Source organism: Plecotus auritus (genome assembly GCF_963455305.1).
Source record: "Plecotus auritus genome assembly, chromosome: 1".
In the NCBI taxonomy this organism is placed as follows: domain Eukaryota; kingdom Metazoa; phylum Chordata; class Mammalia; order Chiroptera; family Vespertilionidae; genus Plecotus; species Plecotus auritus.
In genome coordinates, this window is record NC_137770.1 from 159,909,035 (window position 1) to 160,053,213 (window position 144,179).

Genomic DNA, 144,179 nt, shown 5'->3' on the forward strand with positions numbered 1-144,179 from the left:
TCTCAAAAGACGAAAGGAACAGGGAGTATGTCAGCTGCAGCAGGAAGTTCATCTTTAAAGCATGGAGAACTCTGGAGCTTTGCAATGCAAAGCATGGTAGTGAGTTTTAGCATCTGGACACGTTTTGCTCTTGGACACCTATTTTGCACACGGGCATATGTTTTGCCCAGCTGAGCGCGGCGGCAGTTGAACGCATATGACCACGACGTGGCGCTGGCCCCGAGTCCCGCGAGGCGCGCCCGCAGGACCAGGGAACTACAACTCCCGACGCTCACGGTCATCTCCGCAGGAGGCCCTTGTCCCCAGCACAGAGTCACCCGGATACGGAGCTGGGGGTGCGTGACAGCCAGCGGCATGGAGTCCCGGACTGCAGACGGCTGCTTCCTGGGCGACGTGGGTGCGTGCGGGGCGCCGCGGGTGCTGCGGGCGCGGGGCTCGGGTACCCCGGAGCTGGGGGATTGGCAAAAGACCGAGGGCCTCCAGAGCTGGCTCTTGGCTCTCGGGGACTGTAGAGGTGCATCTGATGACACTGGCTTTGTGATCCATGAAGTGTCCTCTGAATGTGTATTCTGGGGCGTTTGGTGGGCCCTGTTTGGAGGGTCATGTCCTTAAAGGAGAGGGGTCCGGGGATCCCATGCTTTCAGAAGTGGTTTCTGTGCCCCACCCCTTCCTCCCCCCGCCCCTGACCCCTCCCCCCAGCGCGTCCCAGGGCTGGTCATCATCATGACGCAACAGTGGGACTTCCGAACTGCAGACTCACCGCTAGAGCTCTGGCAACCTTGAGGAAGATACCCAGCGGGGTGGGGTGGGGTGGGGTGGGGTGGGGGGTAGGGGTGGGTGGGTAGTCGTTGCCAAGTCGGAGGAGAAACTAGGAAATGGCCATGACGGACCATGGGCAGGGCAGCCTTAGTGGGAGCTGGAACATCTTCCAGGAGCCCCAGAGAAGGCAGTGCACGGTGTCCTTAGCATCCCCCCCCACCCCCCACACACACCCTGGGTGACAGAAGGAATCTGCTCCAGAAGGAGGATGTGACCTTGAGATGTTGTCACACTGTAAAAAATGAAATCTCAGTTCTTCACTGATTCTTCTTTACCATTTGGGCTACCTAAGAATGAAATGGATTTGAGGGCAAAGGGACATTCTTTCTGGGAGCAAACTTTCCTGCCTCTGAAGTAAGACTATGGCAGTGGGTGCTCCTCCAGCTTCCCCAGTGAGGCCTGCCCTCCTGCACCTTCCTGGGCCATGTGGGCCAGCCCTAGGATTCTTAACATCGCCTTCTTTCTGCCTCCATCCCAGAATCACTGTGAAATTTCACGATTGGCTTAAAGTGAAGGAAATAAAAGTAAAATCACTTCAGGGGGAGGGGGGAAACTATGGCAAATAAAATGAGCAGTGAAAGCCTGGAAGGAAAACAAAATTTGAAGTATTTCTACACTGGTAAAAACAGTAGTGGGAGTAAAAGTGAGAAGTCTTGAAGGTAAATTTAGCTTAAGAGGAATTGCGGTCATAACAAGGCAAATATATTTCAATTGATTTTGCAAAAGAGCCACCTTCAACATGATCAAAAGCATTTACTAAACATCTGTTTTTACTTGGCATTCTGCCCAGACAGACACAAGACTTTGAACCTGCCAATGTGATCTATATTTGATTGGATCAGTTAAATAAGCAATGAACAGCTAATCACCGAAACTGATTAATTTTTTTTACTATTTTTATTCATATAGAGCATTCAGTAGCGTAGCATAACTTCCGAGCACGTGTTTTTTTTTTTGTTTTGTTTTTGGGCAGAATTTAAGGAATGTGTCTTTAAAAGAAAAGCACATTCTAAACTAATGGATACACAGCTTCTGGAGTTCATGGATTATTTTTTATTGTTTTACTATATTTCTTCAATATATGTCCTGCTGACATTTCTATTCTCAACACTAATGAAAAAAATGAATGTGTTCAATCCAAAACAACACTGCTATCCCAGCAAAAGTATAGGCCCATCACAGGGTCATTGTAACATTCTGATCTCAAATTCTGTATGTGTGTGGTATACTCCAACCAAAGCATGTAAGTTTTCCAGGTGTTTTTTTATTTTTTATTTTAAAATTGATTTTTAGAGAGCCAGGAAGGGAGAGGGAGAGAAAAAAACATGAACGTGAGAGAACTAAACATCCATCGGCTACCTCCTGCATGCCCCACTCTCCCTATCGCGCACCCCCCCCCCCCCCAAACACACACACATACTAGGGATCTAGCCCGAAAACCAGGCATGTGAACCAGCAACCTTTTAGTGCATGGGACAATGCCCAGCCCACTGAACCACATTGACCAGGGCAGTTCTCCAGTTTTTAAAATAGCACGTCACAGAGGTAAAGATTGTAGAGTCTTACAATATGGCTTTGTCAATAAGTACAAAGAATTTAGGACAAATCACATTCTAAGATGAATCTGGTGTTTATAACGTAGCAAATGTAATACAGTGCTATTGACCCAAGATAAGTGTCTATTTGCAAAGTTGAAAAAGTGATTCCTGTACTCAGCATTTGTCCTCAAGAGCTTCTGACTTGAAAGTAAGAAGCTGGCAGAAGATGAAAGGGAGCCTTAGGGTATTTGGGTTCTAAGCAAGGTGAGCTGCTGAGTTCTTCAGTTATCCTTAGCCAAGAACTCTAAACACAATTCATTGCTGTCTACAGTGTTCAGAAGGTGAGATGAAGAGAGAAAAAGGGGAGGCAGCTCCTGGACTGCAACAAGAGCCATTGAGCTTCTAAGTTAGATGCCAGGCACTAGCCACAAGCCCTGGGAGAGCTGCTAGACAGTCACCATTTGTTGATAATTTAAGGCAAAACTGAGTTCACACAGCTGGAAAGAAGCAAAGCTGGGATTTAAACCCAGGTGGGGTTTTTAGTGTTTGTTTGTTGTTGTTGCTTATATTACATTAAAGGGTTCACACAGTTCCCATCAAATAGGACTGTTTCTAATGGACTTGTAGGGCCTGGTTTTGTGATTGAATGGACAAATATGTCTGCTGTGGCTTTCTCAGGAGACCTGGGAGTGCTTTACTACATACTTGTCATCTCCACATTGTCTTTCCTGCTGTGAGAAATGTATTTGCCTCAGGGATCTACAGTCAGAAGCATCTCAGTGCCTGGGAACCTATATACAAGTTCATCCTTCTGTTGTATCTGCAGAATTTGCTTTTTAAAAAATACTATTGTATTGAAAACACCTTGCGAGATCTAGATAATCAGTGCCCTGGCTAAGAAGTCAACTTCTGCTGTCTTCTCAAATTGTGTTTCTGTTTCTGGCTTAGAGATGGCTGCATTCTAGAATTCTCTAGAAATGTCGCTTAATGGAGAAACCTTTAGTTGTGTTATACTGCTAACACAAACGTCAGAAGGAAATCCATTTAGGATCATTTAAACACCAATTGGGATTCTGAGGCAGTTACTGTGGCCGGCAGTGGCTGCCATCTATAGCAGTACAAATGAGTTTTAACTTTTTGGCATAATTTCACTGCCTTGGAGAATGGAGAGGGGTTGGGAGTTACTTTAGCTGGGGATTAAGGAACAGCAGATAAAAGCCATGTGTTGGGCTAGACCACAAAGGTCCTTCAGGAGGGAAGGAGAAAGGATAGCTAGCTGCTCTGGGAAGCTGGTTCTAGGACACAGGGGAAGGTAAAGGCAGTGCTTTTCTATATAGAGAAATAACTGAACAGTGATTCGCAGTCTTGGCTGTACACTGGAATGACCTGAGGATCTTTAAAAAATGCTGATGCCCACGTCCCATCCCATAGATTCTGATCTACTTGTTCTGGGGTACAGCCTGGCTACCATGTTTTAAAAGAGCATCAGGTGATTCTAACATGCAACCAAAGTTGAGAACCACTGAAACAGAGGAAGTTTTGGCCTATTGCAACCTGAAAAATTTGAGCAAATCTGGAACAGTTCTATTAAAGCAGGGAGGAGAATGGAGTGAACCTCATGAAGCAAACCCCAGCACATCAGCACAAAAAGAGGTAAAATTTTGGTACAGAATTGAATAAGTAAAATGAAATTGGGCTGAATGTCACAACATGGCAAGGGATTTAAGCTTCTTCCTTAATTATAGTCATCTTTGATGGAGACCCTGTGTGCCAAGCAGTGAGTTTATCAACTAGTTTGTTGCTCTGTAGAAGCTTGCTGTGGAAAAGTTACATTGCTGTTCCTAGGAGATATCCAGTCACCTTCTTGGGTTTTCACCCCAAATCTTTTTAGCTGGGGGTTGTTTTCAGCCCATTTCTTGGGGTGTGCTGTTTCTGCACATGGCTTCATTTCCTTCTCCTTCTCCTTCTCCTTCTCCTTCTCCTTCTCCTTCTCCTCCTCCTCCTCCTCCTCCTCCTCCTCCTCCTCCTCCTCCTCCTCCTCCTCCTCCCCCTCCCCCTCCCCCTCCCCCTCCCCCTCCCCCTCCCCCTCCCCCTCCCCCTCCCCCTCCCCCTCCCCCTCCCCCTCCCCCTCCTCCTCCTCCTCCTCCTCCTCCTCCTCCTCCTCCTCCTCTTCTTCTTCTTGTTTTTGTTAATCTTCATCCGAGGATATTTTCCCATTGGTTTTTAGAGAGAGTGGAAGGGACGAGGAGAGACAGACATAGAGAGAAACATCAATGTGAGAGAGACACATGGATTGGTTGCCTCCCAAATGTTCCATGACCAACTGGAGCCTGCAACTGAGGTATGTATCTTTGACTAGAATAGAACCCAGGACCCTTTAGTCCTGGGGCCAATACCTTATCTACTGAGTCAAACTGGTTAGGGCCAAATGGCTTCATTTCTGTTTTCCTTACTCATGAAGAGGGTGATCTTCTTCCAAGTTCTAGAAGTGGACTCTCAGGTTGCCCCATCTGTACTAATTTTTATAATGGATTTGTGGCATAAAAGGGCAAAGTAATGAATTTTGGAATAAAAAAAGGGAGTGTCTAAGTTAACATGCAGGATTAGAATAAATTTTTTTCTTTATAGTGACTTGTATCTTCAGTAAATTCACAACTCTTGGGAAGCTAGGGAAGTTGTCTTGTGAAATTTTGGCTGAGAAATTCCATGGCCTTCTGCTTCTCCTTGCTTTTTGGATCACTTTGTTCCTCAGGCTGCTGGTGGGCCTACACTGTGTCCAGCTCGGCTGCCTTCCTGGGACTCACCTTTGGAAAGCGTTATACATACTTTCATTTTAAAATTTTATTTTCCAACTTGTATTGGTGAAGTAGAAACAAAGGTAAGTGCTATGTCAACCAAGAATTTAATCAGTGTAATCTGATAGAATCAGATAGAAAGAAGGGAGGAGGAAAATGTTTTCCTTTTCCTGTTTCTACCTTCCTAAAGATTTAAATGGCACCAATTGCAGTCTGAAACAGTGTACTGAAGCAAAGGTTGAAAAGTAAGTTCTTGGAGATGCACAAATAACTAGCAGTCTTTTAAGGAGCAGAATTTATAGACATGATAATTTGAATTCTCTGAATTGCCCTTCATGGCCAATGTAAGTATGAATGGAGATTAGGCCACTAGTAGGCAAAAGCTGAGAAAACACTTCTAAGTTCATGCTCTGAGATCTGCCTTGTTCCCTAGCATTATATTTTATTTTTTTATTTTTAAAATATTTCTTTATTGATTAAGGTATTACATATGTGTCCTTATTCCCCCATTACCCCCCACCTCCCATTCATGCCCCCACCCCCCTGTTGTCTGTGTCCATTGATTAGGCTTACATGCATGCATGTAAGTCATTTGGTTGATCTCTCCTCCTTACCCCCACCCTCCCCTACCTTCCCTGAGGTTTGACGTTCTGATTGATGTTTCTCTGTCTCTGGATCTATTTTTGTTCCTCAGTTTATGTTGTTCATTATATTCCACAAATGAGTGAGATTATGTGATATTTATCTTTCTCTGCCTGGCTTATTTCACTTAGCATAATGCTCTCCATCTCCATCCATGTTGTTGCAAATGGTAAGAACTCCTTTTTTACCACAGCATAGTATTCCATTGTGTAGATTTACCACAGTTTTTTAATCCACTCATCTGCTGATGGGAACTTAGGCTGTTTCCAAATCTTAGCTATGGTAAATTGTGCTGCTATGAACATAGGGGTGCATATGTCCTTTCTGATTGGTGTTTCTAGTTTCTTGGGATATATTCCTAGAAGTGGGATCACTGGGTCAAATGGGAGTTCCATTTTTAGTTTTTTTTCTTTTTTTTTTTCAAATTTTTATTAAGGTATTATATGTGTACATATCTTACCATTGCCCCCCACCCCCACCCCACTCCCATACATGCCCTCACCTCCCAATGTTTTGCATCCGTTGGTTACTCTTATATACATGCATATAAGTCCTTCGGTTGATCTCTTATTTCCCCTACCTCTCCCTAACCTTACCCCTGTAATTTGACAGTCTGTTTGATGCTTTACTGCCTCTGTAACTATCTTTTTGTTCATCAGTTTATAATGTTTTTCATTATCCCCAAATGAGTGGGATCATGTGGTATTTTTCTTTCATTGACTGGCTTATTTCACTTAGCATAATGTTCTCTAATTCCATCCAAGTGCCTACAAATGGTAGTAATTCCTTCTTTTTTACGGCAGCATAGTATTCCATTGTGTAGATGTACCATAGTTTTCTGATCCAGTCATCTGCTGATGGGCACCTAGGCTGTTTCCAAATCTTAGCTATTGTAAATTGTGCTGCTATGAACATAGGGGTGCATATATCCTTTCTGATTGGTGTTTCTGGTTTCTTAGGATATATTCCTAGGAGTGGGATTACTGGGTCAAATGGGAGTTCCATTTTCAGTTTTTTGAGGAAACTCCATACTGTTCTCCACAGTGGCTGCACCAGTCTGCATTCCCACCAGCAGTGCACGAGGGTTCCTTTTTCTCCGCATCCTCGCCAACACTTGTCGTTTGTTGATTTGTTGATGATAGCCATTCTGACAGGTGTGAGATGGTATCGCATTGTTGTTTTGATTTGCATCTCTCGGATAATTAGTGACTTTGAGCATGTTTTCATGTGTCTCTTGGCCTTCCTTCTGTCTTCTTTCGAAAAGATTCTATTTAGGTCCGTTGCCCATTTTTTTTATTGGGTAGTTTATCTTCCTTTTATTAAGTTGTATAAGCTGCCTGTAGATGTTGGAAATTAAACCTTTATCAGTGATACCATTTGCAAATATGTTCTCCCATACAGTGGGGTTTCTTGTTGTTTTGTTGATGGTTTCTTTTGCTGTGCAAAAGCTTTTTATTTTGATGTAGTCCCATTTGTTTATTTTCTCTTTGGCTTCCATTGCCCTAGGGGCAGTATCACTGAAAAAGTTCTTTTGGCATATGTCTGAGATTTTGCTGCCTGTGGATTCCTCTAGTATTTTTATGGTTTCCCATCTTATATTTAAGTCCTGTACCCATTTTGAGTTTATTTTTGTGTATGGTGTAAGTTGGTGATCTAGTTTCATTTTTTTGCATGTATCTGTCCAATTTTCCCAACACCATTTATTAAAGAGACTGTCTTGACTCCATTGTATGCTCATGCCTCCTTTGTCAAATATTAAATGCGCATATTGGTTTGGGTCGATATCTGGATTCTCTATTCTGTTCCATTGATCTATATGTCTGTTCTTGTGCCAGTACCAGGCTGTTTTGAGGACAGTGGCTTTGTAATACAGCTTGAAATCTGGTATTGAGATCCCTCCTACTTTATTCTTCTTTCTCAGGATTGCTGTGGCTATTCGGGGTCTTTTTTTATTCCAGATGAATTTTTGGAGAGTTCTTTCTAGGTCTGTGAAATACGCCGTTGGTATTTTAATGGGGAGTGCATTGAATCTATAGATTGCTTTGGGTAGTATGGACATTTTAATGATGTTGATTCTACCAATCCATGAACATGGTATGTTCTTCCATCTGTTTACATCTTCCTCTATCTCTTTTTTCAGTGTCCTGTAGTTTTCCGCATATAGGTCTTTTACCTCCTTGGTTAGGTTTATTCCTAAGTATCTTAATTTTTTTGGTGCGATGGAAAATGGGATTGCTTTTTTAGTCTCTCTTTCTGTAAGTTCATTGTTGGTGTATAGAAATGCCATAGATTTCTTGGTGTTAATTTTGTATCCTGCTACATTGCCGAATTCATTTATTAAGTCTGTTAGTTTTTTGATGGAGTCTTTCGGGTTTTTTATGTACAATATCATGTCATCTGCAAATAAGGACAGCTTTACTTCTTCTTTTCCAATTTGGATGCCTTTTATTTCTTCTTCTTGTCTAATTGCAGTGGCTAATACTTCCAGTACTATGTCAAACAGGAGTGGTGAGAGTGGGCATCCCTGTCTTGTTCCTGTTCTTAGGGGAAATGGTTTTAGTTTTTGCCCATTGAGTATGATGTTAGCTGTGGGTTTATCATATATAGCTTTTATTATGTTGAGGTATGATCCTTCTATTCCCACCTTGTTGAGAGTTTTTATCAAGAAAGGGTGTTGGATTTTGTCAAATGCTTTTTCTGCATCAATTGATATGACTATGTGATTTTTATCTCTCAATTTGTTTATGTGATGTATCACATTTATTGATTTGCGGATATTGAACCATCCTTGCATTCCTGGGATAAACCCTACTTGGTCATGGTGTATGATCTTTCTGATGTACTGCTGGATCCTATTTGCTAGAATTTTATTGAGGATTTTGGCATCTACATTCATGAGGGATATTGGCCTGTAATTCTCCTTCATTGTGTTGTCTTTATCTGGTTTTGGTATTAGGGTGATGCTGGCTTCATAGAAGGAGCTTGGAAGTGTTCCTTCCTCTTGAATTTTTTGGAATAGTCTGAGGAGGATAGGTTTTAGTTCTTCCTTGAATGTTTGGTATAACTCCCCTGTGAAGCCGTCTGGCCCCGGGCTTTTGTTTGCCGGAAGCTCTTTGATGACTGCTTCAATTTCTTCCATAGTTACTGGCATGTTGAGATGTTTAGATTCTTCCTGACTGAGTTTTGGAAGGTTATATTTTTCTAGGAATATGTCCATTTCCTCCAGGTTGTCCAGTTTGTTGGAATAGAGTTGTTCATTGTATTTTTTAACAATCCTTTGTATTTCGGCGGGATCTGTTGTTATTTCACCTCTTTCATTTCTGATCTTGTTTATTTGGGTCCTCTCTCTTTGCTTCTTGGTGAGCCTGGCTAGAGGTTCATCAATCTTGTTTATCCTTTCAAAGAACCAGCTCTTGGTTTTGTTGATCTTTTGTATTGTTTCTTTGGTCTCTATGTCGTTTATCTGTGCTCTGATCTTTATTATTTCCTTCCTTCTGCTTACACTGGGCTTTTCTTGTTGCTCTTTTTCTAACTCTTTGAGTTGTTGGGTTAGGTAATTTATTACCCCTGTTTCTTGTTTTTTGCAGTAGGCTTGTAGAGCTATGAACTTCCCTCTCAGGACTGCTTTCGCTGTGTCCCATAGATTTTGGATTGTAGTGTTTTCATTGTCATTTGTTGTCATGATGTTTTTTATTTCTTCTTTGATCTCTCTGGTAACCCAGTCATGGTTTAATAGCATGCTGTTTAGTCTCCATGTGTTTGATTTCTTTGGGTTGTTTTTATTGTAGTTGATTTCCAGTTTTATGCCACTGTGGTCTGAGAAGATGCTTGATATGATTTCTATCTTCTTGAATTTGAAGAGACTTTGCCTATGTCCCAACATATGGTCTATCTTTGAAAATGACCCATGTGCGCTTGAGAAGAATGTATATTCTGTGGCTTTGGGGTGAAATGTTCTGAAGATGTCAATTAATTCCATCTGGTCTAGTGAGTGATTTAGGATTGATGTTTCTTTGCTGATGTTTGTTTAGAGGATTTGTCCAGTGGTGATAGTGGGGTATTAAAGTCCCCTACTATGATTGTATTGCTGTCAATCTCTCCCTTGATATCCTCCAGGAGTTTTTTTATGTATTTGGGTGCTCCTGTATTGGGTGCATATATGTTTACCAGAGTTATTTCTTCTTGTTGGATTGCTCCCTTTAGTATTATGAAATGGCCTTCCTTATCTCTTGTTATGTCCTTCAGTTTGAGATCTAATTTGTCAGAAATAAGTATTGCTACCCCAGCTTTTTTTTCAGTTCCATTTGCCTGGAAAACCTTTTTCCATCCCTTCACCCTCAGTCTGTGTGCGTCTTTTTTTCTGAGGTGGGTTTCTTGTAGACAACAGATATATGGGTCGTGTTTTCTTATCCAATCCGTTACCCTATGTCTTTTGATTGGGGCATTTAATCCATTTACATTTAAAGTTATTATTGATAGGTACTTATTTGTCGCCATTCCTATTCTTTACCCCTGTGTTACTTCTTCGCTTCCTGTTTCTTTCTTTCTTTCTTTTTTTTTTTACAGCAGACCCTTTAGCATTTCTTGCATTGCTGGTTTGGTGGTAATAAATTCCCTTAGTCCTTTTTTGTCTGTGAAGCTCCTGATTTCACCTTCAATTTTGATTGACAGCCTTGCTGGGTACAGTATTCTTGGATTCAGACCCTTCCTTTGCATGACTTTGTATATTTCATTCCATTCCCTTCTGGCCTGATGAGTTTCTGTTGAGAAATCAGTTGCTAGTCTGATGGGGGTTCCTTTGTATGTAACTTTCTGTCTCTCTCTTGCTGCTTTTAAGATTCTTACTTTGTCGTTGGTGTTTGCCAATTTAATTATAATGTGCCTTGGCGTCGGTCTTTTGGGGTTCATTTTGCTTGGGACTCTGTGAGCTTCTTGGATTTGTGTGTGTTTTTTCTTCCCTATATCTGGGAAATTTTCTGTCATTATTTCTTCAAAGAGGTTTTCTATTCCTTGCTCAGCTTCCTTTCCTTCTGGAACCCCTATTATGCGGATGTTGTTTTGTTTCGTGTTGTCCCAAAGTTCCCTTAGACTCTCCTCCTGCCTTTTAATTTTTTTTTCTAGAAGTTGCTTTTCTTGGGTATTTTTTTCCATCTTGTCTTCTAGCTCACTGATGCGGTCCTCTGCTTCTTCTAGTCTACTCTTGATGCTTTCTATTGAGTTCTTTACAGCAGCGATGTCATTTTTCATTTCTTCTTGGTTCTTCTTCATTTCCTCTTGGTTCTTGCTCATATTGTCGAATTTGTCTTCCATTCTTTTCAGCCACCTTATGACCATTTCTCTGAATTCTTTTTCTGGAAGGTTGCTTGCCTCCATTTCGTTTACTTCCTTTTCTGGTGATGCCTGCTTTTCTTTCATATGCGGGCTGCTTCTTTGTCTCCCCATGGTCTCTCTTCTCTGGGTGTCTGGTTATGTAGTTCTCTCTCTCCTGGGTTGATTTAAAGGCACAAAATACAGCACTACCAGGTACAACTCACAAGGCACTGAACAGGAATGTATTCACGAGATTAATAACCTCCAATAAAGGTGACCACCAAAGAAAGGCAAATTAGGTGATAGGAGAGAAAGAAGAAGAGGAAAAAGGAAAGAAAGAAAGAAAGAAAGAAAGAAAGAAAGAAAGAAAGAAAGAAAGAAAGAAAGAAAAAAGGAGTGTGAAAATGAAATTGGGAAAAGGGAAAGTAAAGAGAAAAAAAAAAAGTAAGAGAGACAAGAAAGTGACTAAGAGAGAAAGGGGAACAGACTATATATATTGGGGATAAAACTCCAATAGAACAATCACTAATCCCAGAAAATGCCAGCAACAAGTGCCTGGGGATTAGTACAAACTACCACACCAACTAATATGGAGTGAGGCAAGGGAAAGCTGAAGCACAAAAAAAACAAAAAAATAAACAAAAGAAGAATAAGCAAAACAATCTCACAAAAAAGCATAAAAATTGGATATAATCTACATTCAAGCAAACGACAACAAAAGGACAGAGAGAAGGACAAGTTTATGGATAGCTCAGACAGCGAAGGGAGAGGTGTATGTGGACTTGGAGCAGAGGATTGGAGATTAGATATGTAAGTAGGGTGAAATTTTAACAAGGGGTAAACAGAAAGAATAGGGAAAATCTAAAGCAGTAAAAGGGTAATATAAACAGGACACTGAAAAGGGGGAGGTTAGGAAGAGAGTGATGGCCTAAAGGTAGAGTTGAGATAGAGTAAAACGATGCTAAAGGAAAGATAAAAATAGAATGTAGAACCCTAATCCCAAAATAAAATGAAGAGAAAATAAAATGACACTTTAAAAAAAAAAAAAAAGATAAAATAGCAGTAGTAATAATACGGATTGAAAATAAAAATGTAATCATTAAAAAGGTAAAATCAAGTGATGAAAAAAGAAAAAAAAAGTTTCTTGATTAAAAGATGCAAAAAATGAAAATAAAAAAAATAAAAAAAATAAAAAAATAAAAGGTAAAAATAAAATGTGAAGTAGTGAAGGTCATTCACTTCCTCTGTTTTTCTGTTTGGCATGCCTGTTTCTCAGTCCAGACAGTATTGCAGTTCCCTGCGATCCACTGCTCTTCGGTGTTGTAAGCCAGTCCTGATTTTAAGCAGGCGGTGTGTCTTAATTTCTCGTATTCCTTTATTTTTGATTACACAAGAGTCGATTTGTGATTCAGCCCCTGGGTGGCAGTGTTTCTGGATTAACTTCCGGGTCTATCTATGGCCTCTCTAGGCAGTGTTAGAGCCTTCTTTCTCTGTGGCACTCGTCACCGGCCTTATCCCAGGCGAAATCTGACCTTTCCGTGGTGGAGTGTAGAGCTCCTCTGAACCCGTGTGCTTGCGCCAGTTGGGGAGCGTTGTTCTGGGGCTCGCAGCTGTTCCTGGGGTGCCGCCGTTGTGGATTCTCAGGCTTCAGATAAGCTCCACTTTCCGGATCAAGATGGCGCAGACTCCGCGTCCAAGCCCGCAGCTCCGGGAGGGGACCCAGCCACAGTTGGTGCTGCCAGGTCAGGGGAACCCCGTTCAGCAGTCCCCCACCTCCTTCTGGAATTCAGCTGTCTCCCAACCAGCCAACAAACACTCCTTGTGCGACCCTCAGCTGTTCTTTCTTTCTGCTCCTGACAAGGCTCGGAACACGTCTGTCTATTCCGCCGCCATTATTCCCTCCATTTTTAGTTTTTTGAGGAAACTCCATACTGTTCTCCACAGTGGCTGCACCAGTCTGCAATCCCACAAGCAGTGCACGAGGGTTCCTTTTTCTCTGCATCCTCACCAGCACTTGTCATTTGTTGACTTGTTGATAATAGCCATTCTGACAGGGGTGAGATGGTACCGCATCGTTGTTTTGATTTGCATCTCTCTGATGATTAGTGATTTTGAGCAGGTTTTCATATGTCTCTTGGCCTTCCTTCTGTCTTCTTTCATAAAGTGTCTATTTAGATCAGTTGCCCATTTTTTTGATTGGGTTTTTTATCTTCTTTTTGTTAAGCTGCATGAGTTCCCTGTAAATGTTGGAAATTAAACCCTTATCGTTGATATCATTGGCAAATATGTTCTCCCATGCAGTGGGCTTTCTTGTTGTTTTATTGATGGTCTCCTTTGCTGTGCAAAAGCTTTTTATTTTGATGTAGTCCCATTTGTTTATTTTCTCTTTAGTTTCCATTGTCCTAGGAGCAATATCAGTGAAGAAATTGCTTCGGCATGTGTCAGAGATTTTTCTGCCTGTGGATTCCTCTAGTATTTTTATGGTTTCTCGTCGTATGTTTAAGTCCTTGATCCTTATTGAGTTTATTTTTGTGTATGGTGTAAGTTGGTGATCTAGTTTCATTTTTTTTGCATGTATCTGTCCAATTTTCCCAACACCATTTATTGAAGAGACTGTCTTGACTCCATTGTATGTTCATGCCTCCTTTGTCAAATATTAATTGATCGTAGTGATTTGGTTCAATTTCTGGGTTCTCTATTCTATTCCATTGATCTATATGTCTGTTCTTGTGCCAGTACCAGGCAGTTTTGAGAACAGTGGCTTTGTAATACAGCTTGAAATCTGGTATTGAGATCCCACCTACTTTGTTCTTCTTTCTCAGGATTGCTGTGGCTATTCAGGGTCTTTTTTAATTCTAGATGAATTTTTGGAGAGTTCTTTCTAGGTCTGTGAAATATGCCATTGGTATTTTAATGGTGATTGCATTGAATCTATAGATTGCTTTGGGTAGTATGGACATTTTAATGATGTTGATTCTCCCAATCCAGGAACATGGTATGTTCTTCCATCTGTTTATGTCTTCCTCTATCTCTTTTTTCAGTGTCCTGTAGTTTTCCGCATATAGGGCTTTTACCTCCTTAGTTAAGTTTATTCCTAGGTATCTTAATTTTTTTGGTATGATGGTAAATGGGATTGCTTTTTTTAGTCTCTCTTTCTGTAAGCTCACTATTGGTGTATAGAAATGCCGTAGATTTCTTGGTGTTAATTTTGTATCCTGCTACATTGCTGAATTCATTTATTAAGTTTATTAGTTTTTTTTTTATATTTTATTGATTTTTTACAGAGAGGAAGGAAGAGGGATAGTCAGAAACATCGATGAGAGAGAAACATCGATCAGCTGCCTCTTGCACACCTCCTACTGGGGATGTGCCCGCAACCAAGTTACATGCCCTTGACCGGAATCGAACCCGGGATGCTTCAGTCCGCAGGCTGACGCTCTATCCACTGAGCCAAACCGGTTCTGGCAAGTTTATTAGTTTTTTGATGGAGTCTTTCTGTTTTTTTTATGTACAATATCATGTCATCTGCAAATAAGGACAGCTTTACTTCTTTTCCAATTTGGATGCCTTTTATTTCTTCTTCTTGTCTGATAGCAATGGCTAGTACTTGCAGTACTATGTTGAACAGGAGTGGTGCGAGAGGGCATCCCTGTCTTGTTCCTGTTCTTAGGGGAAATGGCTTTAGTTTTTGCCCATAGAGTATGATGTTAGCTGTGGGTTTATCATATATAGCTTTTATTATGTTGAGGTATGATCCTTCTATTCCCACCTTGTTGAGAGTTTTTATCAAGAAAGGGTGTTGGATTTTGTCAAATGCTTTTTCTGCATCAATTGATATGACTATGTGATTTTTATCTCTCAATTTGTTTATGTGACGTATCACGTTTATTGATTTGTGGATATTGTACCATCCTTGCATTCCTGGGATAAATCCTGCTTGATCATGGTGTATGATCTTTCTGATGTACTGCTGGATCCGATTTGCTAGAATTTTGTTGAGGATTTTGGCATCTACATTCATGAGGGATATTGGCCTGCAATTCTCCTTCATTGTGTTGTCTTTATCTGGTTTTGGTATTAGGGTGATACTGGCTTCAAAGAAGGAGCTTGGAAGTGTTCCTTCCTCTTGAATTTTTTGGAACAGTCTGAGGAGAATAGGTTTTAGTTCTTCCTTGAATGTTTGGTATAACTCCCCTGTGAAGCCATCTGGCCCCGGGCTTTTGTTTGCTGGAAGCCTTTTGATGACTGCTTCAATTTCGTCCATAGTTATTGGCCTATTGAGATGTTTAGATTCTTCCTGATTGAGTTTTGGAAGGTTGTATTTTTCTAGGAATATGTCCATTTCCTCCAGGTTGTCCAGTTTGTTGGAATAGAGTGTTTCATAGTATTTTTTAACAATCCTTTGTATTTAGGTGGGGTCTATTGTTATTTCAATTCTTTCATTTCTGATTTTGTTTATTTGGGTCCTCTTCTCTTTGCTTCTTGGTGAGTCTGGCTAGAGGTTCATTAATCTTGTTTATCCTTTCAAAGAACTAGCTCTTGGTTTTGTTGATCTTTTGTATTTTTTTTTGTTTGTTTTTTGGTTTCAATGTCGTTTATCTCCGCTCTGATCTTTATTATTTCCTTCCTACTGCTTACACTGGTCTTTTCTTGTTGCTCTCTTTCTAACGCTTTGAGTTGTAGGGTTAGGTAATTTATTACCATTGTTTCTTGTTTTTTGCAGTAGGCTTGTAGAGCTATGAACTTCCCTCTCAAGACTGCTTTCACTGTGTCCCATAGATTTTGGATTGTTGTGTTTTCATTGTCATTTGTTGCCATGATATTTTTTATTTCTTCCTTTATCTCTCTGGTAACCCAGTCATTGTTTAATAGCATGCTGTTTAGTTACGAGGTGTTTGGTTTTTTTGGATTGTTTTTATCGTAGTTGATTTCCAGTTTTATGCCATTGTGATCTGAGAAGATGCTTGATATGATTTCTATCTTCTTGAATTTGAAGAGACTTTGCCTATGACCCAACATATGGTCTATCTTTGAAAATGACCCATGTGCACTTGAGAAAAATGTATATTCTGTGGCTTTGGGGTGAAATGTTCTGAAGATGTCAATTAATTCCATCTGTTCTAGTGTGTCATTTAGGATTGATGTTTCTTTGCTGATTTTTTGTTTAGAGGATTTGTCCAATGGTGATAGTGGGGTATTAAAGTCTCCTACTATGATTGTATTGCTGTCAATCTCTCCCTTGATATTCTCCAGGAGTTTTTTTTATGTATTTGGGTGCTCCTGTATTGGGTGCATATATGATTACCAGAGTTATTTCTTCTGGATTGCTCCAGTTGTTGGATTGCTCCCTTTAGTATTATGAAGTGGCCTTCCTTATCTCTTGTTATGTCCTTCACTTTGAGATCTAATTTGTCAGATATAAGTATTGCTACCCCAGCTTTTTTTTCAGTTCCATTTGCCTGGAAAACCTTTTTCCATCCCTTCACCCTCAGTCTGTGTGCGTCTTTTTTTCTGAGGTTGGTTTCTTGTAGACAGCAGATATATGGGTCGTGTTTTCTTATCCAATCCGTTACCCTATGTCTTTTGATTGGGGCATTTAATCCATTTACATTTAAAGTTATTATTGATAGGTACTTATTTGTTGCCATTTTTATTCTTTACCCCTGTGTTCCTTCTTTGCTTCCTATTTCATTTTTTTTTTTTTTTTACAGCAGACCTTTTAGCATTTCTTGCATTGCTGGTTTGGTGGTAATAAATTCCCTTAGTCCTTTTTTTGTCTGTGAAGCTCCTGATTTCACCTTCAATTTTCATTGATTATCTTGCTGGGTACAGTATTCTTGAATTCAGACCCTTCCTTTGCATGACTTTATATATTTCATTCCATTTCCTTCTGGCCTGATGAGTTTCTGTTGAGAAATCAGTTGCTAGTCTGACGGGGGTTCCTTTGTAGGTAACTTTCTGTCTCTCTCTGGCTGCTTTTAAGATTCTTACTTTGTCATTGGTGTTTGCCAATTTAATTATAATGTGCCTTTGTGTCAGTCTTTTGGGGTTCATTTTGCTTGGGACTCTGTGTGCTTCTTGGATTTGTGTGGTTTTTTTTCTTCCCTATATCAGGGAAGTTTTCTGTTATTATTTCTTCAAACAAGTTTTCTATTCCTTGCTCAGTTTCCTCTCCTTCTGTAACTCCCATTATGTGGATGTTGTTTTGTTTCGTGTTGTCCCAAAGTTCCCTTAGGCTCTCCTCCTGCTTTTTAATTTTTTTTTTCTAGAAGCTGCTCTACTTGGCTATTTTTTCCTACCTTGTCTTCTAGCTCACTGATGCGGTCCTCTGCTTCTTCTAGTCTACTCTTGATGCTTTCTATTGAGTTCTTTATAGCAGCAATGCCATTTTTCATTTCTCCTTGGTTCTTCTTCATTTCCTCTTGGTTCTTACTCATATTGTCGAATTTGTCTTCCATTCTTTTCAGCCACCTTATGACCATTTCTCTGAATTCTTTCTCTGACAGGTTGCTTGACTCCATTTTGTTTACTTCCTTTTCTGGTGATGCCTGATTTTCTTTCATATGCGGGCTGTTTTTTGTCTCCCACGGTCTCTCTTCTCCAGGTGCCTGGTTATGTAGTTCTCTCTCTCCTGCATTTATTTAAAGGCACAAAATACAGCACAACCAGGTACCACACACAAAGCACTGAACAGAAATGTATTCACGATATTAATAACCCCAAATAAAGGTGACCACCAGAGAAAGGCAAATTAGGGGATAGGAGAGAAAGAAGAAGAGAAAAAAAAAGAAAGGAGTGCCAAAATGAAATTGGGAAAAGGAAAAAATAAAGTAAGAGAGAAAAGAAAGGAATAAGAAAGAAAAGGGGAACAAACTATATATATAGGGGGAAAACTCCAATAAACAGCCACTAATCCCAGCAAATGCCAGCAACAAGTACCTGGTGATGAATACAAACTACAAACAACAATTAATATCAAGCGAGGCGAGGAAAAACAGATGCAAAAAAACAAACAAAAACAAAGCAAACAAAAAACAAAAAACAAAAAATAAGCAAAACAATCTCACAAACAAGCATAAAGAAATCGATATAATCAACATTCAAGCAAACAACAACAAAAGGACAGAGAGAAAAACAATTTTTTGGATAGTGAAGACAGAGAAGAGAGGTGTGTATGAACTTGGAGTAGGGGATTGGAAATTAGATATATAAGTATGGTGAAATTTTAACAGGGGGTAAAAAGAAAGAATAGGGAAAATCTAAAGCAGGAAAAGGGTAAGAGAAACAGGACAACAAAAGGGCAAAAGTTGGGAAGAGAGTGATGGCATAAAGGTAGAGTTGAGATAGAGTAGAATGATGCTAAAGGAAAGATGACAATAGAATGTAGAACACTAATCTCAAAGTCAAATAAAGAGAAAATAAAATGACACTTTTTTTTAAAAAAAAGGTAAAATAGTAGTAGTAATAATACTGATTGAAAATAAAAATGTAATAATTAAAAAAGTAAAATCAAGTGAGGAAAAAAGAAAAAAATTAGTTTCTTAAGTAAAAGATGAAAAATAAAATAAATAAATAAAAATAAAATAAATAAAAATAAAATGTGCAGTAGTGAAGGTCATTCACTTCCTCTGTTGTTCTGTTTGGCACACCTATTTCCCAGTCAGGACAATATTGCAGTTCCCTGCGTTCCACTGCTCCTCAGTGTTGTAAGCCAGTCCTGATTTTTAAGCAGGCAGTGTGTCTTACTTTCTTGTATTCCTTAATTTGTGATTACACAAGAGTCAATTTGTGATTCAGCCCCTGGGTGGCAGTGTTTCTGGGTTGACTTCCGGGTCTATGGGTCCTCTCTAGCCTCTGCTTTAGATCCTGCTTTCCCTATGGCACTCAATACCAGTTTGTGGGAGGGGCTGCCCCAGAGCTGGTTCTCTGATGGTCACTCCCTGCTCTGATCCCCAGGTTCCAGAAAAACAACTTTCCCCTGCAGTCTCCTAGGGTGTCCCCTACTGGGTGATCCTATGTATTGGGGCTCAGTAATCAGAAGCAAGGATTCAAAGAGGAGAAAGCGCGAGTGTGCGAACTCTGGGTCTGCACGTAAGCCTGTGCAATCCCCTTTTCCCCCTTGTGTCCAAGCAGCCGGCACACTCCCAAAATTTTTAGGCTGTCCTTCTGTGTCAGATCAAAATGGGTTGCTTTTTAGAGATCCCTTCTGTTAGCAGCTCTGAGGACCCCATTCCACATTCAGGGATCACGCCAGCCCCAATAGCCACGGATTTTTCTAGGCGCAGACTTCCCCCGTTCCTCCAGCTCCTGCAGTGTGTGCATTCCTCTCTCCCGCCGGGACCAGAGACCTCACCTTATCCCAGGCGAAATCTGACCTTTCCGTGGTGGAGTGTAGAGCTCCTCTGAATCCGCGTGTTTGCGCCAGTTGGGGACTGGTGCTCTGGGGTTCGCAGCTGTTTGGTGGGTGCTGCAGTTGTGGATTCTCAGGTTTCCAATAACATCCACTTTCCCCTTCATTATGGCGTGATCTCCGCATCTGAGCCGGTGGCTCCAGGAGGGAACCCGGCAGCAGTGGGGGCTGCCCTGTCAGGGGACCCCTGTCCAGCAGTCCCCCACCTTCTCCTGGAGTATAGCTGTCCCTTAACTCTCCAACAGACACTCCCCATGTGACCCTCAGCTGTTCTTTCTATCTGCTCCGGGACAAGGCTCGGGACACGTCTTTCTATTCCGCCGCCATTTTTCCACTTCTTCCTTAGCATTTTATTATACCTACCATTTAAAATGGCCTCTTCCACCCGCTGAGGCTAATGGATGTTCATAAAACAAATTAGAGTGAGTGCATATGTTTCAACAAGATTGCTATCAAAGTGATATATATATATATATGTATATATATATATATATATATATATATATATATATATATATATACATATATATATATATATATTAGTAGCCTGGTGCACAAAATTTGTGCACGGCGGGGGGCGGGGTCCCTTAGCCAGGCCTGCACCCTCTCCAATCTGGGACCCCTCGGGGATGTCCGACTGCCAGTAAGTACAACACAGATGAGTAAGAGCCTATAATCTGGTAAATAAAATTATTGGGAGGTACTGTTTTGAGGTATTATTACATATTCCCACACATTCTCCTTTGTTTTCTCTTTTTCCTCTCTCCAATATAAGTAGCTAGTTCTGCCTTTATTGCTAATGGAGAAAGATTCAACAGAACATTCTGGATGGTGGCTACCTGGGTGTAGACATAGGTAAACATTTATTGAGCTGTACAATTGAGATTTCTGTATTTTACCTGGACATTTGGCTCTTGTGTTTGCATAAACATAAGCAGTGGCTTCTAACCCACAGGTTAGAATCATTCAGGGACACTTAAAATTTACTGTTGGCTGGATACTCTCCAAATCAGCAAAATCAGAATCTATGGAAATTGAACAGAATTGGAACACTAATTTCTGAAGGGGTAGACGGTAGACTTGTTTGGAATATTTTACACACACAAACACACACACACACACACACACACACACACACGCACACACACACACACTCCTCAAGTAATTCCCATGAACAGCTATCATTAAAAATCAACCCGCAAGGGAATTTAGAGTCCTTGTAAGGGGGCAGAAGAAGTCAGGCACAATAAATAGACAATTGTGTTGCTAGAAACAGCAGGAAATGTGGGCCTTCCCTCATGCCATACAGCAGCCTAAAAAGCCTCGTGCTGCCTGCCTCGACTCCCTGGGCCCCCAATGGAATGGGACTTTGCGTGCGGGGCCTGGGGCTGCCCGCCCCGCCTCCCTGGGCCCCCGATGGACCAGGACCCTGGGGCCTGGTGCTGCCCGCCCTGCCTCCCCGGGTCCCTGATGAAATAGTACTTTGTGGGCAGGACCTGGCGCTGCCTGCCCCGCCTATGTATGCAAATTTACCCGCCATCTTGGTTGGGTTAATTTGCATATCACTCCTGATTGGCTGGTGGTGTAGCAGAGGTACAGTCAATTTACATGTTTGTCTAATTATATATATGAAGCCTGTTGCATGATATTCATGCAAGAATAGGCCTTCCTTCCCTGGCTTCACTCCCAGTTGCCCAGGAGCCGGCATATCCCCGCTCCTGGCCCGCCCGGGAGCTGGCAAGTCCTCGCTTCTGTCCGGAGCACCGCTCCTGTAGCTCCCTCCGCCGCCCCCCTCCCCCTCATAGCAGGCATCCCGCCCCTCCCGGCCGCTCCACACCTGCATATGCAAATTAACCCTCCATATTTGTTGGGTTAATTTGCATACTCACTCTGATTGGCTGTGGGCGTAGCGGAGGTATGGTCAATTTACATGTTTGTCTATTATTAGGTAAGATATATTAGAGGCCCAGTGCACAAAATTCGTGCACTCAGGGAGGGGGGTCCCTCAGCCCAGCCTGCACCCTCTCGCAGTCCGAGAGTCCTCGGGGGATGTCCAACTGATGGCTTAGGCCCGATCATCACGGGGAGCGGGCCAAGGCCGGCAGTCAGACATCCTTAGCGCTGCCACAGAGGTGGGAGAGGCTCCCGCCAACGCTGCTGCACTTGCCAGCTGTTAGCCCGGCTTCTGGCTGAACGGCGCTCCCCCTATGGGAGCACACTGACCATGAGAGGGCAGATCCTGCATTGAGCATCTGCCCCCTAGTGGTCAGTGTGCATCATAGCAACTGGTTGTTCCACCGTTTGGTCAATTTGCATATTAGCCTTTTATTATATAGGATATTTCAGAGAAGAAGGGAGAAAGAAATATCAATGATGAGAGAGAATCATTGATCAACTGCCTCCTGCATGCCCCCCACCAGAGATTGAATCTGCAACCTGAGCAAGTGCCCTGACCAGAAATTGAACCATGACCTCCTGGTTCATAGGTTGATCTCAACCACTGAGCCACACCAGCCTGGCTGAAGAAGTATATTTTTAATACACACACAGACAAATGCATCCTGCTGTAAGATAACATGGAATTCTGAGTGGGTTGGGTAGTTTGGGATCTCATTCAAAGGTATTTACAGCAAGTCAAACACTAAAAGGGCCCTTTTATTAGGAGTTTTCTGCTATGTGAGGTGAATTTTATTGCATGGTTCCAGAGGACAGACATATAAAGGAAGAGGGCTCTAAAGCTTATGTTTCATTCCGTGTATAGAAGCCCCTACAGTGCCAGAAATGGTGGCCTGCCAGGGATAGGAAGGGATGTCAGGGAATCATTGAATATCACAGATGGAGTGATATGAATGATACTCAGAACCCACTGGAAAAGAGAATAGGAAGAAATTGTTCAAGGACACAAACCTGAAGTTACCTGCACTTTTTGTATGTATGTAAAAAAACTCAGTGAAATCCATTAGATGTTTGTGAGTTACCAAGCTTTGAGAATTTGACTTTGATGGATTGAAAAAGGGTAGCCAGAAATCATTATGTCATCTTTGGGTTAGAGGCTATTTAACATGTTTAGTAGGGGCCAGAGTCAAGAATCCCAGAGGTGCTGAATGGCCCTAAATGGTTTTTGGTTTTGCATTGGGACAGGAAATATATGCCATGTCCAGATGGACCAGTTCCTATATACATGGGACACACACACAAACACATACCCACCAGCCCGATGTGGTTTGAGGAGCAGGGATTCCTATGCTGTGTGATCTTAAGCCTTTTTCTCTGTTTTCTAAAATGGGTTAAATGAGAAATTACAAAGAATTTATTATTAGTATTTAAAATATAATATTTTATAGATATAATACTATACATGGTTTTTAAAAATTAAATGGAACCACAAGATTTACCATGAAACACCTCTGTCTTCTTCCAACTCCCCCTTAATTCCCACTACCTAGAAGCAACTACTTCAGCTCTTTCAGCTGTTTATCTGGTTTACCTCCATTTGTCTAACTAATATGCTGAAAATTTGATTTCCCAACTTTCAAGCTTGACTCTCCCGGCAGACATCCTGTTGGGGGAGATGAAGCCCTCGCTCACTTGGTGCTCCTCCACTTCCATATAGTTCCCTCTAGGATCCTCTAATATAATTACTTTTTAAAAAACTCATTATCTGGAGTTCACTTTATGACTGTGAATATTGCCCACAGCTGCACTCCTTGCTATACTAGATAACATTTCTTTCTTTGTATAACGTTTTGCTTTTCTTAGAGATAACGATTGTTCTGTTTGTTTAGTTTTCTTTATACACAATTACTAATTCATCCTCAGACTGTCTCTCGGTTTGCTCAGGCACCTCAGGTAACCTCGGTCCACTGTCTTTCTTGTCTCGTGGATGACTGGGGATATAACCTCTACAGCTTGCCACTTTGTGCTCCGTCCTTGCAGGTTGCTCCCGAGGCTGCTGCCCACCTGTCATCCTGGAGCCTGCCTTGACCAACCCCTGGTAATTTATATCACCTCTCTTCCACATTGAATACTAGATCCCATATCTCCCTCTTTCTTGATATAACTCCCTCATTTTAATGGAACACATCTCCGAGGAACGTCTCCAGAAAGAGTGACGAGGAGGCAACTTATTTGAGATCTTGCTTGTTGTTCCCAAATGTCTTGATTCTATTTCCACACTTCATTGGTAGCCTGGCTCACTTTGGAATTCTGGGCACTGCTCCTGTCCTTGAGTTTCTAGAACTGCTTTAAGAGATCAGATGCCATTCTGACTCCTGGTTCTTTATTTTATTTTATTTATGTCCTTTTTATTGAATTTATTAGGGTGACACTGGTCAACAAAATTATACAGGTTTCAGGTGCACAGTTCTACAACACATCATCTGTACACTGTAATGTATGTTCACCATCCAAAGTCAAATCTCCGTTCATCACCATTTATCCCTATACTGTCTTCTATCTCCTTCCTCCCTTCCCCCAGCAACCTCATTCTTTAAATGGGATTTTTCCCTCTCTAGAAACGTTTAGGGTTTTTCCTTATCCTTGCAGTACTAAAATTATATGGCAGTGTGGCTTGGTGTGGGACATCTTTACTATATACTAGTACATCACTCAGGCTACTCACTGGACCCTTCCCATCCAGAAATCATCCTTTTCATTTCAATTCAGGGGCTTTTTAGTGTATTGAAGAAGGTTCTCTTTTCTATTTTTGGCACCCTTGTTAATTGGGCTTTAGACTTCCTGAATGGATTTTTTTTTCTTACTATTTTTTTCTTACTATTTTCTATCTTCTCCTCGTCATTTTGTTCTATTATCTAGATTTTCTGAACTTCATTTTCCAATTCTTAGTGGATTTGTTTTTAATTTTCACTATCATATTTTTTATTGTCAAAAGCTCTTATTCCCTGAATTTTCCTTTAAAAAGCTTCCTGCTGTTGTTTCAGTATTTTCTCTCCTGTCTTCTGAGGTTTCAAAATAGTTTTTTAGATGTTTTTACCTACATTGAACTGGTTTCTTATGAATTATTTTTTTTTTGTTGTTCATTGTGATCTCTTTTTTTCTTTTCATATAAAGCTTGGCTGTGCATTTGCAAGAGGCACAACAGAGAATGTTGGGAGGTAGGCTTATTGATTTGATTTCATGCAGGGAGTTTGGGCAGGGACCTGTCTCTCTCAGTGCACTGGAAGCTCTCTGTACACTTCAAGAATGTTTACTGGGTACTTGGGAGAAGGGCGTATGCCAGAGCTGGCAGATTATTTTCCATCTGTAGCTGTGGCAGAGAAGGAGCTTTCTGCAGCAAGGACCTCAGGCTGCCCTAATGATGTACTTGGAACAAAATTCCTGGCCCAAGCACGGTGCATGGTGGATGTTGACCCCAACTAAACCCAGTGTGTTGGATCAGTTTTGTAGTGAAGGTGTTCTCTGAGGCATTTGGAAAACAGTCTGTTAGAGCAGGGCTGCTGTCCATGGAGAGGCCAGCCCAGCTCGGGGAGGAAAGGCCTGGAGCAGGGTCAGGGTCACAGAAGGACTAGAACAGACAGTGTGGCTTGGGTTCTGATCTCTGGAGAATTTAGTGGAGCCGATAAGTGCTCTGATCTACCTGGGTAGGGGGCCCCCCAGGCCATTCTGAGGAACCAGATACTCTTTTCCATAGCGGCTGTACCATCTAATATCCCCACCAACAATGCACAAGAGTTCCAATTGAAGTTCATTATAATTAGAGACACATGCTCTCGGGAGGGCAGGTGGGCCCTTGGCTGAAGAGCTGGTGTTTGGGCTCAAGGAGCAGGATTCTGGTCTCTGGCTGACTAAGTGGGAGGTTGGTAAAGTGTCTCTCTGGAAAAAAAAGGGGGGGGGGCAGAAAAAAGGAATACAAACAAGATTCTGATTTGCTGCTTTTCCTGGTGTAAATACTCGCACCATGGCTGACTTTGAGCCCCTAACTGTTTCTGGCTGGTGGACTTCCTGGATATTTAACAGTTGGCTGTGTGAGCTGGTAGGATTGCAGGCTGCAGTGTCAGAGGGCCCAGGAACTGTGTAGGTAAACTCATTATGGAGCAAGGCTCATTATGGAACAAGGACAGATGGAAGAGCTGGAACCCAAGACCCAACAGGACTAGCAGAAGTAGTCATATGATGATGATGATCCCATCAAAGTCATAGAGTCTGTCTTTTACTGAGTGTTTATAATTGGCTGGGAACTGTGCAAAATAGTATCCCTTCAGTTTGCACAGCCACCCTGTGGGGTAGCCAAAAATATGTACATTTTATAAGGGCAAAAACAGGCTCTGAGAGGGTAAGTAACTTGCACAAGGTCTCAGAGATTATTGTAAGTGACAGAGACAGGTGTTGGGTGATTCCTGAGGCTCCTCCGTCACCACATACGTTCCCCTAAGGGCAGCTGATGCAGAACCACTTGACGTATTCAGCTGGGGCTTCTTAATTCCCAAAGGATGGACTTGGGCCTGGGGCCTTCAGATGTGAGGTGTCAGGGGCCCAGTTAAGGCAAAGAGGGTGTTGGAGCTGGGAGCCAGAAAGGTGAACATCTGGTACACAGGCTGAATTAATTAGGTCATAATGGGGGGCAGAGAGGTGGCAAAAGTGTTTCCAAGCATCTGTCATTCCTCCTTGGGTAACCCTGTTGTCTGGCAGTAGATTCGTAGATGACGTTGGTGAAACTCTCTAGTTTTCAAGAGGAAGGTCTTCATTTAGCCCTTCATGAGCTTGGGCTTGCCAGCAGCTGGTCGACATGAGGAATGACAGGTGTCACTATGACCTCCAACCAAAGCCCAGACAAGAGGCAGGAACAAGCTGGATGCAGCTACCAGGCTGGAGCACAAGTGCCCAGATGCTCTTCCAGGACTGTGGCCATGGCTCTTGTTACAACAGACTCCTATGTAATTGATGCTCTGGCACCTGGCTCAGTGTCAGGAGCTGGGCAGGCCTGTGAAGGGCAGGGAAGGTGGTTATACTTTGGCAGGTGGGAGGTGGGGGGAGGGCAGACACAACTGCAGGGGGAAGGCATTGTCTGGCAAGTCAAACCTGCTCTGGAGAGTATTTACTCATCCCATACCTATGTGTCAGGTGCCCTGTTGGAACCAGAGGGTGGGCTTGTCCTATCCTAGAGATGCTTGAGGAGGGATGGGAGAGGAGTGCAAATGAGATGCAGGTGTGAGGATGTACACAGCTAATGATACAGAGATGGAATAAAGAAGGGAGTGGGTGGGTGGGCTGAACACTGAAAGGCTTCTGAAGGAACAGACATTCCACTGGGTCTTACTGGGTGAGGAGGACTTTACTCACTCAGGCAGAGGCTGCGGTATGGGAAGCTAGGGAGTGCATTTCAGGCAGGGACAGCAAACACAAAGGCACAAGGCCTGACCCTCTGTGAGCTAAGTGAAGTTCATTATAATTAGAGACAATTGTGTGTGTGTGTGTGTGTGTGTGTGTGTGTGTGTGTGTGTGTGTGTGTGTGGTGGGGCGGGGGTGGGGGCAGGCGATGGGAGGTACAAAGGTGATGGTGGGGAGCGGGGAGAAAGACTAGGAAAAGAGGCCAGGACTCCATCCTGGAGGACCTGTGTGCCTGGCTTGTAAAGGAGTGTGGACTTTATCCTGAAAGAAGGGGCAATTGAAGGGTTCTGAGCAGGTGCTACATGATCCACTTATGATATAACTGCATTAGGGAGGGGGCCCAGGGGAGGTATGGGAAGACTGGAGGCGGGTGTGATGGGACTGAGGGATGGTGATGGGAAGAGGGAAGCTAGGAAACCAATTAAGTGGCAGGGCTGGGATTTAGGGGAATGCTCATCCCTGAGGGAACTTGCCAGAACAGGAGTTCTCAGGTTTCTAGGTGGCCCCTCTCCCAGGGGAACGGGGCATCATGTCACAGCTGGGGTTCAGGCACAGGGCTGGAAACAAAGCCTGAGGTCAGGCCTGGCAGTGGGCTGACTAATATGTAGTGTTTTCCCGTGCTCTCCCCACCGAAGGCAAGCAGATGCATCTTTTTGCCTTATGGTTAATAAGTCCCCGCCTTTTCATGGGGGAAATCTGAGCTTTCTATGGAGGGAGGGCCAGCGCTCAGTCACACTGCTCTGTGGGGCACCATGCAGCCCCACATTCTTTATGTGCAGGTGGTTCTTCCCTTCCCTTGCTTCTCAGCCCTTCCTAGAGGCTGTTGAAGTCACATTCTTCCCCTTATCCCCTCCCCCCCATAACTGTTCCCTGTTGATGACAGCCTGTGGTTGGTACCAGCTGCAGGTGACAAACTCCCCATTCTCAGGGACGCCACCATCTTTTTGTTATTAAAAAAATAGAATTTTTAAAGTTTTAATTGTGGTTTAAAAAACCACACAGAAATTGTTAAGATGCTATATTTTAAGTGTACAGTTTAGTAGTGTTAACTATATGCACATCACTGAGCAACCGATATCCAGAACTTTTTCTTCTTGCAACAGTGAAACTCTGCACCTGTGAAACTGCCATACTCCCCTCCCCCTGGCAACCACCATTCTACTTTCTGTCTGTATGAATTCAATGACTCTTATAAGGGGAATCATATAAGTATTTGCCTTTTTATGAATTTTTAAATTTAATTTAATTTTATAATATTTCAGAGAGAAAAGAAGATGGAGAGATAGAAACATCAATGATGAGAGAGAACCATTGATCGGCTGCCTCCTGCACACCGCCCCCCCCCACCCCCCCACTAGGGATTGAACCTACAACCCGGGCATATGCCCTGACGGGGAATTGAACCCTGATCTCCTGGTTCGTAGGTTGACGCTCAACCACTGAGTCATGCCGGCCAGGCTTTTTGTGACTTTAAAAATTTTTTATTTTTTAATATGTTTTTATTGAAGAAGGGAGAGGGATAGAAACATTGGTGGGAGAGAAACATCATTGATCAGCCGTCTCCTGCACAACCCCCACTGGGGATCGAATCCACATCCTGGGCATATGCCTTGACCAGGAATTGAACCTGTGACCTCCTGGTTCATGGATCAATGCTCAACCACCAAGCCAGACAGGCCAGGCTTTTTGTGACTTTTTAAATTTCACTTAGCATAATGTCCTCAAGTTTCATTCATGTAGCATGTGTCAGAATTTTCCTCCTTTTTAAGGCTGAGTTAGTATTCCATTGTATGGATAAACCACATTTCTTTATCCATTCGTCTATCCATGTACACTTGGGTTGCTTCCACTTCTTAGCTATTGTGAATAATTCTGCAGTGAACATGGGGGTGCAGATATCTCTTCAATATCCTGCCTTTGGTTCATTTGGATATATATCTAGAAGTGGGATTCCTGGGTCATATGGTAAAATCTTTACTTTTCTGAGGAACCAGCATACTCTTTTCCATAGTGGCTGTACCATCTTATATTCCCACCAACAATGCACAAGGGTTCCAATTTCTCTACGTCCTCACCAACATTTATTTTCTGTGGTTTTTTTTTTTTTTTTTTTTTTTTTTGGTTTGTTTTAATAGTGAACATCTTAATGGATGTGAGGTGATATCTCATTGTGGTTTTGATTTACGTTTCTCTGATGATTAGTGATGTTGAACATCTTTTCATATACTTGTTGGTCATTGTATATCTTCTTTGGAAAATTATTTAAGTTTTTGCCAATTTTTAAATTAGATTATTTATGTTGTTGAGTTACAGGCATTCTTTATATATTCTGGATATTAACCCATTCAGATATATGATTTGAAAATATTTTCTTCCATTCTGTAGGTTGCCTTTCAATCTGTTGATCGTGCCCTTTGATGTGCACAAGTTTCTTTTCTCTGCTTTGTTATCACACCTCCTGCTTCTGATCTCTGCCCTCCATCACTGCTGCTGGTTACCAGTAAGTTGCATTTCCTCTATAGACTGATCATAAAGAAAGAAAATTTGATTTTTTAAAAAATTTTTATGCCCAGACTTTATAGTTTCTTTTAGTAATTCCCTCCATTCATTCATTCATTCAGTTCATTCAACAAGTGGGTGGATATAAGCATCTTTGTTGAGCTATATTCTGTGCCAGATGCTGTGAATGCAAAGCCAACAAGTGATGCTTGTCACAGACTCACTGCAGCCCTTCTCCTCCGTGTTGCTTTCCTGACTGGCCCTGGATGCTTGGGTGGTCTTGCTTCTAACTTCCTATAACTTGAATTGTTCCTCCAGTGTTGCAGTCATCATGCTTTGAATTATGTGTACATCTCCCTTGCCCATGACCGTAAATTGCTTTTTGTCATATCTTATTCATCTTTGTACACTACAGTGGAAGTTGCCGCATCTCTCTAGGTAGCTGCTGGATGGATGCATGTGTGAGCCATGCCAGGCTGCCCACTGCTTAGCCACAGGCCTACCCAGCACCCAGCCTTCCCGAGCAGCACCTCCTTTTCTGCTGCAAGACCCAGGGCCTCACCCTGCTATCCTCTTTTTAGGGTTGTAATTGCTCATTTTGCCGTTGGAACATTGCTCCTCTTAGATTATCTTTAAAGTGATCCGTAGCCACTTTTTGTTACCTCCCAAGACAGGCCTGAAGGTGACTGTTAATTACTATTGGGAAACATGCGGGGGCCCTTTCTTGAGATGGTAAGTAGAAAGTCCCATAAGCTTGGCTTATATATTTTTGTGGGAATTAAATATTCCTCCATATTTCAGCTCTTTCTTGATTTCTCCCATCCCATATTATTAAGTCCTCATTTCATGGGGTTACATAGGCTCTCTGGCTAAAGGGCAAAATAGATAGGTATAATTAAGGGGGGTAATATACTACAGATCAACATTATTTATTTATTTATTTTTTCCTTTGTAATTCTTTTTTTTTTAAAATAAATCTTTATTGTTCAGATTATTACAGGTGTTTCTCTTTTTTTCCCCCCATAGCTCCCCTCCACCTGATTCCTCACCCCACCCCATGCCCTTACCCCCCGCCACTGTCTTCATCCATAGGTGTAAGATTTTTGTCCAGTCTCTTCCTGCACCCCTCACACCCCCATCCCCCTGAGAATTGTCAGTCCACTCCCTTTCTATGTCCCTGATTCTATTATATTTACCATTCCATTCTGTTCTTCAGATTTTTTATTCACTTGATTTTTAGATTCACTTGTTGGTAGGTATGTATTTGATGTCATTTTGTTGTTCAAAATTTTTATCTTTACCTTTTTCTTCTTCTTCCTCTTCTTAAAGAATACCCTCCAGCATTTCATGTAATCCTGGTTTGGTAGTGATGAACTCCTTTAGCTTTTTCTTGTCTGTGAAGCTCTTTATCTGACCTTCAATTCTGAATGATAGCTTTGCTGGGTAGAGTAATCTTGATTGTAGGTTCTTGCTGTTCATCACTTTGAATATTTCTTGCCACTCCCTTCTGGCCTGCATAGTTTCTGCCGAGAAATCAGCTGACAGTCGTATGGGTACTCCTTTGTAGGTAACTAACCGCTTTTCTCTTGCTGCTTTCAAGATTCTCTCTTTGTCTTTTGCCCTTGGCATTTTAATTATGATGTGTCTTGGTGTGGTCCTCTTTGGATTCCTCTTGTATGGGGTTCTGTGCGCTTCCTGAACTTGTAAGTCTATTTCTTTCACCAGGTAGGGAAAGTTTTTTGTCATTATTTCTTCTAATAGGTTTTCAATATTTTGCTCTCTGTCTTCTTCTGGCACCCCAAAAATTCGGATGTTGGTACGCTTAAAGTTGTCCCAGAGGCTCCTTACACTATCTTCATATTTTTGGATTTTTTTTTCTTTTTGTTTTTCTGGTTGGGTGTTTTTTGTTTCCTCATATTTCAGATCTTTGGTTTGATTCTTGGGGTACGTTGATCTACAGTTGAGTTTTTATATATTCTTTATTTTAGACAGTGTATGCTTAATTTCTGACTGGTCCTTTTCCATTTTTTTGGCATTCTCATTAAGATCTTTAAAGGTCTCACTAAGTTCCTCAGCGGTTTTTAGAAGATTCTTGAGTAACCTTATAAATGTGGTTCGGAACTCTATGTCATCCAGTAGTTTGCTTTCCTCCATTTCTTTCATTCATGACATGTTTCTTTGTCTCCTCATTTTGCTGCTTTCCTGTGTTGATGGAGTGGCTTTGTGTGGTAGGTGACCTATAGGGGCCAGTAGCTCAGCCTCCCCAATCACTTGAGGTGGATGCTCTTGGTACACCCCTTTGTGGGCTGAGTGCAAAGTCTTGGTGTAGTTAAGCCTTGATTGCTGTTGGTACACTGGGAGGAATTGACCTCCAGGCCAATTAGCTGTGAGGACCCGCTGTGTCTATAATGGAAGAACTGCTGCGCTGGAGACACACTTATGGTGCAGGACTTGTTTCAGTGGGGCTTTGGTGCTCACTCAGTCTGCCTCTTGAATGTGTCACTTATGGATGTGAGGAGTTGAAATCTGGTGTCTCACACTGACCACTAGATACATTGGCTTTTGGACCTCCAATGGGGTGCAGGTCAGCTACTGTCTGAGGCCACCCAGCAGGAGTTACAGCGAGAACTACAGTTTTCTCCTCTTTGCTTGGGGTTTGGAGGTTTTGGAGCTGTCTGACCCGGGCTGCAAGTTTGCTAGGTTAAGCTGCGATAGGGCAGGCCATTCATATGCTAAAGCCACTGCTTGGAGCTTGGGTGGGTTTGTAGGTTGTGTGGGGTGGGGTCTCAGGGCGTCACTATGCTAGGGCATGGCAAACAGCGGTGGCTGCCAGTTAGCCGGCTCTGCGTCTCCGCGTTTCCAAGTCCCCGGGTCTCGCGCCTCAGCGCAGTAAACAATTATTCCTGCGCACAGCCCTGCAAGCAAGCCACCCTCACTTTCCGACCCGATGGTAGACAGTCCAGCTTCTCCTCGTAGGAGTTTGGGTCCCCCACGTCTCCCCAGAAACTGGAGTTCGGAGTAATCAGTAGCTTGTCTCCCTTCGGGTTGAAAAAAGCAGCGCTTTCAGTCGCCCGACGCCAGCCCGATTCGCGCGCCTCTGTAACTCAGCTTTTCAGTGCTTGTGCACGTCTCAATGCTCTTTTCTCTTTCCTTCTAGTTGTAGAAACTTCCACTCAGCCAGCTTTCCGATGGTTCTGGGTGATAGACGTTTTGTCTTTTAGTTGTAGTTTTGAAATTGTTGTGCAAGGCAGCAGTTTAGGTGTTTACCTATGCCGCCATCTTGGATCCTCTCAACATTATTTATTGAGGGGGCTCAAATGAGGGGCTGCTAACCCAGAGTGGATGGAAGCTGCAAGGTGGGCAAGGCCTCCTGGAAAAAAAGAAGCATTAGGTTTCAGTCAAGAAAGGTGCAAGTTGGTGATCTAGAATGAGTGGGGAGAGGTAGTGGTGGAGGGGTGGGAGAGAAATGAATTAAAGAAGCAGAGCTGGGGAGCAGAGGGGTTCTATTCAGAGGGAAAAGTATTGTCTAAAGCAGTGGTTCTCAAAGTGTAGTCCCCAGACCAGCTGCATTGGCATCATCTGGGAGCTTGTCAGAAATTTAGGTTCTCAGGCCCCACCTGAGACCTACTAACTCAAAAACTCTGGGGGTGGGCTTAGTCTTCTAGGCCAGTGGTCGGCAAACCGTGGCTCGCAAGCCACATGCGGCTCTTTGGCCCCTTGAGTGTGGCTCTTCCACAAAATACCATGGCCTGGGTGAGTCTATTTTGAAGAAGTGGCATTAGAAGAAGTTTAAGCTTAAAAAATTTGGCTCTCAAAAGAAATCTCAGTTGTTGTACTGTTGATATTTGGCTCTGTTGACTAATGCGTTTGCCAACCACTGTTCTAGGCGATGCTGGTGCTTAAGTGTGAGTACTACTGGTTAAAGGTAGGGGGAGGTCAGAGTGCTGTATTCTGTGTACCTCATCCTCTAGAGCTGAAGGCAGGTGTTGGGTAGGGAGTGATGAGAAGAGGCAAGCTATTGCATAAAAAAAGAGAGATAGGAGTAGTGCCTTTGTTAATTTATTAACATGCTAGTTGAACATGTATTTTATGAGATTAGAATGCAAAAATAAATAATTGTGGTTTGAGATGATTGAAAATGAAAACACAACACTTCAAAACTAATCAGATGCAGCTCAAGCAGTACTTAGAGGAAATTTATAGCAGTAAATACCTGTATTAAAAAAGAAAGATCTCAAATCAATGACCTAACTTTCTATCTTAAGACATTGGAAGAAGAGAAAACTAAACTTAAAGCAAATACAAGGAAAGAAATGAAGATTAGAGAGGAAATTAATGAAATAGAGACCAGAAAACAATATAGAAAATCCACAAAACCCAAAATTGGTTCTTTAAAAAGAGCAACAAAATTGACAAACCTAACTAAACTGACCAAGAAAAAAAAAAAGGAGAAAAGACTCGAATTACCAAAATTAGAAATGAAAGAGGGTACAGTACTGTGGACCTTACAGAAATAAAAGGATTATAAGGGAATACTATGAACAGGGTGAATTAGTCAGCTCAGGCTGCCATAGCAAAATAGCACAGATTGGGTGACTTAAACAACAGACACTTATTTCTCACACACTGGAGGCTGGCAGTCCAAGATCAAGGTGCTAGCAGGTTTGGTTTCTCTTGAGGCCTCTCTCCTTGGCTTGCAGATAGTCATCTTCTATGTCCCTACATGGTTTTCCTCTGTTCATGGACATCCTTAGTGACTCTCCGTGTGTCTTAATCTCATCTATACTAATAAAAGGGTAATATGCTAATTAGACCGAGAGACCTTCCGGACGTCCTTCTGGACAAAGCCATGGTGGCGGGGCCAAGGCAGAGGCGGTTAGGGGCGATCAGGCCAGGAGGGGAGGGCAGTTGGGGGTGATCAGGCCAGGGGGAGGGGGACAGTTGGGGGCGAGCAGGCCGTCAGAGGGGGCAGTTGGGGGGGGGGAGCTGGCCAGCAGTGGGGGGCAGTTGGGGGCAAGCAGGCTGGTGGGAGGGCAGTTGGGGGTGATCAGGCCAGCAAGGGGAGGGGGGCAGTTGGGACTGAGAAGGCCAGCGGGGGAGGGGGGGGCAGTTGGGGGTAAGCAGGCTGGCAAGCAGAGTGGTTAGGGGTGATCAGGCAGGCAGGCAGGTGAGCAGTTAGGAGTCAGCAGTCCCGGATTGTGAGAGGGATGTCCAACTGCTGGTTTAGGCCCAATCCCACCTAAACCTGCAGTCGGACATCCCCCAAGGGGTTCCAGATTGGAAAGGGTGCAAGCCGGGCTGAGGGACACCCCTCCCCCGTGCACGAACTTTGTGTACCAGGCCACTAGTCTTTTTATAAAGACTCCAGTCAGGTTGATTAGGACCCATCCCAATGGTCTCACTTCTATAAAGGCTCTATCTCCAGATATAGTCATATGCTGAGGTACTAGGAGTTAGGGCTTCAACATTTGAATTTGGGGGTGGGGTGGGGACGGGACACAATTCAGTCCATAACAAATTGTATGCCAACAAGTTAGATAACATGGATGATGTGGAGAGATTCTTAAAAAGGCACAATCTACAAACTACCAAAACTGACTTAAAAACAGAAAATCTGAATAGATCTATAATAAATTAAGAGATTGAAGTAGTAATTAAAAAACTTAACATAGGAAAGTCCAGGCCCAGATGTCTTCATAGGTGAATTTGACCCAACATTGACAGATTCTTCATACATTCTTCCAAAAATTAGAAAAGGAGAGAATATTTCTCAACTCATTCTAGTACTGCCTTTATATCAAGTCCAGACAAATACATTGATCACAAGAAAAAGGATACTTATGAACACAGACACAAAAATCCTCAACAAAATACTAGAAAACCAAATCTAGCATCATATAAAAAAGGTTATATGCCATGAGCAAGTGGGATTTATCCCAGGAATGCATGGTTGGTATAACATTTGAAAATCAACATACTTCCCCATTTTGATGGAATTAAGAAAAAAAGCCTGCATAATTATTGCAATGGATGCAGAAAAAGTATTTGATAAAATGCAACAGCCTCTCACTAAAAATAGAAGGGAACATCCTCGACCTGATAAAGGTCCTCTACACAAATCCACACTAACATCATCTTTAATTGTGAAAGACAAAGCTTTCACTCAAAGACCAGGAATCAAGCTTAGTGTTTGCTCTCATCGCTTTTGTTCAATATTGTGCTAGAAGTTCAAGCCAGGTCAACTAGGCAAGAAAAAGAAATAAAAGTATTCAGATTAGAAAGAAAGAAGCAAAGCTATCTCTATTTGCAGATGACATGGTTTTGTGTGTGGAAAATCCTGAGGAATCCATTAAAATTGAGTCACTAATACCTGGTCCCTACTTTGAAGGCACTTCCAAGCAAGAAGGGAGACAGTATAAATGAGTGTATATGTGTGAGTATTGTGGGAGAAGTGTTTCCCAGAGAAGGACATACTTCAACTGAGTTCATGTAAAGTATGTAGGTGTCTAAATGGGAGATTGTAGGATGGATGATTGGGGTGGGGAGCAAAGGTGGGCATTTCAAGCATAGAAGAATATATGCAAGGAGACTCAGTGGGATGAAGCAGGGTCAATAATGAGCTGTGAGTGTGGCTGGGGAGTGGGATTTGTGAGGCAGTGTGGGAGATAGGTCAAGGAGGTGAACAAGGCCCTTATATGCCGCCAAAGACCAATTACATGATTGTGTGCAGTGTCTGGGTTTCATCAAGGGTACCTGGACTTGTACTTGTGTTCATCTCACCTGGATAGAAGTGGTGTGATCTCAGCACTAGGTCTGTCTCCTTTCCAGGTTTCTGGGTAGAGCGCACCCCTGTGCACGAGGCTGCTCATCGTGGTGAGGCCTTGGAGCTGCAGCAGCTGATCGAGAATGGCGCCTGTGTCAACCAGGTCACAGTGGACTCCATCACGCCGCTGCACACAGCCAGTCTTCAGGGCCAGGCACAGTGTGTGCAGCTGCTGCTGGCTGCTGGGGCCCAGGTGAGTGGCTTTTTAGGACAGCCGTGGAGCCTGGTTGTGGCTGTGGGCATAGATGGGACCAGTTCAAGGGATGTATAGAAGGAGGAAAATATGGGGTTTGGGATTTGCATTCTGTGATTTGCAAATGCACTGGAAGTGAAGAAACCACTGCAGAAGACTGAGCAGGAAAGGAAGGAGGAAACCAGAAGGGGGTGTGTGGTGGGAGCCCATGGAGGGGAAAGGAGGTTTCTCTGTCAACTGCACACTAGGACCAGTAAGTATGGTCATGGGCTTGGCTGTTAGGGGGTCACTGGTGGCTGAAGAGAAGGCAGTTTTAGCAAAATGGTGGAGGGAGTTCCCTGCTGTGCTCTAGAAAGGGGACCTGGAAGGCCATGCACGTTACAGACACAGGATCTCTGGAGGGCTGGCTGGGCCTTGGCTCAAGAGTTGCTGTTTGGGCTCAGAGAGCAGGATGACTAAATGGGATGCTGGCACAGTGTTCCCTGGTAAAAAGGAAAAAACAACAACAAGATTCTGATCTGATTTGCTGCTATCCCTGGTGTAAGCACTCATGCCACACTGATTTCAGCCTCCAGTGCTTTCTGGCTGATGGAATTGCTGGATGTTTCATAGTGGCTAGGTGAACTGGGCTGGACACCATTGGGCTGGATGGTTTTGGGGTTCAGAGTGAAGCTGAAGTGAAGATTGTGCACTGCTTACTCTTTCTCAAAGCTTGGCATTGAAAGCAGATCAAGAGGAAGTGGAATAAGCTTCAGCATGTATCCAAATAGCGGCTGAATTTGAATAAGCAGAATCTGCCCGTTGGGAGCTGCCTTTTTCCTGCCCTATGATTTTCCAACTAGAGGAGGCATGTTAAGCAGTTTCAGGCACTCCTAGCTGAGGCTGGAATTAAATCCCCTTTTTATGGCCTGCCTGATTCAGCTGGAACCTGGAGCTCTCCTTGCTGGCTCTGTGCGTATTAGGTGCTGGGGTGGTGGCAAGAGTGAGTCTGAGTTGCTTCTGCCCAAGAAAGAAAAGAGCCCCAAGCTTAGGAGGCTAGTAGGCAATCCAACCCTAGTTCCTTTGATCCATAACCATCTCCCCTGCCTGGCATGGGGCCTTAGCACATACTAGAAAACCCAAGAACTTCTTAGAAAAACTAAGAAGTGTCTTTGCCCAGATGAATGTGCATCAAGATGAGAAAGCGCATTTCCTCCTTGGTCCTGTAACACTTATTTCTCCCTCCCCACAAGGTGGATGCTCGGAACATCGATGGTAGTACCCCCCTCTGCGATGCTTGTGCCTCTGGCAGCATCGAGTGTGTGAAGCTATTGCTCTCCTATGGGGCCAAGGTCAACCCACCCCTGTACACAGCCTCCCCGCTGCACGAGGCCTGCATGAGCGGTAAGTCAGGTGGAACGGAGCTACATGGATAGGAAGTGGGAGCCATTGGCTGGCCCAGGAGAGCTGCTGGTATCTGGCCATTGGTTGTTCCACCAAAGAAATGCTCATCTTTCCTCCTGGAGATATAGTCCTCACCCAGGACTAAGGGGCTGTTGTTTCCATGATAGGATTCTGTTTCTTAGCAGATGCTCAGTGCCTCTCAGACACTAACACTGGAGATGGGTCTACTCTGCAGTCTCTCAGTCTTTGCTGTCATTTTGCCTGTGAGCACCTGTTCTAGTTAGGAGGTGAGACCCAGACGATGTCTCTGAGGACAGGTACTCTTAGAGGAGGGGAAGCTGGTCCTGCAGGCTCACGGAGTACATGAGATTTCAACTGCCCTCCAAGAATGGATGGACTTTAGATGGTGGGAGGATAAGAGGAAGGCCTGCACAGGAAAAATGACATCAAGTCCTATTAGAAACTCCCAATAGACAAGCAACAACAGATGAGACTGGAAATTTAGGGCAAGGCCAGCTGGTGGAAAATTTTTAAATGACAGACTAAGGATTTTGGATTCCACTCTTGAGTAAAGGTTGCAAACTTGTAGCCTACTAGTATATTTTGATTGACCAGTACAGTGTTTGTCTTTGTTGTACTTCATTGGGGTGTGCAGTGTGCTCTCCTCTATGTCTTCATGCAGGGACACTGTTCTCTGCTGCCTCATAAGCAATTCCCATAGCTAGGTCCCCTTTTATCATTCTCAGGCACTGGGGATTGCTATAGGCAGCTCTTGAAGTTTTCTGAGCAGATGTTGAATGACTGGAAAACAGCATTTTTGAAAGGTTAGTTTAGTGGCCATCCATATACAGTGTAGGGGAGGAAAAACTTTTCCTTTACCTATCTTAGGTTCACTGGCTGGGCCCCACCAATTAGGTGACAGGGAACCAATTAACAAGAGAAAACAGAAGTTTGCTAATGTGAGTAATGCATTGTGGATAGGCATGGGAGAACTCGGCAAGGTGTCAGGCAAAGGGGTGGTTAGAGCTTGGGCTCATATAGAACAACTAGAGGCCCGGTGCACGACATTCGTGCATTGGGTGGGGGGTTTGTTGCTCAGCCTGGCCTGCACCCTCTCACAGTCCGGGACTCCTTGGGGGATTTTGGCCTGCCTGCTTAGGCCCCCTCCCCAGACATCCCCTGAGGGGTCCTTAACACTGCTGTGGAGGCGGGAGAGGCTCCCTCCACCACCACTGCACTTGCCAGCTGTGAGCCTGGCTTCTGGCTGAGCGGTGCTCCCCCTGTGGGAGCACACTGACCACCAGGGGGCAACTCCTATGTTGAGCATTTGCCCCCTATTGGTCAGTGCACATCATAGGGACTGGTCTTTCCACTGTTCAGTCGATTTGTATATTAGGTTTTTATTATATAGGATAAATTTTAGGAAAATGACAAGACAAAAGAAAAGGATTTTGAGCTTCTAGGATGGCAAGTTGTGGGGAGGCAAATAAATGGAGAACCAATGGTAGATGGGGCTAGTTTTAGCAACTCCAACTAGAGTTGTCTCTGGTGATTACCTTCTGTCCTTCCGGGTAGAGAGGGGAGGGAGACAAATATATATCCTTCTTTTAGGCAATTTGGGGGAGGGCAGGGAGCTTTTCTTCTATTTGTTTCTTCTCGATTGTCATAAGCTCAAAATAAACCTTATGTCAAAGGCATATTTTGGGGTATCCTTCAATAGACTGAAATAGTGGTGGTGGTAAGGGATATCCTGGAAGTGAAGAGATGAGTTGGGAGCCATCACAGTGATCCAAGTGCAAAACTCTTAGAGTCCAAGTGGATGGATTCATTTAGGAAACAGAGAAGAATTAATGGGCTTGATATAAGGGAGAGGAAAGCATGCAATCATAACCTACTCAAGGTTGAGTAAGGAGTGAGGTCAATGGCTGAGACAGAATGGCCAGGAGGATGTGCCGCTAGGGATGGGTGAGAGAGGGCCTGGTAGTGATAAGACATCCAAACAAAAATGGCCAGCAGACAGCTGTAGGTGAGGGGCTAGGTTTTCGGAGTAGAAGTGGAAACTCGGTAACTACTAACAGGAGATGTGATCAAGAGATGTGAGAGGATAAAATCTTGTACATGATGAACCTTGACCCTAACCCATGTTAAAGATACCTGGAGAGGAGCCAAGGAAAGAGGCAGGAAAGGTGTCTGTGAGCTGGGAACCCCTGGTAAGAAAGTTTAGGTAGTTCACTGAGGAGGCTTGGACTGGGGATGCCAGCAACTTTATGTCAACAACTTGAGAGGCAGCCCCAAAGGGGGAGCACCTTCTCTCCCACTGAGGAACTGGGGAGCAGTGAAGAGAGTCTTTTCTGGCTGTTCTGAAGTGGTATTTCCAACTTTCTGTTTTCCCAGCAACAGGGCCAGCTGTGCACTCCATTTCTGCTGCTGCCAGGCAGGTTTGGGGAACTGTTGTGCCTTCAGGAGAAAGGACAACTATCCACTTGCTCTATGGCCACATGGGTCATGAACTGCTCTTAGCTTGTGATGTAAACCTGATTCTCCTCTCTGCCCCTGCAAGCATGGGACTTACCTGTTCTAGCCATCAGTTCTGTCATGCTTATTATTTCTAATGTATATATCAGTGATATTCAACCAGTGTGCCCCAAGAATTTTTAAAACATGCAATACCTGACTATTTAGTCAAGGATCATCAAACAAAAAAATGACAACAGCCAGCACAACAACAGTCATCTGGAGTGAATGCCCTGTCATGAAAATATATAGGTCATAGGATAGAGTTGCGTTTTATTGGTCATATCACATAATAAGTTTGTGTCTGATCGGTTAATTCTTGGCACCAGAAATCCTCATATACACATGCAGGCATCGGCTTTTTTAAAAAGTCACTTTGCCCTGGCCGAATGGCTCAGTTGGTTGGAGCGCCGTCCCGTACATCAAAAAGGTTGTGGGTTTGATGCCTGGTCAGAGCGCATATGGGAGGCTGTTGGTTGATATTTCTTTCTCACATCAATGTTTCTGTCTGTCTGTCTCTCCCTTCCTCTCTCTTAAAAAAAATCAATAAAAACATATCCTTGGGTGAGGATTTTTTTAAAAAGGTCATTTTGGAGCAAAAACTAGGTAATTACTATTATATATTTTTGTAAATCAATCAAAATTATACCTATTTTTTGGCAGATTGGCATAAAATATAATTTATTTTTTGGTATGCCCCAGAATTTTAGTTATTAGTTTATGTGTGCCATGAGATGAAAAAGGCTGAAAATCACTGGTATATATTCATTGACAGTTTTAATTGTTTTCCATTTCTCTTAAGGAAGTTCCGAATGTGTGAGGCTTCTAATTGATGTTGGGGCCAATTTAGAAGCACACGATTGCCATTTTGGGACCCCTCTGCACGTTGCTTGTGCCCGAGAGCATCTGGACTGTGTCAAAGTGCTGCTCAATGCAGGTACGTTGGTGTTTCTACCTACTCTGTTCAATGCAGGTGCATCACTGTTTATATCTGCACTCCTCAAAGCAGGTGTGTTGGTGTTTACCTAAGCTGCTCCATGCAGGTTTGTTGTGTTTATGTGCACAGTGTGCCAGCTGAGAGCTAAATGGTGGAGTCAGCTAAGGTTTGAAACTAGCTCTCTCATTGGCCAGCTGAGAACTTTGGCCTCAGTTCTATATTTATAAAACAGGAAATATAAAACCTATTTTGCGGGCTTCTTGGGATGATTTGTTTCCACAATACCTGGTGCATCGTAGTGCTCAACAAATGCTAATAATTCTTTTTAGTGGCTACAGGGAACCACCCACAAGACCTGTCTAATCAGGTTGCTGTCTGAACCACAAAGAGATGGGGATCCAATGGAAAATGGGGTTGGCAGCTTTTGGAATCCAGGTATTGTCAGGCATTCTAAAAATACTCAGGATACTCTGGTAAACATGGTACAATAGATAAACACTGTAATCACCTCCTCCAATGACCACCTCAAAATCACAACCAAATTATGGAACCCATCATCATTGAGAACTCCCTGAAGACTAGATGAACAGAAGTCCTGTAACTAAGGTTGTACAGAAGAAGCTACAACAAAACTGGTAGTGTTGTAGGTGGCAGGAAGGGTACCAGGTGTTTGACCAGTGGGGTCAGACCAGACCTCGGTTTAGCAACCTCAGTAGTACTTGAGGTGTGACCAGGAAAGAATTCAGAGTCAAGACTCAAACTATAAGAGAACATCTATATATATAAAAGCCTAATATGCAAATTTTCCCCTTGGGAGTTTGACTGGGAGACCAGGAGTTCGATTGCTCGCTATGATGTGCACTGACCACCAAGGGGCAGCATGGAATGAAGGAAGGCCCTGACTGAAAGCCGGCAGCTGGGGAAGGGAGGCCCTGGCTGGCAGCCAGAAGGCTGTGATCATCAGCCAGGCCTAGGGACCTTACCCGTGCATGAACTTTGTGCACCGGGCCTCTAGTTTATTTATAAAATCACAGAGGTAGAAGAAGTAATCTGTAGAAGAAATGGACTGAGGAAACAAGTTATAGAGGCAAAGGAATGGCCCTAGGAGCTTGGGAGTGAGGAAGGCAATGGTAATGTGCTTAGGAGGAAAGGGAAGGGAAAGGCACAGGCATGCTCCCAGGAGGGAGAATGTGTTGGGTCCTCTGTCCTAAGGGTTTTAAAGGTGGAGATTTTAGGGAAGGTCCCAGGGGAAGATCTGAATAAAATATTCAGCAGCTTTCCAGGTGTGTCCTTTCAGGGTCTCCACTGATTGATTGATTGGCGCCAGGGCAGGGATCATTATCCAATGCAGCTGATCCTGAGGTCAGTTGTGGGGTCACTTATCTGGTTTTGCTGCTTCTGGGCCTGGATCTAAAATACAACTGAGGCATAGATGCTATCTCTAGGGAGGAAAGGTCAGAGGGTCCAAACTGCATAACCAGTGTGTCTTATTAACTTTAAGGTGTCACTTTTAAGTCTTTTCAGTGAAAAAGATTCATTTTGTTTAAGGCTGATCATGGTGGCAATTTTTATTGTTTATACAACGATAACATATTTAGATTAGAAACAGTCATAAGTCTTCCAGCCAAGTCACTGATCAGATGGTTGGATCCCACTTCTATCAGTCTAGGGTATCTATCTATCATTATTGTTGAGATTTTAAAATAAAGATTTTACAGTGCAACTATCCTCAGCTTTTAAAATAAAGGTTTGATGGTGCACCAACCCTCTGCATTCCCATTTTGCTTTGCAATCAGGATTTTGATAATGAGCAGAGTGCCTGGTATATATGTGCTCAGTACACCTTCATTCATGTTTTTAGTTCCTTTTGTAGCGGAAGGAGAAGAAAGAGAGCAAGGGCTTTAAAACATATTTGAAGTAGTGGCTATAGGAGAAAGGATCAAATTAGTAGTTCTAATTCAACATGCTCTCTGCAATAGTTAGGACTTTAGAGAAGTGATTTCTCCTTCATAACTAATAGGACACCAACTCCATCTGGATGAGGGGCTTTATTTCTTGGTTCAGGTAACTTGAAAGAATCAGAACTAGAGACAGTTTTGGGGTAAGTTTGACCCAGGGGTTCAAGCATTTCATCAATTTTCTTTGAATTTTACGATTCTGCTTTCCTCAGTGTTCACTTGATCATACTTCTGGTGTCCCCAGTGGGATAGGATGGATACAGCAGAATTGGGCTGAAATCTGAATGCTTCACTTCATGAGGCTTCTGATAGCTTTCTCAGAGGAGTGAAAACTCTCCCAGATGTCACCTTATGTTCCATCAACCTGAGTTGAGTCCAGTGTCCAAACCTTTTCCAGTCCCTTTGGCTTGACTCTGCAAATTCCAATTGACTGGGTCTACATGGGAACAGGGATGAACACAGTCAGGGCCCACAGGGAGCTGGAGGTTAGGTCATCCTGCTCACTCCCACCCCAGGACTGCACCCCACACTGCAGGGTGGCAGTTCAGTGGGGTGGGGTTGGAAAGGAATGGGAAGGGGACCATAATGGCCTGAAGCAGGGAACTTGGTAACTTTTAAAGGGAGTTTCCATACACCTGGGAACTTGAGTAAGGCATGAACAGAATTTTCCTGGGACGGCTTGCAGTTGTTGACTACCACTGTGCTGTTAGCTCTAGACTCAGTCCTTGCTATTCTCATCTCAGATGCTCTCCTGTACATCCTTCTTAGACCACTTGCAGTCTTTTACTTATTTAACAAAACTATTATTTAACTACTAGAGGCCTGGTGCACGAATTTGTGCACATTGAAAGGAAAGTAATTAGAAGAAATATTTTAATACCGCTATTCGCCTTTTCTCTATAATATAAGTGTCAACCAAATTCATGATCAACAATGACAGATCAAAACACATGCATGCAATTGGTGCAGCAAGAGCTTTATATCTATATTATACAAAGCCAGTGGCCGTAACACCATAACGCCGGAATGACCAAACAACCAGTCACCAGGAGATGCATTGATGGGTCTTATGGCAGTGGTGGGATTCTGGGTTCTACAGCGGTGGTGGGAGGGACTCTGGGTCCCGCAGCAGTGGTGGGAGGGACTCTGGGTCCCGCAGCGGTGGCAGGAGGGACTCTGGTCCCATGGGAGCGGTGGGACTCTGGGTCTCGTGCGATTTTGTGTGCTGGGCCTCTAGTATATAGGTAAACTTGCTTAATTAGACCTGCTTTCTGATTTAGCTAAACTTTTCCCAGCCCAGTGAAGCACCCCAACTTCTCTTTCAGGTAATTTTCAGCAACACAGCAGTAAATATTAACATGAAGCAGATTATTGTAGATCATGCAGGGAGAACAAAGGGTAAAATATTTAACTGTAGCAGTGTTTGACTATATTCTGCACAGTGAGAAAACCTGAAGTCATTTTCAAGGTCCACCATTTCTTACTTCTTTTCAGTAGGGTCAAGTTTCTAAACTTTCTAAATCTCCATTTTTTGGCTAACGAAAAGAAAATAGGATTCTACAAAGTCTCCTATCTACCTACTCCAGGACTTCTGTGAGGATCAAATGAGATGAGGCACAGGAAAACACTTCACAGACATTTGGTTAAAGTGTAAAATGTTTGCAACTGGCTATAAAGCAAGTTGTATTTCTGGGCTGAAGAAACTCCAATGAGGCTAAGTCACTAGGGAAAGGAAGTCGGACGTTGCCACGTGATGTCATTACCTGGCGCCCACAGCCACCATTTCTGGGCTGGGCTGGGCTGTGGGCCACATTTTGCGCCATGGGGTCTTGACAGTGTTGGCTATGATTTGGTGGGGTGTTGCTCTGGGGTGGTGGCAGGGCCTGTGTCCCACTTGGGGGAAGCTGAGTGTTGCTTTGTTGGTGCCAGGTCTGTGGTGCCATTTCTTTGTAAATGGCCAGTGCATGTCATGGCAGCTCCTGCATCTAGTGTCTGCCCCCTGGTGGTCAGTGCGCATCATATCATCCGGTTGGATGGTTGGAGGGACACTTAGAATATTAGCCTTTTATAAATATAGATAGGAAATCTCACACATACAAAAAAGTAGAGAGAAGGGGACACCATATGGATTCTTTTCAAGGTAGTGATTCTTAACTTTGTGGGAGGCTGGTCACAGACCCCTTGGAAAATAAAATTATTTTCTGATGATCCCTCTAGAAAAATAATCATTTGGGCACTTTCGCACTGGCTGTCAGAAAGGGTTTGGCCCTGCTTGAGGAGCTGAGCTGTGAGGGGGCCATGTGTGCCTCAGGGGTGTATAGGAGGCTGTTGATCATTTGTGGGCAGTGAAGCCTTGTTGCTGAGTTGCAGATGATTTTTGCAGAGGAGGAGGGCTGGGGAAGGGAAAAGTCCGGTTATTACTATGGGTAATTTTTAATCTGATAATTGGCAGTAAATATTTAACTCTGCTGGAGGTACTGAGAGAAGCTAATTGAGCAGAGTTTGCTTGTACCTCCCCAGCACAGGACTTGTCACATGTTTCTCAGGTAAATGTTTCAGCCAGCATAGCGCTGAGCTATGTGTTCCCACTCTGCCCAGGAACTGTGTCAGGTTCTTGGTGTGCTAAGCTGGTGACAGCCCCTTGTCTTTGCTGGCAAAAGTTTTACTCAGCCCACTGCAATCCCATTTTGCTTTGCAATCAGAATTTTGATAATGAGCAGACTTTGACCCATTTCTCTGAAGCATGAAGTTGAGAATTTTTAATGCCCAGATGGCATTAGCTGTTTCTCTCTCTCTCTCTCTCTCTCTCTCTCTCTGCCCTCAGCTCATGATGGTCATTAGTCCCCACAAAGCCACTATTCCCTTCCCCAAACACCCCTCTATGCTTCTCCCTTGCTTCTTTCCTCTGGTCTCCCATCCCATCATTCTAATGTATTCTATCTATATGTGTTTTGTGAGATACACATTATTGAGTGAAGCATGTATTTTTAATTGACATAAATGGTATTGTGTTATATTTCCTGTGTGTTCTTTTTACTCAGGCATGTTTTCAAGACCCACCCATGTTGCCCTGTGTACCTCTGATCTGCTGTTTCCAGCTGCTGCAGAGTATGCCAGCTTCCCTCTTAGTTACAGTCCCTTCTTCTTCTTTTTTTTTTTTTAAATATATTTTATTGATTTTTTTACAGAGAGGAAGGGAGAGGGATAGAGAGCTAGAAACATCGATCAGCTGCCTCCTGCACACCTCCCAATGGGGATGTGCCCGCAACCAAGGTACATGCCCTTGACCGGAATCGAACCCGGGACCCTTCAGTCCGCAGGCCGACGCTCTATCCACTGAGCCAAACCGGTTTCGGCTACAGTCCCTTCTTTATATCCAATCAAATGATGCCAAGAACACATTTTTAAGAGATCCTATTTTATACCTTGGGATGGCCACCTCTTGGAAAGAGTCACCCTGCCAAGGCCTTGTATATTGAGAAATCACATGGGATGGGATAGAAGGGGAGGTGTGGTTTTTAGAGCTATTCCCAGCCATGGTTTTCTCCTTGATCATGAGAGTAGCTTTACTTCTCCTGTGTCCCTTTCTCTGTCACTAAAATAGAGGCAATCTTTTTCATTCCCTATTTGCAAGAATATCTGTAAACTGCTTGTGGTTATGGATGACTTTGTTCTTTGCTTCTTGTGTTTTCAGTTTTCTATTATATGCACATGGTAACTGTTAAAAAATGTTATTCTGAAAACCTGGAAATAAAAAGAAGAATATTGCAAGAATTAATGACCTGAGAGAAAGCTACTTGAACTTCAGATTTGGTAGACTTTACAATTTATTTTTCATTACAAGTTTGTGGTTAGCATTCAAATTCATATTTGCATTATGATTGCAACCCTATACAATTATTTTTTCACATAAACAAGTATTGGAATAATACCCCTGATGTAGTACAGTGGTCAGACTGCAGGGAAAATGTTTCTTTTATTTAATGTTTTGCTTTTAAATATTATTTTTTGTAATACACATCTGCCAAAGTAAATAATTAGGGAATTTAGCTTTCTTTCTAATTGAGGGATTGTTTTTCCTGACCTGGCTTCTGAGTTTGGCTGTGGGAAGTGGAGAGAATTTCTCTTCACTTGTGTTATCATGATGGAGTGCTTTCTGTGTTCTAGGATCATACAGTGAACACGGTCATGAACAAGTTTGTATGTTTTACTAGGGGCTTGAAATTATTTTAAGTCAGAAATCAGAAAGAAGGATTTTTCAAATATTTTTGAGCAGTGGGACTAGAAAATTTAATAGCCTTATATGCTCTTAAATCCTCCTATTTTGACATTCTAAATTCACCCTTACATGGTTACATGCTGGTGATCTGATTTTTAAAAACCCCACTTTAATGACATTTTTAATTATCACTTGAACCTATTATTGGAGGGAAAACTTCACTGATTCTGAGCTATTTGTTTGACTTCTTTAAAATACTTTTCTCCAAGGAACCCTCATTTACTGATGGTGGGATCATAAATTGGTGCAGACATTATGGAAAACAGTATGGAGACTCCTCAAAAAATTAAAAATAGAACTATCTTATGACCCAACAATCACACTTTTTGATATTTATCAAAAAAAAAAAAAAAAAAAAAGAGAACACGAACTCAAAAAATGTATGCCCCCATCCCTATGGTCACATAGTCAAGATATGGAAACAACTTAAAGTCCATCAACAAATGGATGGATAAAGAAAATGTGATATATATGTGATATATATATATACACACACACACACACACACACACACACACACACACACACACACTAGAGGCCCGGTGCATGAAATTTGTGCACAGGGGCATCCCTCAGCCCAGCCGGCACCCTCTCCAATCTGGAACATCCCTCTCACAATCCAGGACTGCTGGCTCCCAAACACTTGCCTGCCTGCCTGCCTGATTGCCCCTAACCGCTTCTGCCTGCCTGCCTGATCACCCCCTAACCACTCCCCTGCCAGCCTGATTGCCCCCAACTGCCCTTCCCTGCAGGCCTGGTCCCCCACAACTGCCCTTCCCTGCAGGCCGGGTCCCCCACAACTGCCCTCCCCTGCAGGCCTGGTCCCCCCCAACTGCCCTCCCCTTTAGGCCTGGTCCCCCCAACTGCCCTCCCCTGCAGGCCTGGTTCCCCCCAACTGCTCTCCCCTTCAGGCCTGATCTCCCACAACTGCCCTTCCCTGCAGGCCTGGTCCCCCCAACTGCCCTTCCCTGCAGGCCTGGTCCCCCCAACTGCCCTTCCCTGCAGGCCTGGTCCCCCCAACTGCCCTTCCCTGCAGGCCTGGTCCCCCCAACTGCCCTTCCCTGCAGGCCTGGTCCCCCCCAACTGCCCTTCCCTGCAGGTCTGGTCCCCCCCAAGTGCCTTCCCCTGCCAGCCATCTTGTGGCAGCCATCTTGTGTCCACATGGGGGCAGCCATCTTTGACCACATGGGGGAGGCCATCTTGTGTGTTGGAGTGACGGTCAATTTGCATATTACTCTTTTATTACATAGGATATACACACACACACACAATGGAATAGTATACAGCCATAAAAAGAAGGAAATCTTTCCATTTGCAACAACATGGGTGGACCTCAAGGACATTATGCTAAGTGAAATAAGTCAGACAGAGAAAGATAAATACTGTATGATTCCACCTACATGTGGAATCTAAAAAACAAAGAAACAAACAAAACAGAAACAAATTCATAGACACAGAGAACAAATTGGTGATTGCCAGACGAAAGGGGTGTTGGGGGACTGGGTGAAAAGGTGAAGGGATTAAGAAGTACAAATTGCCAATTATAAAAATAGTCATGGGGATATAAAATACAGCATAGGGAATACAGTCAATAATATTGTAACAACTATGTATGGTGCCAGATGGGTATTAAACTTATTGAGGAGGGGATATCACCTCATAAGTTATATAAATGTCTAACACTATGCTGTATACCTGAAAATAATACATTGCATGTCTACTGTAATTGGAAGGTCTGACCCCATAAATGCAAAAAACAAAAACAAACAAAAAACCTTTTTCTTTATCCTCTTTCTCTATAACCTCCTTACCCACTTAGGAGCAAACTGAAGAACTTGGCACTTTCTTTTTCTTTAAAAAAAAAAATTGAATCTATTGAAGTGACATTGGCTAATACAATTATATAGGTTTCCAGTGTGTAATTCTATAACACATCATCTGTATTGTATTGTGTGTTCACCACCTCACGTCAAGTCTCCTTCCATCACCATTTATCCTCCGTTTACTTTACCCTCTCCCACCTCCCCCAACTCTCTGGTAATCACCATACCATTTTCTATGACTGTGAGGTGTTACTTTTCATATTTTTTTCTTAATCCCTTCACCTTTTTCACCCAGCCCCCCAACGACCTTCCCTTCTGACAGCTGTCAGTCTGTTCCCTGTATCTACATTCCACATAATACTCTCCAGGTTCATCTGTGCTGTCACAAAAGGTAAGATTTCCTTCCTTTTTTTAACTTTTTTTTTTTATTGTTGACACTACTACAGGTGTTCCTATTTTCCTCTTCTTTGCCTACCTCCACCCAGCCACTGCCACCCCTTCCCTCTGGCCATCACTACACTGTTTTCAGTGTCTATGGGTTATACATGCATGCTCTTTGGCTAATCACTTCACCTGCTTTCACCAGTCATGCCCTTCCCCTTCCTCTCTGACAGCTGTCAGTCTGTTCCATGTATCCATGCCTCTGTTTCTATTTAGTTCATCAGTTTATTTAGTTAATTAGATTCTACATATAAATAAGATCATATGATATTTGTCTTTTTATGACTGGTTTATTTTATTTAGATAATAATCTCCAAGATTTCTTTCTTTTTTATGGCTGAGTAGTATTCCATTGTGAAAATGTACCACAGCTTTTTATCCTCTCATCTACTGATGGGCACTTGGGCTGTTTCCAGATTTTGGTTATTGTAAATAACACTGCAATGAACATAGGGGTACATATAGTCTTTTGAATTAGTGTTTTGGGTTTCTTCAGATATATTCCCAGAAGTGGAATCGCTGGGTGATAAGGCAGTTCCATTTTTAATTTTTTGAGATAACTCCATACTGCTTCTCACAGTGGCTGCACCAATCTGCATTCCCACCAACAGTGGACAAGGGTTCCTTTTCTTTACATCCTCACCAACACCTGTTCTTTGTTGAATTATTGATGATAGCCATTCTGACAGGTGTGAGGTGATATCTCATTGTGGTTTTAATTTTCATTTCTCTAATGATTAGTGACATTGAGCATCTTTTCATATGTCTATTGGATATCTGTATGTCCCCTTTGGAGAAGTGTCTATTTAGGTCCTTTGCCCATATTTCAATTTGATTGTTGTTGTTTTTTTGGTGTTGAGTTGTACACGTTCTTTATAAAATTTGGATATTAACCCCCTTATAAGATATCTCATTAATGAATATGTTCTCCCATTCAGTGGGTTGTCTTTTCATTTTGTTGATGGCTTCCTTTGCTGTGCAAAAAATTTTTCGTTTGATGTAGTCCTGTTTGTTTATTTTTTTCTTTTGTTTCCCTTGCCTGAGGAGATATAAAAAAATATTGCTATAAGAAATGTCTGAGATTTTACTGCCTATGTTTTCTTCCAGGATTTTTATGGTTTTGAGTATAACATTTAAATCTTTAATCCATTTTGAATTTATTCATGTGAATGGTGTAAGAAGGTCATCTAGTTTCACCTCTTTGCAAGTATCTGTCCAATTTTCCCACAACTATTGAATAGACTACCTTTACCCCATTGTATGTTCATGCCTCTTCTGTCAAATATTAATTGACCATAAAGCCTTGGGTTTATTTCTGGGCTCTCTATTCTGTTCCATTGACCTATATGTCTATTTTTATACTACTAACATGCTGTTTTGACTATTATGGCCATGTAGTGTAGTTTGATATTAGGTAGTGTGATTCCTTTAACTTTTTCTTTCTCAAGATCACTGTTGCTATTTGGGGTCTTTGGTGGGTCCATACAAATTTTTGAAACAGTTTTTCTGGTTCTGTGAAATACTCCATTGATATCTTGATGGGAATTGCATTGAATCTGTGGATTGCTTTGAGAAGTATGGACATTTTAATAATGCTAATTCTTCCTATCTATGAACACCATATATGCTTCCACTTATTTGTATCTTCTTCCATTCCTTTCTTCACTATCATATAATTTTCCAAGCACAGGTCTTTTACATCCTTGGTTAAATTTATTTCTAGATATTTTATTCTTTTTGAAGCAATTATGAATAGGATTTTTTTTTTTTTTAGTTTTCCTTTCTGATAGTTCATTTTTGGTGTATAAAAATACAACTGACTTTTGGATATTTATTTTGTATCCTACTACTTTACTGAATTCATTTATCAGTTCTAGTAGTGTTTTTTTTTTTTGTAAAACCTTTAGGGTTATTTATATACAATATCATGTCATCTGCAAATAATGACAGTTTTCTTCTTCCTTTCCAATTTGGATGCATTTTTTCTTTTCTTCTTGTTTGATCACTGTGACTAGGACTTCCAGTACTATGTTGAATAAGAGTGGTGAAAACAGACATCCCTGTCTTGTTCCCGACTTCATTTGAATTCCAGCATGTTTGAGGAATATCACCTATTTTCCCTTTGAGCTTCCCTTTTGTAAAATAATATTTATATTTAAGGAACATTCATTCATTCATGTAACACACATTGTTAGAGCCTCTGTCCTGTGACTGCAGTGTGTGTGCATGTGTATGTGCGTGTGTGTGTGAATGCATGTGCAAGGACAGGCAGGAGAGCTTGAGTAGCTAAACCTGAGCTTCCAGTCAGGACCCACGGGGACAGACTGCCATAGGGCATTAGAACTGATTCATAACTCACAGGGAAGTTTTATTTAATTTTTCTTCATTTTGGTTCTTTTTCCAGTTACATTATTATTGACTAGAGGCCCAGTGCACGAATTCATGGACCATTGGGGTCCCTCGGCCTGGCCTGCAGGATAGGGTGGAAACCAGCTCTCTGACATCCCCCGAGGGGTCCTGGATTGCAAGAGGGCGCAAGCCAGGCCGAGGGACCCCAGTGGTGCACGATAAGGGCCGAGAGGGATGTGGGAGGTTGGCCAGCCGGGGAGGGACTGTGGGAGGGCTCCAGGGAATGTCCAGCCCATTTTGCTCAGTCCCAATCGGCCAGACCCCAGCAGCAAGCTAACCTACCAGTCAGAGTGTCTGCCCCCTGGTGGTCAGTGCATGTCATAGTGAGCGGTTGAGCAGCCTTAGCATATCATTAGCATATTACGCTTTGATTGGTTGAACGGACGAATGGACGACCAAACACTTAGCATATTAGGCTTATATTATATAGGATACCTTTCTTTTTTAAAAAATTAATAAATCTTTATTGTTCAGATTATTACAATTGTTCCTCTTTTTCCCCTCCATAGCTCCCCTCCACCCGGTTCCCACCCCACCCTCTGCCCTTACCCTCCCCTCACTGTCCTCATCCATAGGTGTGTGATTTTTGTCCAGTCTCTTCCCGCACCCCCCACACCCCTTTCCCCCCGAGAATTGTCAGTCCACTCCCTTTCTAAGCCTCTGATTCTATTATATTTGCCAGTTTATTCTGTTTATCAGATTTTTTTATTCGCTTGATTTTTAGATTTTACATTTCTTTTTTTTTGGAAATTTATAGCAGCTTTATTTATTTATTTATTTATTTATTTATTTATTTTTAATTTAATAAATCTTTATTGTTCAGATTATTACAATTGTTCCTCTCTTTTCCCCCCATAGCTCCCCTCCACCCGGTTCCCACCCCACCCTCTGACCTTACCTCCCCGCCACTGTCCTCATCCATAGGTGTACAATTTTTGTCCAGTCTCTTCCCGCACCCCCTACACCCCTTTCCCCCCCAAAATTATGAGACAAGACTTGCAAAAGCGTCTGTGCTCAGCTTGGATGGGGCGGAGTTTCAGGGCAGAGCAGACAGCATTGGTTTCCCGTCAGCCCTGCCCTAAGAGGCCCCTGGGTCTCAGTGTCCTGTGGTAATCGCTGCAAGCACCTCTGAGAGAAAGCCACCCTTGAGTTCCGCCTGCTGCCAGACAGTCCAGTTTCTCCCCGAATGAGTCTGGGTCCCCAGCGTGTCACCCGGAACTGGAGTTCAGAGCAGTCGGGAGCTTTTGTCTCCCTCCCGCTTGAGAAAGCCAACTGTGTACTCAGTTGCCAGCCCTCTCCACGCGCGCGTCTCGGTACCTGTGCCTTCCTCAGTTCCTCTGAGTCTCAGTGTGAATTTCTTTTTCCTGACAGTCCAGTTTCACCCCATATGAGTCTGGGTCCCCAGAGTCTTGCCCAGAACTGGAGTTCAGCACAGTCGGGAGCTTTTGTCTTCCTCCCGCTTGAGAAAGCCAGCCGTGCACTCAGTTGCCAGTGCGTGTCTCGGTACCTCTGCCTCCTGCAGCTCCTCTGAGTCTCAGTGTGCTTTTATCTTTCCTTCTAGTTGTAGAATTTCCACTCAGCCAGCCTTCCTGTGGTTCTGGATGATGTCCATTTTGTCTTTTAGTTGTAGTTTTGAAATTGTTGTGCGAGGCAGTAGTTCAGGTGTTTACCTATGCTGCCATCTTGGTTTCTCCCCAGGATACCTTTCTTTAGCTTTTTATGTCATAAGAAAAAAAGTAATCACTGCTTTTGGATTTTTGAAAAAGATTTTGCAAAGGTTGTAGCAGTGTCTGTCTTGATTTTGTTTCCTCAATGGGGTTTGTTTTTGTAGATTGTGCTGGATGAAAAAGTGAAAACTGATGTTTATCTTGGCTCCAAGTTCTCTCCTTAGTCATACTTGTTTCTGTTTTACCTGCAGGGGCCAATGTGAATGCAGCAAAGCTTCATGAGACAGCCCTTCATCACGCAGCCAAGGTGAAGAATGTGGACCTCATTGAGATGCTGATTGAGTTTGGAGGCAACATCTATGCACGAGACAACCGGGGGAAGAAGCCCTCCGACTACACGTGGAGTAGTAGTGCCCCTGCCAAGTGCTTTGAGCACTATGAAAGTGAGGCCAGGCTCTCCTTGTTGTTTGAATGACGCAATGCATTGTAGAATGGCAATGAGACACTTGTGCATGAAGCTCTGCTCTGACAATATATTAGGTCATTTATGAGTAAATAAATAATCTCAGACTAAGTCCATATGAGGCTGAGAATATAGATCCAACCCTCACTGTTCAGGAAACAGAGTACAAATGATCTGGCTAAGGACAAGTTGTCCTCTTTGTAAACAAATTTTTAAATGAGTTTACATAGGATTAGAGACACAAGAGGCTTCAAACACCTATCAGTTGAAAACAAAAAGATTTATTTAAAGTTTTGCCAGCCCTTCCCAACTACAACCCATTATGAACTTAGAGGCAAACTCCATCCATGTCTGTCAGCTAACCATTTCCTGGGAGATAATGTTTCTTTTACAAATAATTTGGGGGACAAAGTAACACAGGAAAATGAATTTTACCAGTAATTCTTTTTATTTTTTCCTTTCGAAGACTGCTGTATTTCAAAATTTTTCATAAATTGAGAAAACTCTCTTTGGTTAACTTACATTTTTGTCCAACACAGATTATTCTAAAAGGCAGGTCCTGAAGGCCAGGCTCTGTTTTGCAAATGTCCCTGTGATTCATCTGCCAGGGACCTCCAGGAATCTTCCATCATTGGCCCTAGCTTGCTCACATTCTGAGCCCCAGCTACAGGCTTGTCTGTAGTCCTGAGGTCTTGACCCTCTGCACTAGGATGTGCATTGTGTACTCTGCTGGAGATGGGATGTGCATCAGTTCTACTGAGATCTACTTGTGCCCTGCAGCCCTCAGTGACCTGGAGCAGCAGGAGCAGGCAGTCTGGACTAACCTTCTCCCTGTCCCTCATTTGTTTGGAAGTTTGACAAGCAAGCCTACTAGCTGTAGATTGGTGCATTGCTGACAAATCCATGTGCTAGGGTTATAACATTATGGGGCAAAAGTCACATACACACACACACACACACATGCACACAAAGCAAAAACCTATACCTCCCCAATCCCCCTCCCCTCCAACCCCCCCTTCCCCCCCCCAAAATGAAATCCCTCTGGACATCACTGGAATTCCATTTCCTGCTCTTGTGTCCTTGGGCCCTGGCTGTCCTTCCTGGTAGCTTTCAAGAGAAGGCTTGTAAGGCATGTCCTATTTTTAGGGAAGGGAGGTGTTTCCAGTTCTTGTTATATATATATATGTATGTATATGTGTGTGTGTGTGTGTGTGTGTGTGTGTGTGTGTGTGTGTATCTCTTTATTGATTTCAGAGAGGAAGGGAGAAAGAGAGATAGAAACATCAATGATGAGAGAGGATCATTGACTGGCCGCCTCCTGCTTGCCCCCTACTGGGACCAAGCCTGCAACCCAGGCATGTGCCCTTGGCCGAAATCGAACCTGGGACCCTTCAGTCCGCAGGCTAATGCTCTACCCACTGAGCCAAGCTGGCTAGGGCCAGTTCTTTATATTTTTTAAAAATATATTTTTATTGATTTCAGAGAGGAAGGGAGAGGGAGAGAGAGATAGAAACATCAATGATGAGAGAGAATCATTGATTGGCCTCCTGCACACCCCCTACTGGGGATGGAGCCCACAAGCCGTGCATGTACCCTGACCAGGAATCGAACCGTGACCTGGTTCATGGATCGACGTTCAACCATTGAGTCACACTGGCTAGGCCAGTTCTTGATACTTTTTAGGTTGAAGGGTGTTAATCTATGTTCAACTACGTTAAGCTAACCTCATGTGCTTCATGTTCCCTTTTTCCAGAGACACCGCTAACGCTGTCACAGCTCTGCAGGGTGAGCTTGAGGAAGGCCACTGGTGTCCGAGGGCTGGAGAAAATCGCCAAGCTGAACATCCCTTCCCGGCTCATCGATTACCTTTCCTACAACTGAGCTGCAGGCACGGGAGGCAGGAGCAGGCTGGTGGCACCCTGGCTGCTGGCCTTGCCGAGCCCAGTGTTGTTTGTCTGAAGCCCTCAGTTGCTATAGATAGAACAACGTTCCCTGAGTCCCCATTGACCGTTCTGTTTCATCTTCTCCGTGGACTTTTGGAGGATATTTCCAAGGCATTGGGAAGGCCCTGCCTCAGCTTCTGCTGGGGCCGTGGCCCTGTGCTGGCTCTCTGGAACTTTGCTCTAACTCTGGTGTTCCCAGGGTCCAGCTGTCCTCTTTTCACTGACCTTCCTCAGAAGGACTCTCAGGAAAGACTGTTCTGGGAGCACAGAGGAAGGCCAAGCAGGGCTGGGGCCCAGGGTACTGCTGTTGATTTCCACATGCCTGGGAGGTCCAGGGGTGCTGTGCCATCTCTAATTCATTCAGCACTATGCAGCCCTGGGGGGTTCAAAAGGACAGCCTGAGCCACAGGGGGTGGGCCTGTGGGAGGTGAGGTCCTGACCACGTGGCCTTGGATGGATGCATTAGTGATATCCTGCCACTTGGATGCTTTTTTTCTGGAGCCAAGGGTGCACACTTTCCAAGGCCCACCTCCACCCAGGTGTACCCATTACTCAGGGACTTTGTACGGGTTTTATGGGAGAAGCTCAGGGTCTTTGTTCCCCACAACCAGCACAGTGTTTCACAGGGAGTTTTTCTTCAGTTTTTGGTCTCAACTGAAAACATTTGTGTGAGGGATAAATAAACTTTCAGAAGATATATAGGATGTACATAGGTAATGTGAAGGGGTGTTAGCACACATGAACAGTCATTTCCAATGTAAAAGATTGTTAGGAAATGCTTTGGAGATTATTTTTAATCACTTTATGGTTGCCAAATGAATTCTTTCTTCCCTAAATTTTGTTAACTCCTTGAAGGTCTGAGATTGGTAGAAAAGGTTGCTAGCACCCAGTGGATATTATCAACCATTGATTCATGCATTCTGTAGATATCTGTGGAACATCTATTATGCTGAAGGCATTGTCTTGGTGCTTTGACCTGGATAGGAATCAGACTCATTATCATAAGCTGGGGGAAAAAGAGTTTTGCAATCTGTTCCTATAGCAATAGAAACAAGTAGTTCTACGTTATAAGTCATATGGTGAACTAGTAAGAATATTCAGACTGCAGTTGTCTGCATAAGTTTCTGTATCATAATAAAAACAAACAGAAAACCAGGGAGTGAAACTAGGTGATTTTGCGTAATTAGTTCAGGTATATTTGGTTTCTGGTCCCACTTGTGAACACCCCAGAAATGTGGACGTTACCACATTCTTCCAGAGTGTAGAATAGGGTGAGCCTGAACTGTCGTTCAAGGTAATGCCAAGTGTGCTACACAACCAGAAGTGTCTGCACAGGGTTACTTGGGTGGGGCCCCAGATCTGATGGAAAGTTTCATGCTGGTTGTACAGTTATTTTCCATCTCACTGTTCCAGCCATGCTTACATCATTCTGTGCTGAGAGTAAGAGCCACTCTGATTTGGTTACAGTCTTAAATACAAGTTCTGGGTAAATCAGTGTTTCTGTATGTACTAATAACAATGGGGAAAAAACATTGGGTTCTGCCCTTTCATCTTTCTAACAGAAACTTGCCTCTAGCAATGAGCTGGTAACATTTCCATAAGTGGGTACACAGAGCACAGAATCACAGCTCCACACTCGCTGCTCAATAAAGGTGTTGAATAGAGTCCATCCTTGTGTTCATATGCTTTTTTCTTGTTGGGAGCAGAAACACTGGATGAGCTTCATCCTGTGTGCATCCAGAGGGGCTGCTATCATCTTCCCCATACTTTGGAAGATCAAGTTATATATACTAGGTCTGTGCCTGTCTGATTCCCATCTTCCTGTCACTTTCTTTGTCTCCTATGGCTGATCTCAGTGCCACCATCATGTGGAGAAATACTGCCCAAGGGATCAGCTGACTAAGATTTTAGGCTTCCTCCCAGTCTGCACCCCACCCCTCAGCCCCAGCTTTACTGAGCTGTAATGGACTAATAACCTGCCTGTACCCTTAAGTAGAGGTGTGACTCTGGACAAGTTTTTCCACTCCTCTGCACTTGGATCTTCCCAGCTGCAGAAGAGGGATAGAAGGTCATACTTTGATCATTAAAAGGATGTTGATGATCAACTACTAAATCTTACAGATGAGAAATGAGGCCCTGCTAGCCTCATGGGTTTTTTGAGGCTGAAACTAGGTGGTTAAAAGATGCTCTGAAAAGTCTAAAGTACTTCCCAAATGTAAAAGTTAGATGGTTATGACTGGACTATGGTCTTGTTGGGGTTTATAGATCTTATAATTGTGTAAACAACTCCCTTCTGACTTTGGGATAGTGCCACCTACTTTAGGGAGAATATATTTAAAAGACCTCTCAGTTTACATTTTAAAATTCAATGTGCAGATTTCAAGAAGACATTTGCGTCACAGATAAATGATTGGTAACCAAAATATATAAAGATCTATATCCTATATAATCCTATATAATAAAGAGGTAATATGCAAATTGACCGTCACTCAAACACACAAGATGGCCGCCCCCATGTGGTCAAAGTTGGCTGCCACAAGATGGCCTGCAGGGGAGGGTAGTTGTGGGTGACCAGGCCTGTAGGGGAGGGCAGTTGGGGGTGACCAGGCCTGCAGGGGAGGGCAGTTGGGGGGGACCAGGCCTATATGGGAGGGCAGTTGGGGGTGATTAGGCCTGTAGGGGAGGGCAGTTGGGGGGGAGGACCAGCTTGGGGGTGTGGTGAGGAGGAAGCTATCTGTGCAGACAGCTCAGTTGTGTAAACTCCTGCTGACTGTGGCACAGCCCAACAGTGTGGCCGCTCAACTGCAAGGCAGCACAGCCATGAAACAGTGCAGCTATTAAACGAGGCTCCTCTCCAGCTTTCAGGGGGCTCCACCTGCTCCAATCCAGTGCACCCCACTCTTCCCTGAGCTGCCCAGTGCACCCCACTCTGCCCTGAGCTGCCCAGTGCACCCCACTCTGCCCCAGTGAGACAGCTTCAGTGTTTCAGCTCCAGCAGACAGAACATGTCCCAGCAGAAAGGGAAAGTGTAACCCTGGCTGGTGTTCTCAGTGGATAGAGCCTCCACCTGAGGACTGAAGGGCCCGGAGTTCAATTCCCAGTCAGGGCACATGCCTGGGTTGTGGGCTTGATCCCCAGTGTGGGGCGTGCAGGGGGCAGCCAATCAATGATTCTCTCTCACCATTGATGTTTCTATCTCCCTCCCTCTCTGAAATCAATCTATACTAATAAAAGGGTAATATGCAAATTAGACCAAACAACTTCCAGATGACTTTCTAGACGTCCTTTCAGACAAAGCCATGGTGGCGGGGCTGAGGCAGAGGCGGTTAGGGGCAATCAGGCCAGCAGGGGAAAGCAGTTAGGGGGATCTGGCCGGCAGGGGAGAGCAGTTAGGATGATCAGGCTGGCAAGGGAGAGAAGTTAGGGGGATCAGGCCAGCAGGGGAGAGCAGTTAGGGAGATCAGGCTGGCTGGCAGGTGAGCGGTTAGGAGCCAGCGGTCCCAGATTGCGAGGGGGATGTCCGACTGCCAGTTTAGGCCCTATCCCCCAGGGCCTAAACCGGCAGTTGGACATTCCCCAAGGGGTCCCCAATTGGAGAGGGTGCACGCTGGGCTGAGGGACCGCCACTCCCCCCATGCACAAATTTCATGCACCGGGCCACTAGTCTTTTATAAATCATTAAGAAAATGATTAACAACCCAATAGGAAACAAACAAACAAACAAATAAAAAACAGGCAAAGACTATGAAGAGGAAATTTACAAAAGAAGAAGCCTCAAATGTCCTTTGACAGGACATTTGGTAACAAATGGCAAAAAAATGGTACCATTACATACCATTAGCTTGACAAATATTAAAAGGTCTGACAGTTTCTTTTTCCCCATTTTTAAATCATTTTTTATTTTTCAATTTTAGTTGATATACATTATTATATTAGTTTCAGATGTACACCCAGTGATTAGACATTACATGACTTACTAAATAATCATCCCATAAATAGTTATTAGAATATTATTGACTATATTCCTTATGCTGTACTTTACATCCCCATGACCATTCTGTAACAACCAATTTGTACTTGCCAACCGCTTCACATTTTTCACCCATTTCTCCTAACCTTCCTCCCATCAAAATACAATCTGTATCTATGAATCTGTTTCTGTTCTGCTTGTTCGTTTATTTTGTTTTTTAGATGCAGTTGTTGATAGATACGTATTTATTGCCATTTTATTGTTCATATATTTTTTCTTCTTAAAGAAGTCCCTTTAACATTTCACATAATATTGGTTTGGTGGTGATGGACTACTTTAGCTTTTTCTTGTCTGGGAAGGTCCTTTTTAAAAATATGTTTTTATTGAGTTTAGAGAGAGAGGGAAGGAGAGGGGGAAGAGAGAGAGAAACATGGATCTGTTTTCCCCAAGCCTCCTACTGGAGATTGAGCCCACACTTGGGCATGTGTCCTAACTAGGAATCGAACCAGAGACCCTTTGGTGCATGGGATGGTGCTCAATCAATTGAAACACATTGGCCAGGGCTTGGAAGGTCTTTATCTGTCCTTAGATTCTAAATGATAGCTTTGCTGGGTAGAGCAATCATGGTTGTAGGTCCTTGCTTTTTCATCACTTTGATTATTTCTTGCCAATCCCTTCTGACCTGCAAAGTTTCTGTTGAGAAATCAACTGATAGTCTATGGGAGCTCCCTTGTAGGTAACTAACTGCTTTTTTCTTGCTGCTTTTAAGATTATTTCTTTGTCTTTAACCTTTTACATTTTAATTATGATGTGCCTTCATCTGGATCTCTTTGGGTTCATCCTGTTTGTTAATTTCTGCACTTCCTGGACTTTTCTTCACCAAGTTAGGGAAGTTTTTGGTCATTATTTTTTTCAAATAGGTTTTCAATTTCTTGCTCTCTCTCCCTCTCCTCCTTCCAGCACTCCCATGATGAGAATGTTGGTATGCTTGAAGTTGTTCCAGAGGCTCTTTTCACTATACTCATTAATTTGGATTCTTTTTTCTTTTTGATGTTCTGATTGGGTGTATTTTGCTTCCTTATATGCAAAATTGCTGATTTGATTTTTGGCTTTATCTTCTCTACTGTTGATTCCCTATAAATTATTCTTCATTTCAATTAGTGTATCCTTCATTTCTGACTGATCTTTGATGCTGTTGAGGTTGTCACTAAGTTCATTGAGCATCTTTACAACCAGTCTTAGAACTCTGCATCTAATAGATTGCTTGTCTCCATTTTTTTTAGTTCTTTTTCTGAAATTGTATTCTATTATTTCATATGGGATGTTGTTTCTTTGTCTCCTCATTTTGGTGGCCTCCCTGTATTTGTTTCTACATATTAGGTAGAGCTGCTACATCTCCTGGGCTTGGTAGAGTGGCCTAATGTAGTAGATGCCCTGTATGGTCCAAGTGGCACAGCCTCCCTGATCACTCAAGCTGGGCTATGTATACCTTCTCTTGTAGTTGAGCCTTGATTGCTGTTGGCAGGTCACTAGGAGGGATTTATCCCTAGGTTGATCAGCTGCAAGGACTGGTTGTGACCACTGACCACTGACCTTTGACAGGGACGATCCAGAGACCAGGAAGCATCGATCAGACTGTCAAACCTCAGAAGGAAGGTAGGGGAGGGTGGGGGTAAGGAGGAGAGATCAACCAAAAGACTTGCATGCATGCATATTAGCCTAACCAGTGGACACAGACAACAGGGGGGTGAGGATATGAGTGGGGGGTCGGTTTGGGAAGGTAATGGGGGGATGAGGACAAATATGTAATACCTTAACCCAGTGGTCGGCAAACTCATTAGTTAACAGAGCCAAATATCAACAGTACAACGATTGAAATTCCTTTTGAGAGCCAAATTTTTTAAACTTAAACTTCTTCTAACGCCACTTCTTCAAAATAGACTCGCCCAGGCCATGGTATTTTGTGGAAGAGCCACACTCAAGGGACCAAAGAGCCGCATGTGGCTCGCAAGCCACAGTTTGCCGACCATTGCCTTAACCAAGAAAGAAATTAAAATGCAAAAAACAAAAAAGTGCATAGCACATGTGCCTAGTACTTCTACTTTTACAAACATACCTTAAAGAAAGAGGACCAACTGTACAGAACACAGAACAGGATTTACTTCAGTGGGGCTCTGGTGCCCACAGAGTCCACTCCTTGAGTTTGTCCCTTGTGCAGGTGGTTGGGTGGTGATGCTTTAATGTGGTCTGAAGCGGTCCACTGGTGCACTGGCTCTGGGGCCTCCAAGGAGGTACAGGCCAGGTCAACCACTGCCTGTGTTCTTCCCGGGACCACTGGGCATGAGCTACAAAGCAACATGCAGATGGCTGCTTCTTGTACTGGGCTTGCAGGTGCCCAAGTGAGGCCAAGCTGCAAACCAAGGCCAGCTGCTGCTAGTGCTGGGCCTGGGGCTACTGAGTGAGAGGTATGGGGCATGCTGAGGCCAGATGCTGCTTGTTTGAGAGATTTTAGGAAAATCTGACGCATGAGCCAACACAGGCCATTCCTATGGAAAAGCCACGGGAAACAGGGTAGGTGGGCCTGAAAGTTGGGTGGGGCAGGGCCTCAGGGAATTACCAGAATGAGGTGAACAGTGTGAGCTAGGTTGGTGGAGACTCAGATATGGCACCTTTCTGCCAGCTCTGTGAGGGGAGAGCTCCACAATGGCCTCTGCCAGCACTTCTGTCTAGGAGAAAGCTCTCGCCCTGATGTCAATAATTCATTTCCTCCCTGAATGTCTCTGGTTCCTTTCAAGCTGCTTGCCCTAGCACTGGAACTCAGAGGGAATGAGTCCTAGTAAGTCCATGCATGGACCCTTTAAGAGGAACTGCCCGGAACTCCCTCGGTGCTCCATTTCCTTCAGTCTCAATCCACACTGGTTTTCACAGCCTTAGGTTATGGAGACTTCTCTTCCTGGCACTGGAGCCCTTAGATGGGGGGCCTGGGATGGGGCTGAGACCCCTAGCTCCTCAGGCTGTACCTCTACAGCTGAAATATGCCCCTGATTTTTATCTGCCATGTGTTTGTGGGACTAGCTCCTTCCTCATCCCTGCCTCTTTTACCAAACTCAATGTGACCTTTTCTTTAATTCCCTAGTTGTAGGACTTCCATTCAGCCAGATTTTAGGTAATTCTGGAAGATGGTTGTTCTGTAGTTTAGTTGTATTTTTTATGTGGTTGTGGGAGGGGGTGAATAACTCATTTACCTATACAGCCGCCTTGACTGAAAGAGGTCTGACAGTCTCTTAATGTTGATGAACTACATGGGCAAATGGAAACTCATAGCTTGCTAGTGGGGTATAAATTGATTCATGCATTTCAGAGAGCTATTAGATGATATCTAGTACCATTAAAAGTGCATAGCACAAAAATGGAACTCCCATTTGACCTAGTAATACCACTTCTAGGAATATATCCCAAGAAGCTAGAAACATCAATCAGAAAGGATATATGCACCCCTATGTTCATAGCAGCACAATTCACCATAGCTAAGATTTGGAAACAGCCTAAGTGCCCATCAGCAGATGAGTGGATTAAAAAACCGTGGTACATCTACACAATGGAATACTATGCTGCGCTAAAAAAGAAGGATTTCCTACCATTTGCAACAACATGGATGCAACTGGAGAGCATTATGCTAAGTAAAATAAGCCAGTCAGAGAAAGATAAATATCACATGATCTCACTCATCTATGGGAAATAATGAACAACATAAACTAATGATCAAAAACAGATCCAGAGACAGGGAAGCATCGATCAGACTGTCAAACCTCAGAGGGAAGGTAGGGGAGAGTGGGGGTAACGGGGAGAGATCAACCAAAGGACTTGCATGCATGCATATAAGCCTAACCAATGGACACAGACAACAGGGGGGTGAGGGCATGAGTGGGGGGGGGTTGGGAAGGTAATGGGGGGATGAGGACAAATATGTAATACCTTAACCAATAAAGAAATTAAAATGCAAAAAAAGTGCATAGCACATGTGCCTGGTACTTCTACTTTTACAAACATACCTTAACGAAACACTCAGACATATCATAAGAAGAATGTGTAGATATTTAGTGCAGCAATTTGTAATAGTAAAAGATCCCATCAGTATGAGAGAAGTTATAGAAGCTATTTGTATAATGCCTATGTGCTACAAAAGTGAGGAAGAATCAGTTATATGTTTTAGCACTAATAGATCTAAAAATTATAAGAGCAAGTGAAAAAAAGTTGTCAACCTATTTATATACAACAAATCTATTTGTATAAATTAAAAGACAATACAGTGTAGGTAACTGAGGATACCTATGCTTGTAGTAAATGTATAAAATCATGGAACCCACACGCCAGCATCATGCTATGCTTACCTCTGGGTGAGGAAGTGATCTGTGACTTAGGAATAGGAACAAAGGAAACTTCAGTTCTCTGTGATATTTCATTTCTTAGAAAAAGATATGAAGCAAATATGAAGAATGCTTCTATTTGTTCATGGTAGGTGGTGAATAGATACATGTGTGACATTCTCCATTTATTTTTAAACCGTGCTTTCCTTTTAATTCATGTTTCCTTTTTGGTTGGTACTTTGGTAACAAGTAGGTCTCCACCTCTCAAGAATATTGCATCTGAACAGGCTGAGACAGAGGCAGTGTGAACACAGGCCAACCAGGGCTTTTGGAATAATAAGAACAGCAAAACCAGCTTTTTCTTCAGTTAGAAAGGGACTGTGAATCGGAGAGTCCAAAGCTCTACTTTAAAAAAAAACAAAAACACCTGGAGCTCAATATAAAAATGGAAACCAAAATCTATCAGAAATGAAGCATAGTACCTCATATACTCAAGGTCAAGATGGTTTTTGAGAAATAAGTATCTGATTATCTGCCCTCTTCTATTAGGAATGGCCCCATTCCAGCATTTTTAAAGGAAAATGTTTTTGTTTCTATTTCATTTCCCAAAGAGGTATGTAATCTACTAAAAGGGAGATAATCAATCAAAATAAATCAGCTCACTCATGAGAGACACTCCTAGATAATGATTTTTGGTTGCTGAGAGTATTCAACACATTATTTCAGAGTGGCAAATTTAGAGATAATCTGAGAAGAGAATTTGAAAGTGGCAGCCACAGTCACTGATAGAGTTATGTGAGACACACAGACATATAACTCCCCACCCCCCCTTTTTTTTTAATCAGTGTATATGGCAAGGGGTCCAAACCCCTGATCATCAAAATAAGTAATTTTGTACATTACAGTGCACAGAACAATAGAGGGAAAGACTTTCTTGTAGAGTGACTGAAAGGCATTTGTAGTAAATGTATAAAATCATGGAACATGATTTGTAAAAGGTTCATATCACTCTGAGGTGGAAGGCCTGGAGCCAGTGCTCCAGCATGGCCTTCATTAACTTGACCCCTCCTGTTCTTTGGTTGCAGTGGCCTTAGCTAGAGCTGCCTTTTCTAAACATTCTGCTGGCTCCTCCTCCTCCTCCTCCTCCTCCTCCTCCTCCTCCTCCTCCTCCTCCTCCTTGTCTTAGAGATAGAGGTCCCAGTACTTCTTCATGCATTCCTGCATGGCCTAGAACTGGTCTACACAGTCTGATCCTTTGAGATCCTCTGTGCTATAGTGGAAGCAGGAACAGGCTGACTTGAACTGTTTCCCACAGGGGCCACTAGCCATTCCCCCAAGGCACAGGCAGTACCAGTTAATGTCTCCATTTGGCAGGATCAACCCGTGCTCCTCGTATGGATCATTGGGATCATCAGCCACCAGCTCTGCATTGCTTGGAGTTTCATGGTCTTCTTTGGTCACAAACATGAGTCGATCCTTCCCTTCCTGCCAGCAGTAGGCCATGGCTGCAGCCCAGCACTCCTGCTTTGGTATTCTTTTTACAACAAAAATTTAATGTACAGAGGAGGGATAAAGGGCATAAATGTCTTAAAAAAGAGAGAGAGACACCTGTGTGGGAGAAACCAAGTTGGCGGCATAGGTAAACACCTAAACTGCTGCCTCGCTCAACAATTTCAAAACTACAACTAAAAGACAAAATGGACATCATCCAGAACCACAGGAAGGCTGGCTGAGTGGAAATTCTACAACTAGAAGGGAAGAGAAAAGCACACTGAGACTCAGAGGAGCTGCAGGAGGCAGAGGTACTGAGACATGTGAGGAGAGGACTGGCAACTGAGTGTGCGGCTGACTTTCTCAAGCAGGAGGGAGACAAAAACTCCCGACTGCGCTGAACTCCAGTTCTTGGTGGGACTCTGGGGACCCAGACTCATTCGGGGAGAACCTGGACTGTCTGGCAGCAGGCGGAACTCGAGGGCGGCTTTCTCTCAGAGGTGCTTGCAGCGATTACTATGGGACACTGAGACACAGGGGCCTATTCGGGCAGGGCTGATGGGAAACCAATGCTGTCTGCTTTGCCCTGAGACTCTGCCCCATCCAAGCTGAGCGCAGAGGCTTTTGCAAGTCTTGTCTCATAAGGGTGTCTCCAGCACAGAAGTTCTCCCAGCATAGACACAGCTGATCCTCACAGCCAATTGGGCTGGAGGTCAATTCTCCCAGGGATACCAACAACAATCAAGGCTTAACTACAACAAGACTGTGCACACAGCCCACAAAGGGGTGCACCAAGAGTGTCCACCTCAGGTAACTGGGGAGGCTGAGCCACTGGGCCCTATAGGACACCTAGCACACAAAGCTACTCTATCGACTCAGGGAAGCAACCAAAATGCAGAGACAAAGAAACAGGTCAAAAATGAAAGAAATGGAGGAAAGCAAACGACTGGATATAAAGTTCAAAACCACGGTTATAAGGTTTTTCAAGAATTTCCTAGAAAAGGCTGATAAATTTAGCAAGACCCTCGAGGATATAAAAAAGGACCAACTAGAAATTAAGCATACACTGACTGAAATAAAAAATATTATACAGAGATCTAACAGCAGACTAGAGGATCGCAAGAATCAAGTCAAAGATTTGAAATACAAAGAAGCAAAAAACACCCAACCGGAAAAGCAAAAAGGAAAAAGAATCCAAAAATATGAAGATAGTGTAAGGAGCCTCTGGGACAACTTCAAGCATACCAACATCAGAATTATGGGGGTGCCAGAAGAGAGAGAGCAAGATACTGCAAACCTATTTGAAGAAATAATGACAGAAAACTTCCCCCACCTGGTGAAAGAAATAGACTTACAAGTCCAGGAAGTGCACAGAACCCCAAACAAAAGGAATCCAAAGAGGACCACACCAAGACACATCATAATTAAAATGCCAAGAGCAAAAGACAAAAAGAGAATCTTAAAAGCAGTAAGAGAAAAACAGTTAGTTACCTACAAGGGAGCACCCATATGACTGTCAGCTGATTTCTCAACAGAAACTATGCAGGCCAGACAGGAGTGGCAAGAAATATTCAAAGTGATGAATAGCAAGAACCTACAACCAAGATTATTCTACCTAGCAAAGCTATCATTCAGAATTGGAGGTCAGATAAAGAGCTTCACAGATAAGAAAAAGCTAAGGGGCCGAAACCGGTTTGGCTCAGTGGATAGAGCGTCGGCCTGCGGACTGAAAGGCGCCGGGTTCGATTCCGGTCAAGGGCATGTACCTTGGTTGCGGGCACATCCTCAGTGGGAGGTGTGCAGGAGGCAGCTGATCGATGTTTCTCTCTCATCGATGTTTCTAGCTCTCTATCCCTCTCCCTTCCTCTCTGTGAAATATCAATAAAATATATTTAAAAAAAAAAAAAAAGAAAAGGCTAAGGGAGTTCATCACCACCAAACCAGTATTATATGAAATGCTGAAAGGTATTCTTTAAGAAGAGGAAGGAGAAGAAAAAGGTAAAGATAAAAATTATGAACAACTAATACATGTCTATCAACAAGTGAATCTAAAAATCAAGTGAATAAAAAAATCTGATGAACAGAATAAACTGGTGAATATAATAGAATCAGGGGCATAGAAAGGGAATGGACTGACAATTCTTGGGGGAAAAGGGGTGTGGGAAGAGACTGGACAAAAATCGTACACCTCTGGATGAGGACAGGGGCGGGGAGGTAAGGGCAGAGGGTAGGGTGGGAACTGGGTGGAGGGGAGCTATGGTGGAAAAAAGGGGAACAATTGTAATAATCTGAACAATAGAGATTTATTAAATTAAAAGAAATAATAAAGTATATAAAAAAAGATACCTATGTGACTGTTGTAAACTGGATTCTGCTTAAGAATACTTTTCAGCTTTCTGTTGGCTACAAAGGCATATTTTGGGTTAAAAGGTCTTGTATTCCACAATAGGTGCTGATGCTTTTTTTTTTGTTTTGTTTGTTTTTTTAACCAACCTCATTTTTAAAATGAGAAAACAGGTTGTAGCTACCTTCTTAGATATGCTAGACTTTAAAAGCCCCGAATGTTCTCTGTGGCACACAGGGCCTGCTTGCATCTCAGGGAAAAGGAAGTGTCAGGTAAAGTCTCTGTTCCCTCTCTCTGGTTAGTCTGTCTTGCTTGGCATGACTCACTCCCTAGATGTTGTGAACCTTCTAAATGTAGCTTTGGGCCAAATCCTATCCCTTAGAGCAAGCATGTCAAACTCAAAGGCTAACACGGGCCAAATAAACAAGGTTTAAGTTTATGTGGGTCGCAAAAAAACAAAAGCTTCAATTTTCATAGAAAGGTAGGTTTATTTCGATAGAGACATGCTGAATACAAAGGGCTGAAATAAATGAGTAATTGTTAACATAAAATAGAACATTTTAATAAAAATTAGTATTTTTTCTTGAACATTTACTTACCAGACACTGAATAACTGCACAAATTAATAAGCGTAATGCAAATAAACCTATTTTTCTTGTTCTCCGAAAGTAAAATATTTCCTGTTGCACACACCAAACAAGTCAGTCCAAGACTAATGACATGGCAATCGGCTGCTAAAATATTCGCTGCTGGTATTAGTGGAGAGAAATGGTACGCCTGTGCGTAAGGCGTGTAAGGGAAATGAATGCAACATGATTATAGTAATCAGTCATTAGCGAACATTGTAGTTTGTTATTAATAATCATGTATAACAGGATATTGTAAAATTTACATTACGAAATTTTTATTAAAACATTTCTTACATACCATTAGATTGGCTGGGCCGCAAAAATATTTGTTGTGGGCCACGAGTTTGACATGCCTTGGAGAGATGGAAACCGGTTCCTCTAAACTGAGGAACCATTTCATAGTAGGCAGATGCAGCCTGCTCTGGGTGCTGCCTGCCCTCTGCAGGTGGGGTCAGGAAGGTGTAGGGAGGAAGTGGATCATCCAGCAGTGCCTTCTCTCCTGTCATCCCTAAGTCCCCTCTGGTCCCCAGGGGAGGACGTGGAGTGTCCTCCCCTGCCGTTTCCTTCGCTGACACTTTCACAGAAATGCCACGTGTCATAACCCATCCATACTTTCAGATGAGTCTGCACTAAACTTTGAAGTTGTTTGGGACAGAAAGAATGCTTTGCATGTCCATTTCCTCCCCTGCTCTGTTAGAACTACTGCACATGCTTTCTTTCCAGGGGGCAGCAACTCCTTACTTCCGAGCAGTTGAGTTTCTTTGTTTACAAAAATGACCCCAAAACTGGCTGTAAACACAAAGCCCACCAGCTCACTCATGTGATGGGCAGCTGTGTTGTCTTACAGACATAAGTTAGGACGGGATCTCGAGGGTATAGCAGGTTGGGAGGGTCTTCCCACCCTCTGGGCAGCACTGTAGCATTTCCTGTTCTCCTTATAATGGTCTGGAAAGTACTTCCAGACCCTGGAGTCTTTGCTTTTTCTCTTTTCTTAGTATTGGTACCACATGGCATTGACAGCTAGGCCCCAGTTATGTTGTCATGAAAGTCTTGTGATCTTTGGCAATTTGAATGAAAATATGTCTTAAGTTGGTCCAGTCTAAATAGGGTGCCTCCTAAAAGCCGAATGTCTTAAAACCATAAAGATTCATGACAGCTCTCTCTCTCTCTTACACACACACACACACACACACACACACACACATTTATATAAAAGTTTACTTTCCAGCAGCTGGTCTCCAGGTGTGCAGTTCTTATCAACCACAGACTTCAGAGCTGAAAGAGAATTTGCAACTGAACTCTGAGCCAGAATGTACAATTAGTTTAGCTCTCTGTTTTCTGTGATCATCAAGAAAACTCCCATTGCTTCTTGGTGTTAATTTGAATCCTGAGGCTCATTCTGCTGTTAGAGACAGAGGTTTAGATGAGACAAGAAGTAAGAACATCCACTCATTCCTTGGGCCCCTTTCTCTATTGATTGATCGATCGATCGATCCATCCATCCATCCACCCACCCACCCATCTATACATCCATTTATCTTTTCTTTCTTGTTGTTCATTTTTAAGCAGTAATTCTATTTTAGGTACTCTGCTGGGCACTAAGGATACAAAAATAAAACAAATAAAAATGAAACAAACAAAAAAACCAACATAAACACAAATTTTGGCACTGAAGGACCTTATTATTTCTCAGGAAGCAGACACAGGAACAAGTGCTGTATCTAGAAATGTAACAACAAACAGGAAGGAAGAGCTAACTCTGCTTTTGGGAGAGAAGAACAGAGAGATGACCTTGACTCTCTTTCTCAAATCTTGGGATAATAAATTCAATCGCATACAAAAAACCCCTGTATTTTTATATTGACAGTGCTGTGTAGTTTACAAAGCTTTGTAAGTGATATAGTAGGCAGTTACAGACATTAGCAGAGTAGAAACAATAGACCAAGTAGAGAAGGTCACCAGGGCAAAAAGCCCTGGGTGCCTAGCAATGGGCAAAATTGGGAAGGTGAGTATTGAAGGGTGACCTTTCCTCTCCTAGCATATCACTGGTCATGTGGTTTGGACCCACCCCTGACCTTTTCTCCCTTGGTAGATTGCTAGTCATGTGGTAGGTTCCTTAGAGGAGGAGCAAGGGGACCAGAGAATAGCCTCATATGACTCCCATACAAGCCCTTGCATGATCACTCCCTTAAGCCTTAAGCCCTCAGGACAATGAGGTTCTGGCCTGAATGAAATAAGAACAAAGCTTCAGGTTTATTGACCACAAAGACAGAGTTTTGGTCAGACTAGAGATAACATCGAGACCTCAGTTGTGTTTCAGTTCTAGGCCCAGAAAAAGCAGCAAGGCCAGGCAGGGTGACATCATGACCAGCTGCAATGACTAATTACCACCTGCCCTGATGCTGACCAATCAGTGGAGATCACGATCCTGAGAAGACACACCTGAAAAGCTGATGAATATTCTATTGAGACTCTCCCCTGACACCTCTCCTACAATTTCTGCTTTTGGAAAACAGATAAAACCCCTGAAGACAAGGACCGAGTGTGCTCTCTCTCTTGAGCATGCCCACACTCTTTCCCCTCTCCTTCCCCCAGGTGCATTTTCTTTGCCTTTCTTTCTCATAAGCTCCAAGGGCCCTTCTTTCACCACTGTAACTTGTTTGCTGAGTCCATGCAGCCTTGCTGTCTCTGTTCTATAGTTCATTTCTTCTACCTCTGTGGCTTTATAATAAATTTTCACTTGTATTTGAGTCTTGCCTCTAAAATCTTTCTTAGCCAGAACTCAAGGACTGAGGTCTAACAATGTGATGCCAGTTCACCATTAACATAAAGACCTGGGTTATTGATGACACTTTCTCAGAGTGAGTGTGAAGATACAAAAGACTCATTGATGCAGCTTCTCTTTTATTTCGTCCCTTTCCTTTCAAGCACAGAAATAAGAGAATGACATATAAGCCCATGTTACATGTGTAAAGAGTTTACTGTAACCCCTTCTTATCCTTATGGTTTCCAAAGACCAGGAAGAGAATTTAAAAAAGGGCCAGATGGGCCATAACAAGGCGCATGGGGATTTTAACTACAGCCTGTGGGAATCTACACCTTGTGGAACATATACGGGTGATTTTACACAATTGAAATGAAATGAGCCATGGAAAAAAATCTATCACAAGCCACCTTCAAAGGATTGAGCATTAGTTTTTCTTTTCTTTTGGAGTATCAGAGAGGTCCCTTGCTTCCTATAAAAAAGCAAGGAGCATAAAATTTTATTCAAATAAATATAGCAAAAATATAATTTAGTTTCATGTAATAGTCAACTGGAAATGGGATAAGGAGGGTAGCAAAAGGAGAGGATGTAGGATAGAGGCATTGAGGAAGGGAATGGAAGAGAGTGCTGGTGAGCAAATAGGGGGTCGGGTATTGTGACATGTTGTGAGGCTTACCAAGTCTACCGACTGCCTTCTGTGGCGTCACCTGAAGAATGACAGCCAAAGCTCTGCAGGGATGGGAACTTTCCACTGAGAACAGGCTGATGTAGGGTGGAGTTTTGGAAGGATATAGCGCTGATCAGAGCAATATTATCTGAAAGGATGGATGACTTCAACCCAAATCCCCACATCTGCAACTCCTAGGCCTAGGTAGCTGCACCTGAAATGCTATCAGGCCTCCCTAGATCATCTGACCTAGAGGTCCTAAAACAGGGTAGCACAATTGCCAAAACTTGATGAAGCAGAATGACACTTCTCATAACAAGGAGACTGTGACCCAAGACAGGGCCTTTGGTTCTTATTTAAACACACTTCGTCATGGAAGCAAATATTTCAAGTTCCTATGCTAGCCTACAACAACATATTCCTTTGCATTCCAGAAACATTTAATTGATTGCCTGTGAAGGCTAGAGTATTCTGTGAGGGTCTGCCCAAGTCACAGAGGAATAAAACCTGGAGGAAGGCAGCCAGCTAACTGCATACTGGCACATGAGAGCTCTGCTCAGGGTTTCAGGAAGACCACTCAGGAGTGAGCAGCTATAGAGAAGTACAGGGAACCCAGAAGCTGGATGGTGAAGGAACATGACCAAATAACTTGAGACTATACAATGAAAAATACTATTTCAAATATCGGCTTTTGACTTACGTTTTTTAAGAAATTATCTTTATTGTTGAAAGTATTATAGATATCCCTCTTTTTCCCCCCAATTGACCCCTTCCAGCAGCCCCATTCCTCCCACCCCCAAGCCTTCACCACACTATTATCTGTGTCCATGGGTTATGCATATGTGCATATAAGTTCTTTGGTTAATCTCTCCCACCCACCCCCACCATCCCTCTGAGATTTATCAGTCTGTTCCATGCTTCTATGTCTCTGGATCTATTTTGTTCATTAGGTTCCACATATGACTGAGATCATGTGATACTTGTCTTTCTCTGACTGGCTTATTTTGCTTAGCATAATACTCTCCAAGTCCCTCCATGCTGTCTCAAAGGATAAGAGATCCTTCTATTTTACAGCTGCATAGTATTCCATGGTATAAATGTACCATAGCTGTTTTACTCGTCTACTGAGGGGCAATTTGGCTGTTTCCAGATCTTAGCTATTATAAATTGTGCTGCTATGAACTTCGGGGTACATATATTCTTTCTGATTGGTGTGTCTGGTTTCTTAGAATATTTTCCTAGAAGTGGGATCACTGGGTCAAATAGCAGTTCCATATTTAATTTTTTGAGGAAACTCCATACTATTTTTCATAGTGACTGCACCAGTCTGCATTCCCACCAGCAGTTACCAGGGTTCCCTTTTCTCCACATCCTTGCCAGCACTTGTCATGCAAATAAAAACAACAACAACAAAAAAGTTGGGGTAGTAATATTCATATCTGACAAAATAGACTTCAAGATGAAGGCCTTAACAAGAGACAACAAATGTCACTACATAATACTAAAGGGATAGATCCAACAAGAGGATATAACCCTGTTAAACATATATGCACACAATATAGGAGAACCCAAATATAAAAAAAAATACTTTTGGAGGACTTTAAGGGAGAGATCAACAGCAATACAAACATAGTAGGGGACTTTAACACTCCACTGACTTTACTAGATAGGTCTTCCAGACAAAAAATCAACAAGAAAACAGTGACTCTAAATGACACACTAGATCAGATGGATTTAATTGACATTTACAGAACATTTTATCCCAAAGCTGCAGAATATACATTCCTCTCAAGTGCAGATGTGTTATTCTCAAAGATAGACCACATGTTTAGGACACAAAACAAGTCCCTACAAGTTTAAGAAGATTGAAATTATATCAAGCATCTTCTCAGATCACAGTGGCATGAAATTAGAAATCAACTGCAATAAAAATACTCAAAAACATTCAAACACATGGAGCCTAAATGGCATGTTATTAAACAACTAGAGGCCCAGTGCACGAAATTTGTGTGTGTGTGTGTGTGTGTGGGGGGGGGGTTGTCCTTTAGCCCAGCCTGCACCCTCTCCAATCTGGGACCCTTCGAGGGAAGTTCAACTGCCCTCTCACAATCCAGGACTGCTGGCTCCCAACCATTCGCCTGCCTGCCAGCCTGATAACCCCTAACCACTCCCCTGCCAGCCTGATCGATGCCTAACTGCTCCCCTGTGGGCCCAATTGCCCCTAACTGCCCTCACCTGCTGACCTGGTCGCCCCTAACTGTCCTCCCCTGCAGGCCTGGTCACCCCCAACTGCCCTCCCCTGCTGGCCCAGTCACACCTAACTGCCCTCCCTTGCCAGCCTGGTACCCACAACTGCCCTCTCCTGCAGGCCTGGTCGTCCCTAACTGTCCTCTCCTGCTGGTCTGATCATCACCAGCTGCCCTCCCCTGCAGGCCTGGTCCCCTCCAAATGCCCTCCCCTGCCAGCCTGGTTGCCCCCAACTGCCCTTCCCTGCAGGCCTGGTCCCCCCAACTGCCCTCCCATGATGGCCTGGTCCCCCCAGCTGCCCTCCCCTGCCGGCCTGGTACCCCCAATTGCCCTCCCCTGCCAGCCTAGTTCCCCCCAACTGCCCTCCCCTGCTGGTTGCCCCCAACTGCCCTCCCTTGCAGGCCTGGTCCCCCCAACTGCCCTCCCCTGCAGTCCTGGTCCCCCTCAACTGCTTTCCCCTGTCAGCGTGGGTCCCCCCCGAACTGTCCTCCCCTGCAGGCCTGAGTACCCCCCAACTGTCCTCCCTTGCAGACCTGGTCTCCCCCAACTGCTCTCCCTTGCCAGCCATCTTGTGGCGGCCATCTTGTGTCCACATGGTGGTGGCCATCTTGTGTGTTGGAGTGACAGTCAATTTGCATATTACTCTTTTATTAGATAGGATGAATGAGTTACCAATGAGACCAAGGAAGAAATAAAAAACTTCCTGAAAACAAATGAAAATGAACACACAACAACCCAAAATCTGGCCTAAGAAGATCTACCCTCTCGAAGGTCTGGACCAGCCTCCTTGGTACCTGGTACCTGGTACATATGTCACACAGAAGGAAGAATAAGGATCTTTTCGCCCTAGCTGGTTTGGCTCAGTGGATAGAGCATCGGCCTGTGGACTGAGGGGTCCCGGGTTCGATTCCAGTCAAGGGCATGTACCTGGGTTGCGGGCACATCCCCAGTAGGGGGTGTGCAGAGGCAGCTGATTGATGTTTCTCTCTCATAGATATTTCTAACTCTCTCTCCCTCTCCCTTCCTCTCTGTAAAAAATCAATAAAATATATTAAAAAAAAAAATAAGGATCTTTTCACCACAAGGGCCAAGAAGTGTCTGTGTTCTTCTTGGAGCCAGATTTTGTGTTGTTGCTGTTGTATTCCATTTGGGCTAAAACACAGGTGCCATTTTTCTAACCTGACACTGAGTCCCAGCCCTGAAGGACACTGGGTGTGTGAGAGGACCAGGCCACCAGGCAGAGCAGACACTTCTCTGACATGGCCACTTGCCAGCACAAGGAGAAAGGAGACAAGACAGCAGAAACAATCCCATCTGAGTTCAGGCTGAGAAATGCTATTTTCCAAAATAACGTAATCTCAGGAAATCAAGCATTAAAGGAAGACAGACACTGAAAGTCCCACACACTTCACCTGGAACAGTTTGGGCACAGCAGCATAAATGAACAAAGAAAGCCCTAAACTGTGCCTCATCAGTGTGTTCTTCTCCCACACAACAGAAGAGGGCTGTTTAATTTAGACCAGAGAGAAGAGATTAGAGCAAGTGAATGCACATCTCGAAAGTCTATGCCAGCTTCTCAAATGGAACATCAATCAAGGAAAGTCGGGGGATGGGATGGGCCAGTCTAAACTTAGGGAAGTGCCCGCTACAGCTCACCATCGGAATGTCCTGTCTTCCAGGCCTGGGAGCTAAGCTGCTTGCTGTATTATGTTTACCTCCCTGGGACACTTACCCCAAAGCACCTTGTGGTGTGTTTTATATGCTGTCTGAGTTGGCTCAGGCTGCCATAACAAGATACCACAGATTGTGTGGCTTATATAACGGGCATTTGTTTACTCACAGTTCTGGAGGCTGGACGTCTGAGATCAAGGTGTCATTGGGGGCGGTTTCTCCTGAGGCCTTTCTCCTTGGCATGCAGTTGGTGCCTTTTCTCTGTGTCCTCACATGGTCTTCCCACTGTGAGTGCCTCTCTGGTGTCTCTTCCTCTTCTTATAAGGATGCTAGTATTATTGAGTCAGGGCCTGCTACCATAATTGTGTAACTCTAAGTGCCTGAAGTGTAAGTATTATTATATTAATCAGAAAGAAACCTGGCTTCATGTCTTACACATAAGACTGCTTATTTTTACATAATAATTCTGGGGATGGGCAGTTACTACCTGTGGTTTAGAACAGAGATTGACAAATTTTTCTTTAAAGGGCCAGATAATAAATATTTTCAGTTTTTTGAGACATATGGTTTCTTACACAACTACTCTACTCTGTCATTACAGGGCAAAATCAGCCACAGACAAATGAATGAGCATAGCTGTGTTCTAATAAAACTTTATTTACAAAAATAGATAGTGGGCCAGATTTAATGCCCAGGCCATAGTTTGTCAACCCCTGGCATAGAAGCTCAAGTATGCCAGGGTCAAAGTTTTTACAATTTTCTTGTTTTTCCCTCATGATTCCAATATAGCTGTTATAGCTCTAGTTATCATGTCTGTGTTCCAGGCAGAAAGAAAAGGAAAGGAGCAGGGACAAAGGGGTGTCTGCCAGCTGAATACACCTTGTTTTCTGGAGGTCCCACCTAATAGATTCTGTTTTTTTCTCACTGGCCTCCCACATATTCAAAGAAGACTGGGACATACAGTCCTTTTTTCTTTTAGTTTGGGCACATTGCCATCCCAAATAACATGTTTTCTCTTATTAAGGAAGAATGGAAGAATCCTATATAATAAAGAGGTAATATGCAAATTGACCATCACTCCAACACACAAGATGGCCGCCCCCATGTGGTCAAAGATGGCTGCCCCCATGTGAACACAAGATGGCCGCCACAAGATGGCCAGCAGAGGAGGGCAATTGTGGGCAATCAGGCCAGCAGGGGAGAGCAATTGGGAGGGACCATGGCCTGAAAGGGACAGCAGTTGGGGGCAAGCAGGCCTGCAGGGGAGGACAGTTGGGGGGACCCAGGCCTGCAGGGGAGGGCAGTTGGGGGGACCAGTTCTGCAGGTGAGGGCAGTTAGGGGGACCAGGCCTGCAGGGGAGGCCAGTTGGGGGGGACCAGCCCTGCAGGGGAGGGCAGTTGTGGGGGATCAGCCCTGCAGGGGAAGGCAGTTGGGGGCAATCAGGCCGGCAGGGGAGGGCAGTTTGGGTCAACCTGGCTGGCAAGGGAGGGAAGTTAGAGGTGACTGGGCCAGCAGGGGAGGGCAGATGGGGGCAATCAGGCCTGCAGGGGAGGACAGTTAGGGATGACTAGGCCAGCAGGAGAGGGCAGTTAGGGGCAATCAGACTGGCAGGGGAGCAGTTAGGCATCGATCAGGCTGGCAGGGGAATGGTTAGGGGGTGATCAGGCTGGCAGGCAGAAGTGATTAGGGGCAATCAGGCAGGCAGGCAAGTGAGCAGTTGGGAGCCAGCAGTCCTGGATTGTGAGAGGGATGTGATCGGGCCTAAACGTGCAGTCGGACATCCCTCAAGGGGGTCCCAGATTGGAGAGGATGCAGGCTGGGCTGAAGGACACCCCCCATGCACAAATTTTGTGCACCGGGCCTCTAGTACATAATAAGTAGCATGTAGTAGCTCCTACCACCACTGCTTTTTTATTTTTTTTTAAGTCTCCAGCCCAGCCAGTGTGACTCATTGTTTGAGTCTTGACCTATGAACCAGGAGATCACGGTTTGATTCCCAGCCAGGGCACATGCCTGAGTTACAGGCTCGATCCTCAGTGTGGGGCATGCAGGAAGCAGCTGATCGATGATTTTCATCATTAATGTTTCCATCTCTCTCTCCCTTTCTCTCTGAAATCAATAAAAAAATATTTTTAAAAATTTTAGAGTCTCCAACTAATCAGTCAATAAAGGCTGCTCATTTTACTTGTTTCTGGTTACCTCAAACTTCTTTCCGTTATGAAATACTTAGAGGAGAATACAACCTTCCTGGTCTAACTCTGCAAAAAGACTACTCAACTTTTCCGATCCTCATTAAAAAAAAAAAGACACAAAAAAACTCAATAACTCCTTTCATGCTACATCGATTTCCAGGTGGGGAACAAAGAAGGAAAGAGGCAGGAGACAGAGGATGCTGTGTAGTGCCGGCACAACGATGATTGTTAGCAGCTGGAGAGTAGAGAAGGAAGGCTGCTGTGTCTCCGGGCCTGACTGATGATGTGTGATGGGAACAAAGAACTATGTCCTTGCTTGTTCAGGGTTTGGGGAAGCAGATTTCATGACATCTCTTGACCAACACTTAAATGCTCCCTCACCCAAAAAGTATTTATGAAAATGCAGGAGTTCTTGAGCCCCAGGTTTTGCTCTGCTTTCTGTCTTTCCAAAGTAGAGTTGAAACCCTGCAGACACTCCCCTGGTCCTCATTTACCTTTCATCATCACCTCCCAACGGGCCGCATCTCCAAATACAGTCACATGGGAGGTTGGGGATTCAACATGTGAATATGGGGCGATACAATACAGTCTGCAACAGGCATGCATGGCAATGCATCAAAAAAACATAGACGGTTGAAGGCAAACAATGCCAGAGAGGAGGGTTGGAAAGGGAAGGGGCCATGGTCAAGATGGCCCTGTGCTATAGAAAGTTATTAAACTCACAGATTCACAGAGACCCATGTCCTCCTGGGACTTAAAGTGTAATAGTCTCCCTCTGTTATCCTTCCCATTACCCTTTCTGAGAATAAGTGTTTGTTTGTTTTTTGTTGTTGTTGTTTTTTTTTGAGTCTATGGTGACAAGGACAGGATGAGAAGATGCCCTAAGTTAGCATTAGAATCCAGGAGGGCTGGTATAGAATAGGAGACCACCATGTACACTTTGAGCCTTTCCCCCTGATTTAGGAGTGGCCCTAGGGCAATGGTTCTCAACCTTTCTAATGCCACGACCCTTTAATACAATTCCTCATGTTGTGGTGACCCCCAACCATAAAATTATTTTCGTTGCTACTTCATAACTGTAATTTTGCTACTGTTATGAATCGTAATGTAAATATCTGTGTTTTCCCATGGTCTTAGGCTCTATAGCAGCAGTTCTCAACCAGTGGATCGCGACCCACAGGTTGAGAACCGCTAGCAGCGTCGCCTAAGACCATCGGAAAACACAGATATTTACATTACAATTCATAACAGTAGCAAAATTACAGTTATGAAGTAGCAACGAAAATAATTTTATGGTTGGGGGTCACCACAACATGAGGAACTGTATTAAAGGGTCGTGGCATTAGAAAGGTTGAGAACCACTGCCCTAGAGGGTGGTTTGAATCCTGGTTTTTATGTATCTTTGGTGGCTCTCTCTGGCATCCAGCTTGGAAGTCTAAGATCGATGTGTTGGCTGATTTGGTTTCAATGAGGACCCTCTTCCTGACTTGAAGATGGCCACCTTTCCAGTGCGTCCTCACCTGGTGATGAGAGTGAGCTCTGGCCTCTCTTCCTCTTCTCCTGAGGGCACTAATCCAGTCATGGGTTCCACCCTCAGGGCCTCATTTAATCCTAGTTATCTTCCAAAGACCCCACTTCTAAAACCATCACATTGGGGGTTAGGGATTCAGCATAGGAACCTTGGGGGCACAAGCATTCAGTCTGTAACATTATTATTATTAGGCTTCTATTTCTTGAGCACCTGCTGTGTGTCACAGTAGCTGTATCAGGGAAGTATTCCTATCTTCCCAGTATTTCTGATGAGAAAATCTTGAGATGTTAAACCATTTACCCAAGATTACATTCTAAGGAAGAGGTGGTGTGAGAATAGGGACTCCTGTGTAGCTGACTTCTAGTTTCTTCTTGCTGCTTCAATGTGTGTGTGGTCCCACAGTCTGTCTGCCCAGCCCTCTGAATTTTCTCCTCTCAAGGCCTAACGCTACTCTTTTCCATGGGACTTCACCTCCCTGGTTGCGCGGTTATCTGCCCTGCCTCAGAGAACTGATGAACAAATGACTGATGATGCTCCTTAGCTCTGGAAAAATAGCTGTACTTTAATAAGGACTTTCTGGAGGCAGAGGGCCTTTGGGCCCACAGTATAACTGTTGTGGGCACTAGACACTTTTGCTTTGGTGGTCTTTTCCTTCAGTAAAAAAAATTTAAAGATATATTTTACAACTGTGTTGGCACAAAGATGAACTTAATGCAGGCTGGATTCATTATTATTATATTTTATTATTTTTGTTTTGTTTTAATTGATTTTAGAGAGAGGAAGGGAGAGAGAGAAACATCAATGTGAGAGAGAAACATTAATAGGTTGCCTCCTGTACCCACCCTGACTGGGGATCAACCTAGTTACATGCCCTGACCAGGAATCCAAACCATCACCTTTTGGTGTGCGAGGTGATGCTCCAACCAACGGAGCCACACTGGCCAGGGTTTATTATATTTCATTTTAAAAGAACTTAAAACATTTTCATGGGCCCGTAAAAGTATCATGGGCCTGAGGCACTGCACCCCCTATGCCTGTGTACGGGAAAGAGGACCTGGCCCTGAGCAGGTCTCCCTAGCGCCAGCCGGTAGTGTGTGAGTTCTTGACTTCATGCAGGAAAATTTCACAACATGAGTCCAGATAAATTTTAGAGGACTTTTATTAAAGCTGGGAACAGTGAAACCAGAAAGTGGTGGGTAAATGAGCCTGAGCTGGACTGCTTTGGCTCACTAGAAGTCAGTGAAAAGGGGGCCTTGGGGACAGGTTTGGGGGATTTGCTTGGGATGAACTGCCACTGCCCATTGCTGCCCTGGTTGCAAGCCTCGTGGGTCCCTTAGAGTTTAAGAGATGCATGCTTGTGGGAAAAGAAGGGGGTGGAAGGTCTGGGTGTGCTCTGGGAGGGAGAGCACATGCTGGGACCTTCGTTTTTGAGGGGTTTTACAGGCTGGGTGTTTAGGTGAAGATTAATAGAATATTCATCAGCTTTATGCTGATGTATCAAAATTAGATTTATTCTCTTCAGCTGTCCTTGGGTGTGGTTGGCAAATGGCACTAATAGGATTTCTGCCACCTGTTTCTGCTTACCTTAAGGTAATTTAAGCTACTTACCCTCTGGTTGGGGAGAAGAAGTACAAACCATTTATTCTTAAGTGTCCTTGATTTAGGAAAGATAGTATTTACTAGATGGTTGTAAACTGCTTGGCATCTAGATTTGCTAGATGACTGTAAATTGCTGTTTAACTATTTAGACTTTCTAAAGGGCTGTAAACTGTTTCGTTTGTCCTGGCTTCCTGGCCTGTCTCACCTGAATATAAGTGAGTCCCTGGGTGGTAGTGGGGAATTTAGTGCTGGGATGAGGGGCTTAAAGGCTGGTCTGGGAAAAGTGGCTTTCTGGGTTTCTGTACCTGCTGAAGACAGAACCAAGGGAGATTCTTGAGGTTGGCTTTTTAATGTCACTTAGCTTTCATGAATGAGCCGAGGGTTCACCCCAAAATAATGGTCAGCCAGTGGTAGGCACACATTTATGGCCTGAGTCTTCATACGCACAGACTTCCTCAGATTCACCAGCCAGTGACCCCTGGGTGAAAGGTGGGTTCTTGACTTCGTGCAGGAAAAATTTCACAACGTGAGTCCAGATAACAATTTCACAACAGGAGTTCTGGTAGGGCCAAGCTCAGGGGAAGTAACCCCTGCAGCCTGGGTCCTCAGCCTGTGTTTCAGCATTTGGCCACATGGCGGCACTAACGTGCTGGCCTGCTGCCCTGAGCCCCCAGGCCTGGTTCTGCCGGAATGGATCTCTGAGTGCATTCTGGCTGGGGTTTGCCCCGCTGTCTGAGGCCTGGGCCAGAACAGGGTGTTTGTCTAGAAGGCCCCCTTCTCCCTGTCACCCTCAGTAACCCTCATCATTTCCAAGACACGGAAGCAATGCAGTTCCAGGAAAACATTGATCTGGGAGGTGGGGCTGGGCTGCCACCTCCTGTGTCATAACTGAGCTGTGGCTCTGGGAAGGAACTCCCTGGGTCTTGTGCTCCTTATCTGAAACACTATAAAGATCTCTCAGTCCGCTTCTGCTCTAAAGTTTTAATTCTGCAGGAAATACAGCAGGGTCCACACAGTCATGGGCCAGAAGAGCTGGTTTGCTGTTTTTGCTTTGCCATTGTCTTGGCTGGGTGGCCACAGGCAAGTCACTTTCCCTCTCTGGTTTTCACTTGTCTGTAAGAAAGAGGCCTTTCTATGGGTCACCAACCTGTTGGGAGTGTCCCTGGGACCCAGGTGACCATGGCCTCTTCCTCTCTCCCTCTCTCCCTCCCAGACACTGGCAGAAAAAGGGGTGGCTGGGCCCTGTTAGAAGAAGGTGGATGGCTGGATGCAGACCTCCAGGTGATCTGCACCTGAAAACTAGAACCTGCCACCTTGCTGCTGCTGAGGCCTGAAGGAACTGCTGAGTTCTGGGGGTGCAGAAAAGGCAGGAGAAGCGAGCCCAGGGCACAAATACAACAGATCTTCTAACAAGAGCTCTCAGATGGCTTTGCCCAGGTCCCACTGCAATGAGTCACATTACTGGTTGCTATTTTTTTAAAGTGCCGTCGAGATGCTGCAAATTCTCTTGTATTTAGACATCTGGTGTCTCTATCACCTGGCCCAGGGGCTGGCAGCAGCACACCCCTGAGCCAAGGTGCAAAAAGTGAGCTGGAGCACTGACTGAAATACAGTGGAACCTTGTTTATTGAATGTCTCCCATCTCCAACAATTCGCTTCTCAACCTGACAACCCTTTCATGCTGATACAGATATGATCAGTCTCGCATCTCTCAAGTGAAAAACAAAGGAGAGAATGCGTGAATATGAGTCAGTTTACCACTATTAAAATCTCAGGATAATGTGCTGTGAATATTTTTGTGTTTTTTTTGCTGCTTATAATTATTGTTAAATTTTCATCTTTTCACTGTACATTTTCTTTCCTTTTTGTTAAATTTTCACTTGCATTTCATGTCCTTTTTGTTTTGTTATAGATTAAACAGTACAACAGACATGTGCTGCATATAAGAAAGGTTAAAACGGAATCATTTGGAGGTCTGGAATAGATTAATTCAATTTATATTATTTCAAATGGGAAAAATGATTCGGTTTTCGAACAGCCTTCCTGAATGAATTAAGTTTGAGAAACAAGGTTCCACTGTACAGAGTTCCAGGCCTTGCTCCTGAGACTGATTTTGTAGCTCTTGGGTGGGCCCCAGAAATCGGCATTCTTTCTACCAGCTGCTCAGGTGAAATAATGCCATAGAAATGTTCCAAGTGTAATAGGCAGTTAGACATAAGCAGAGCAAGGACAATGGAACAGGTACAAAGGTCACCAGGGGAAAAACTGGGAAAACAAGGCCTCACCCCCAGGGTAAACTTTCCTCCCTTAGCATATTGGTTTGGATCCCCTGACCTTTCATATCACTGCTCATGTGGTTGAGACCCCCTGACTTTTCCTCCCTAAAGATAACATCTAGGCCTCACTTGTATTTTAGCTCTTGGCCCAGAAAAGCACTGATGACCTGGTGCTGACCAATCAGTAGAGACCATGACCCTGAAGTAGCACATCTGGAAAGCTGAATATTCTGCTGAAACTCTCTCCTGAGACCTCCCCTAAGATTCCCATCTGCAAGGGAGAGATAAAAACCCTTAAGACAAAGGGTCAACTTTCCTTTTCCCTCCCAGGAGCTTGTCCATGCCATTCCCTTCCCCCTCTTCTTCCCTCACTGGCACGTATCCCCTCACCTCTAAGGGACCCCATGAGACTTGCAACCAGGGAAGCAATAGGCACCAGCAGCTCGTCCTAGGCTAAGCCCCTGAACCTGTCTCCAAGGCCCCTTATCTTTGACTTTCCAGTGAGCCAAAGCAGCCCAGCCTAGGCTCCCCTGTTGCTTCTTCTATGCTAAGACCTTCTTAGTTTTACTGTCCTGAATGAGCTTTTGTTGTAGCCAATATATTCTTGCTTTACTACACTTTGTCTCTTGACTGATACCTGTTGTTCAAGAAGACAAGAAGTGAGGGCTCATTGTCTTGCCAGTAATAAATCATGAATAATGTTCATTAGTGGGTGTTATTATTTTCTATCTTTTCTTTTTATTTTTAACATTTTTTATTTTTAAAATTAATTTTAGAGAGAGAGGAAGAGAGAGAGAAAGAGAGAGAGAGAGAAAGATTGGTTTGTTGTTCAACTTATTTATGCATTTATTGGTTGATTCTTGTATGTGCCCTGACCAGGGATCAAACCCACAACCGTGGCACCCAGATGACGCTGTAACCAACTGAGCTACCCGGACAGGGCTGGTGTTTCTTTTGTTTTAAATTGCATCTTAGGACCGTGCCATCTTGAAGGGGAGAGTGGATGTTATCAGAAGCCTGAAAATCCCGGGAATCTACAACTATGGCACTCAGCGAACAGCTGCAAACACGAGAACACCAGTCCCCAAGTGGCACAATCATGAGGATTCGGAGGAGCTCTAAGCTTCCTCACGGAAAAGAGAGAGAGAGAACTACATAACCAGACACCTGGAGAAGTGAGATCATGGGGAGACAAAGAAACAGCCCATATATGAAATAAAAGCATGCATCACCAGAAAAGGAAGTAAACAAATTGGAGGCAAGCAACCTGCCAGAGAAAGAATTCAGAGAAATAGTCATAAGGTGGATGAAAAGAATGGAAGACAAATTCAACAATATGTGTAAGAACCAAGAGAAAATGAAGAAGAACCAAGAAGAAATGAAAAATGACATCGCTGCTATAAGAAATTCAATAGAAAGCATCAATAGTAGACTAGAAGAAGCAGAGGACCACATCAGTGAGCTAGAAGACAAGGTAGAAAAAAATACCCAAGTAGAGCAGCTTCTAGAAAAAAAAATTAAAAAGCAGGAGGAAAGCCTAAGGGAACTTTGGGACAACACAAAATGAAACAACATCCACATAATAGGGGTGCCAGAAGGAGAGGAAACTGAGCAAGGAATAGAAAACCTGTTTGAAGAAATAGTGACAGAAAACTTTTCTGATATAGGGAAGAAAAAACCCACACAAGTGCAAGAAGCTCACAGAGTCCCAAACAAAATGAACCCCAAAAGACCGACGCCAAGGCACATGATAATTAAATTGGCAAACACCAATGACAAAGCAAGAATCTTAAAAGCAGCCAGAGAGAGACAGAAAGTTACCTACAAAGGATCCCCCATCAGACTAGTGACTGATTCCTCAACAGAAACACATCAGGCCAGAAGGGAATGACATGAAATATACAAAGTCATGAAAAGGAAGGGTCTGAATCCAAGAATACTGTACCCAGCAAGGCTAGCAATCAAAATTGAAGGTGAAATCAGGAGCTTCATAGACAAAAAAGGACTAAGGGAGTTTATTACCACCAAACCAGCAATGCAAGAAATGCTAAAGGGTCTGCTGTATAAAGAAGACATAGGAAGTGAAGAAGGAACACGGGGGTAAAGAATAAAAATGGCGACAAACAAGTACCTATCAATAATAACTTTAAATGTAAATGGATTAAATGCCCCAATCAAAAGACATAGGGTAACGGATTGGATAAGAAAACATGACCATATATCTGCTGTCTACAGGAAACCCACCTCAGAAAAAAGACGCACACAGACTGAGGGTGAAGGGATGGAAAAAGGTTTTTCAGGAGAAGGGAAATGAAAAAAAAGCTGGGGTAGCAATACTTATATCTGACAAATTAGATCTCAAAGTGAAGGTCATAACAAGAGATAAGGAAGGCCACTTCATAATACTAAAGGGAACAATCCAACAAGAAGAAATAGCTCTGGTAAACATATATGAACCCAATACAGGAGCACCCAAATACATAAAAAAAACTTCTGGAGGATACCAAGGGAGAGATTAACAGCAATACAATCAGAGTACGGGACTTTAATACCCCACTATCACCATTGGACAAATCCTCTAAACAAAAAATCAGCAAAGAAACATCAATCCTAAATGACTCACTAGACCAGATGGAATTAATTGACATCTTCAGAACATTTCACCCCAAAGCCACAGAATATACATTCTTCTCAAGTGCACATGGGTCATTTTAAAGATACACCATGTATTGGGTCACAGGCAAAGTCTCTTCAAATTCAAGGAGGTAGAAATCATATCAAGCATCTTCTCAGATCACAGTGGCATAAAACTGTAAATCAACTACGATAAAAACAATCCAAAAAAAATCAAACACCTGGAGACTAAATAGCATGCTATTAAACAATGACTGGGTTACCAGAGAGATCAAAGAAGAAATAAAAAACATCATGGCAACAAGCGACAATGAAAACACAACAATCCAAAATCTATGGGACACAGCAAAAGCAGTCTTGAGAGGGAAGTTCATAGCTCTACAAGCCTACAGCAAAAAACAAGAAACAATGGTAATAAATTAACTAACCCTACAACCCAAAGAGTTAGAAAGAGAGCAACAAGAAAAGCCCAGTGTAAGCAGAAGGAAGGAAATAATGAAGATCAGAGCAGAGATAAAGGACATAGAGACCAAAAAAAAACAACAACAACAAACAAACAAAAAAACAAAACAATACAAAAGATCAACAAAACCAAGAGCTGGTTCTTTGAAAGGATAAACAAGATTGATGAACCTCTAGCCAGACTCACCAAGAAGCAAAGAGAGAGGACTCAAATAAACAAAATCAGAAATGAAAGAGGAGAAATAACAACAGACCTCACAGAAATACAAAGTATTATTAAAAAATACTATGAACAACTCTATGCCATCAAACTAGACAACCTGGAGGAAATGGACACATTCCTAGAAAAATACAACCTTCCAAAACTCAATCACGAAGAATCTAAACATCTCAGTAGGCCAATAACTATGGAAGAAATTGAAGCAGTCATCAAAAGGCTTCCAGCAAACAAAAGCCCGGGGCCAGATGGCTTCACAGGAGAGTTATACCAAACATTCAAGGAAGAACAAAAACCTATCCTCCTCAGATTATTACAAAAAATTCAAGAGGGAGGAACACTTCCAAGCTCATTCTATGAAGCCAGCAGCACCCTAATACCAAAACCAGATAAAGACAAAACAATGAAAGAGAATTACAGGCCAATATTCCTCATGAACATAGATGCCAAAATCCTCAACAAAATTCTAGCAAATCGGATCCAGCACTACATCAGAAAGATCATTCACCATGACCAAATAGGATTTATCCCAGAAGTGCAAGGATGGTACAATATCCTCAAATCAATAAACGTGATACATCACATAAACAAATTGAGAGATAAAAACCACATAGTCATATCAATTGATGCAGAAAAAGCATTTGACAAAATCCAACACCCATTTTTTATAAAAACTCTCAGCAAGGTGGGAATAGAAGGATCATACCTCAACATAATAAAAGCCATATATGACAAACCCACAGCCAACATCATACTCAATGGGCAAAAACTAAAACTATTTCCCCTAAGAACAGGAACAAGACAGGGATGCCCACTCTCACCACTCCTGTTCGACATAGTACTGGAAGTATTAGCCATTGCAATTAGACAAGAAGAAGAAATAAAAGGCATCCAAATTGGAAAAGAAGAAGTAAATCTGTCCTTATTCGCAGATGACATGATATTGTACATAAAAAACCCTAAAGACTCCATCAAAAAACTATTAGACTTAATAAATGAATTCGTCAATGTAGCAGGATACAAAATTAACACCAAGAAATCTATGGCATTTCTATACACCAATAGTGATCTTACAGAAAGAGAGACTAAAAAGCAATCACATTTACCATCGCACCAAAAAAGTTAAGATACCTAGGAATAAACTTAACTAAAGAGGTAAAAGCCCTATACGTGGAAAACTACAGGACACTGAAAAAAGAGATAGAGGAAGACATAAACAGATGGAGGAACACACTGTGTTCATGGATTGGTAGAATCGACAACATTAAAATGTTCATACTACCCAAAGCAATCTATAGATTCAATGCATTCCCCATTAAAATACCAATGGCATATTTCACAGACCTAGAAAGAACTCTGCAAAAATTCATCTAAAATAAAAAAAAGACCCTGAATAGCCACAGCAATCCTGAGAAAGAAGAACAAAGTAGGTGGTATCTCAATACCAGATTTCAAGCTGTATTACCAGGCCACTGTTCTCAAAACAGCCTGGTACTGGCACAAGAACAGACATACAGAACAATAGAATAGAATAGAGAACCCAGATATCGACCTAAACCACTATGCTCAATTAATATTTGACAAAGGAGGCATGAACATACAATAGAGTCAAGACAGTCTCTTCAATAAATGGTGTTGGGAAAATTGGACAGATACATGCAAAAAAATGAAACTAGACCACCAACTTACACCATACACAAAAATAAACTCAAAATGGATAAAGGACTTAAATATAAGACAGGAAACCATAAAAATACTAGAGGAATCCATAGGCAGCAAAATCTCAGACAGGTGCCGAAGCAATTTCTTCACCAATACTGTTCCTAAGGCAATGGAAACTAAAGAGAAAATAATAAATGGGACTACATCAAAATAAAAAGCTTTTGCACAGCAAAAGAAACCATCAACAAAACAACAAGAAAGCCCATTGTATGGGAGAACATGTTTGCAAATGTTATTACTGATAAAGGTTTAATCTCCAACATCTACAGGGAACTCATACAACTTAATAAAAGGAAGATAAATGATCCAATAAAAAAATGGGCAACGGACCTAAATAGATACTTTTCGAAAGAAGACATAAGGAAAGCCAAGAGACATATGAAAACATGCTCAAAGTCACTAATTATCCGAGAGATGCAAATCAAAACGACAGTGCGGTACCATCTCACACCTGTCAGAATGGCTATCATCAACAAATCAACAAGCAACAAGTGCTGGCGAGGATGTGGAGAAAAAGGAACCCTAGTGCACTGCTGGTGGGAATGTAGACTGGTGCAGCCACTGTGGAGAACAGTATGGAGTTTCCTCAAAAAACTAAAAATGGAACTCCCATTTGACCCAGTGATCCCACTTCTAGGAATATATCCCAAGAAACTAGAAACACCAATCAGAAAGGATATATGCACCCCTATGTTCATAGCATCACAATTCACCATAGCTAAGATTTGCAAACAGCCTAAATGCCCGTCAGCAGTTGAGTGGATTATAAAACTATGGTACATTTACACAATGGAATACTATGGTGCTATAAAAAAGAAGGAATTCTTACCATTTGCAGCAGCATGGATGGACCTGGAGAGCATTATGTTAAGTGAAATAAGCCAAGGAATGAAAGAAAAATACCACATGATCTCACTCATTTATGGAAAATAAAGAACATTATAACTTGATGAACAAAAAGATAGATACAGAGGCAGTAAAGCATCGAACAGACTGTCAAATTACAGCGGGAAGGCTGGGGAGTGCTGGGGAGGGAGGGAAATAAATCAATCAAAGGACTTGTATGCATGCATATAAGCACACCAATGGACACAAGACACTGGGGTGGTGGTGGGATGAGGGCATGCGACAGGGGTTGGGGAGGCTGGGGGAAGGTCAATGGGGAAAAAAAGGATATATATACTATTATATGTAATACTTTAAACAATAAAAAAAGAAAATATATAAAAAAAATAATAAATTGCATCTTAGTACCTCGGATTCTGGAAAGAGATATGCAAAAATAGCCAGTTTTTAGAGCCAGTCTTTTCCCATCACATGTTGTCTGGGGAAGCGTTCTGGGCCTTTCCCAGGCTGGGTCACTGTGGAATGCTGGTGGCACTGAGTACTCCAGGACCCCTCCCGCTCCTGGCACTCAGGCCACAGCCCTACCAAGGGCTGGGGAGCTGGGCCACCACTAGTTGTATCCCTGAGAGCTGGCCGAGGGCATGGCACTTCTTCCAACCTGGTGGGCCTGGGAGTCTGGAACCTAAATCCCGCCCTTCGATTACTCCAGAGCAGGGGTCCTCAAACTTTTTAAACAGGGGGCCAGTTCACTGTCCCTCAGACTGTTAGAGGGCCGGACTATAGTTTAAAAAAAAAACTATGAACAAATTCCTATGCACACTGTGGGCCCGGGACGAGTCGGCTGCTAAGTAGGACAGGCAGCGGCACCCGGCGGGCCGGATAAATGTCTTCGGCGGGCCGCATGTGGCCCGCGGGCCGTAGTTTGAGGAACCCTGCTCCAGAGAGACAAATAACATCTGTGCTCAGAGCACATCTAAGACACAATGAAGCCTCGAAAGAGAGGGCTCCCTCTTTGGGATTTCTCCCTTCTCCTTCCCACTCACTTGATCGACCTCCCAAACCCCGAACCACTTCCTAGGCAGCAGTGATGCTGCTGCCCTTCGGGGATGCAGCCCCATGTGGGCCAGAGGCACCCGCCTGCAGGCACTTCCGGGATTCTTGTCTGCCTTCTGCCCACTGCTAGGCAGGGGTCTCCAGGCCTCCTTCAGGCTTCCCTCCTCTTGGTAGGACCCTGCCACCTCCACAGCTTAGGCATCTTCTCCCTCTCCATAATCTAACCTCCAAAACCAGTCATAACAAGCTCACAAAAGAGGAGAGGGGGGAAGTTAAAAAATGTGTCTTGGCCTCAAAACCCAGAACTGAATTCACTTTCAAACCATTTAAGAGTGATGAGGCCTTTATGTGTAGGCTGAGGGCTCTATTTTCGTGGGTCTTCCTGCCTCAGAGAAAGGTCTCTGCTGGGGGGAGGAAGGGGGAGTGGGTATGGGGCACCAGGAGGGAACTGTCCCTGCAGAGCAGGCTGAAAAATTAGCTTACTTCACACATGGGACTCAAGGGGAGGAACTGGGATAAGTGTCAGACCTGCTTTTTTTTGTCAAATCTGTCCCCCCCACTCCCCTTCTTCCACTGTCGGGCCAACCCCAGCCTCCCGGGAGAGCCGTGTCTGGCTCGTGGGTTTCCTGTTAACTCTGCACGTGTGTGTCTGTCCCAGGCCTAGCAGTTCAGCCTTTTCCTCCACGCTGAGAGCCGGGCCCAGGCCTCCAGCCCCAGACCCTGTGCCTCCTTCTGGAGCGGAGCCCGTTCTGTGCTCACCTTTTCCTGGAAGCAGCTGGCGGGCCCTGTACTGGGATTGGAGATGTTGTCCAGGCACTCAGGTACGCTCGCTGCTGGACTGCAGTGCCAGGTAGAGCGGGAGCGGAATGAGCTGGACGCGTAGTGGCTGCTGCTGCTGCTGCTGCTGCTGCTATGATTTGTGAGGCTTGAGGGGTGGGTCCTCCGACACAACAGACCCCCTCTTCTCAGCACTTGCCCACGAGCACTGCTGCCCCGCCATGTGCCTACTACAGCAGAGGTGGGAGGTTTCATTCACTCATTCAGTCACTCGTCCACCATTGCAGTATTTCTGTCCCAGGCTCTTTGGTAGATTGGCAGGCAGCCGTTCCAGACAGAAGGCTGGAGAGACTTGGGCTCTTGCAGCAGCTCTGAGCTGCAGCTCAGCCAGGCTACAAAACCCTAAGGAGCTGGAGCCTCGACCAGCCAGGCCCACAGCAGCAGCTGTGACTGATTACTAATGACTGTGCTTGCAGAAAGCTCGGCTACCTCGGGGTCAGGGCCTTCTTCTTCCGAAGAGGAAATTAGGATGCTGCCCACAGCTGTGGAGAAGTGTAGGCCTGAATGGTGTAACAAAGTCAGCTAGGGTCTTGCCTCCACGGCCATCTCCTGTAATTCTGCCCACCTGCACCCTCCAGGGACTCAGCCTTCGAGGACATAGTCGCCCATATTTCTGGGCCCCTTCCTGAACACTAGACACTCTGAAGGCTCAGGCCAGCACATCCCTCCTCCCTGCCATGCTCGGTGTTGAGGAGTGGGCCAATCTCCTAACTGAGCTTGGCCCCTTGCACAGCTGTGTGATTCTGCATGTAATTTATCCTTCCGAAGTCCGGTTTCTTTATCAGGAACATGGGAATAATTGTAGTTCCTACCACCAAACTTCTCAAAAGGCTCATTGTTATTCAATTTTCCAAAGACAGTTTCAAAGCCAAAATGCTGGAGAAACAGATAATTTTATCTCTCTCTATAAAAGCCTTCTATGCAAATTGTCCCTGCGGGAGTTAGACCGGCAGATCACTTGCTCGCTATGACATGTGTTGACCACCAGGGGGTGGTGCAGAATGAAGGAAGGCCCTGGCCGGTGGCCAGAAGGCCCTGATCAGCCCTGATCGCCGGCCAGGCCTACGGACCCTACCCATGCATGAATTTTGTGCACTGAGCCTCTAGTGGTCTTATGATATGCCAGGTGGGGCTCTAAGTGTTTTACATACATTATCTCATTAAATCCTCAGACTGTCTGCATGGCATAGATATTACTGTGATCCCTAGTTTGCTAATGAGGTAATGGAGGCCCAGAGACATACAGGAATGTGCACAAGGTCACTCACCTGCTAGTGGTGGTAGAGTGGGGATTCTAACTAGAGTGGGACTTGAGGAACCACGGTCTTTGTTTTCCATTATTGAGATACTAGAGGCCCAGTGCAAAAATTCATGCATGGGTAGGGTTCCTAGGTCTGGCCAGCAATCAGGGCCAATCAGGGCCATCTCGCCCAGTCCCAATTGGGGCTGGGCCAATTGGGGCTGTGCCAATCAGGGCCTGCTGGTTGGGGGGAGGGACCAGCCGGGGGGAAGGACCAGGGGAGGTTGGCCAGCCATGGGAGGTTGGCTGTGGGAGCGCACTGACCACCAGGGGGCAGCTCCTGTATTGAGCGTCTTCCCCCTAGTGGTCAGTGTGCGTCATAGTGACTGGTCAACCAATCGTTCCAGTCGTTCTGGTTCTTCCAGTCCTTCAGTCATAACGGTCGCTTAGGCTTTTATATCCTATCTAATAAAAGAGTAATATGCAAATTAACCACCACTCCATTACACCCACAAGCCACACCCACAAGCCATGCCCATAAGCCAATCAGGAGCGAGTATGCAAATTAACCCAACCAAAATGGCTGCGGCCACTGAGAGAGCAGGAGGGAGGCTTGGGTTTCCCTGGCGATGGAGGAAGCCAAGCTTTCTGCACATCCTGGCCAGTCCAGGCCTCCACTCCAGGCTACAAAGTTTCAATTATAGAAGATAAATAAATCCCAACAAAATGGCGGCAGCCATGGAGCTGGAGAGAACAGGAGGCTACAGTTGCCCCCAACGATGGAGGAAGCCAAGCTTCTGCAGCCCTGGCCTGCCTTCGCCTCCGCTTAAGGCTAGAAAGTTTCAATTATAGAAGATAAATAAATCCCAACAGAAATGGTTACAGCCATGGAGCGAGCAGAAGGCTTGACTCCACTCCAGGCTACAAAGTTTCAATTGTAGAAGATAAATAAATCCCAGATACCAGGGCCTCCACTTGGGTCGCCAGAGGGTGTGGCCAGCCTGAAAACCACCACAGGCCCCTTGCCCAGGCTGCCCCACGCCCCAAGGGAACCCCCACCCTGATCCTGGACACCCTTTAGGGCAAACCAGCTGGCCCCCACCCATGCACCAGGCCTCTATCCTATCTAATAAAAGAGTAATATGCAGATTGACCATCACTCCAACACACAAGATGGCTGCCCCCATGTGGTCAAAGATCCTGCCCCCATGTGGACACAAGATGGCCACCACAAGATGGCCAGCAGGAGAGGGCAGTTGGGAGGGACCAGGCCTACAAGGGAGGGCAGTTGTGGGCAATCAGGTCAGCAGGAAAGGGCAGTTGGGAGGGCCCAGGCCTTCAAGGGAGGGCAGTTGGGGGCGATCAAGCCTGCAAGGGAGGGCAGTTAGGGGTGACCAGGCCAGCAGAAGAGGGAAGTTGGGGGTGACTGGGCCTGCAGGAAAGGGCAGTTGGGGGGGACCCAGGCCTGCAGGGGAGAGCAGTTGGGGGGGACCAGGCCTGCAGGGGAGGGCAGTTAGGGTTGACCAGGCCTGTAGGGGAGGGCAGTTAGGGTTGACCAGGCCTGCAGGGGAGGGCAGTTAGGGGTGACCAGGCCTGCAGGGGAGGGCAGTTAGGGGCAAACAGGCTGGCAGGGGAGCAGTTAGGCATCAATCAGGCTGGCAGGGAAGTGGTTAGGGGGTGATCAGGCTGGCAGGCAGAAGCAGTTAGGGGCAATCAGGAAGTCAGGCAGGCGAGCAGTTGGGAGCCAGCAGTCCTGGATTGTGAGAGGGATGTTCGACTGCCTGTTTAGGCCTGATCCCACCAAGATCGGGCCTAAACGGGCAGTCGGACATCCCTCGAGGAGTCCCAGATTGGAGAGGGTGCAGGCTGGGCTGAGGGACACCCCCCCACACACACTGCACCATGCACAAATTTTGTACACTGGGCCTCTAGTATATAGGTAACTGACATGCAGGCACACCTCAGAATACTATGGTTTTGGTTCCAGATGACCATACTAAAGTGAATACCACAATGAAGTGAGTTGTAATCTTTTTGCTGATGGAGGGTCTTGTCTTCCATTTGTAAAAGCACCTGTGACGTGCAATAAAACAAGGCGTGCCTGTATAACACTGTGTGAATTTAAGTTGCACCACCTCAGAACCCGGCTCCACAGTGTCCTGGGTGGAGTTGTTTAGGGAGCGACAGTGTCTCCTAACCACGTCTACCCCAGTACACTGAAAAGAAACCCACAGAAGAAGGCTCACCACATACAGCCAAGGGCGGGCAAAGGGTCTTCCTGAAGCTTACACGACTGTACTCCCAACAGTTGTACTACAACTCCTACCAAGAAAACCTTCCTTCTCCCTCCCTCCCCAGATTCCTATATCCAGACAGAGTGAGGGAAGGCATAAAAATGAAAAAATAAACTGAAACATGCCTCTCACACACCCAACCCCCCTTTATTACAGTTATCTGAAGGATAATAACTGGTAAAGACCATACGAGTTTAAATTCTGGCTCATGTGGTCAGACGTGCACCTGGTCCCTAGGGAGAAACCCAAAGCACGGGAAGAGTGGAGGGGGAGCTCATGGAAATTTGGCAGGAACGCGCAGACTGTTGTTTGTGGCGGCAGCCAGATGAGGAAAGCTGAGATGGTGTGAGCAGAAATGGCTGGAGGGAGAGGTCTTTCCAATAAATTACAGAGGGATCTCCTTCCAAGGGGCTGGGCATCTGCAGACATGATCTCATCGCCCCCTTCCCCCATGGCGTCGGATGTGGGGGCTCGGGCCAGGGGTCTCTGCCCAGTCCCAAATCCAAAGACTCAAACCTTGACTCTCCCAAGAGACCTGGATCTGTCGCTGCCCACTGACAGCAGAGGGACTGGGAAATCTCCCCCACAGCTGTTACGGCAGGTCTCTGTCAGCTTTAAGGGTCCTTAAAAACACTTGAATTTCCACAGGACAAAAACAACTGGAAAAAAAAAAGGAGTTATGCAAAGAGAATTGTTTTATTCTCTATCAAGGGGGTGATTGTCTCAATTGCTTTGGGAAGAGGAGAGGGAATAGGACCTAGCTGCATTAGTCAGGGTACTCAGGAGAAACAGAACTGGTAGGATATATATCGAGATACAGAAGGTTTTCATACAAATTGGCTCACATGATTATGGAGGCTGAGAAGCCCCACGATCTGCCGTCTGCAAGCTGGAGGCCCAGGAGAGCTGGTGGTGTAAGTTCTAGTTCAAGTCCGAAGGCCTGAGCACCAGGAGCATTAGTATCTGAGGGCAGGCAAGTTGGACATTCCAGCTCAGAGAGACAAAATTTGCCTTTCCTCCACCTTTTGGTTCTCTTTGTGCTTTTGTTCTATCCAATGGGTTGGGTGCTGCCCACCTGCCTTGGTAAAGGCCATCTTCTCTACTCAGTCTAGTGATTCAAAATGAGTCTCTTCCAGAGACACCCTCACAGACACACCCAGAAATAATGTTTATCAGCTATTTGGGCGTCCCTTCACCCATCCAGGTTGACACATAGAATCAACCATCATACTAGCCGTGTGGAGGGCATTGCAAGGGTGCCTGGTGCTGTGGGTAGAGGGCATTTGGGAATTGACTAAGCAATGTTTCTGGGCCTCTTCTATGCCATTAGCACTTTGGGAGTTGCTGGAGGGATACAAAGATGAGCCAGAGCCAGACCTTGTCAGCAAGTGGTGTGCCTGTGTCATGGCCATAACAGCTGTGCACCTGGTAGGCACTGAATGAATATATGGAGTTAGTTCAGAAGAGAAGTTTGGTGGCCATAGGTGGTCCAGCAAAGCTTCGTGGGGCCATCATTAGCAGCTAGCTCCCACCTATCAGGTGCCAATTGTGCTACATGATCACTATACAGCATCCTGTTGAATCTCTATAACAACCCTGGAGCTGCTTAGCAGCACTTGAGATAGTACCAGGCACTTTCCAGTGATGCTTGAGGGAGTGGTTGCCAAGTTGCTATAGCAAAACAAGGAGATTGAAGCCACAGAAGAAAGTAATTACCACCAGTTGCTGAGGACATGAACAGGGGAATCAGATGCAGACCCCAGGGCCCCAGGTGCTAAGAGTGCAGGTCTCAGAGCCAGACAGCCCAGCCTGGACCTGGCTATGTCTGTGAGTGGCAGTGCAACCTTGGGAAGGTCACAGACTCTGCACTGATTTGCATATGGATATAACAATATTTATTTTAGAGGGCTGTTGGGAGGATTAAATAATATAGTGTATAAACTATTTGCTCAGCACAAGACTGGCCTATACATAGCAATTATTCAATAAAGTATTTCATGAGCTCCATGCCAACGCTGGGTCTGTGTATGCCTCTTACTAGTAGATTTGCCTTTCATCTCCTGCGATAGCACTTTATCATTCCTCCTTTGGTACTACTTCTCTCTAAAATGTTGGGCTACGTTTCAAAGTCTTCCCACATCAATACAAAATGACACATATGGGAACCTAACTAAAGCTTTTTAACACAGACAATCATGATTTTGAGAGAAAACAGACCTACTTAAGTTGCCAACGTAATTTAAGTTAGAACTTGGATAGACCTTGCTACCTGTGGTCTTTGAATGACACTACAATAAGTGAACAAAGGCTTTACAGACCTCACTTCATCTAAATATTTTGAAAAAATAATAAAGAGGTTAGGGCTAAAAAGAAATAAAAAGAAATGGCTAAAATACCACAAGAAGAATGAAAACCAGTTTGCTAATCAGACTCCTATTTGAATCTGTTATGATAAAGATTTGCTAACTTAACTAAATTCTCTATCTGGCATTGGGTTATTATGGGATTGTATTGACTGAATCTGAGCCGTGGCTCTAAACTCTGAGGTCTGGGAAACTCCACACTTCATCCTTTATGGATATAAGGAAAGCAGAGCCCTTACCCAAGGCAGCCAAAGACCACCCTGGAGCCTGGCCTGGGGAACCACACCCCAATCAGTTAATGATTTGTCCTTTCTTCCCTGACTTAGGGCAGAGGTCCCACATTTGGGATGTTTGGGGGGAAAGGGAAGCAATCAATTTCTCTATAATCACGGAGCTGTGGTCTGAGATAGATGTAAGAACATGACATTTTCCAGTACAGCAGGGTCTCATTCCCTTTGCTGCCAACCTAAAGAAATTCGAGGAGCCTTAGCAGCTGGGAGCCAGTAAGGCGCCCGTGGCTGGCGTGGTGTGCAGCTAAGAAGCAGGTGGGGATGGGTTCGACCCTACAGAGAGAAGGACCTGCACCAGCCACTCCCATGCAGCTCTCCTCTTTTCCAACTGCTAGTATTTATTTTGGCTCTGGGCAGCGACCCCTCTGGGGAAAGAGGAACCTAGGGGAACAGGGGCAGGGAGGGGGCATTTGAAAACCACAGGGTTAGTGATGAGACAGTGCAAAACAAACCTAACCAAAATACTAAGCTTAGGGTGGGTGCGGCGTGGTGGTTCAGGACTGTTCCATGACTGCCAAGGGCAGTGCACAGAGCTAAACACACCCAGACTCCTGGTTCCTGGCAGACTTCCATTTCCTGAAAAACCTCCACAGAGTGATCCCAACACTTTAGTTAAATGGCCATGATAACTCCCTCTTCCCCCCATAATCATAAGTTTTGAAGTTGATGAATTTGCATATGCTAAGGCTTCCTAAAGACCCCTGGAGGTTTCTGCTCACCTTCCCAGCCCCATATGGGCTCTCTGGGCTTGTGACCGCATGTATCTCATGACTCCAGCAAAACTGGGCCTATGTCTTTTTCCAGCATCCCCAGGGACACCACCCAAGCTCTCCCATTGGCTGGGGCCTCCCAGAGCCTGCTCACCTGGAGTTCTAGGGAGAGCGAAACTGGTGGTTATAACCTCCTGGATTAGAGATTTCAGCCCATCCTTGTAAACTTGCCTCTTTGTTTCCTTCTGCTTGAGGGAAGGAGGAGGAGAGAATTGGATAGGAACCAGGTTGTCTTGGGTACTGAAGAAGCATGTTTCCAGGTGGGAGGGACTGTGAACCATCAAGGACTGTCCCTCTGGGAGGCGTCTCAGTCTCCCACCACAATTCTGCTGGAACCTGAAACACAGACTGTCAGCACAGCTTTCAGGGATTTCACAGATTGCCTGTTTTTTTTCTTTTTAAGTTTCTTTATTTTATTTTATTTTATTTTTTTTTGCATTTTAATTTCTTTATTGGTTAAGGTATTACATATTTGTCCTCATCCCAGCATTACCTCCCCCCGCCCCAACTCATGCCCTCACCCCCCTGTTGTCTGTGTCCACTGGTTAGGCTTATATGCATGCATACAAGTCCTTTGGTTGATCTCTCCCCCTTACCCCAACCCTCCCCTACCTTCCCTCTGAGGTTTGACAGTCTGATCAATGGTACACATTGTACCATTTGGCATCTATGTTCAATGTGTCCATCCCTGTCTCTGGATCTTTTTTTGATCATTAGTTTATATTGTTCATTATTTCCCATAGATGAGTGAGATCATGTGATATTTATCTTTCTCTGACTGGCTTATTTCACTTAGCATAATGCTCTCCAGTTCCATCCATGTTGTTGCAAATGGTAGGAATTCCTTCTTTTTTAGATCAGCGTAGTTTTCCATTGTGTAGATGTACCACAGTTTTTTAATCCACTCATCTGCTGATGGGCACTTAGGCTGTTTCCAAATCTTAGCTATGGTGAATTGTGCTGCTATGAACATAGGGGAGCATATATCCTTGCTGATTGATGTTTCTAGCTTCTTGGGATATATTCCTAGAAGTGGTATTACTGGGTCAAATGGGAGTTCCATTTTTAGTTTTTTGAGGAAACTCCATACTGTTTTCCACAGTGGCTGCACCAATCTGCATTCCCACCAGCAGTACACGAGGGTTCCTTTTTCTCCCCATCCTCTCCAACATTTGTCGTTTATTAATTTGTTGATGATAGCCATTCTGACAGGTGTGAGATGGTACCACATTGTCATTTTGATTTGCATCTCTTGGATAATTAGTGACTTTGAGCATGTTTTCATATGTCTCTTGGCTTTCCTTATGTCTTCTTTCGAAAAGTATCTATTTAGGTTCGTTGCCCATTTTTTTTATTGGATCATTTATCTTCCTTTTATTAAGTTGTATGAGTTCCCTGTAGATGTTGGTGATTAAACCCTTATCAGTGATAACATTGGCAAATATGTTCTCCCATACAGTGGGCTTTCTTGTTGTTTTGTTGATGGTTTCTTTTGCTATGCAAAAGCTTTTTATTTTGATGTAGTCCCATTTGTTTATTTTCTCTTTAAATTCCATTGCCCTAGGAGCAGTATTGGTGAAGAAATTGCTTCGGCATATGTCTGAGATTTTGCTGTCTGTGGATTCCTCTAGTATTTTTATGGTTTCCTGTCTTATATTTAAGTCCTTTATCCATTTTGAGTTTATTTTTGTGTATGGTGTAAGTTGGTGGTCTAGTTTCATTTTTTTTTGCATGTATCTGTCCAATTTTCCCAACACCATTTATTGAAGAGACTGTCTTGACTCCATTGTATGTTCATGCCTCCTTTGTCAAATATTAATTGAGCATAGTGGTTTGGGTCGATATCTGGGTTCTCTATTCTATTGCATTGGTCTATATGTCTGTTCTTGTGCCAGTACCAGGCTGTTTTGAGAATAGTGGCCTGGTAATACAGCTTGAAATCTGGTATTGAGATACCACCTACTTTGTTCTTCTTTCTCAGGATTGCTGTGGCTATTCGAGGTCTTTTTTTATTTTAGATGAATTTTTGCAGAGTTCTTTCTAGGTCTGTGAAATATGCCATTGGTATTTTAATGGGGATTGCATTGAATCTATAGATTGATTTGGGTAGTATGGACATTTTGATGATGTTGATTCTACTAATCCATGAACACAGTATGTTCTTCCATCTGTTTATATTTTCCTCTATCTCTTTTTTCAGTGTCCTGTAGTTTTTCGCATATAGGTCTTTTACCTCTTTAGTTAAGTTTATTCCTAGGTATCTTAATTTTTTTTGGTACGATGGTAAATGGGATTGCTTTTTTAGTCTCTCATTCTGTAAGTTCACTATTGGTGTATAGAAATGCCATAGATTTTTTGGTGTTAATTTTGTATCCTGCTACATTGCCGAATTCATTTATTAAGTCTAATAATTTTTTGATGGAGTCTTTAGGGTTTTCTATGTACACTATCATGTCATCTGCGAATAAGGACAGGTTTACTTCTTCTTTTCCAATTTGGATGCCTTTTATTTCTTCTTCTTGTCTGATAGCAATGGCTAGTATTTGCAGTACTATTTTGAACAGGAGTGGTGAGAGAGGGCATCCCTGTCTTGTTCCTGTTTTTAGGGGAAATGGCTTTAGTTTTTGTCCATTGAGTGTGATGCTGGCATTGGGTTTGTCATATATGGCTTTTATTATGTTGAGGTATGATCCTTCTATTCCCACCTTGTTGAGAGTTTTTATCAAAAATGGGTGTTGGATTTTGTCAAATGCTTTTTCTGCATCAATTGATATGACTATGTGGTTTTTATCTCTCAATTTGTTTATGTGATGTATCACGTTTATTGATTTGTGGATATTGTACCATCCTTGCATTCCTGGGATAAATCCTGCTTGGTCATGGTGTATGATCTTTCTGATGTACTGCTGGATCCTATTTGCTAGAATTTTGTTGAGGATTTTGGCATCTATGTTCATGAGGAATATTGGCCTGTAATTCTCTTTCATTGTGTTGTCTTTATCTGGTTTTGGTATTAGGGTGCTGCTGGCTTCATAGAATGAGCTTGGAAGTGTTCCTTCCTCTTGAATTTTTTGGAATAGTCTGAGGTGGATAGGTTTTAGTTCTTCCTTGAATGTTTGGTATAACTCTCCTGTGAAGCCATCTGCCCCCAGGCTTTTGTTTGCTGAAAGATTTTTGATGACTGCTTCAATTTCTTCCATAGTTATTGGCCTACTGAGATTTTTAGTATCTTCCTGAATAAGTTTTGGAAGGTTGTATTTTTCTAGGAATGTGTCCATTTGCTCCAGGTTGTCTAGTTTGTTGGAATAGAGTTGTTCATAATATTTTTTAACAATCCTTTATATTTCTGTTGGTCTGTTGTTATTTCGCCTCTATCATTTCTGATTTTGTTTATTTTAGTCCTCTCTCTTTGCTTCTTGGTGAGCCTGGCTAGAGTTTCATCAATCTTGTTTATCCTTTCAAAGAACCAGCTTTTGGTTTCATTGATCTTTTGTATTGTTTTTTTTTTGGTCTCTATATCATTTATTTCTGCTCTAATCTTTATTATCTCCTTCCTTCTGCTCACTCTGGGCTTTTCTTGTTTCTCTCTTTCTCATTCTTTGAGTTGTAGCATTAGATGATTTACTACCATTTTTTCTTGTTTTTTGAGGTAGGCCTGTAGAGCTATAAACTTCCCTCTCAGACTGCTTTCACTGTGTCCCATAGGTTTTGGATTGTTGTGTTTTTATTGTCATTAGTTTCCAGAATGTTTTTAATTTCTTCTTTGATCTCATTGGTAACCCAATCAATATTTAATAACATGCTATTCAGCTTCCAATTGTTTGAGTGTTTTGGATTGTTTTTATTGTAGTTTATTTCTAATATGCCATTGTGGTCTGAAAATATGCTTTGTATGATTTCAATCTTCTTGAATTTGGGGAGACTTTGCTTGTGACCCAGTATGTGGTCTATTTTTGAAAATGTCCCATGTGCACTTGAGAAGAATGTATATTCTGGAGCTTTGCGGTGAAATGTTCTGAAGATGTCAGTTAAGTCCATCTGATCTAGTGAGTCATTTAGGATTGTTGTTTCTTTGCTGATTTTTTGTCTAGAGGATTTATCCAGTGATATCAATGGTGTATTAAATTGATTACATGATTGTATATTGTTGTCTATCTCTCTCTTGATATCTTCCAGGAGATTTTTTGTGTATTTGGGTGTTCCTGCATTGGGTGCATATATGTTTATCAGGGTTATATCCTTTTGTTGCATCGATCCCTTTAGTATTATGAAGTGGTCTTCCTTATCTCTTGTTATGGCCTTCACTTTGAGGTCTATTTTGTCAGATATAAGTATTGCTACCCCACTTTTTTTTTTTCATTTCCATTTGCCTGAAACATATTTTTCCATCCTTTCACTTTCAGTCTGTGTGAGTCCCTTGTTCTGATGTGGGTCTCTTGTAGACAGAATGTTTTTTTATCCATTCAGCCACTCGATGTCTTTTGATTGGAGCATTTAGTCCATTTACGTTTAAAGTTATTATTGAAAGGTACTTGTTTGTAGCCGTTTTTATTTTTTGAGGCTGTGTTCCTTCTTACACTTTTGTTTCTTCTTTTTACAGCATTCCCTTTAGCATTTCTTGCATTGCTGGCTTGGTAGTGATAAACTCCCTTAGCCTTTTTTTGTTTGCAAAGCTCCTGATTTCCCCTTCAATTTTGATTGATAGTCTTGCTGGATAGAGTATTCTTGGATTTAGTCCCTTGCTTTGCATCACTTTGTATATATCCTTCCATTCCCTTCTAGCTTAATGTGTTTCTGTTGAGAAATCATTTGATAATCTGGTGGGGGATCCTTTGTAGGTAACTTTCTGTTTCTCTTTTGTAGCCTTTAAGATTCTCCATTTGTCAATAACATTTGCCATTGTAATTATGGAGTGTCTTTATGTGGGTCTTTTTGGATTCATCTTGCTTGGGACTCTCTGTACTTGAGTAACTTTTTTCTTCCCCATATCAGGGAAGTTTTCTGTCATTATTTCTTCAAATAAATTTTCTAATCCATGCTGCTCTTCTTGTCCTTCTGGCAGCCCTATTATACATATGTTATTCCGTTTTGCATTGTCCCAAAGCTCCCTTAGGCTCTCCTCCTGCTTTTTAATTTTTTTCTCTAGTTGCTGTTCAGATTGGGCTTGTTTCTGTACCTGATCTTCTAACTCACTAATTCGGTCCTCTGCTTCTTCTAGTCTACTGTTGAAGCCTTCCATGGTGTTTTTGATTGTAGCTATTTCATTTTTCATTTCTTCCTGATTTTTGCATAGGTTGTTGATTTTTTCATCCATCCGGTGTATGAGCTGTATGCATTGCTCTGAATTCTTTTTCTGTCATGTTGCATGCTTCTGTTTCACTTATTTCCTTTCTTGGTGATTCCTTCTTTTCTTTCTTCTGGGGATTGCTTTGTTGTCTCCCCATTCTGACTATCACCAGAAGGTTTAAATGTCGAGTTGTGGGGTCCTGGGCCATCTGAAGTGGGAGTTTTTCACCCCCCAATTGTCACTGAGGAGCTCTGACACCAAGACGTGCAGCTGCTGTGGGTTGGTGGGAGCCATGCTTGCCCTGGGTCAGAGTCACAGGCGCTTAGTGTGGCCTCGTGTGTGCACCTAGAATCAGGGACTTAGTGTGGCCTGCACCACGTTGAAACAGAGGACCCACTGGCGTGTGCCAAAAATCAAAGTCCCCTATTGTGTGTCAGGAGTCAGAGGCTCCCTGTGTCCATGCCAAGAATTGAGTATCAGAGTCTCTGTTGCTTGGTGCTACCTTACACTGGGAATTAGGGTCCCTGTGTGCACATGTGCCAAGAATCGGAGTCACTGGATCTTAGTGTGAATGTACTGGGAATCAGGGATCCTAGGCACATGCAATGAGGAATGGAGTCTAGTCACTGGTGCTCATTGCTGCCTCTTGTGTGGAGATTCAGGGTCCCCGATCTGCTTGGGAGACCGGGTTGCTCAGTCGCACTGTGTTGGCAGGAGGTCCACTTCTGCCCTGTGGTAAACAGCCTTCTGTATGCGCTTGCCCTGAATCAAAGTCAGGTGGCACTGCCACTTAGTGTGGGTGTGGGGTCTGGTCACGCGGGTGTGCACAGTGGAAAACAAACTCCCCGTGTCCATGCACCCAGGCTCAAATTCAGCGCTGCCTCCCTGTGTGGGCACAGGGTCTGGTCGTGGGGAACAAACTCCTCGAGTCCGCACATCCAGGTTCAAAGTCAGCACAGCCTCTCTGCTAAGGTGCAGGGTCTGGTCATGGGAAACAAACTCCCCAGGTTTGCACCCCCAGGCTCAAATTCAGTGCTGTCTCCCTGTGTGGGTGGAGGATCTGGTCACAGAAGACAATCTCCCCAAGGTTGTGTGCCTATGCTCAAATTCAGGACTGCCTCCCTGCCTGGGCGCGGAGACAAGTTGCAGGAAACAAATTCCCAGAGTTCGCAAGTCTGGGCTCAAGTTCAGCGCTATCTCCCTGCCCTGCCTGGGCACGGAGATGAGTTGTGGGAAACAAATTCCCAGAGTTTAGAAGTCCGGGCTCAAGTTCAGCTCTGTCTCCCTGCCCTGCGTGGGCACGGGATCTGGTCACAGAAAACTACCTCCCTAACGATGAGCAGCTAGGCTCAGATTCAGCTCAGTCTCCCTTCCTGGGCGTGGAGATGAGTCGCGGGAAACAAACTTCCTGTGTCCGACACCAAGGCTCAAAGTCAGGCAGAGTCGCCACTGCTTTGTGTGTGCAGAAAGCCTTATTGTGTGGCTGGGGTCTGGTAGTTTCTATGTCACTGCCACGGGGGCAGCAGGGGAGGGGGATTGGCTTTGTGACTCACAGAAATCTGCGGCTGTGGTGCCTGGAGTCTTGGTGTCCCTGGGTCTACAGTAGTGATCGCAGGTCTTTTACCAGTGTGGCTGTAGGGTCCTGGTTTGCTTCTGAGACCAGACTGGGTGTTGGCAAGGCTAAGATTCTAGTCTCAAGCAGTTCCGTTCTTCAAGATGGCATGGTCTCTGTGCCGCCGGTGTCCTCCCTGGAGTGTTTGTGGGGGCAGCGGGGTTTTTCCATCTAAGACTGCCCAGATTGGCAGCCCCCTGGAAGAACTGCAGGGTCTAACTGTCCCTATTTCACTCACACACACACCCACACACGTCCACACACACCTCTATCGCTCCCTCACTCTCTCACACACTCTTCCTCCCTACCTTCTGCCGGTCACCATCTTTCTTCCGTCCTTCTCTCACAGATTGCCTGTTTGTCTACATTTCATTTCCAGACAAGCAGGGCTAAGGGCTCTGCCTGACCCTCAACCAACCATCCACTCACATGTTTGGGCACTGGGCCTTTAGGACCATACGTGGGTAAAAGGTCAGCAGTCACCCTTGACTGCTTCCAGGGTGTCCCCCACTCCCTGAGCAAAATAAATCACAGAAGCAAACAAAAATCCTTCCATTGCCCGGACCTTGCCAGTTTAGGAGGAAGATTCTGCCTTGGCCAATGGAGAAGCTGTTGGATGGAAGGGGGTTGTGAACACAGGTCTTCTCTCTGATTCCTGACTATAAATGTCATCCTGTGAGATGGTTTGCTTGTGAGCTTTAGTAAAGAACATACAACATGCCAGGACTAAGACTGGACTCAGAACTTCTTCAGGTCTCACCTCACTCCTCCCGCGCTTCTGTAAAAGGGCCCGAGATCTTTCCAGCCCAGTCCTGGACCAGGGTCACCACCCTGCAGGGGCCATCTCTTGGAGTCTATGCTTAAGAAAACTTCTTCTGGGTGACCAGTGGTGCGTGGTCAGGAAATGGAATCACAAATATGATTTTAATACAGTGAGCTGTTTGGGGACACTGATGCCTCATACCCAGCACTGTCTTCAGACCCAAATCAGTGAAGACGTTCCTCTTTGAACTGCTCACTTGCAAGAAGCAGCTGTCAGGGTCTCAGCTTCCATTTCCCTGGCCCCTGACTCTCAACATGACATGATGCTTTCCCTCCTGGCTGGTCTCAGTGTTTACCTTAAGGTCACGAATGCTGCCATCTCCACCATTGTATCCTCAGGGCCTAGCATAAAATCTAGTACAGAGTAGGTTTCTAATGTGTTGAGTGAATGATGAATGAGGGGCAGGAAATGACAGAGGGAGAGGAGGAAGAAGAGGAAGGACAGAGAAGTTACCTGCAGGGGGTGGAGAAAAGGTGGAGTTGGCAATCTGGATGGTGAAGATAAAGAGCCTGTTTCTCTCATCCTTCTGATGCTCTCCGGATACCCCACTGATTCCCTTCCTTCAGTCTTTCCTGGATATTTACTTACGAAGCCAGGGAGAGAGGCAGTGACCCAGAGACAACAAGATTCTCTTCTCATGGCCAAGAGTCAAACAGATGGCTGAGGGCAGGGATAGGGTTACTGGCATTCAGATACACACCAGGTCCTCATGAGGCCCAGGCTCTGGACAGCTCCAGACAGGTCTCTGTGCTAGAGAGGGCTGGTGCGGAGAAGTGAGTCATGCCTTCTTCATGGCACAGCTGTTGCCTTCCAGGAAATGGTGCATGTACACGTAGGTGCACACGCACATTATATGCACACCAACAGTAGAGCTCATACCACAAGACAGGCCCAGCCACAGTTCCTCCAGCGCTGGTCCAGCAGGGCCTGGGGTGTCTGAAAGGATAAGACCAGGCGGACCAGAAATGTGCTGAGATGCGTCTTCTCTTTTGTGGTGCTAATGTGATAGGGATAGACTCTGGTCACCTGGTGACTCCTGCGCTGGTGAGCAGACATGAAGAATATGTGAGTCCAGAAACATTTCAATTATTGGGATGCTGTAGAGACTGTAAACAAAGCCTGAGGACTCAGAGTCTGGAATGGATATCCTTTTATGGTTATTTCTGATAACTCCCGGGCACTTCAGAGGGAACCTGGAAAAGTCATCATTCGGAAAATTGATGACCTCTTTGCTGTCAGACCCTCATTCGGCACTGGCCAGAGTAAGTCACAGGCACAGGGGTGTGCAAAGAATTTAGGAACTGTAACTCAGGCTTTATGCAAACCTGGTCACATCCTGCTGTTAGGAGGCTGTCGAGGATGGCAGACATCATGGACACCAAGACCAGCTGTCCTTTAGAGAGAGAGGAGTGGGACAGATCATGGAGGCCTGGAGACAGGCAGAGGAGGAGACCCGGGCATAGGAGAGCTGGACTTGGCCCTCAGTTCTGTCATTGACTGACAGTCTGGGGAGGAATCACTATGTTCCTTGGGCCTTAGTTTTCTCTTCTTTAGAAAGAAGGCACCAGCCTGGCTACCGTCCCTGTTTTAACCTGTCTAGTGATCAATTAAGAATTTGAGCAGGACTCATAGTCATGCAGAAGAAAACCGAGGCTGAGACGTGACTCAGTGTCCCCAGTCTGTGGGCTGCATCTTGTGGACTATCAAGTATTCCAGAGCCTTCTTGCCCCCCTTCCCTTTCTCCTCGCAGTACATTCTAGGCTGCAGACCAAAGTCTTGCCTGGGCCAGCCCCCAACCCTCAACTCTGAGGATGCTGGGGAGGGTCCTGATGGCCTGGCTGTTGGACTGATAAATAAATGAATGGCATGATGATGGTGGGGAGGTGAGCAACACCTGTCTGAGCCTGCTGCACATGGTCCTGACAGCATCCTGGTGACTGAACTGCTCAGAGGTGAATCCGGAAGTTGCTGGATGGGGGCAGAGCTGAATGAGCAGGCATTTTATAGGCAGGCCTGGAGGGGACTCATGGATCACAGAGGCAAAAAGAGAAGTTCGAAGTGACCCATGGGCTCAAGTCACTTGAGTCTTTATTGTGGCCTTTCTCCTCTTTTCCAGCTTTCTCTTTTCTTTTCTTTATTTTTTTTCCTGATTCTTTTGGGATTTGGAAGTTCATAACATCCCTCCAGGCCCACTCACTAACTTGGGTCTTTCTCATTCAGGCCTACCAGGGTCAAGGAAATATGAAAGCCTAGACCAGTGGTCGGCAAACTCATTAGTCAACAGAGCGGCAAACCGCGGCTCGCGAGCCGCATGTGGCTCACGAGCCGCGGTTTGCCGACCACTGGCCTAGACCATGCTGTTTTTTTTTTTTTTTTTTCTGAATGTTATCAAAGAGCTGGAGGGGAAAATAGAATCTTCTTTTCCGCTTTCATTTTTTATTTACTCTCATAGTCTGTCTCTCCCTCTGTCCTCTTCTCTCTTTCCCCAAGCTACAAGATGATAAGATTAAAAAATGGAAACAGAAAACTATAATTAGACATGTACAGGCAATAATTCTGCTTTGGGCAATGGAAAAATAAATCATACCCACTTTTCTATTTTTCCCAGAATCTGAAGAACAATCTTGGCTAGTTGGGCAGTTGGCTATTCCTGGGTACATTTCAGAAATAACTCATGTTTATTTATTATTGGATATTTATAATGTGTTTCAGAGCAGGTTTCCAATAACCCCAGGAAAGAGCGTGGGCTCCAGCACTGGTAGGGCTAGGGTAGAAAAGGAAGGATGGCATCACTGCTGGGGAGGACACCCCTGCTGTCTCCTCAGTATTTCTGCTTGCTGAGGCCACAACATGGGGCAAGGTGTGGCTGAACTGAAAAATAAGGCTCTGAACTTTGTTTCTCAGCTGAGGCTTCCTTAAAAGGGCGTCAATGCCTAAACTGGATTACTCCTAGCATTTGATGGAGAGTGTATTCTCTCTCTCTCTCTCTCTCTCTCTCTCTCTCTCTCTCTCTCTCTCTCTCTTTCTCAGCTCAGGCAGAGATTAGAGGTGACATTTCTGGAGGCACAAAAGGATGGCAGACCAGGAATGCTGAGGGCTTCCAGGCACTGACATCACCCCCATCCTGGCTCTGGGAGGAGCCCTCTGACCCCCAGGTCTTAGGGCAATTATTTTTAGCCAGCAAACCCATCCTGTGGCATTCCCATGGTGCACTAAAGGGAGCCGGAATTTCAGGGAGGGCCCCTTTGACTTCACTGAGTTTCTATCTCTGCCTCTGACGGAGAAATTAGAGACTGTCAAGGATGGAGTCCTTGGAGCCCATCTTCATTTGGTAGAGGTTGACTGACTTGTTCAGGGTCAGACAGCCAATTGTAATTCTGCCTTCCTGTACCTCCACCTTATCCCGCCCGCTCTTTGTTACAGCAGTTCCCAAATAATTTGTGATAGATTAAATTCGAGCTGAAAAATATTAAAAACATGCTTCATTAATTCATTAAAATACATTAATAAACTTATTGAATGTTACCATAAAGTATTTTATGACATAACTATGTTTCCAAAACAAAGAAAATATTAGTGAGAAGAGTGGCATTATTTTACAAAGTTTTGAAAATGGTTTGAATATCTCGCTTAGTAGATGACAGTGGGATTGTTGTACCTACTTCTGTATTCAATCGGTTGCATTTGTAGCCTCTGAAAAACTCTACCATGAGAGAGTGACAGTGAAAAAAAGCAACTTAATGTCTTTGGATTATTTATGAAAGGATTTCAGGGGTCTTTGTACCACACTTTGAGAATCATATCTGCATTCTTTTTTACTTTTGCTCATCCAATCACTCAAGGAACATTCATTGAATAACTACTGAACATTAGGTTGAAAATGTAGACAAATGTAGCATAGGTGAATCTCAGTCCAAGAACTCGGTTATTAGAGAAACAGGGCTGAGTTTAGTTTTCTATAACAACAATCAGTAATATCTGATTTCACTTTCTTTTACCAGGCTGCTGCAAATGTAACCTCAATAGGTATTGGGTCCCCCCATCCAAAGAATGTAACATATTCTGAGGGGCTTGAATAATGCAAGAACTTAGCGGGGGTGCCTGGCCCTTGATGCTCAGCACACATGGGAGCAGTTGAGACACCCACTGCCCAGTCCCACAGCCACTCTGGCCTTGCACTTCCATGTCAGGCTGGAGGTGGGGGGACATGTGCTCAGGTATCTACCTTCTCTCTTCCTCAGCAAGAACATGGGTGCAGGTCCCCCCACCTTTTCTGGCCCCCCGAACCATAATCCTTTCTCTCATTCCTTTTCCCCCCCCCTTGGTTTCTTTCTCACAAGCCAGATGAATCTTTTGTCAGGGGGAAATTCTATTGCTTGCAAGTTTCTTTAAGATCCCCTCTCTCTCCAATTCTCCCAACAAACACAAGAAAAATGTGCAGGCTACTTCTTCGTGCCTCGTGCCTCCCTTGGGATTAAATGAGCTAATAATAAATGTGCCTGGTGCACACTAAGTACCCAGTAAATGTTTCTATTAATATTCTTGCCGCTTTTACTTGGGGATATCAAGGCACAAGCTTGAATAGGGAAAGGGGAGAATTCAGGAAGTGGAACCCTCCAGAGTTCACATTTCCACATGTCCTGTAATGCTGCTGCCTGGTCCCCTCTTCACCAGCTGCCTCAGGAGCCTCTCAAGGCTGAAGTGAAGGACTGAGAAGTGTCCCCAGGCCCCTTTGCCTCTTCTGCCACTCTCCTCGGAGATTGCACCACATGTTTTATTTATGGAGAAGCTTGACCTGGGTCACTCGGAGATGCCCAGGAGGTGGGATCATCCTGGAATGTGAGAACCAGTAGGGCCTTTGGAAGCTTTTGCAAGTCCTGGGGTCCCCAATAGGGGTGGGAAAATCTGCAGGGACAGCCTGGTCCTCTCTGGCAGTTCCATCCTCCTTCAGGGGACCACCTGCTGGCCTGGGAGTTTTTAGGGGCAATGTGATGGGTGCTGCCTGCCCGCCCCAGGCCATTTCTGTGGCGCAGGCAGACCATGATGGTCTGTCTTGTAGGCAGTCAGTAATGATTCACGGAATGACAGGTGTGAATGGCAGAGGGAATTATCTCCGTGTAGGCTGAGAGCATTCTCTATGGGACGCAGGTGGAGCTGCCACTTCCTCTCCCAACAAAGCTGGAGCCCATGGGCAGATGGTCTTCACCAAGACTCATTCTGTTCATTGTTCCTTTTGCCCATCCAGATGGGGCTGCTGATGCACGCTTACCGCTAGCAGAGTGTGTGTGTGTGTGTGTGTGTGTGTGTGTGTGTGAGAGAGAGAGAGAGAGAGAGAGAGGCTACCATATGTCCACAGGCACACAACAAAGTGGAAAAGGGCGTAGGATGGAATCTCTTTTTTCCTCCTCCTAGGCCAGCCGTGGGCAAACTACGGCCCGCAGGCCGGATCCGGCCCATTCGGCTGTTCTATCCGGCCCGCGGAGCCGAAAGAGCGGAGGGTTCTCTTGCTCTCCCCTCTGCTCCTTTACTTTGAATTTAAATTAGTTCACACAAACACTCCATCCATGCTTTTGTTCTGGCCCTCCGGTCCAGTTTAAGAACCCATTGTGGCCCTCGAGTCAAAAAGTTTGCCCACCCCTGTCCTAGGCTGTCAGCCGCAGTTCCCTCCACCAAGCCTTGGGGGTAAGTGTGGGTGATATACGGTTGCAGACAATTAAGACTTTTTCTCAGGGTGTGACAATCACGGCCAGGTAGGTATCCAGCCTGATGAGAGTTGTTGCTGAACTTCCTTATAAGTCCAGGCTGTTGACAGGCAAGGGCCCCCGGCCTCCCGTGCACTCAGGACAAGTAGGTTCTTGTCACGACTGGACCCTGTGACTGGACTCCACACTCCTGTGAGTCTGGGCAGCTTCATCCTTCTGTTCTCTGGGAGCGGAAACGAAATGAGGGGGTTGGGACTGGTTCCAGGTCTCCTCCACCAGGTTAAGAGCAGAGAAACAGGATTAGGACTCAGTCCCACAGCCCCAGGCCTGGGCCTCCTGCACAAGCCTCGCAACTTGTGGGGGCTCAGTCAGGAACCGTGGTGGGTTGCAGCTCAGGAAAAAGCCCCGTGCTGTCTGGTTCTGAGCACACTCGTGTCGGGGTGAAGCAGAGGTGAGTCAAATGCCTTCGGAGGAAGAAATGACTTATCAGGCTGACCTTCCTCGCCGTGCATCCGTCACTTGCCAAAAACAAAAGAGAGCAAGAGAGAAGGTAGTTTTCAAACTCCTGGCTGCAAAGCTTTCCTGGGATTTGATGGAACTGTTGCGGCTGGTGAACTTCTGTGGAGGAGCTGGGGTGCCTTTTAGCCACGTCAGGCCTGTTCTCTTTTGTCCCTGTAGACAAAAGGCTATTCTTCGTGTACTTTCCAGGGTCCCTTCTCCCCTGGTGTAACCTCGGCTCTTCTCCTGAGGGTGGGGGGTGGTGGTTATCTTGAAGGCAGAAAATAGTTGCCAAGGGGCTGGAGACCCTGCTGCATGGTCAAGTAGCTCTTTATAGGCCTTCACGATGCAGCAGTTTGCAGGTTCAAACCCCAGTTTAAGCCTGTGCCCAGGGGTTCTTGTCACCACAGTTAAGGCTGTCCTAGGTCGTGGACTTTAGGAAGGCACAGGCCGTCCTGTCTGCTGTACTCTGGGTGGCGGCAGCCCAGCACCCTTCACTCTGCGGGTCAGTGGTTCTCAAGTGTGCACGACTTCGTCTGCTATGATTTTATTTCTACACCTCATACAGATGCTCAGAGTCCTAGGAAGTGAAAGATGGAGGGAAGTCCACATCCCCTAAACCTTTAACCTGACAGAAGAGGAAACTGAAGCTCAATGTCATGACATGCCCAACTTCACAGAGCAAATTCATGGAAGAACCAGGACAAACTCCAGTTTCTCTGTTGCTGGTTCCCTGTGTGTTTTATAGTCTCCATAAGGCCAGTCAATAACAACTAAAATTTTCACATGCTGTTATGAATAATAATTAATAATAATAATCCTATCTAATAAAAGAGTAATATGCAAATTAACTGTCACTCCACGACAAAAATAGCGGCGCCCATAGCCACAAGATGGCGGCGCCCAGTCCTCTCAGCTCCACTGGAGTCCCCCAGTCTCAGGGAGGGCTGCCACTGAGAGCCTGCAGAGTAAGCAGCCTGGTGGAATGCTGCCCAGAGGCCCTCCTGACCCTTTATAAAAAACAAAAACAAATTCACTCCCCATGGTGATCCCCTCCCAGTGGCGGCAGCCTGGCCTGGGGTCTCAGCCTGGCCGGGGCACGCACCCCCAGGGCAAGATCCCCTCCCAGTGGTGGCAGCCTGGAGTCTCAACCACTGAGTCACACCAGCCTGGCAGATATGGAGGAATCTTAAATGTTTCTTTAAAAAAAAAAAGATATTTTATTGATTTTTTACTGAGAGGAAGGGAAAGGGATAGAGAGCTAGAAACATCTATGAGAGAGAAACATCGATCAGCTGCCTCCTGCACACTCCCCACTGGGTATGTGCCCCCAACCAAGGTACATGCCCTTGACTGGAATCGAACCTGGGACCCTTGAGTCTGCAGGCCGATGCTCCATTCACCTAGCCAAACCAGTTAGGGCTGTCCAATATGTTAAAGGAAAAACCCTATCTAATAAAGAGGGAATATGCAGGGGAGGGCATTTGGGGTGACTGGGTTGTCAGGGGAGGGCAGTTGGGGACGATCAGGCTGGCAGGGGAGCAGTTAGGCATCAATCAGGCTGGCAGGGGAGCAGTTAGGCATCAATCAGGCTGGCAGGGGAGTGGTTAGGGGGTGATCAGGCTGGTAGGCAGAAGCGGTTAGGGGCAATCAGGCAGGCAGATGAGCAGTTGGGAGCCAGCAGTCCTGGATTGTGAAAGGGATGTCTGACTGCCTGTTTAGGCCCGATCCCTGTGGGAGATGGACATCCCCCAAGGGGTCCCAGATTGGAGAGGGTGCAGGTTGGGCTGAGGGACACCCCCCAGTGCATGAAATTCATGCACTGGGCCTCTAGTAATAATAATAATGGCATAACTCTGGAAATTACTCCTTAAGTTTGGGTTTTAAGTCTCCATTGCCTGACACTGGTAAAGTTAGGTTTAATGCAGCTTAAACTTCCCGATGCCACGGTTTGCTGGTAGTGATTAGGCATTTGTATGTTGGGAGTGGATTTGTCTCTGTAGCTTAGAATCTAGATTTTCCATTCGCTCTGTTCTCATGGTGAACGTGGGCTTCCATCTCCATACAATCTGTGAACTGTTCCACAGCAATGAGATTGTCATCATTTCACTTCACACCCCCGTCGGTAACACAAAGGGCTGTAATTGATGTGGTTCAGAGACCAGAGCCCAAGCAATAAAAATGAATCCCTTATAACAGTCTGCAACGAGGCACATGCATCCAGCGTCTGGTTTTAATGGGAGTGGGAAATCGCTAGCAGATGACTATACCGTCCACAGGGCTGGAGTCTGGCCTTCCAACTAAAACCACGTCTGATGGCAGCTCATGGGCCCCACATGTGCCCCACAGACGTGAGTTATTTACAGGACGCCCGGAGCGTGTGGTGCTAGATGTATCGCAGCAGGGGCTGCGTGTGTGAAGGCTGAGGTCATGGTTTTTCATTTCAAGCTTTAAAGACCTTTGGTTTAAAAAACCCCAGTGACTCCACTGGGATTGACTTTCAGAGAAGAAAAACAGCCCCCAAGTTCCTTTCCTGTCCAAACACCGGTGGGATCAGCACTTACATCAGTGGGCCCCACTTAGCCCTTTGGGGCAGAGAAGATCCTACATCCTCCAACTTGCTCTGGGCGATTTTGTCTTGAGTCACAGATGTTCATTATGAACTCCCTAAAAATATGTCTGATGGGTATGCACCCAAGCCAGAAGGCACAAAAACTGCTAAGAAATTACATCAGGGCTCAGAAACAGGCATTTCGGGGCTTTGCAAGAGACCTTTGAGTAAGTCTGTTTCTAGCAGTTTCCTCATTTGTAATATAAACGTGGTGGCGGGAGGGGGGAACAGGCCACATTATTCCTCCATCCCCCGGCTCTTACATGAGGCGAGCCCTTGCACATATTCAGTCTGTTTAGTCTGTACACCACCTCTCCCAGGATGGATGCTTTCTTGAGGCTGAGGCTCACGTCGGGGTGCACATGGTTATTGTTCTACATCTTTCTGCCCTTGTAGGTTTACTACCTACTGAACCAAAGAGATTAACTCAGAGACGGGGAGGTTATTAGAAGTATTTTAAATATGCCTCATTCTCCACACTCTATCAGAGATGCACTAAGGAAAAAAAGGTGAAATAGGGAACAATAATGTAAGCGATTGCGTTGGGCTGAGGGGATGGTCGGTCTAGGGCCCTGCCTTTCTTGACACAGAGATGTACAGATGGAAGGATGATAAATCCAAAGGATGGTGCGACAGTAACGGGCATTTTCTTCAAAGGGTAACCCTTTCCAGCCCTCTTCCACACAGAAAGAGCCGTCATTGTTACCAAGCCACCTACGATCGTGGGCAACAATAGCACAATCTAAGATAAACATACCCCGAATCGATGCTCTATTTCACAAATTACAATTTAGCAAAACTTTGCTCGTACAGAGAGAAGACTGGAGAGACAGTGTTACTGTGGGTGAGAAGACGCATGATTTATACTTTCTTCTGTTGTTCATTTGTGCTTTCTAAATTTTCAGCCATAAACACAGATGAATTAATTTGGTAGTGAAAAAAATTTAATCCCATTTAATTGGTAATTTAGAAATGACAGAGGCCAGGGGAGTTTTTCACAAGGGGCCTCCTGCTGCCTCCAGCCACAGACTAATGCTCAGTCTTCTTCCCTCTTAACTAGGATTTGGGCAGTTCTCTCCCCAAAGCAAGAATTTCTGATTTCTGGCATTGATATCAGTACCTCACATAGAACCATGTTTCTCCATCCTTCATAACAGTCAGACTTTTTCTGACATGCACACCAGGTGAATTCTCCCTCCTTTCGTAGCTTCCTGTGGGCGCTGAACTGGATTCTTTCTTGTGCTGTCCTTGCAATATTTCAGGTCTGTTTGTCAGCACGCCGCCCCAAATCTTCAAGCAAGCCTCTTGAGGGTGGTAATTGTGTTATCTTCCCTTTAAGTTCCTTTTTTGGTTTGTTTTCTAGCTTCATTGAGATATAATTGACATGTAACATTGCATAATGTTTAAGGTATACAAAGTAGTGATTCTACATATGTATATATTGCAAAATGATTACCACAATAAGATTAGTTAACACATCCAAAAATATGTAATGCTGCCATAATTTGTGTGTCACCCTTGCCCAGAGGCCATGCGAATCTTCTCTGGATTGTTCCAATGTTAGCACTTAAGTTATTTCTAATGGTCTCGCTTGATGCTTCATATACGTTAAACATCGAGCTATCCCATTGTGATAGCATCCTGCCTAAATTCTGAGACTCTATACAGTGGTTCTCAACCTTTCTAATGCCACGACCCTTTAATACAGTTCCTCATGTTGTGGTGACCCCCAACCATAAAAGTATTTTCGTTGATACTTCATAACTGTAATTTTGCTGCTGTTATGAATTGTAATGTAAATATCTGTGTTTTCCGATGGTCTTAGGCGACCCTGCTAGCGGTTCTCAACTTGTGGGCCGCTGCTGTAGAGCCTAAGACCATCGGAAAACACAGATATTTACATTACGATTCATAACAGTAGCAAAATTACAGTTATGAAGTAGCAACGAAAATACTTTTATGGTTGGGGGTCAGTCACCACAACATGAGGAACTGTATTAAAGGGTCGCGGCATTAGAAAGGTTGAGAACCACTGCTCTATAAGGACTTCAACGCATTCTGGGTGACGTTTACTAAATATGACAGAGAAAGAGGTAAAGATTGAATGTGGGGCCATGACACCCGTGAGCAGGCAAAATAGGCAGGGAAGGAAAGGCATGAAACTGTTTGCATCTGCCTCCTGGGTGGCTGAGGAGCAGTTGCTGCAGGTGTGGCCTGGAGGGGATCTTGATGGAAAACACAGCCATAGCCAGGCTGACTCCTCCATGAGACTCACTTATATGACAAGCAGAACCAGAGGATCTTTCTTAGGCACACCAAGCAGGAACACAGCCCGAGATCTGGTGACAACAGAGCTTCAGGCTCTGTCAACAGAAGCCCTTAGCCATGGCGGAGGCTGTGAGTCTCGGTCACATTGCAAAGGATGTGACTGCAATGGTGTGAGTGTGCACAGACCACACAGGGGCTGCAGCCAGCCTCCCCTTGCAGCTGGCCCAGCTCATGGCTCATTCATCTCCCACAGCTGTCAGGGCAGAGAACAACAGGTGAAAGCAGGCCCTGCTCATTGTTCCCAGGAAGCATTTAGCTACGCCTGCCACCCCCTCCGCATGTCCAGCACAGACCTCCAGCTTAGAGCTTTCATGCTGGGAGGCCAGCTCTCTGAGCCGCTGTGACCCAGAAAGCTTTCGTTCAAGACCCAGCCCTAAAAAGTTCCCCACGTCTGGGCCTGGGAAGCTACTTTGGGGCCTCTCCAGGGGCTGGATGAAATGCAGGGACAGGTGGGGGCAGTCCTTGGGGAGCTCAGCAGGGGAGGGCTGTAGGTCAGAGAGCACATTCCACCTGCAGGCCAGAGTCCCCTGTCACCCCCGGGAAGCCTGGGGCACTTAGTGTTTCAGTTTGTCATTTAGCCTCCCAAATCTCAAGCAGTACACTTAGAGTGGTGATTGTCACCTTCCTCTTAAGTTCTTTCTAATGGCGTATATTCAGCATCGAGAAATAAATGCAAAATGCAATTGTATTTGGACTGCACTGGTAGCATCCTGCCTACATTCTGAGTATCCGTAAGATGAAGACTTCAAGGCATCCTGGCTGAAGTTGGCTTAATATGACAGAGAAAGAGAACGTTCTGAATGTCAGGGGACTCCAATGAGGCAAAACATGCAGGAGAAGTAAAGTGGGGGTGTGATAATGAGTGGATACAGAGTCACAGGGAGGTGGGATACTGGGAATACATTTTGGAGAAGGGAGGCAGGGGCTGGGCCCCCAGGTCATAAGAAGGCTGATGCTAAATAACAGAAAGCGGGTGTGAATCTAAGCTTGGCATCAATCAAACTTGAAGTAAAACCTGCGACACCTAGCAGCAAGGCCCCTGGGCTGGTTGCATCAGGGTCTGAGCAGACCCTTTCTGTGCACGGAGGGCTCCACAAAAGCAGCCAGCGCTTCCTAACGGTGGGGATGGGAGAGGCCCATGGAGGGGGGATGCTGGGGCTGGGGCCTGCCACTGGGTGGACAAAGCTTTCTTCTTTCATCCCCAAGATTTTTTCTCTCCTCCTCCTTGGTGTCTCCAGTCCAGCTGACAGTTCCCAGCCACGTCTACACATAAATAGAAAGAGAGTAGTGCGCTGGGACAACTTACCCCCAAACTCTGTCCACCAGTGTCTGAAATTCCTGGCATCAGCCTCACTCCTCATGGAACCACTTAAAAAGATGCCATTTAATTAGGCTGCTGAAGTCATCTGAATGGGCAATTAGCAAGCATCCCTTTATTAGATTTTCTTGTCTGGAATCTGTGAAGTCATCATTTTCCTCTCCCCTCCCTTCCCTCCCACCTCTGAACCTCTGTCCCATGCCCTGTGCCAAACAGGGGTCTGCGTTCAGTTCAAGCCTCTAAATCTTCCCTGGGGCATGGACAACATTGGAAACTGTGCTGTCCCCTTTCTGGGACTCTGTAACCACTCTGATTGCAGCAATGCTTGTGTGTTTCTTACCAGTTGTGTTGTAATGTCATACATTTTTTACTCACATATTCTATCCAATAAGAGGGTAGTACTATTGTGGTCAAGGTCTGTGTCTCATAAGATCAAAGCCTTGGGACATCTGTGTCACAGTTTCTCAGTAGAGTCAGTAGACTCTGAGGTATTATATAAAACTGCCATTTAAGGCAACATAGGTCAGGTAAGTACCAGCAGGGCATTTCCTCCTCAGACATGGCAGGTCCTGGGGCTTGGAGATAATACAAGGATGTTGAGAATAAGACAGAAAGAGTGCTTGCTCTGAGGGGTGGTGTCACATGTCAGGGTCTGGACCATGCCCACCCAGCCGGGGGCAGACAGGAGCCATAGGAGCTGACTCATCCACAGCTGCATCAGAATCTCAACGTGTGGGGCGGGGACAGCAAGACTGTTACAGATGATGGTTTGCAATAGAAGAACCTTCACACCTTGATTGTTCCCTATGGAACACTGTGCCAAGGGACCTCTGTGAACACCAGGCAGGCTGGGTGTTGGGCACAGGCTTTTTAGCCAGTAGATAGGAGCTGCCCTAAGGGCCTCAGCAGGGGGTGGATGGCCCTCCAGGACAGATGGTGCCATGGCCACTAGAGCAGTGGACGGCAAACTGCGGCTCGCGAGCCACATGTGGCTCTTTGGCCCCTTGAGTGTGGCTCTTCCACAAAATACCACGGCCTGGGCAAGTCTATTTTGAAGAAGTGGCATTAGAAGAAGTTTAAGTTTAAAAAATTTGGCTCTCAAAAGAAATTTCAATCGTTGTACTGTTGATATTTGGCTCTGTTGACTAATGAGTTTGCTGACCACTGCACTAGGCAGGGGTGGGCAAGCTTTTTGACTCGAGGGCCACAATGGGTTCTTAAACTGGACCGGAGGGCCGGGACAAAAGCATGGATGGAGTGTTTGTGTGAACTAATATAAATTTAAAGTAAAGGAGCGGAGGGGAGAGCAAGAGAACCCTCTGCTCTTTCGGTTCCGCGGGCCGGATAGAATAGCCGAATGGGCCGGATCCAGCCCGCGGGCCGTAGTTTGCCCACGGCTGCACTAGAGCCTCACTTGGCACATCTCTGACCTGCCTACAGGGCAGAATCTGCCCCCTTGGAGGAGTAGCTCATCTGCTCAGGCCACCCTCCCCAGGCAGGAGGTGGTTAGCTCAGTGGACCTACAGGCTATGAGATGCTCCCTGAAGTCCTGCCACCTCCACCTCCTGTACCTCCAAGTGTCCTTCCCTCTTCCTTTTGCTCCCATCCTGGCTGATCTGGCTCCCCGCTGAGCTGTCCTCTCCATCTTTTCCCTGTACCCAGTGCCTCCTGAGTCACCACACAAGCATGGGGGAGCCATCCTGGCTGCCCAATAAACTGGCTTCAAAATAGCTTTGCTAAGCCCACTGGGGACACCCAGTCTCCTGGCTCCTGCTCCCCCATGTCTTCGTCACACAGTCCCAGCTGTGCCCATGGAGAGGCTGTCACTCAAAGGCCTGGAGTGCATGCTGACCCTCTCTCTAGGGCACCTCCCCAAGGTCCCTCAGGTCCACCTTCCTGTACCAACTATTGCTGTGTGTCCCTTGGGAAGGCAGCTCTTTCCAGGAGCATCCTGAGTCTAGCAGAGGAGATAGGCTGGGGATAGCAAGGTGATTTCCTCTCACAGAGGGGACATATTTGCTAAGTTTTGGGTGGGTTCTCCTTGGAGTGGAGAAGTGACTACAGCAGTGGTTGGCAAACTCATTAGTCAACAGAGCCAAATATCAACAGTACAACGATTGTAATTTCTTTTGAGAGCCAAATTTTTTAAACTTAAACTTCTTCTAACGCCACTTCTTCAAAATAGACTCGCCCAGGCCGTGGTATTTTGTGGAAGAGCCACACTCAAGAGGCCAAAGAGCTGCATGTGGCTCGCGAGCCGCAGTTTGCCGACCACTGGACTACAGGATCCTTGCTGTCATATCTGCCCGTAATTACAGGGCTGGGACTAGCGTGAGGCAAGCAGGGTTCCCTGGGCTCCAAATTCAGAGGCTCTCTCACTCAAGTTTGTGTGATTCCCTCCCCATGTCTCTCCCTTGCCTGCACAGTCACCTCACTCCACAGCCTCGTGTTCAAGGGAAAAGAACCTGGGATGTGTCAGGGTGGCTGCTATTCATTAGCTCACTCTCTAGTCCTGGGTTTCCCATCTGTGAAAGGAGCACAAGGACACCCACCCGTCTACTTGGCCCCGTTGCTGTGAACACACAACCTGCCACTTGATGGGGGCACAGAGGTGTTCGCACCCTGCAAAGTGCCCCAGCTTCTGGAAAGGGACACAGAAACATCTGACCCAGAAAGAAGCAGCCTGTGCTCCGACTGTAGAGACGCAGAGAGCAGTGGATGGTGACTACCCCTCTTCATTTTCCCTGGGGTCACTCACACATCTATCCTTGCCCAGCGGTCTTGCTAGCAAGTATGTGGGAGGATAGCCCCCAGCCCGCTGCAGGGGTGGGCTTCCACCTTCTGTGTTCTTCTGGGCAGACCTTGCTCTGTAAACGTCAGGGGCTCCCAGAAAAAAAACTCCTGTGTGAGCTAAACGTCCATCCCTAGCAGCAATGGGTCAGGGATGGGAGATGTGTGCCCCCCACCCCCGCCTCGTGAGATACAGAACGGGGTCCAGCACGGTGCGGCCTTTGCTTGCACAAGTAGGTGCGTGGGCGAGGGGCCAAGTCGCCTGAAGGTGCACCCTCTGTCCTTCCCCAACCCTGGGGGCTCAGGCCAGGCAAGCTGCAGGGATTGTAACTGGGAGCCAGATGTAGTCCCCTCCCAGCACAGCGTCTCCGGTGAGGTGAGGATGTGTCACCCAGAGAAGAGAGGGTGCTACTTTCTGAGCTGCAGGCTCTGCAGAGAAGTCCAGAGGCTAGCCTGCCTGGGGCCTGGAAGAAACACTTTCTGTGCGGCTGCCCAACTTCCTCAAAGAACAATGCAGAGAAGATGCTGTTTTCCGCTGGGGAAGCTGGAAGGGTGTGGTGATTACAGGTTGTGGAGAGGTCAGGCCGAGGGCCGCCTGCCTCTCTTGGTGGAGCAGGCATCACGCTGCCGCTCAGCCTTCCCAGGGCCCCTGAAACACGTAGCTGGCTGTCACCCTTCTTAAATCACCTGGGCAAGCTGTAGGGGCAGCCGCTCGGGTGGACAGGAGCTGGTTATTCCTGCTATCCAGGGCCGCAGTTTCCAATTAGTGACTGGCATGGAGGTAAATGACACTGCTTGGTCATTGCCACAATTATTAACAGCACCACAAGCATTTGTTGATTGCCTGCAGTGCCCACTGTAGAATGTAGAAGACACTGTCTATGCCTTCTAGGAGATTCCAGGCTACTTATGGAAAATGCAGACCAACATGGCGTACTGAAAGGCAGGCAGCACGGTGGGTTAGACCATGGATGGACTCTGGAGCTCGCTGCCTGAGTTTGAATCCCGACCTGGCTACCTACTGGCTATATACTTTGGTCATGTTACTTAACCTCCCTGTGCCTCAGTTTCTCCATCTGAAAATGGGGATGAAGATAATAACAGGATCCACTTTGTTGAGCTATTAGGAGGATTAAAGGAGGAGGCAGTGTTTGCAAAGCTCTCAGAACAGCATCTGGCATTTTATACAGACAGTGTTGGTAAATAAATAACGTAAGTAAAATAAAAATGTGTCCATAACACATGGGGAGAGACTGTACTCAGCCTTTCAGATGAGGTTTGGTAGTTTTCCAGCGTGCGTTTTGTTTTTTAACCCCAGTTTCAGTTACTTCAAGTGTGTTTTGGTTTGTGGGAGAAGCACATAGGAAGAAATGTGATTCCCAAACACACTTAAAGACCACAGCCCTGCCCGAGAGCCTCTCTCCTAGGAGAGGTGGCCTACATTCTTGCAAAGCTTAGTGTGGTCACTCCTCTGACAGCGAGGGTTCTCAGGCTCCCGAAATCAACGCAGCCACGTTGGCGAGGAGAAATTATGAATGAAAAAAGGTCTGGGCTGAGATAGTGGGTGGTGCTGATTACAGACAAATCTTCCAGGATTTGAATGAGAGCAGCATTTACTTCCCTCTGGACAAGCAGATGTTTTCATAATGTTATGTCCACATTGGGAATTGGCCTCTCCAGTGCTCCTAAGACCCAGTGGGGAAGAAAGGAAACTCAAGCTAGAGAAGGGAGATAAAGATAGAGGCTTTCCCCATCCTTTCCAGGACAGTTGGCTGTGGAGTTGGGTGGAAAATGTACTTTCCTGACAGTCATGGACTGAGCCTCAGAAGAGTGGGTCCTTGTGGACCAGCCGGAGGGAGGGACAGCCCTCTCATAAGTGGGTCCCACCAAAGGCAACAATGTGGACTGGGGGCTTGTAGCCTCAGGCTGTCCTGGAGAGCGAGAGGGTCTCTGATCCCTCTTACTGACAGGGCTTCCTCACCCCTATGACAAGAGTGGCCAGGCACAGCCTGAAGACATCAGGGCAACGAGGAGTTTGGAGACTGAGTTGTCCAAGCATATTAAACTGGGCCCTCCAGGCAAAAATAACTCACCAAGCTTCTAAAAGTGCATAGCCGAGTCACTAATACCAGTAGCAACTTATAAGTATTTACTTACAGGCATTTACTGCATGTCAGGCACTCTTCTAAGTGTTTTATGTAGCGTCCCTGACTCGATCCTTGCCAAACCCTGGGAAATAGGTAGTGTTATCGTCTCCATTGAACTAGTATAGATGAGGCAGCTGACACACAGAGAGGATAAGTAACTTCCTCAAGGACACACAGCCTATAAATACCAGAGCTAGGGTTCAAGCCCAGCTGGTTTGGCTCCAGAGTCCTTCCTCTTAACCACAACATTAAATAGCTTCTGACTTACACAATTACTTACTTACATTCCAAATACAATACTGGAGCCTGAATTTCAATCCCATCAGCCCCTTGAACTTCTAAGACGTACACACTTTACCTGAGGGACTCTCAACCCCTAGGCATGCAGGGAGCAGCTGATTAACAAGCACATGGTATGTTCTGGTGGCATTTACTCTGTAAGATGTTATGAGTGATTAGCACCCTCAAGACAATTTCTGTGCAGCCAAACTTCCCATTATCTCCACCTAATTAAGTCTCTTTTATGAATACAATTCAGTCGTCAAAACATTTGAGCGCTGCCTTGCAGCTTTGTGTCACCTGTGAATCTAAAGGCATGTTTTCACTGAGTCACTGATGAAAACAGTGAAGGAACAGGATGGGCAAAGACACCTTTTTCAGTTGCTATTTAATCAACGACAGATCAGTCTCACTGTGGATTTCCTCAGCCCATTTCTCCAGAGGGTGTCCTAGGGAAGTTCCTCAGCCCTGCTCCTCCAGGTGCTTCTCTTTCAGCTGATCTGCTTCTGTGGCCCCCTCTTCACCTTTCTTCCCAGATCCTGTTCCCTCCCCTTACTTGGAAGGGAGGTGGGGACAGGTTTTGAAACAGAGCTGCTGCCTAGTACCCTTCTTTTGTCTTCAAAGCCAGCGGAGCAGAACAAACCTGCCTGAGATCACATTACAGTCTGAGCTTTGGGAGGCCAGGGGCCAGCAGTAACTGTTGCCAAGGCAACCAGTGGTGCTGAAGAGACCAACAGAAAAGGGCTGAGGCTCTGGCCCCGCCTCTGGGTCACAGAGTTGAGGGGAGGCCAGGGGTTGGGCAAGGTCCACTGTTCAGGAGAAACTGTTCCAAATGCCAAGTGTGGTCCCACTGCTGGCTTTGCAATCAGCCCCTCCCACAGCACCCTGTGGTGGTCCTCTGACTGGAGCTCCTGTGCGGCCAGGCTTGAACTGTAAGGCAGGGGACCCTGACGCTGGAGGAATGGCAGAGAACAATGGAGGGCACCTAATGCCTCAGACCACAACAGTGTAGGCACTGTAATTTTTGGTTTTCTGTAATTTGCATTAAATTGGGTATTTCACTTTGTATACTTTGCATTACTTAGGTAGGCTCGTTTGGTTCATATGTATATTCTTTACCTCCATGGAAATGCTGAGGAACAAAGTGTACATGTCTGCATGTGTGTGAGCATGTCAATGTGTGCCTGTGAGTGTGTGAATGTGTGCTAGACATGTGTGTGCATGTGTGATTGTGTGTGAGCATGTAAGTGTGTGCCTGTGAGTGTACACACACATGCATGGGCATGCACAGGGAGCGGAATGCAGCAGAAGCCAACATGGGCTCAGAGCCCCAGATCCAAAAGCAGCAGAGGAGGAAACAGAAGATACTCTCTGAAAAGGCCGAGTAACCCCACCAGAAATGCTCATATTTCACAGAAAATCCAGGAGGTCTGGTCTCAGCCCCCCTCTCTCCATAGCCTCCAGACTGCCCCTCCTGGTCTCCACTGAGGGGAAATGAAAACAAATGTCTGGAAGGAGGCCAAGAGCAAAGTAAGCTGTCTGGAGGAGGCTGTGGCCTCTTCAGAGGACAAAAGCAGGGGTGGGGAAGAGAGAGGAGGAAGGAAGGGGGAGGGAGGTTAAGAGGGAGAGAGAAGACAGACAGACACCAGCAGGTGTGAGGGCCTGGGTCAAAGCGGAGAGAGCACTGGGGCACAGCAGGCAGCAGAGCCCACTGAGGTGTGGGTCTTGCTTTGCCCTGAGCTGCTCCCACACCCCCTGAGGCAGAGACCACCCTGCCCCCACCTGGCAGAACTCATTTCTGAGCGGATCATTCAGCAGAGCAGGACCTTGCTTGGAGGCAGATTGCAAACAGGGACAGCTGTCCCCTCGGACCCTGGCCACAGCCACCAACAAAGCAGGCTGGGAAGCCCATGGTTCCCTCAGGCGAGGTACACGGGCTCAGGCACCTGGTCCAGGTTTCAGCTGGAGGGTGTTGGATGTGAAAGGGTGCAGCGTGAAGAGATGCTATGACAGCCAGGCATCTCTTTAGTGTCCCACTTGTGGGGAGATGATAAGACATGGTCTCTGCCCTCAGGGGTCTGCTGCAATGAGACAGAGAACACTGCTGGGTTGGCAGGGGCCATGAGACCTAGGAAGAGAGGGCATCATGCTGACACAGGACTGACTACCTGCTTCATACACACTTGCTTGTCTAATCATATGGGCATCAAGTTTTATAAATGAGGAAATTGAGGCACGGAGATCTTACATACCTCTCAAACTCAAAGTCCCATGGCCAGTGAACCTGATCTGAGGCAAGCCATGCTCCTAACCACTGCCCACCATGGCCTCTGGAAGTGGAAGATCAGAGAAGACTTTCTCACGGAGGGTCCTATTAGGAGGTGTTTAGGAGGAAGCAGGCATGGAGAAGGGGGACAAGGAGTCGTGCAGGCATGGGCAATGAGGAATGGTGTGCCAGCACTCCCGCCGCACAGGGTGTGTGGGAACAAAGCTTGGACACGAGGAGGAAGTGTCTGAGCGTCCACCTGGGTTGGCTGTGTGTCTGAGAGTTACCTAATCCGTGTCCTTAAGGTCACAAGACGTTTATAATGATTCATGAAACAGCAGGTTCTGATGAGCCAGCCGCTGCGCATGCTGCCCGAGCACCTGGGATTCTGAAGAACATGTCAATCATTAACCAGGTGGCCCTCCTGGCTGGGAGGCTGAAGCTTTGAGGAGCAGGTAAGAGCCACAGGGTTATGATGGGAAAGAGGCCCAACTAGCTGGTGTGACCTTGGGCGAGCCTCTTTCTCTGTGCCTCCAGTTCCTCGTGTGTGGTATGGAGCCAGTAGCAGTGCTGGCCTCGCAGAGTTGCTGAGAGAATTGCACAAGTACATAGGTGTGCACAAGAGATGTGCTCTCTACATGTGGGGTGGTGTTGTCACTAGCAAGGTCAGGATCCTGGTCCCGGTCTTGTTTCTGACTCTTTATCCAGCTGGGTGATACTCCTACAAGCTCTCCTCCTCTCCTCAGTCCTCTCCAAAGTCCCCGTCGGTCCCTTATGCGAGGCTGAGACTGGTTCAGAGAAGTCTGACCTCATGAGGGACATTGGATCATAGAGGTGCACCCAGCCTTGCTCCACAGCTGGCTCTGCAGCAGGCGTGGGCAGCCTGGAGCTTCCCTCACCAGATAATGAAATTCCTTATAGATTTCTCAGGCAGAAGCACATCGTGTGCCTCTCACTGCAAAAGGGAGAAGCTGCATGGTGTCCTCAGCCTCCTCCAGGTTGACCTCAGAGCTGGGAGGGGAGGTCTCATGGGGGTGAACAGCGCAGATTGGGCACACCCTACCCAGTGGGGGAATGTTGTTCTAAATGAGACAGGCACAGAGTCAGCATCTTATACCAGCGATGGGGCTTCTGAGGCATATTGGAGGCCAGATTTGCTGTTGGGAGCAATTTAATGAGCCCCTGGACATCCTAATCACAGCTGATCACCACGGGTTCCTGGGGTTGCAACAAAATCATCTCCTAAGGTTGTTGTGAACGTTTTCTGAGGTAATGCACAGAAAGCTTAGCACACACAGGCTCTGGGTTGAACATATTAATTTCCCCAGCTTTCCGACCCAATTATACTCACTTAGATACCTACAAATTCCACTGGTTTACAAGTCCTCTCCTTCCCACTTGCTACACTGTCACATGGTCATGATAAAGTACCAGTTCCACAATAAAAACATCTGAGATAGAGTGCGCATGCATAATTATGAGTCTCAATTTCTTTTGGCTAAACAGTCACTTGTTCGTTGCATGGTTTCTCTCCCTTCATGTCTAATTTCTGTCGGGGGCCTGGCCTCAGGTTCTGTCCTTGTTTGAACAGTGTTTATAAGGCAGCTGAATGACTCAGTGGTCTGTCATCTGCTTGGCCTCTTGATGTATTTAATCTCCCTGAACTTTAGATTCTGTAATGCAGGCAGGCGTGGCACAACTAATCAGGTCCAGACTTTGTGGTCCTGAAGCCCCATGAATAATTGCTGCATACTCACGTCCCAGGGAGAGGCACAAGGAAGCAGTGGAGTGCTTGTGTGGAGAAGGGATGAATGGAAGTGGGGAGAATGAGCTCAGGCCCACCGGGACGAACTCACAAGGAGGCCCAGAGCAGCCCCTTCTAGTGTCAGGGTTGCAAAGAGCTTGTGGGGCCTTGGTCTGTCTAAGGACCAGGCTAACCCAGAGAGTCTGGTTGTTTGTTCAGAGGCCTGCAAAGACACAAGGGTGACAATGAGAGAGAGGCGAGAGGGCTGACATGTCTTCCTCAAGCCTGGGAGGCCCCGCCCCCTGTGCCTCATTCCCGTCCCCCCCCTCCCCCCCTCCGCCGCCCGTGCCCCCAGCCTCCTGCCACGTGCAAGGCCCAGGCAACCCTGCAGCTCTGTGGAAACCTGGATTATTGCCCTCAAAAAGGCCACTGCTGTCCTGCCTTCCTCCCTTTCCCGGGGGAAGGAGTTGGCGCAGATTCTGCTGAGCTTGCTGTCCTCTGAGGAACCTCTCCCATTGCTCCAACCCAATTACAGGAAAGATAAGAGCAGCTCCTCTGGGAGGTGGGGGAAGGGTGCCCTGACCTGGACCAGGAACCCAAGTGCCCGGGCCCTTCCCCATTGCATAAGCACAGTGTTTCTGAAAGAGCCCTGCTTGGTGGCCTGCCCTTATGAAGTCCACGGCCTGGAGCAGGAGAAATAAACAACACAGATGAAACTGCTTTCAGGATCTGTGGTTATTCCCCCTGTCCCCCTGCCCTGAATCTACTGTTAAGGGTGCATTTATCCAGCTGTAGGATTTTCTAAAGCTACCCTTGGGCCCCAGGTGCGGAACCAGATGTGACTAGGTGTACCCACCTCCACAGGTGTGTGGGCAGGAGGAACTCTTTCTCCTTTGCTCTCAGATCCTACAGGGTTTGTGAAAACTTAGGTCCCGATTATGACCACAGCTCAAGTTCCTCTTCCTCTGCTTTGAAAATCCTAGGCATAGTTAGCACCCAATAAATATCAATAAACTTGTATCAAATCTATAAAAAAGTCAATAACTTTGGCGCCATGACTTTGTCCCCACTCACCTAAAGAGGAATGTAAGTCCAGTGCATGCTACATATTAGATGTTCAATTGATATTTGTTGAATTACTCCTGCTTCAAGAATTCTTTCCTCTAGCCCTGCTACCTGAGAGTGACAGCTGCCAGTGACTTGTGGTCCTTAGAACAAAGGCTGACTTGGGAACATAGCGTCCCCATGGGCAAGGATGTTGGTCTTTATACAGGAGAGACCTGGAACGGGTCCTGGAAGGCAATTGGTTTGAGTCTCCAAGCTTGGAGGGTGCACAATCCCCCCATCCCAACAAACACACCACCTACATTAACAAACAGGCACAAAACACATATTTGTGTAAATGCATGAACAAAAATGCAATGAGTGTAAATAACATCTTTATTAGTAAACAGAACTTTATCTACAGAGTGATGGTTTCATGACTGGCCTTTGCACCTGCTGAGTCTCTGTCTCTGCAGTTCAGAGAGGCTGAACAGTTTGTTCTAGGTCACATAGCTGGCAGAATGGAGATGCCTCATTGCCTCTCCCCAGGTCAGATGGAGGTAAGAACAATACAAAGTCTTCTCACCTGTTCACACTTAGAGCAGAGGTTGCAGCAGAGGCAAGAGAGGAAGACAGGGTAGTTTGTCCCCCAGCAACAATGGCAGTTAAGTTCACCAGGACACGTGGGACCCAGACTAACTCCAGACTAAAAGGGAGAGGTTTTGCAGATGCTCCTTTCAAGTCCAGAAGTTAAGCACACACCAAGAATGTCTGTGTGCAGGGTGCTGGTTGGACCACATCCCTCTTTCAGCCGAATGCCCAACTTCTAGAAGACAAACTGACAGAGATGGAGAAGCTTGAGGCCAATTGAAAGGGAAAATTCAACTCAATTTAACAAGTGTTTTTCTTATACTTATTGTGGGCAAGGCTTGGTGCTAGGCACTAGGCATCTAAAAAAGTAAGACAGGGGTGGTTGGCCAGGTAGTGAGGGAGGCTGACAAAGTCAAGGACAAAGAATCAGAATGCAAAGCCCTGGGCATTAGGCTTCATCTCAATGCGGCCCCACAGGCCTCCTGGTGCTATCAGCCCAGATGGAGGCCCTGAGGTTGTCTCCCATGCCAGGCTGTGCCTGTGCAGCCCCAGCTCCCAACCCATCATGTGTGATGGAGACAAACAAGGAGCAAGCAGGGCTCTCAGCCCACCCTCTCCTCCAGGACCAGCCTGGCTGTATCAGCAGCCAGTGGACACCATGCCTATGCTTGGTTATGAAGACAGCATGCCCTCACCTTTCCCACACCCCTCACTCTAGAAGCAGAGACTGCTCTTTCTAAAAGTACTTGGCCCCCACTCTGCTCCTGAGGGGACAGGGGAGATTGTCAGCTGGGCGAAGCTTGGCCCCAGCACATGACACCCTTCCTCTGAGTATTTTCTCATTCTGGGCCCCCAAACAGCTCACCCCTGTCACTCATCCCACTTCCCCTTGACTTCTCCCACCCAGGCCTTCACACAGTGTCCTAGGGCCTCAGCTGAGATGCCCAAATGGACTCGTTTTCAGATCACCGGGTGGGCGTCCTGATCCCAACCTGATGACTGTTCCCAAAAGTTTAGGGCGGGGCCTGGAAATCTGTGTTTTCAAGAGAGTCCCAGGTGGTCCAGGCTGCCAGCAGGCTTGAGGATACACTTCCATGCTAGGCGTCTCAAGGGAGCATATGGCTGGGCTGCAGTTCTAGGGTCAAGTGTTTTCAAGAAATTTTGCCTAGAGGAAGGGTGTGGATGAAGGTGGAAGAGGGCATAGAGGGGATAAATGGTGATGGGAAAATAAAGTAAAAAAAAGAAACTTTGTCTATGAAATTCTCCTTTTGGGGAGAATTGTGATTATGGTAACATATTAAAAGATTGAATGGGCCTTGACAACAGACTTCTATCATCTATATATATATAAAAGCCTAAGTGACCATTACTACGGAATGACTGGAACGACTGGAACGACCGGTCGCTATGACATGCACTGACCACCAGGGGGAAGACGCTCAATGCAGGAGCTTCCACCAGCCTGCAGGCTCCAATCACCAATGGGGCCTGCCAGCCAACCTCCCGGTCCCTTGCCCCCGCTCACAGGCCCTGATCGCCCTATTGGGGCCGGTCCCTGGGCTGGGACAGAGAACCGGGAGTGGGTGGCAGTGGACATAGGCAGTGAGGGAAGGAGGATGCGGGGAGGTGGGGAGGTGGGGAACCTGATTGGCCCTGATCACCGGCCAGGCCTAGGGACCCCACCTGTGCAAGAATTTCGTACACAGGGCCTCTAGTTTAGAGATAAACAAAGAAGCTTATTTGATGAGCAGCTGAATTCACAGCAGTTTTTCTGGAACTGGTGTGGGAAGTTCTGCTTCAAGCCTTTTCTTACTTCTTCCCTCCTTTCCATCAAAACACACCCATAGTGTACCTACCCTTGGTATAGGTGCCCTGGGGAGGAAGGGTAGAGGGACTAGAGAAATGAGTCCTGGGGAAGTTATTAGCTTGTTCATAGGTTCCCAACTTCACTGGGAAAATAATTCTGTGATCCAGTGAAAATATTTGTTTCCATCAAGCTTTTGAACTGGTGATCCTAACCTTGAGACTGGTGAAGGGATTTGGGGGAAGGTGGACTTTTGAGAGCATAGGATTCATTAATTCATTCAACCGACTAACTAACTGTCAGCAACCCCAAATTGACTGGGAGACCACTGTGTGTAGAAAACCCTGAAAGGCCCAGCTCAAAATCACACCACTGTAGGTGAGACCCCAAATGTGGTTGGATTAGAAGTCAGGGTTCTAGTTAGGATGTGACATTCAGAAGAGAAGAGAATGGGGAAAATCAGTCCTGAGCACAGCTGAAGAGCAGGTATAGTTTGGTGGAGATCTCTCTTGAAGATTCCATTTTAGGGCACTTTAAATGGGCCCATTTAAAAAAATATATATATATATTTTTTATTGATTTCAGAGAGGAAGGGAGAAGGAAAGAGAGATAGAAACATCAATGAGGAGAGAGAATCATTGATAGGCTGCCTCCTGCATGCCCCACACTGGGGATCAAGCCCACAACCCAGGCATGTGCCCTGACCAGGAATCGAACCGTGACTGTGGGAACCCCTTTCACATCCCACGTGGTTCAGGGTTCCTGTTCAGGGTTCGGGTTCTGGAGAAGGCCGCACACAAATGAAAAGAGACTTGGAAAAGTATTAATTTTGGAATATTGGGGGCCAGGCGGGAGCCCAACTCTAGTGGAAGGACTACCCTTTGCTCCGGCCTTGCAATCCCTTTTATTGAGACTATGGGATACGCCCATAACCTTTAGGCAGGAAATTCCAATAACAGAAATTTACATAGAAGAAACAGAGTTGGAGGCTGCTTCAGCTAACAATGTTTCAACTAAACAGTGAGTGATTAAAACAATTAAGGTTGTTGACCAGCCTTCCCAGTTTCCTGGCCACATCTTTCTATTAGTGGTAGAATGATTGGTTTCCGGCACGTGACCTCCTGGTTCATAGGTCAACACTTAACCACTGAGCCTTGCTGGCCAGGCTAAATGGGCCAATTTTAAAGGGGCACCAAGGTAATTGTTATAGCGTCTGGAGTCAAACTGTCAGGCTTGAATCTGGGGTTCAGTGTTTGTGTGCAGAGGCGGGTTATTTACCCTTGTGTGCCTCAGTTTCCTCACCTGTCAATGGGATTGTTATATGGATTAAATGAGATAATGAATACTAAATGCTTAGAAAAATACCTATTTATAACAAAGGCTCAATAAATGTTAGCCTTTATTACTATTAGTATTTTTGTCAAATGGGAGTAGAATTTATGAAGATTTGGGCACTATCTATGCTGTGGTCAGGCTGCAAAGCACATACTCAGACGACAGGGCTCTGTGGAGAAAACACAGTTGCTCTTGGGATCACAAGAGGCCAGGGTTGCAGGGGACTGGAGTATCAGTCCCCTCAGGATTGAGGTCAGGGTTGCAGGGGACTAGAGTATCAATCCCCTCAGGAGGTCAGGATTGCAGGGGACTGGAGTATTAGTCCCCTCAGGAGTGAGGTCAGGGTTGCAGGGGACTGGAGTATTAGTCCCCTCAGGAGTGAGGTCAGGGTTGCAGGGGACTGGAGTATCAGTCCCCTCAGGATTGAGGTCAGGGTTGCAGGGGACTAGAGTATCAATCCCCTCAGGAGGTCAGGATTGCAGGGGACTGGAGTATTAGTCCCCTCAGGAGTGAGGTCAGGGTTGCAGGGGACTGGAGTATTAGTCCCCTCAGGAGTGAGGTCAGGGTTGCAGGGGACTGGAGTATTAGTCCCCTCAGGAGTGAGGTCAGGGTTGCAGGGGACTGGAGTATTAGTCCCCTCAGGAGTGAGGTCAGGGTTGCAGGGGACTGGAGTATTAATCCCCTCAGGAGTGAGGTCAGGGTTGCAGGCGACTGGAGTATTAATCCCCTCAGGAGTGAGGTCAGGGTTGCAGGCGACTGGAGTATTAATCCCCTCAAGAGTGAGGTCAGGGTTGCAGGGGACTGGAGTATTAGTCCCCTCAGGAGTGAGGTCAGGGTTGCAGGGGACTGGAGTATTAGTCCCCTCAGGAGTGAGGTCAGGGTTGCAGGGGACTGGAGTATCAGTCCCCTCAGGATTGAGGTCAGGGTTGCAGGGGACTAGAGTATCAATCCCCTCAGGAGGTCAGGATTGCAGGGGACTGGAGTATTAGTCCCCTCAGGAGTGAGGTCAGGGTTGCAGGGGACTGGAGTATTAGTTCCCTCAGGAGTGAGGTCAGGGTTGCAGGCGACTGGAGTATTAATCCCCTCAGGAGTGAGGTCAGGGTTGCAGGGGACTGGAGTATTAGTCCCCTCAGCAGTGAGGTCAGGGTTGCAGGGCACTAGAGTATCAATCCCCTCAGGAGTGAGGTCAGGATTGCAGGGGACTAGAGCCGTGGTTGGCAAATTGCGGCTCATGAGCCACATGAGGCTCTTTGGCCCCTTGAATGTGGCTCTTCCACAAAATACCACGGCCTGGGCGAGTCTTTTTTGAAGAAGTGGCGTTAGAAGAAGTTTAAGTTTAAAAAATTTGGCTCTCAAAAGAAATTTCAATCATTGTACCATTGATATTTGGCTCTGTTGACTAATGAGTTTGCCAACCACTGGACTAGAGTATCAATCCCCCCAGGAGTGAGGTCAGGATTGCAGGGGACTAGAGTATCAATCCCCTCAGCAGTGAGGTCAGGGTTGCAGGGGACTAGAGTCCCAGTCCCCTCAGTAGTGAGATCGGGGTTACAAGAGACTAAAATCCCAGTTCCTTCAGTATTGACCGGCTCCATCATGCATCATCACATCTCATCTCTTACTGCCCTGATTCACTGCTCACTCATCACCCTCCTCCCTAGAATCACTTCCCCAAGTAAACAACCTGCCCTCAGCCTTATAGGCTCTGCTTTCTGGAACAAATTCAAGCTAAGACAACAATACCTGCTCACGGGAAAATTTGGAAAATAAGAAAAGCATGACAGCAATCATTAGCACCCAGGCATATGTCAGTATATTTCCTACTAGTCTTTTCACTTTGCATACACATGACAACATAATTGCCATATACATGGTTTGGCATCTTACATTTTTAAAGAAGTAAACATTTAATATCTATTAAAATGGTTTCTGATGATATCTTTTATTGGCTGCATGCATCATAATTTATTTAACTATTACCCCATTGTTGAAAAAAGATTTTTTTAAAACCCTCACCCGAGGATATGTCCTTATTGATTCTTTTAGATCAAGAGGAGGGGAGAGGGAGAGAGAGAGAGAGAGAAAGAAAGAAACATCAATGTGTGAGAGAGAATCATTGATGGATTGCCTCCTATATGCACCCCAACTGGGATTGAATCCCCAACCTAGGTATGTGCCCTGACAAGGAATCAAACCTGCAATCTTTTTTTTTTGTATGGGATGATGCTCCAACTAAATGAGCCACCTGGCCAGGTCTGAAAATTTTGATTTTAACACTTGGTTAGTATAAACCAAACTGAGAATAGTATCATTATATATAACTTTATCTTTATTTCTGATAATTTCCTAAGAATGGTTTCTTAGACGTGAAATGATTGCATCAAAGGTCATGGACATTTTAGGATTACTATGAAAAAAAGAGAAACTGTGCATAGCCTCACTTTCCACAGGAACAGATTCTTTTGCCTAGTTTGGGTTCCTCACTTTGACCTAATTTGTTACCACCTTCAAGGACCCACAGGTGGCATCTTTGCTTGGACCGGGGTGAATTCAGACGTGAGAAGCCAGGCATTGTTGTCTCTAGCAATGGAAGGCCAGAGACACCACCCAGGGCAGCAGGCCTACCCACTCACTTCTCATGCTGACCTGGGTCATTCCTCTCCCCTAGCCTCCCTTCCAGATGCTAGTTAGCTGGCAGATATCACTGTGCCGCTCCAGAGGTCAGTCAATCCTACCTCTGCGTAGGCGTTGCACGGCTGTCTATCGTATGGAAGTCTCTGGTGCTGGTGATCATCTGCCTAGGACAGTCTTTAGAGCAAGACTTGTGGAACTGCTTTTTTAAAATCTTGGAACTGCTTTATTGAATCTTCTTCAAAACGTTGTGCTCTTTTGAGAATTCTCTCCTGTGGGCTCTCTTGACATGAATCATGGGAAGTGAAGTCCCTGAACGTAATTATAATCTCATGTTACCAGGCTGCCATTCTGAGGCCATAGAAAACACGGTCTTATTCCCAGGGTGGAAGTCTGCAGCATGGGAGCGTGGTGAGCAGGCATTCACCCTTTGTGTTTGGTCACGGGCTGCATGGAGTGAGAAGGGCTCCAAGGAGGGTTGCAGGCTGTGGTGGGTGGTGCTGCCTGGGTCTCCTTTCCTAATGTGTCCGGCTTGTGTTGTCACCTTGTAGGAAACTCACAGGCCCTGGGCAGAGAGACTGAAGATTTGTGGGGAGAGGTGTTTTGAGCTAGGGCTGGGCCTGGACACCCTGGGAAGGGTGGCAAGGCCTGGTTCCTGTGCTGTCCTATTTCAGAACCTTCTCCCAGGCTGGTTACTTAGGGATGAAACCTGTTTGCTCTTTAACATAGAGGCAAGAAAACCCTTTCTCCACTCTTAATTTGATTATTCCACATTTCTAACTAAAGACTCATTTCATGAGTGTCTATAACACATTTTGGTGGGATGCCTTTGGCCCCCTGTAATACAGGCCACACCAGGGGGTGCCACTCTCTTAGAGTCCCCAGAGCTTAGGTATTGGGGGTTCTTTTCCTTCTCTACTATGTTAACACTCGAGTAACAGGGACCTGACCTTCTGGTTTGGAGCTTAGAACTGTCCTGTGCTATTAAAAAAAAGAATACAGGCAGGAATTGTGATGAATCTCTGGAAAAGTTAATCAATGGGTTGTGTCCATTCTGCAGGGCAATCCACAGGGTGGTGCAGTGAGCGGGCAGTGAGCAGTCCTTGCCAGTGGACCAGGACAGTGAGTGTCCCCCTCAGCAGAATGAACAGGTTCCCTGCATGATCAGGCTGTGAGCTATGGGCATCAGCTTGGCTCCAGTGTGGCTTGTCTGTCCCCTCAGCCAGTGGCCATTACCCAGTCCTCCTAGGACTGGGCAGCCAGGTTTTCCTCAGGAGTTTCCAGTCTATTGTTATGGGGCAAACCCTATGCCCACTTCCTTCCATGCCCTCCTCATTGATTATCAAAGAGCTTTTTCTGTTTTGAAGGTGACTCACCTCTTGGATTCAATCAAAAGTTTCACTTTCACAACTCTTGTTCCTGAGTTGGACATCAAGAGGCTTATTGAGAAGTGAGAAAATGGGTCATGGGCAGTTCTTTCTCTATGCATGCATGTGTAAAAATCTGAACCCTCTTTGAGGCACAGTGGATGACTCTGATTGACAGGCTAAGAATCTGTACAAAGAGATACAGGGAAGACAGAACAGAGATGGACAGTTCCCCATCACATATTGTAAGGGGGAATAATGATGGGAATGTCCTATGCCATCATCTTGGTGATGTCACCCCTCTCCCCCTCCATAATTCAGAAAGTGGTTTGACACCTCTCTGAAGTTCACCGTTGGCACTCCCCCTGATCATTTATTCTATTTTTCTACAGGATCATGGCATAATATAGTAAAATATACAAAAGTATACAGGTTTATGGATTCTTACATATGTATATATCTGTGAAATCACCATTGGATCAAGGTTTAGAATATTCAACTGATCATTTTTTAAATCTGAGCAATAGACTTCATTATAACTGGCAAGTGACATTAGGAATGACCTCATCTTTCAAGAGAGATTTCACCTCCTCCACCCACAGCAGGGGGTGTGGTTTTATGATTTAGGCTCATTAATATGGCCATATATTCATAAAACATGTGATAGCATTCATATCACAAAACAAAATATGCACACATATCAGAAAAAGGATTATTCCCTTGTACCATGATGAAAAAATTAGTATTGGTATTACTTAATGAGCTGAGGATCTTAAAACTATTACTTAAGGATTACAAGTTTTGAACAAGGTGGTATTTCCCCTTATCACTGGGCAAATATTTACAGATGGTTACTTTAACAGAAGTTATTTAAATCTATACTTTTTGAGTATTTTTTGGCTCACAAATATTTTAATGATATCTTGGGGGGTCAAATGCAACATATTTATTTCCCAGAAGATACTAGTATAGCAAGGTTTGCAAGATGACCTTCATTCATGCCTATCTTTTATAGATTTATGGCTAGTTTTATTTTTGGGCACATTCATCCACCAAAGCAGTTTGTGATCATGTGTGTGATAAAATCTTCAAAGTAATTTTTGTTATAGGTAGATGCTGGAAGCTACCCATTGTCTACACTATTATGAAAGTACTGCAGGGAACACAGAAGGCTGATGGACCTTGGGCTTTAGCAAGGGCTAAAAGTATGCATCAATTGTTCTGTTGAGACAATGGTGGCTCAAGGCAATCCCCTAACCTGATAATCTTTTACTGTTTACCAGACCTTACCTTTGATATGCGTGTTTGCTTTGCTAAAGGGCAAATGTGTATTCTAGTAAATAAAAAGCTATGGGTCCAGAGATTCAGAGAGCCACTCCACTAGGGAGAAAGGCCTCCGCCTGGCTCCCCCCATGCCTTCTAAATTTATATTTCTTGTCTAGTATATCCATTTATGCACAGCCCCTTCTCCAGATCCTGAATCCTCGCTGCAAAAAGTTTCGGCAGGTAGAATGTTTTTTTAAAGTAACATACATGGTTAATGGTCTTGCACTATAGGTTTTGTGCTGTGCAGGGGCCTAGATCAGCTCCCATATTATCATTGGAGGAACTAATGCCAAAGGCAAGTTACCTACTTCCTGTCCCCAGGGAAGACTCTCTGCTCTACTCAGAGCTCACTAGTCACACAGTTGTCCTAGCTACAAACAAATTGAGGGAGCACTCATCAATGATGATGATCATGATGATGATCATGAGGGAAGATGAGTTCATCACCACTTTGACTAATAGAGATGACAAATACAGTCCCTGCCTGGGGGCCCATTTCTAAAAGAGGTTGATGGGGTGGGGAGGATTGCCATGATGATTGCCAGTCAATATGAAAGAGAAAAGAGAAATTTGGTTTAAAATGAAATATGAGCCTTAAAAGGAGAAAGCACAGGTATGGGAGGAGAGGGGAAAGGAAGGCAGTGGGAGTATTTGATGGCCTAGAGACAGGATCTATCACATAGTAATAGAAAGTTGGTCTGTAAAATAATTGACCATAGGCCAGAAACCATAGCCAGTTAGGTGACTATCAAAGTGAGTAAAAGTATAATGGTGCCCTGAAGCTAGATGAGAAATTGGTGGGCATGTCTCCATCTTTTGTATCAGGATCCTTTACAGTTTTGTCTGGATTGGATTTGAACACATGCATGTTTCCATCTTGGGCCTTTTCTGAAGATGTGACAGGAAAGCCCACCCATGGGAAGTCAGTTCTCCCTGCACTTTGATTCTCATGACCAGAGAGAGGCTTCCTGCCCTGCCTCTTCTCAGGCTAAAGATTGAGTGGGCCTCCTCACCTTCTAACTTGCAGGAGATAAAGGGACCACAATCACCCTAAAGAAGAATAGATTCTCCTGACCTGTTTTCCCTGATATTCTGCTTCTTCTCCAAGTGAGAAAAAGGTGTGGGGAGAAGGCATCTGAGGGGTCTGAAGGCCCTGTGGGCACTGAGAGGTCCAGGGATTGGGTGATGTTTCTCCAGGGAGCATTGGTAGGATGGGGCTGGGGAAGGAGGTTGGCTGCCTGAGGGACCACTCACCACTGAACAGCTGACATCTGGTGCTGCCTTAATAAATAGTGACGTTAGCAGTAGGATCTCCTGGGCAAGATAAAGAAGTCCTGGGGCTCTGCTTGGATATCAGAGCCAGTAACCCATGAATCTCACAGAAAGGCCATCAGCCTTGAGGATAAACTCTCAGGATGACTAACCACTGGGCCATGGTAGGGATGGGGTCACCTCAAAGTTCTCTTGCTTTACCCTTTCCTGATCTGTCTGCAGAAGTTAAGCTCCATTCATTCCCTGGAGATTCAGAGAGCCACTCCGCAAGAGAGTCTGAATCCCTATAAGCTCACCCATCCTCATCTTCATATCCTCTCTAGAACCACATCTCTGCCCCCAAGACATAGGGTTGTCAGCCAACACCCCTGTCTATCCTCCTCCCCCAGTACATCCACAAGCCTCAGATGAGGGCAGAAAGAGAGATCAATCCTTTGCCTCTCGCTTCCCAAGTGTCTCATCCCATCTGCCTCCAAAGCCTGTCTGAATAGCTGACTCCATCCTGAGTCACACCTTCTCAGCCAGATACACCCCATTCCATGGTTTCATCTCCACAGACAAACTCCTTAAGCCTCTTTAATCTGCATCCGGGGTTCCACCCTCAAGATTTCATCACTTCTCGAACAACCTAAGACAGGCACAGTTGCAGAGGGGCCATCAGGAGAGAACTTGGGGGTCAACAGAAGTGGGGCACAGACCCTCACCCCCCAAACTTTGCAGGGGCCTGAACCCTCACCCCTTCTGAGGGAGGTCTCCTGCCTCCATGGCTACTTCGCTTCCCATGCCCAGCTCAAATCAGGACCCAGGTAACAGACAGAGACTTGGCCGACAGCAGCTGTCCTCTCACTGCAACAAGACTTGTTTGAGTTGTCTTGTACCCATGGTGTGGGGAAGTGGGTTTTTGATATCTAAATCCAACCTAGCACCAGGAATGCTCAGAGCCTACTCAAGAAGGCAAATAATCCTTTCCACTAATATTTACAGGGTAAAATAAGATTGTTGTTAGAGTATTAAATTTGACAGTAAAATAGTAGTCAAGTCCTCAGACTAATTTAAATTGGCTAAGTGAAATAAGTGAATATTCTAGAAAAATTAATGGTACTGGACAAAAAGCTGTTCCTAAAGTGTTAACTAAAATTTTTATTGGTAGTTCATCTCATGGTAAAATTGTGTAACATGTAATGAACCTAAAGCAGTCATATTTTAGTGCAAAAATTAAAATTTAAAAGCTATCAAGACTACATTATAAAATTTCCAAAAGCCTCCTAATATTTAAATTAAAAAAAGGGGGATAGTAGAAGAATATCATGTAAGGAAAAATATCCTGTAAGTAAATTACATCTAGAAAATGTTTACTTTAGAAAATTAACTTTCATTTGTAATGCTAACAGCAAGACACCCATGAAAAACACACATGGTGTCAAAACAAGCCAAAGGAAAATCGTTTGGGCAAAAAATGAAAAAGGATCCCAAGTCAAATTTATAGAAAAGATTCCTTTATTAACTTTTGGTCGAGAACATGTTTGTATATTTTCAGAAAACACCTCCACGACCATGTGGATTCCTGCAACAGAGAGGAATTGACAGGACTGCTCCAGCCATGAAGACAGAAGAGAAACAGTCCAGAGATGGAAGATGCTGATGACGCCTTGCCATACTAGCAGTCAGCAGCTGAGCGTCGCGGCAGCAGTTTACCCAGGACCAAACCAGAGAGGGTCGGACCTGCATTACCACCATTTGTCCACCATCCAGAACTGAAATATTATTGCTGACATGTACACATAAGGAACTGTTTGACATTAAAATTGGGACTCAAAAGAACTGTTGGCCCAGAAGGAAACTCACTACAGACTGATTCATCTGCCTCTCAGCATAACCATTATTGCTTGTCTCATTTTCGGTTCTTATAAGTGTATTTCTAGTATCACATGATCTCACTCATCTAGGGGAAATAATGAACAATATAAACTGATGAACAAAAACAGACCCAGAGACAGGGAAGCATCGATCAGATTGTCAAACCTCAGAGGGAAGGTAGGGGAGGGTGGGGGTAAGGGGGAGAGATCAACCAAAGGACTTGTATGCATGCATATAAGCCTAACCAGTGGTCACGGACAACAGGGGGGTGGGGGCATGCGTGGGGAGGGGTTTGGGATGGGAATGGGGGGATGAGGACAAATATGTGATACCTTAATGAATAAAGAAATTAATAAGAAAAAGAAATTAAAAAAAAGAAAAAGAAACCCTCATAGACTGGTGCAGCCACTGTGGAGAACAGTATAGAGTTTCCTCAAAAAACTAAAAATGAAACTCCCAATTGACCCAGTGATCCCACTTCTAGGAATATATCCCAAGAAACTAGAAATACCAATCAGAAAGGATATATGCAGCCCTATGTTCATAGCAGCACAATTCACCATAGCTAAGATTTGGAAACAGCCTAAGTGCCCATCAGCAGATGAGTGGATTAGAAAACTGTGGTACATCTACACAATGGAATACTATGCTGCTGTAAAAAGGAAGGAACTCCTGCCATTTGCAACAGCATGGATGGAGCTGGAGAGCATTATGCTAATTGAAATAAGTCAGTCAGAGAAGATAAATATCACATGATCTCACTTATTTGCTGATTATAATGAACAACATAAACTGATGAACAAAAACAGATCTAGAGACAGAGAAGCATCGATTAGATGCTCAAACCTCAGAGGGAATGTAGGGGAGGGTGGGGGTAAGGGGGAGAGATCAATCAAAAGACTTGTATGCATGCATTAAGCATAACCAATGGACAGAGACAGCAGGGGGGTGAGGGAATGTATGGGAGTGGAGTGGGGGGGCAATGGAGGGATATGGACACATATGTAATACCTTAATCAATAAAAAAATTGAAAAAAAGAATTTATTACTAAACACATATATAAAACTCTTCATATAATTATTAACTTTAACATGGATGTTCAGTAATTTACACTGAAAGTTCCTACAACTCAAACATTTAAGCAATAAACAATAGATTTGGATTAAAAAAAAAAAGATTTCATCACTTCCCAAAGGCTCCACCTCCTAACACCATCACATTGGAGGCTAGGCTTCAACACATGATTTTTGGGGAACATAGACATTTAGTACACAGCAGCATAGCATTAGCCCAGCCTTGGGGAACAGAGACCCGAATGGAGAGTTGGTGTTGGCAGGCACAGGCCAAGTGAAGAGTGAGGGGCCCTGGGGAGAGGAGAGAAGCCAGGAGGAAAATAAGGAGGACAAGGAGGGCTGGGGGGTGAGGTTGAGGCTGTTGGGCCTGGAGGACTCTGTTAGGGAGCTTGAGACAACAGGCTGGTGCTGAGGGTTTGCAGCCAGGGTGTGATCTGATCTGACTTGCAGTTTAGACAGATCCTTTTGCTGACATGTGAGAATAAAATGGAAGTATCCATTTTTTCAGCGGCTGTGAAGCTTGGGTGATCTGGTCGGGCCAAGGACGTCAGATCTCATTGTCCTCCCTTAAATGCCCTCAATAACATAGATTGATCTTAAAAACAACAACAACAACAACAAACACACACACACACACACACACACACACACACACACACACACACACACACAAAACGGAGGTGTCAGGACTGGTGCAAGGTAACCTGTTTCAATGATCCTGATGATAGGTGGATTGAATTAAGGTGACAGAGGGAAGGTGCCCTGTGGGTTTGTCATAGAGTCACAGGATAGCACCCAAGAGGTCAGGAGCAGGGAAGGCTATAACTCAAAGATGAGTGAGGAGGACTGAGGCTTCAGAACAGACAGCTACCCTACTGGCCAGGCCACCTCATTCTCAGTCACACAAAGTTGATCCAACCTTGAGGCTGCCCCAGGGCCAGCAGCAGCTTTCTTGAGAGCCATCTTACCATATTTATGAAAGGTGTCAGGCCTGGACCACAGAAAACTATGGAATTAAGATGCCTGACTTTCTTATGAGGCCTAGAATTCCTTCAAAACTGAGCCATCAGATGTGCTATCCCTTTGGCTCCTCTGTCTGAAGGTGGACACTTTAAAGGCCCGAGAGAGAACTCCTATGACACCATTTTCTCAACATTCCATCTCAGCCCCCTCTGGAAGTCTGTTATTTTGGCATCTGCACTTGGCAGCCACTCCTCTGAGATGCATCACAGACCTCATTGTTGATGTCAGCATTTCACTGACTTAGAAGAAGCTGCAATGTTGACGTTGTAACATGTGTCTGGACCCAGGTCAGTGGCTTTGATGAATTTGCTGAAACGCAGAGCCTGGAGGGCAGTCCAGGCAGACCTGGGCGGGTGGGCTGGGAGGCATCAACTCACAGACTTCACTCCAACTGTGTCTGGTTTTGTTGAACCAGGAACACACAGCCAGCCAAGGCCCACTTATCCTTGGCTAACTGGGTGCCAGAGATTATGTGAAGAAATGCAATAAAAAAGAGAAACTCCAAAATGGTGTTGTGGCTGTAAGTTTGAACTTCTTGCCCACAAACATTTTCTTAAATTTTATGCCTTTTGCTTTTTGTTGGAAGGTTTTACTTATTTTTAAATTTAAAATATTTCTTTCACTCAGAGTTTATATTCAATATTATTTAGTATTAGTTTCAGGCATACAGCATAGTGGTTAGACCATCATATATTTTACAAAGTGTTCCTTCTGATATTTCCAGTACCTAATTGATACCATACATAGTTTTTAAAGTATTAATGACTATATTTCCTGTGT

General features: G+C 45.0%; 1 protein-coding gene and 1 pseudogene across 6 annotated transcripts; one reads left to right on the forward strand and one right to left on the reverse strand.

The window, feature by feature from the left end:
• The first annotated feature begins 264 nt into the window (after positions 1 to 264).
• On the forward strand, positions 265 to 57,861 carry ASB13 (ankyrin repeat and SOCS box containing 13). 5 transcript variants are annotated; one of them, XR_013961095.1, is made up of 7 exons: positions 265 to 397; positions 36,189 to 36,376; positions 37,609 to 37,759; positions 41,076 to 41,210; positions 54,039 to 54,230; positions 56,004 to 56,595; positions 56,717 to 57,861. XR_013961095.1 is itself a non-coding variant. In XM_080678163.1 (7 exons), exons 1-7 carry the CDS (start codon positions 355 to 357, stop codon positions 56,129 to 56,131), a joined length of 933 nt encoding a protein of 310 aa, XP_080534289.1. In that variant the 5' UTR covers positions 265 to 354; the 3' UTR covers positions 56,132 to 57,861. The 5 variants fall into 5 exon arrangements, 2 of the variants coding, with proteins under 2 accessions (XP_080534289.1, XP_080534290.1); XR_013961097.1 differs by lacking the exons at positions 56,004 to 56,595; positions 56,717 to 57,861 and adding exons at positions 49,566 to 49,661; positions 54,627 to 54,769 and having other exon boundaries at positions 54,039 to 54,327; XM_080678163.1 differs by adding an exon at positions 49,566 to 49,661 and having other exon boundaries at positions 56,004 to 57,861.
• Positions 57,862 to 65,583: 7,722 nt separating this feature from the next.
• On the reverse strand, positions 65,584 to 66,033 carry LOC308251163 (mitochondrial intermembrane space import and assembly protein 40-like; annotated as a pseudogene). The gene has a single exon. The product of its transcript is annotated as a mitochondrial intermembrane space import and assembly protein 40-like (transcript).
• Positions 66,034 to 144,179: the final 78,146 nt, after the last annotated feature.

Excerpts from the sequence above, each read along its gene's own strand:
- ASB13 (XM_080678163.1), top strand. The coding sequence starts at position 355 with ATGGAGTCCCGGACTGCAGACGGCTGCTTCCTGGGCGACGTGG. Across the intron at positions 36,377-37,608 it reads TGCTGGCTGCTGGGGCCCAG|GTGGATGCTCGGAACATCGA; the intron begins GTGAGTGGCTTT and ends CCTCCCCACAAG. Across the intron at positions 54,231-56,003 it reads GTGCTTTGAGCACTATGAAA|AGACACCGCTAACGCTGTCA; the intron begins GTGAGGCCAGGC and ends CCCTTTTTCCAG.